The sequence below is a fragment of the Anthonomus grandis genome, chromosome 6 (assembly GCF_022605725.1).
Source record: "Anthonomus grandis grandis chromosome 6, icAntGran1.3, whole genome shotgun sequence".
NCBI lineage: Eukaryota > Metazoa > Arthropoda > Insecta > Coleoptera > Curculionidae > Anthonomus > Anthonomus grandis.
This window is the reverse complement of record NC_065551.1, coordinates 6,948,696-7,092,874: the sequence shown is the minus strand read 5'-3', so window position 1 is coordinate 7,092,874 and position 144,179 is coordinate 6,948,696. Positions and strand designations below refer to the sequence as shown.

At 32.4% G+C, this 144,179-nt stretch overlaps 2 protein-coding genes and 1 long non-coding RNA gene across 4 annotated transcripts in view; all 3 read left to right on the top strand.

Annotated features, from left to right (window-relative positions):
• Positions 1–3,577, top strand: part of LOC126737778 (uncharacterized) — a 9,014-nt gene extending 5,437 nt beyond the window's left edge. The window contains exon 2 of the long non-coding RNA XR_007661099.1: positions 3,166–3,577. This is a non-coding gene — a long non-coding RNA (uncharacterized LOC126737778). The remainder of the gene's footprint in view (positions 1–3,165) is intronic.
• A 23,523-nt stretch (positions 3,578–27,100) lies between these two features.
• Positions 27,101–87,529, top strand: LOC126737764 (estradiol 17-beta-dehydrogenase 11-like). Of its 2 annotated transcripts, none has more exons than XM_050442807.1 (7): positions 27,101–27,266; positions 72,711–73,118; positions 82,013–82,137; positions 82,192–82,302; positions 86,365–86,533; positions 86,602–86,797; positions 86,923–87,529. In XM_050442807.1, the coding sequence occupies exons 2-7, from the start codon at positions 72,791–72,793 to the stop codon at positions 87,143–87,145; spliced, it is 1,152 nt and encodes a 383-aa protein (XP_050298764.1). In that variant the 5' UTR covers positions 27,101–27,266; positions 72,711–72,790; the 3' UTR covers positions 87,146–87,529. The 2 variants fall into 2 exon arrangements, with proteins under 2 accessions (XP_050298764.1, XP_050298763.1); XM_050442806.1 differs by lacking the exon at positions 27,101–27,266 and adding an exon at positions 57,973–58,216.
• Positions 87,530–110,600: 23,071 nt separating this feature from the next.
• On the top strand, positions 110,601–123,247 carry LOC126737766 (short-chain dehydrogenase/reductase family 16C member 6). The gene is made up of 7 exons (XM_050442810.1): positions 110,601–110,810; positions 119,373–119,516; positions 119,572–119,699; positions 122,080–122,315; positions 122,380–122,541; positions 122,715–122,914; positions 122,970–123,247. Exons 1-7 carry the CDS (start codon positions 110,710–110,712, stop codon positions 123,070–123,072), a joined length of 1,074 nt encoding a protein of 357 aa, XP_050298767.1. The 5' UTR covers positions 110,601–110,709; the 3' UTR covers positions 123,073–123,247.
• The last annotated feature ends 20,932 nt before the right edge of the window (positions 123,248–144,179 follow it).

Genomic DNA, 144,179 nt, shown 5'->3' with positions numbered 1-144,179 from the left:
CATATAATGAAATAATATTTCCCAAGCTATGAGCTTATCGTATTACATGAAAATGAACTTTTCATCTATTTATATCTATATATCCGTTATATATATTATAATAAACATTTAGCGTTTTTTGCTTTTATAACTATATATTGCTACGAATTAAAAATAAGGTATGTCGTCAGGAATTTAAGTGTGTAGGGTTTCGCTTTGTACACCTTAAGTTACTAATTAACCGACTATGGTCTTAGGTTCTTTAATTTGTAGTGATATATTATTTTTGATTATTTTGCATATTGTAATGCGGTCATGATATTTATGATTAGCATGATATATATTTTAGATGCTAAAAATAATATAATAAATAAGTTGAGTTGTATCTCCTGTTTACAGAATCCATTAAGAAAAGAAAAAAAAAATGTTCGTATATATTTTGTAATATAGAACATGTACCGTAAAAAAAGAATCTATAAGAGGTACTATATATATAAATTTATATATGTCACGTATTTACATTACAGAGTTTTTCGATTTTTTATGGCGATTATTGTACATTTGGGGTCGCGTCTGGGGTCCAGGGGTCGTTATAAGGGAGTATTCTACTGACATGAACTATATCTCTTTTCGCGTTTTTATTTGAACCCTTTTGAATTTCGTAATCTACGTCTGAAGTCTTCTTAGTTATATAGTATGGACCGAACCATTTTAAAAATAGTTTTTCGCTTCTCCCCACTTTTCTTATAGGGGTGAATACTTTCACCTGGTCTCCTACGGCGTATTCTATATGTCTATGTTTGGTGTCGTAGCGTAGTTTATCGATACCCTGCCTCCTCTGGATATTCTGCACTGCCAAATTCCTTAATAGTAGTGCTTTATCTCTTATTTCACTACTGTCCTGGGGGTTGGGAGGCGGCATTAGGGTTGCTTCGATCGGTAGGATGGGTTCTCTGCCGTATACCAGCATAAAAGGCGAAAACCTTGTAGTGTTTTGTTTCGATGTATTGTAAGCAAATGTCACATGGGGTAAATACTGGTCCCAATTTGTTTGGTTGGTATTGGTATACATGGCAATCATATCCGCTAGAGTTTTATTGAGCCGTTCTGTTAGACCATTAGTCGAAGGGTGGTAAGCGGTCGTGAACTGACTAGCTGTGCCCATTCTTTTTAAAAGTTCTCGTACTAATTCTGACTGGAAAACTTTACCCCTGTCGCTTAATAAATGCTTTGGTGCACCGTGTCGTGTTATTATTTTTTCTAGTATAAATCTGGCTACGGGCCCTGCTTTTCCGCTAGGGAGGGCCTCGGTTTCTGCCCAGCGTGTAGCATAGTCTGTTGCTACTATGATCATTGTTTTTCCGTTGCTGCTTTTTCTAAAAGGTCCTAGTAGGTTATTTTCTACAGGAATTACAGTTGTGTTCGTGGATTGCACTTCTTCTGAAGTCGTGTTTAGTGTTGATGTGTCTTGGACCAGTGTATCTTCTTGTGAGTCAAAATCTGGGTTTGGCTCTTGAAAATGTGTTATTTTGTTTGATTGTTTTAAATTTAAAATATCGTTTGATTTTGTAGATGTAGGTCTGGGTGTCGAGGATCTCGGTGTTTGGTTTAGTGTAGAACTGCTTTTTGTGTTACCTGTTTTGTGTAATGGCAAATCAAATGTAAATTGGCTACCACAAACTTTCGCTGAATTTGGTGGTGTCCTTTTTAATGACACTGCCGATGCAAATACATTAGCACTCGAGCTTTCGTGCTTGGGGTTAAATTCGGAAATATTTGAAAAATCTAAGGGACCTGGTTTTTCGACTTTATTCTTTGTTTTACTGCGGGTTACAATCCCGTCTTCGTTCATTAGCGTTAACAGTATAACGATATTTATTTGTATTTTTTGTAAGTTTATTTGTAAGTTCTTTCTCTTTCGTTAATTTCCGAATAATTTTATGATATATTGCTCTGTTCGATTAATTTTGGATTGCACGGTTTCTTTACTAATATTGCAACCCATTATTATTATTTAAAAAAAAATAAATAAATTATGAAATAAATAATAAATGGAATAATAAAATTCGCTGAATTAATTTAAAAAAAACTTAAATTTAAAGTATCACCTATATTCACATATATTCGATATATCTACTGAAGTATGTCAAAAAAAATAATAAAATAAAATAGACCTTAATGTCGAAGACCGCAATTATTGTATATTATTGTATTAAATTTTATATCTCTAAATTATTTTTTAAAATTATTAATTCTGTCATTTCCTCTTTATGTCGCAAATCAAAAATAAAAATAAAAGATCTTAATTAAATTTTTAATCATACTGTATAGAAAAGAAAATAAACTGTGCCTCCACTTTATGTCTAAACTGTATAGTAAAAAAAAAAACTAACATGTCTCGCTTAAAAAAAAAAGGAAAAAGGGACGGCGCCTCCACCATATGTCGCACCGGGGGTTGGCCCGGTCTAGGACAAGGCCGTGTGACGGTTACATACATTGTATGTAACTGGGACCTTAAGGTACGCTTTAGCATTGAAACAAAATATAGTTTACTAAATACCTTGTATTGACAGCAAAATATAATTATAACGATTTAAGTAGAGTTACCCAAATAAAAGAGCTAATTTGACAAGAGATAAACTAAGATCGACATAACAGGATTAATAATTTAAGTACATGGGAATATGTAGCGAATTCTATAATTAAAGTGAAAGTAATGTTACGTAACTTAATAAAGTGACAATAATTGTGATCTTCTTCGATATGATAAAATGTTGTACTTACATTATTATTATTCTTGGAGCAAACATTTCACAAAGCTTTTCCGCACTGCTTTCGGTTACCTCTTCTTGCCCGAGACCCGGTCGTAACTCTGCCAAATTTCGTTCGTCGTACCCTGGTGTTAATTTTCTTTGTCAGCAGAATTTCCGGTTTTTTCCAAACCATCTTTCTGTCGACAAAGTACTTTTGCAATCTTTTTACGATGGAAATGACTTGGTTATTTCATCATGCAATCAGGAAATTGTTACTTACACAATTTGTGGGTAAATGACCTGGTATACCGAACGAATATTTTTAAGTGATTTTTATATTAATAAAATAAAATTTAAAATGTTATTTAATGAATTATCTTCGTTTGACAATAATGTTATGAGTATCACGTTATCAAATTAACTCTTATTTTAGATTATCATGTCTTGGCACGGTGGTCCTCCTCCTCCAGGTCAGTGGCCTCCTGGTGATTACCCTCCTCCCCCACCTCATCATGGTGGTCCACCTCCGCCACCTCACCATGGATATCCTCCTCCGCCTCCGCCATCGGCTCCATTCGACCCTCCTCCACCATGGAGTCCTCCAGTAGATCCCGGATTTGGAGTTACGCCGGGACATTTACCTCCTCCGTGGGGTTTTCCGCCATGTCAGCATACGTGGAAAAATTTGGGTTGTTCGTCATGTGAGGGATGGAAATGGTGTTAAATTGACTCGATAATATTATGTGTATTATTATTTAATTATCCAATTTAATTATCTGAATAGTAAGAAAATATTTGCTTAAAGATATATAAAGTGAATAAAGGATCAGGGGCATTGAAATATATGGCATGTTTTTTTTTTAAATAATGTTATATATATTTAATATTGCTTTTACTATAAAAAGTACAAAATTATAATAAATATATAATGCTTAAATGCAAGTAGGTTTATCAGTTTATTTATTACTAAGGAATTTGGACCAAATTGGAAATCAGCATTATTTTAATAAATTTCTGCTGTCATGAATAATCTGGGCTGCTACTGCTAATGAGGCCATTTGCAAGGCCTCATATACATATACAGGGTGTTCATTTGAAAACTTCCCACCACGGATTTATCGAAAACCACTGTTTAAAAAAAAACGCCGAAATACGTCAAAAGGTTTGTCAAGGGGGACAATTTTCTAACCCAAAATTACTTCACCCCCTTTCACCCTCTGCCCCCCAGGGTCATCCCCTTAAAAATTTTAAATGACAAGGGCTATCTTGTTTAAAAGGTCTTTCGAAGTCTTTTATTTTGACGTTTGATTTTTTTAAATCGGTCGATTCTTTTTCGAGAAAATTAGAAAAATCCTTGTTTTATCTTAATTTGTTCAGATTGTTTCAGAAAACAAAAACATGAAAATATCAGTTTTTATTTCAATAAGTGTTCAAAATGTTGCTCGTTAGGGTTTGCCAAATCTACAATTTGTTTATAATTTAAAACGGAAACTACCAACATAATCAGCAATTCCGAAGATTAGACGTGGAAATAACAACCTGAATTTTTTTCCGGATGCTTTTCATCAACACAGATATCCTGGGCGAGCTCTATTTATTGTTATACCTGCTTAGTTATTTTTAGTTGCTAAGGAAAATAAAGAATTTATTTTGCCGTCAGTTACATTTGTGACAGTCTTGGAATAGTGAACATTTATTTGTTGAATTGAAGATTTTACTTTCAAAATGGTTTACACACTAGCCGAAAGAGTGGAAATTATTCTAATTTATGGTGCCCAAAATCAATGTGCTCGGCAAACTGACGTCACGTTTAACGCCAGACATCCGGAAAAGATAACTTCGCATAGATATGTTTTGGACCTGGTTACTAAGTTTACTGAAACTGGATCTGTTGCAAATAAAAAACGTGATCATCGGCGAATTTTGGATGAAGCCGCTCAAGTTGAAGTCTTGGGTCATTTTGGAATAAATCCTAATACTTCATTACGCAAAATTGTTACTGCCACTGGTATTTCATTAGGCTCTGTTTGCACAGTTACCAAACTTCATAAATTTCATCCATTCAAAATGAAAATATTGCAAGAGTTAACCGAAGACGATTTCGATAGGCGAGTTGAGTTTTGTGAAAAAATGACGCGATTAATGATAATACTATTTATGTAAACATATATGGATTCAGCGATGAATGCACATTTTATCTAAATGGATTTGTTAATAGGCATAACTGTAGATATTGGAGCAATGAAAATCCTCATGCATTTGTAGAAGGGCATACCCAGTACCCTCAAAAAATTAATGTATGGGCAGGCATTTTAGGAAATAAAGTGATTGGGCCATTATTTATTAACGGAAATTTAAATGGAGACATTTATTTGGATATGGTGAAAAATACCATCAATCCGCTTATCACTGAATCCATTGAAAACCAAATCGATGGTGATGGAAACCCTATACTTAATGAGGCTGAAATATATTTCCAGCAAGACGGCGCTCCTCCTCACTATGTTCTTCCCGTTCGGCAATGGCTAGACGACGAGTTTCCAGAAAAATGGATATGGCGAAGGGGGCCTATAGAATGGCCTGCTAGATCTCCTGATATAACGCCGTTAGACTTTTTTCTATAGGGTCATTTCAAATCTATTGTGTTTACTTCCCAACCAGAAAGTTTGGATGAACTTCGTCAACGCATCATCGACAGCTGCCATGATATCCCACAGCATGTTTTTGAAAATGTTCGTCAGGAATTTGAACATAGCCTATATCATTGTTTGGCCAAAAACGGGCAACATTTTGAACACTTATTGAAATAAAAACTGATATTTTCATGTTTCTATCTGAACAAATTAAGATAAACAAAGATTTTTCTAATTTTCTCGAAAACGAATCCACCGATTTAAAAAAGTCAAACGTCAAAATAAAAGACTTCGAAAGACCTTTTAAATAAGCTATTACTCGATACCCCTTGCCATTTAAAATTTTTAAGGGGATGACCCTGGAGGGTAATGGGTAAAAGGGGGTAAAGTAATTTTAGGTTAGAAAGTTGTCCCCCTTGACAAACCTTTTGACGTATTTCGGCGTTTTTTTTTAAACAGTGGTTTTCGATAAATCCGTGGTGGGAAGTTTTCAAATGAACACCCTGTATATCTATATACTATATGTATATATATATTTATTTATTTATTTATTTATTTAAGTACAAGGCTCTCCTACAGATAGACTAAGCAATCCAATAACAGGAAAGCACAAAGTATCTTATGAATTTAAATACAAGTAAGCGCTTTGCCAAACATTACATTTTCACCAAACCTAACAAATACGCCAAGCAATATAAACCAAACTAACTTATTTAATAGTAACTCTTATAAACAATAAAGAAGCATATATACATATGAATAATGACAATAGGGAAAAAAAGGACAATATTTATCGTTATTTACGAAATTAGGTAGAATTTTTTAAGTATCGCTTAAATGAAGCCATACTGGAGAAAAATATATCATCATTCAAATTAGTTTCTTGAAAATTATTAAAACTACGGGCGCATCTGAACAATGGAGAGTTAGACAAATAGTTTGAAGCATATCTTGAGATGCTAAAGGTCGATCTATTACGCAAAATAAAAGGATTAACGTTGATATGTAAATTTTCCAGACAGTAAGGGCAGTCTATTAAATTATTAATAATTTTATAAATCAATATTAAATCAAAATTGTTTCTACGACTCTCTAAGGGCTTCATACCATAAAATTTTAAGTTATCATAGTAAGTAAAAAAATGTCTCTGTCTATTAAAGCGAAAATTTACTATATTTACAAACTTTCGTTGAACTCTTTCAATTTGGTCAATATATTTGTGATACATCGGATTCCAAGCCACTGTCGCATATTCTATAGTAGGTTTAACGAACGCATTATATAATAATATTAATGATAATTGATTACTAAAACCCTTTGTAATTCGAGTTATAAAACCTAGATTTTTTAGAGCTTTCTGAACAATGTTTTCTATATGAACGTCAAAGAGCAGTCTGGAATTCAACGTCACACCTAAATCCTTAATAAACTCCACATACTTCAGGATAGTGCCCCCGAGATAGACATCACATTTGTTTTGTGTCTGAGATAGTTTTCTGCTAAAAAGTATAGAATGACATTTTTCTGGATTAATAAATAATTTATTTAAGGTACAGTACCTTTCAAAATTTGCAAGATCAGATTGCAGGGCACGAAAATCTGATACCTTCTTGATTGTTGTAAAGATTTTTAGGTCATCTGCATATGCAAGATATCTACAGGTAGAGAAACATTGACCAATGTCATTTAAAAAAATTGAGAACAAAATCGGTCCCAAATGAGAACCTTGCGGTACTCCTGAAGTTACGGTTGTACAAGAAGACTTTACTCCATTTACGACAACGTACTGAGAGCGATTTGTTAGATAACTTTTAATGAGTTTGAGCAGGGCCCCGTGCACACCGAAATTCTCCAACTTCACGAAAAGTGTAGGATGATGTACCTTATCAAAAGCCTTGGAAAAGTCAGTGTACACGGCACAAGTTTCCAGACCACTATCCATACTTTCGTATATACTCTGAATAAATGGTATTAAGTTGGTTATTACCGATCTTTTTTGGAAAAAGCCATGTTGGTTAACATCAATAGCTTCTTTGACCTTAAAGAATAATTGTTTTAACAACAAAGATTCAAAAAGTTTACCAAAGTGACTAAGTAGGGAAATAGGCCTGTAATTCCGTACATAAGTTTTTTCTCCAGATTTAAATACTGGCACAATTTGAGCTGTTTTCCAAATATTAGGAAAAATGCCGCTGGATAAAGATTGATTATACAAAATATGCAAAGGCTCGCACAAGCTAGGACAAGACTTCAAAAAAAATGAAGGAAAACCGTCTGGACCAGGTCCCTTTTTAGGATCCATAGATATAAGTGCGGATTTAATGTCATTTATATCAATATTGTTAACTACAAAACATTCTTGACATTGACTAGGCTCAATTAAAGTTGGTGTATCAGAAGGTTCAAATACTCCACTAAAATACTTAGAAAAGAGTTCACTAATGTCAACACAATTCGAAGCTTCCTGATCATTAAATTTCATTTTTATTGGTAAGCTTTTAGTGTTTTTTTTGTTGTGAAAAAATGACCAGAAATATTTAACGTCTCTGACAATGTTTATTTCTGTTTTATAAATATAATCTTTGTAATCATTGCGTATATTAATCTTTACTGTTTTGCGTAAATTTGAAAAGTTGTCGTAATCAGATTGTCTTCGGTACAGTTTCCACATTTTATGTGCCTTTTGTTTATTTTTAATTAGATAGATTGTGTGTTTGGAAAACCATAGAGGGTATTGTCCCTTATTGATCTTAATTCTAGGGATGTGGTTAATAACAATGTTATCTAAAACAGTATAAAAACATGCAATGTTAATATTTACATCTTTAGATAAAAATAATTTGTCCCAATGAGTAGAATTAATAATTTCATTGATAGTGTCGTAATTGGCATTATTAAATTTTAACTTGGTATATTAATTACTAATAATGTTTTTCTCCGATATTAAATTAACATTTATATCCAAAGACATGTGATGGCTATCTTCAGGCACAAATGGATCCATACTTTTATTTACAATAACTTTTGTAGAATTAGAAATAATAAGATCCAGAATTTTATCACGAGCATTGAAGACGTGATTAAATTGCTTTAGATTATTAAAGTAAAAAGCATCAGAAAATGCTTTGCTGCAAGGATCAGTGGCGTTGATAGGCAATAAATCCTTAACATTCGGTTTTTGTGACCATATTAAATTAGGTAGATTAAAGTCACCCATTATTAAAAAATAACTATTAATATTAGTGCTTATAATATTTTCTAGTTTAGACAAAAAGTTTAGATAGTTATTTACTGCCGCATGAGGTGGAATATAAACAGTGCATAAAAATAATTTTCTGCCCCCCTCTATAGTAACGCTCACCCATATGTCTTCGATTGTTGTGTGATAATTACACCACTTAGAGACAAGTTCCGTGTGGTATACGTCACGAATCGCCAATAAGACACCGCCACCATCACTTTTGCCACTAATGTTAGCGTTCCTATCAAGTCTAAAAACATTATAGTTGTCAGGAAACAGCTCCGAGTCCAGAACGTTGGGATTTAACCAAGACTCGGTTATTGAGATACAGTCGTATAGACAGGTGCAGGCAGAGTGATAAAAGTCTACTGTCTTTGTCCTAAGGCCTCTGGTGTTTTGGTAGTAAATAAAAAATTGCTGAGACGAAGTCATTAAAAAAAAGAAAAGTTCCAAGTTGGCACAAGAAATTACAAAAGTACTAATTAGAAGATATGGTTTATAGTGATCCTAGCAAGGAAGACAGAGTGTGCTCATTAATAATATTAATGGCTTTGCTATTCTCGTCCCTCTTTATGAAAACTTTCATTTCTTTCACCCAACAAAATTTGAAGTTAGAATTTTTACAAAATTCCCTAGCTTTCTTGTGAAGTTGAATATATATTATATACAGGGTAATTGATGGTTGATGGTACCTTAGGCGTTTACGGAGAACGGAAAATGGAATGTTTTTTAAAATTTGGCATCATGGATTTTAGCGAGTGGATATTTTTAGCAATGCAGCGTTGGTACTTATACCAAAAAGTAGTAGCAACTTTGTTATTTTAAATGGAATACCCTGTATATCATTTTATTTTATGATCCGCTATCATTTTATGATTGTTTTGTTTAAGGTGTTTCTATACCTATTTTTAGTGGTTTTCGAGAAATTAATTATTTTCTTTATTTTTTGACGAAAACATAGCTCCAAATAATTTTTTTTTTAACTACAGCACTGGGACACGCAGAAAATTGAAATTATGAGCGTAACGTAATAATAAACGGAAGTATTGTACATTAGTCTGCACTATAAAAATTTGTTCTACATTAAACAGGGTTGGTCAAATTAAGTGATTTTACCGCTAGATACAAAAATTGTGAAAAATGCATTTTTTCAAATCGAACACCCTGTATATTATATCATATTCTAAAAGGAAATTAAAATCCCTTTTTAACGAGGTATCATGTTCCTATATCTAAGTAGTTCGGTTTCTGAAATAAAAGCAATCTTCTGTAAAAATCGGAATATTTTGACATATTTGCTTTAGGTGGCCTTGAAAGGTCATTTACGCAACAATGCTATGCTATTGATGTTTGACAGTTACATTTAGTTGATTAACAGTAAATACGCTTAGGTGTTTTTTCAAAAAGTGACCTAAAAACTTGTGAAGTTTTGATGAATCTATTATTATTCATGGGTAATGTGACAACATTGTAGCAAGAACATGCAGAAAGTTCAGCGAAATGTACCCCAAATTACAAAAAATGGATAAAAGAAAATTTGTGCGAATACTAAATAACTTTATACAATTTGGTTCACAGCTTAAAAATGATACAAGTTTACCCAAGCCTGTAACGTCTGATGAGGACAACAAAGTGAATGTTTTAGCCTACTTTCACGCATATCCACAAGCTTCTATCCGGAGTGCAGCAGATGATTTAGGCCTAACTTATTATTCTATGCAAAAAATTATGGACGACAATAATATACATTCCTTTAAATTTTTAAAAGTACATCAGCTGAAACTGGATGAAAAAAATAATATGGACAGATGAAGCAAGGTTTTCTAGAGAAGGCATTCTTAATATAAGAAATTAACATTTTTAGGCTAATCAAAATCCACATGCGGTTAAAAAAATGGGATTTCAAGAAAAAAATAGTATTATTGTTTTTTGTTTACTAAAAGACAATCTAATAGCTTTTTTAATTTACGACGGTTCATTAAACTCCCATGATTACCTTCAGATTTTGCGCTCAGTTTTTCTGGAAAATTTAACGCTTGAAGATTATCACACTTGCTAGTTCCAATTGGATGGGGCACCAGCTCATTGCACTGAGGAGGTGAAACGTGAGTTATTTGAGAAATTCGATGACCGCTGGTTTAGGCGCGTTTGGGACCATGGGATTGGCCTGCGAGATCACCTGATCTTACACCACTTGATTTTTACTTTTGGGGTAATTTGAAGCAAATGCAATACAATACAACGGTAAACAGTAAACAGGAACTACGTCAACGACTTATCAATTGCATTGGTCAAAATCCTTCTGAAATACAAGCAGCGACAACACATGCTGTACAACGCAGGATTTTGGGAGTGCTTAGAATAACTTAACCAAATAAATCATTAGTTATGAAACAAATTGTATAAAGTTATTTTGTATTAGCACAAATTTTCTGTCATCCATTTTTTCTAAATTAGGGTACATTTCGTCGAACTTTCGGCATGTTATAATTTTGTCACATTGTCCGTGAATAATAAATATATTATCTAAAACTCCATTTGAATTAATATTTCTTTCCATTTCAATTAATTTTTAGGTAACTATTTTAAAGAAACACCCACGTGTATTACTATTATTGATCAACTAAATGTAACTGTCAATAGCATAGCATTGTTTGGTCATGACCATTCATGGCCGCGTAAGGCAAATATCGTCCCCTCAATGCCAAAACCACAAATGTGCAAATTCTCAATTTTTCGTCTATATGCCAAGACCATGAATGTGCTCTCTTAAACAAAAAAATTTAAAATCAATATAAATTTAATTTGCAATTCGAACAGTGACCAATCCTAATTATACATCAGCACTCTAAAAAAAGGGTGTATTTTTAGTGCGTATTCCAATATTAAATGGGTTTTTATTAAAACTACAAATTTGCACATTCGCGGTTTTTGCATTGGAGGGATGATATGTCAAAATATTCCGATTTTTACAGAAACTTCCTTTTATTTCAGAAACCGAGCTACTTAGATATAGGAATATGATACCTCGTTAGAAAGGGAATTCAATTTCCTTTTAGAATATGTAATAATATACAGGGTGTTTCTTTTTAAAAAAATAATTTTTTACAATTTTTGTATTTGGCGGTAAAATCACTAATTTTGACCAATCCTGTATGATGTAGAACAAATTTTTATAGTGAGGACTAATGTACAATACTTCCGTAAATTGCGCTAAAAATTTAAATTTTCTGCGCGTTCCAGTGCCGTAGTAATAAAAAATTATTTGGAGCTAGGTTTTGGTCAGAAAATAAAGAAAGTAATCAATTTTTTTAAAACCACTAAAAACAGGTATAGGAATACCTTGTACAAAAGCAATCATAGAGCGATAGCGGATCAGAAAATAAAATAATATACAGGATATTCTTTTTAAAATAACAAAGTTGCTACTACTTTTTGGTATAAGCGGCAACGCTGCCTCGCTAAAAATATTTTTAATCGTTAGACCTAAAACCCATGATACCAAATTTAAAAAAAGATTTATTTTCCGTTTTTCGTAAACTTCTAAGGTACCATCAAACATCAATCACCCTGTATATCTATATATATACAATATACATATTAACTCCAGCAGGTGATTCTATGAGTAATTTTAAGATAAAAAGTTCACATAAACATAGGTCCAGAAATGCTTTATTTTTAAGTTACAGGGTGTGAAACTTTTTCTAAAAGTCGGTTTTTTCTAAATATAATAATACCGTAAAGTGGGGCTACTTTGTGACAATTTTTTAGGTTTTTTGATGATAAATCATGTAAACTTGCAAATAATATAATTTTAGATATACCAACTTATCGTTTTATATTTGTTCTTTCTTGATTCAAATCGATAACTCGAAATGTGAAGTAGAATTTGAGAAAAAACAAAATAAAGCGTCACAAAGTCACCCCATGGGTCGGGGTTACTTTGTGACAGGGATCATTTTGTTTGATATTTAACGTAAAATACAATTTTGGCACAAAGTAACACCCATGCTCTATTTATATACAAAAAATATATAATATTAAAATTTTAAATAAGGATATTTCATAGATAAAAACACATAAATAATTACAAAATAACTTTTATTTTACATGTCTAAATGCTCTTATGCGAAATATTAACAAAATGTTTATTAATGTTTAGGTAATTTTAAGCAAAAGAAAACGTAAAGAGTAATAAAACTGGTGGTAAATAATATATGATACACCTGTAATTCAACAAAATCACTTCACTCTGGAATGTCAAATAACGCTCTTCTTCCACGTTAAATTGGGGCATTTATGCCCATAATAATTTCCTCATTTCTATAAAATATCTCGTCTTTCTTTTGAGGCCACTTCCACTGTTTTCCAACACGTTCCATCACATTTACTGTCGCTCCTATGCTGTATACGGTCGTAACTTGACCTGGAAAATACTTTCCTTCAAATTTAACAACGACGTACTTTCCCTCTGACTTTTCTGCTTTTTGGGCTACAGTTCTTTCTTCAAGTACCCGTTCATCTTCATCACTAGAAAAATGTTCATCCCATGGACTGTCATCACTTTCCATGTATTTAATTTGGTCCTGATTTTTACTGGAACTATCTGATGTTGATGATCTGACATTATCTCGACCGCTTTTTAGGCGTTTCTTTTGTTGGATGCCGGAGGGTCCAGGTTAAGGGTCATCGTTGTTTTGCGTATTCTCAGCAGAAATGGGAGTAGATGGGATGTTAAAATTACTACTACTTATGCTTTTACCTGGTGGAACGTTTAGGCGCTCTTCTTTTGATCTGCCTTCCTTTGGTTGCGTCAGTCCTCACATTGGTAAGGTGTTGAATAAAACTATTACCCACAACCTCAGCTATTTCGGTATCTGCTGTTACAATACGAGTGCATAAACGGTCCATGACCTCGTTTCGATCTAAAGGATAAATGCCTGTCTTTCTAAAACCAGATCTTAGGCTATCAGGTCCTCTTTCTTCTAACTGACTCATCAGCTTTTTTAAAAGGCTTGGAAATTCATCCTTTGGTATGGAAGAGACTCTGCTGCCGTAGTTGCTTGGCTTCCACTCGTTTAAAATTTTTCGCCATTTTTCCTTCATTGGGCGGAAAAAGGTCACGTCAAGTGGTTGGAGTAGATGCGTTGTATTAGGAGGTATAAAGCGAATATTATTAGCTTTACATGCTTGACTGACCTGCTGATTTAAATGTGAGCTAAGATTATCTCCTATAAGGGCCTTTCGCGCTTCTTGCCGTTTTAATATTGGCAGCATAAGATTTAAAAACCAATCCTCAAAAACTTGATAGTCAAACCATCCCGAAGCCGTTCTATTATATCGCGCGTTTGCGGATCCATTTTCAATCCATGTATTCCATAATTTTTGAGATTTATAATTAATATAAAGTGGAGCTAATTGACCCTCGGCATTTCTGCATACCATTAGAGAAGTACAGGCTTTGGAAGAAATTCTGATTCGCTCAGGGTACTTTGTTCCCCTTTTGGTTATTGTTTTTGACTGGCTTGGGTCGTCAACAAGGTTTGTTTCGTCATAATTCCATATATTTTCTGCAGAAATTCCTTCTAACTCAGCCTCCAAATTATCAAAGAAATTTTTTAAAGTTTCTTCATCAGTGGCAGCCCTAGCATGTGTAATATTCTGTGCGATTCTCTGTGAAAGCTGCGGTTGTCGCTTCAAAAAGGACTTGACCCAATCAGCTCCTGGCATATTGTTTTTAAAAAGCTTAACTTTTTTACCTTGACGTTCTATATACGATTTAACTATACATCTTAGATCAAATGTGCTTACGGGAAAACCAAAAGTTGACACAGTGATAATATGAGCGGCAAAGGCATCTTCTTCTTGGTCGGTAAATACTTTTTGTTGTCCAGGCCTGTTTTTGTGCCGTTCTTTAATTTTCAGCCATAAAGTATTTCGATGTATACCATATTTTTCCGCAGCACCGCGTAATTGATATTCGTTTATTTTTTATATCATTAAGAGCTTCAGCTAACATTTCTTCTGTATAGTTTTTGTAGCTGCGGCAGCCAATTTTTTTTTAAACGCCTTTGGCATTGTATCTAAAAGAAAACAAATTTTTTGGTCTGGTAAGGGGCTACTTTGTGACATTTTTTTTGTCACAAAGTCGCTCCTCGTTTTGTACTTGTTTCGTAAAAATAGAAAAAACAAATTAAAAAAAAACTGGAAAGTATACAATTTTTACAGTAAAGCAAGCAAACATATTATACTTCTTAACCGTGAAAAATCTTTCACGGTTTTTTGCGCTCAATAGAAAGTTTACACACCTGTTTGTCTAATTTTCAACTCTGCTCTGGTATGAGGAGCGATGTTTTACTACCGGCTTTTGTCATATTAACCTAGATGGCGCACCCGGTACACTATTGTTATATGAAATTTAAATCGTTCTATCGATTTTAGCGACCTGGTAAAAAAATTAATTTTAGTTAAAAGTGGCAATGTCACGAAGTAGGCTGTAGTGTCACAAAGTAGCCCTACTTTACGGTAAGCTTTAAGTCAATAAAGAAGAAATAAAAGAGTGCCATGGAAAGAAAAACAATTACTCTTCCAACCAATCTGACTTTGACATAACTTACTTAAGACAGTGCGTAGTTAACGACTGCAATTATTTGATGTATTTCGAAGAGTATTAAGCTAGTAAAATTACTAATACTGTAAATGGGAGACCTGCCACACTAAGAAAAGTGGAGATTGAGGAAGCGGTTTTACATGAAGTTGAGCGTAGCCCCGATACAAATATACGCAAAATTGCAGAACAATTAAATATTTCTCACTTTACTGTATGGCAGATTTTAAGAGAATATCAACTGTATCCTTACCACCTACAGCGGGTTTAAGCATTATTACCTGCCGATTTTCCCCAACGAGTTGTTTAGTATACTTGACTTGTGCAACAACAGGTAGCGTTTCCGAGATTTCTATCCCGTATTTTATTTACCGATGAAGCGTGTTTTTCCCGAAATTCAATTATGAACTTTCACAGTAATCATATATGGGCTGAAGAAAATCCCCATGCGATTACAGAAGTTAATTTTCAGCAACAGTTTTCCGTGTGAATGTTTGGTATTGTAAATGATTATCTCATTTGACACCCTATATCTTGAAAACGAAGCATTTCTGGACCTATGTTTATGTGAACTTTTCATGTTGGAATTACTCATAGAATCACCTCCTGGAGTTTGGCCACGTACTTAAATTACACCCTGTATATATATTACAGTACTATTACTTCTTTTTAGGTGCTATCAACATTGTAATAGAAAAGAAAAAAAGACTATTATAATATTAATTTTTTTATTACTTAAGAATATATTTTCTTTAATATTTACCGGATTTTGATGATGCTATTTCAATAATAGCAAAATTTTTGTAATTATATAAAACAAATTTCCTTTATGTTTTATTACTTATAGTAGTATTTAGACTCATAAAGGTTCATAGGTAAGCCCTTGAAGTGATACAGAATAATTCTTATTTTGAAAATACAAAATATCTTAATCCATTACTGTCATAAGGTATGTTTTTTGTATTCTCATCATAATTTCACAATGTAGAAAAAGCCGGTAGTGGTGCTCACCAGTCCACATAACCTTTTCATCTTGATGCACTGAGTGTCTCATTAGTCACACTAGAATGACTTTCACCTCTGCAAGTACTATCTCTATGGCCGCGGAAAAAAATATCATCAAAGAGCCCATGAGAAATTTCCAGAAGAACACACGATTTTCGTTACTACTTATGTAAGTACCTTTGTAGTGCCCCTACAGGACATATAGGGCGCAGCTGTTTCGCCAAATTACTATTGGTGTAAGTACTATGAAGGTAATTCCTTTGCGGAAAAAACTTCTAAATTCGCGTAAAAAAGCTAAAATTTTTTAAACATCTCTGTTAATGTTATATAATGTATAAGAAGCTAGCACCTATCGGATATCGGATACCAGCGACCTATTTATTTATCCCAAAACTTGCAAAGTATTTTAAAAAATCTTTGTTCAGATGTTAACATTAAATATAAATAAATATATGTATGATTATCGTTAATACCTTATGCCGAAGGCACAGCAGCAATTTTTTCACCTAAAACATAGAACACTGTAAAAGAGGAGACAATAATTGGACTGTAGCTCGAAAGTTTTAAATTGACACTTAATATATAAAAAATATAAAGCTTTCTCTTCAACGGAAGTCGATCGTTCTCATTTTAATTACATTGTTATTGAAAATTGTATTGATACTTTTAAAGGCACTCCTTATACAAAATATGTGGGCATTATGATTGGTATTAAGTTGAGTTGGACTGACAATATGTCTTCTCCGTACTTGATTCTCGTTTAGATATAGGTTAGCTCAAGATATCGAGTGATCCGAAGCGCGAAAGTATCGCCTTCGGATTTATAATGTGTGAGTGTCAACCCAACCCAAACCAACCCAACTCAACATAACTCAATCTAACCCAACCCAACACAACTCCACACACACCCCCTATCAAATCCTACAAAAAAACAATAAATACTTTTATTAAAATTGAACACAAGCAAGAATTTCTATGTAAATGGATATTCATTTGGGAACTTTAACTAAAAACGATTTCCCGTTTTGCTGTAGTTTTTTTATTACCAATATTTGGAAAAGCTTAGAGCAAATTTTGATATTTTTCATACACATTTTTATATTTTAATGACTTGTTAAAAAACTTGTTATTAACTTGTCATTAATATGTATCCTTTACCATTTTGCTTATACCGCTCAATCATAATTTTAATTTTATAAACAGTATAAGCAGAATGCTGCTGGCTAAGCTCTTTTACTATGTTTTTTTTAACAAACAATTTCTCATTGAATTCTCAGGCCGACATTTACTAAGAATACTTTTTTTACAAGAAAAGATTGGATAATTAGAATTTTTTACTAGAACTTTATAATACAGGGGTACAAAAAAGTTTTGGTATTTTTAGCACATGCAATATACCGCAGGTGGCGCCCTCTGCAAGATATAGCGAATCCGTGAACGGATTTCAATTTCTTATTCCAAAAAACCCCCTCACACCAAATTTTAATTTAATATCTTATGAAACACTTGACTTACTAAAAAAAACGATTTTATATTTTTCATTTTGACGCCCTGTGTATTGAATACCGAGCGCCCAATTAAAAAATGGCAAAACGAAAGTTGCATTATTTTGGTCCACCCTATATGTGGCCGGCGGATTGGCCTCCTTTTTCCGGACACCCTGTATATATTAACGGCTTACTACTATTCTTTGGTTGAATCTGTGTTGCGATATTGTATTGTGGTGTGGGGAGGCTCTTAAGGTGCGTACAGACTTGCATACGCATGCGGTGAGCAGCTACGCATAGACACACATGTGCAAATCTGGACAATGCTTTCGTAGCCTCTCGTCGCATGCGTTGTCTCTTACGAATGACTTGAGCATCTCGTGAGCCAGAGTGGTGTCGGTTTTTTGACGCGTATCAAAGAAACATACGTGTGAGTTCACGCTCAATTTAAACGGATTTTTGTTCCAATTGCGAAACTAGTGCCAATTTATTCAATATTATTCATATTTGTTGCTAGTGGCTAGTCACTGAAAAATGGAGTGGTCAAACGAACAGTTTTTAGAATTAATAGATCTTTATGAAAAAAACCTATTCTGGTTCTTTCAGGGCACAAAGGAGCATATGCAAAAAGTCTGTTGGTACAGGACAAGGTATGTATGTATGTATTGTTTTATTTAGAGTACACCACATATTAATCAAAATAAAAATAATATGTTAAGTTTTTTTCGAAGGTATTTAAAGATAAATTAACAACGAGGGCTGAACTCTAAGGTCATATCCATGTTACGTAATTCTTAAACAAATATACAGGGTGGTCAAAAAAAAGTTTGAAACAAAATTAGAAAAAATAAGTCTTGGAGCTAGAATATCGGAAAAAGTTCTTAGGAAAAATGTGTATTTAATTTTATGCCTATGGATTGATTTAAAAAAAAATACATGTCGATATTAGAAATTATGATTGTATTGACATACTGTGTTTATAAATAGGTAGTAACCTAATATATGATTCTAAATAAAAATAAACAAGTTCCCGCCATAATAGTAGTCATTTGACAAAAATTCAAAATGTTATAATATGTTATCAGATATATACAACTGATTATCATAAATTTTTTTTAATTTCCTAATAACAAAAAAACTGACCACCCTGTAAGTAATTCTAAACTAGAAAATAAAAATATAACTTAAAATGCTTAAAAATAAAACAACACTTTAGCTTATACAGGGTGTCCCAAAATTAGTGGACGAAACGCGAACCCTGTATTCTTTGGTCAAAAATAACCTCACTTTTTCCTATAAACATATATCGGCAAACGCCCCTTTTAAAGGGTGCACTTGAAGATGGTTTTTCCACTTATTTTGGAAACGGGTAAATATAAAAATTTTAAATTTCGGTATTCTCCCAATTTTGATATGCTGAATTTAGTTGTCATTTCATAATTTTCATTATTTAGTCAGGTGCGTATCATTTAGGGGGTAAGCCTAAAAAAATACCTAAAAAAAAATTGTGTGCAAAGTTTTTATTTTTTTTTCTTTAAATTTTAAAAATTTGAAACTTTTTACGTAAAAAGTACCTCTTGGTCAATAACGCTAGGAATTACCATTTTCGAGAAAAACGCATTTAAAAATAACGCTGCATATTATTATTAATAACAATTTTTATTAAAACTCAATAGCACGCTTCAAAAGTAAATTGCAAACAGATAAAAATACTAATTTATTTGAGGCAAATGTTCAAACAAGTTTCCGTTTTCCTGAATGCATAACCTGGATCTTTGTTGAATGTTTTGGGTCGATCTAAGAATTTCAAATCGGTTTTCTCTTATTTGGCCTGCAGCTGCGAGAATTCGCCTCTGAAGCTGTTCTGGAGTATCAATTTCGGTGGCATAAATAATATTGCACATATTACCCCAAAGATAATAATCCAAAGGATTAAGGTCGGGCGATCGTGCAGGCCAGTTTATTGGACCACCTCGGCCTATCCATCTGCCTGTAAAATTATTGTCCAGCCAGTTTCTCACCTGTCGGCTGTAGTGAGCTGGTGCCCCATCGCCATCGTGCTGAAAAATCATTTCCAGCCGAGTTTCTATGGGAACATCGTCCAGTAAATCTCTGAGATTGTTTTGAAGAAAATTTAAATAATGACGACCAGTTAAACTGTGTGGAAAAATAATTGAGCCTATCAATTTATCTCCTATCAAACCCGCCCATACGTTAAAGGAAAATCTATGCTGAAAGTTAGTTCGTCGAACTACTTTCGGATTCTCGATGCTCCAAAAATGAGTATTACGGCTGTTAAAGCCCTTACTCCTAGAAAAAGTTGCCTCATCTGACCACAAAATTTTTTGACGAAGATTTGGGTGGTTTAAAATCCAATGACCAAAGTCTACTCGAGCTGGAAAATCTTCTTTTTCTAACTCCTGAACCCTTTCATAATGGAAAGGATGGTTTCCTAACATCTTAGTCATTCTTCCAATCTGAAATTATTTTTAAATATTTGAAATTGCATAGGAAATAAGCCTAAACCTTAGTAAGCCACTAAACATTCCAGTTAGTCGTCAAAAGGATTTGTTTTGGGGTGTTTGATGTTTGTGATAAGACTTATCCAAGTAAATAAAGTAAATAATAATAATAATAATAGTAATTAGAGTATTTTGAAATGAATTTAATGCGATCCGACGATAATAATTAATAACAACACTATTTATGCCAATCTCAATTTTCAATTATAAGTACTTTAAATTTAATTTGTAATTTTACAAAACTATATAACATAACAAATTAGGTACTTAATTATTTATTTATCATATTTAATTTCACTTACATTTGACTTTGGTCAAATGTAAGTAATAGGTGTATATATACAGGGTGTTTCAAAATTCACTACATATATTTTAAGGGCGTATTCCTGAGGTCAAAATAAGACTTTTATTTCCTATAAACATGGGTCCTAAATTGCACCCCCTTCAAGCTACAGCCATCGCAAGAAGTGTAAAAAAAATCGATTTTTTGAAACTGGGTCTACAGTTTTGCATCAAATTTAACGAAATTTGGATTACCCCCGTTATTTTAGGCGGTCTATTTACTCTTTATCTTAGAAAAGGCGTAAAACTAATTTTAAGGGGTAAACTGAGGGGGTGCACACTTTTGACGGCCAAAATTTTATGTACGCACACATTTTTTAAAAAATTAAGCTACATCAGAATATGGGCCATACAAAAATCTATATTTTATGTCTCTTGCATTTTTTTGATAATACGAATAGATTTTGAGAAAATCACCGATTAATAAAAGGCTACCAATAACGTAATAATTAAAATTTAAACAGATAATATTAAGTAGTAGGCTGTGACTATTTGTTTTAGGACATTTTTTAACCGGCACATTTAACAATAAATGGGTAGACTGGTTTTGCTATTGTTGAAACTTTGTTATTGAGGTTTTTTCAATAAATTGATGAAGAATTATTTACATTAAAGAATAACGCTTTATAAAAATACAAAAATTGGTTAAAAAATTATTTAAAATTTATTAACATAATAATTAATTATTTTTTAAATAAACAATAAACTTCTGAGAAACAAATATTTTTTTTATAAAAAGTGCTCGAAATGCGCACCCCCCGCTGCAATACAAGCCTCCATTCGTCTTCTCATAGATTGTCTTACTCGCTCTAAAATTCTGGTAGTATTTCTTATTGTTTCAAAGGCATCAATAATTCTTTGCCTTAGGACCTCGAGCGAAGGCACTTGACCAGGATTATAGACGAGGCTTTTTACATATCCCCAGAAAAAAATTCAGAGGATTGCAGTCCGGGGAGCGTGGAGGCCATGGGCCTGCTCTACTCATTCATCTCTCAGGAAACACGTTCAAAGTTCAAATAGTCACGCACTGTTATACGGAAATGAGGGGAGGCACCGTCATGCATAAACCACATCATGTTCTCTCGCACATTTAAAGGTATATTGTCTAGTAAACCATTTAAATGGTGCTGTAGAAAGTCTAAATAAGTGTCGCCAACTAAAATTCTAGGAAAAAAGAAAGGACCAATTAACTCATTGCCCACTAAACCTGCCCATACATTAAGGCTAAAGTGCTCCTGGTAGTGAGATTGCCTAATTTCGTGCGGATTCTCTGCTGCCCAAACATGCACATTGTGAAAATTCACCACCCCTTCCCGCGAAAAATGAGCTTCGTCTGTAAATAGAATTCGAAGAGTAAGTAGACCGCCTAAAATAACGGGGGTACTCCAAATTTCGTTAAATTTGATGCAAAACTGTAGACACAGTTTTAAAAAATCGATTTTTTTCACACTTCTTGCGATGGCTGTAGCTTGAAGGGGGTGCATTTTAGGACCCATGTTTATAGGAAAAAAAAGTCCTATTTTGACCTCAGGAATACGCCCTTAAAATATATGTAGTGAATTTTGAAACACCCTGTATATTTCTAAAAAATCGAGATTTTCGTACAAAATTGTGAAGATACGCTCAATACAATGATTTGCACTTTTTCAGGTTCTAACAACATTGGTTTTCTTAAAATGCGAAAAACAGCAGATCTAATCCCAAAGACATTTTCAAGTATTCTACGGCCCCTACTGAGCCGGTAATTAAAAATCCTTTTACTTGATCCTTTACGGGGGTGTCCTGCATATGGTTTCATTATATTTTCAGTAAGCGCAAAAGCTTCATCGGCTACAATTACACAAGGTACAGGTCGATCTCTACCGAAAAAAGCATCATTTTCAGGAAGGTTCAATTTTTTTTCTCAATGAGATCATACAATTTCGTATGCTTAAATGCCCCACCATCTGAGATTCTTCCCTGAGATCCGACGTCAATGAATAAAAACAAATAATCTGCGTCAACCAATGAGAAAAAAACAATACTAAATAAAGATTTATAATTGCAGTATTCAATGCCTGTTTTAATTGGACTTTGTTTTATAGTATGCTTTCCATCTATTGAAGCAACGCAGTCTTCAAATTCATTTGATATTATCTTTCACTCCTGTGCTGTAGTGCGCATCCAAAAAGATAGCTATGTTTACTCTTCTAAAACTTCAATGTATCAAGAGTTACATATATAAATCAAAGAAGTCCATCATTCATCTTAAATATACTGCTGTAAGATTTGAAAGAAAATTTCTTGCTTAAAATCTACAGCATCCGTATATATTTGCTAATAAGGTAACATATGTTTTACCCGTTTAGGCCATCATCAGACCAACCAACTATCGAACGATCCAAATAGGTACACACAGCAACCGAAGAGCGAAAGTCGGTGTGTGTGTTTGTGTGGATTGTTCGATAGTTGGTCTAATGATACCCTAAACGGGTAAAACATATTATGTTTTCATATTAGCAAATATACGGATACTGTAGATATTGAGAATTTTCTTTCCTTGCCAATCAAGAGTAATATATCTACAAAATTATCTACCACACAAGCTAAACTCTGTTATTATTTATAGGACGAAGAAGATCCTACTGTCTTAAATAAGTCTAACTGCTAAAGAAAATTTAAGTAAGTCTGATAATGTGACAGAGTCCAATAATCTGCATGCTGAGGAGATACTGCATGCTGAAGAGACAGTTGACCGACTAAACGGTACTGGTGAAAAACTTGTACATGAAAAAACTTCAAATCAAAATATATCAAAAAGTCCTCAGATTTTTACAAAAAAGCGTAAGTTGAACGAGGATCCCAAACTAAGGGAAGCATACAACATTATGAAGAAGACACAAGCTCGCCCCTCTAGACCACTGAAAACACAAGATCGGTCTGACAGCTATGGGCAACACATCGCCTCAAAATTGAGAACCTATTCTAAAAGAGCAGAAATAACGGTCGAACATGCTATTAACAATATGGAGCAGATCTAGGAAACTATAACAGGATGTCTTCTGGAAACTCTTTTCAGCAACATAGGCTCGTTAGTCTTTCTCTTTCTACCCCTGCCATAAGTCATTAAACGTCTTATTCGGACCCTCCAGAAAATGCAGTAACTGAGAGTAGTCATCTGCATGCAATATATCTCTACAGAACTTTGTTACCACATTCAAGTTTTCGATTAACGCTAAGCACACCTCTGGTACTATTTGTGAATTTGTGAGATAGATTGCTTGGAAACTTTAAAAAGATACTGGAGACTTGTATAGGAATCTCCTGTTGCCAGAAATCTTAATGTTATAAGTAGGCGCTCTTTAGCAGGTATGACCTTTCTTAACACTGTATCTTTTTTCATTAATTTATATTAGCCTATATGACTTAAAAGGTGTTCAAAGTCTTCTACTGATATACGTGTAAAGTTTTGAAATTTGTAGAGTTCTTCTTTTAAATAAATGGGTCATCCTCCATCGCCTATCTTTCTTTTGTTTTTTTTTTCTTTTTTAACAGACACCTAATAATCACAAACGTAACACTAACCATAAGCAACTCTTCAGAAATTTTTTTACGAATGGATAGAGTGACTTGAGCACGCATGCATATGCGGAGATTTGTAATTTCAACGAATGCTCTGCGTGAATGGCTTAAGTACGCACGCATATGCGAAGCTTCTTTGTTACAGTTTATTTTCTTCAGATACATAAAGAATAAGAAAATAAAATAAATCCAAAATATTAGCGAAAGCATAGCTCGATTATAGAAATTTACGAGGCAATTTCTAAGTTATTCTGGTGCTAAAGTTAATAAAATAAACAGTTATCATTTCAGTATTAATTCTATTTTTGATAATAATAGTTTTCAACCCTTATGATGAAAATCAAATTATTAATCATAATATTAATTTTTTTAATTGTTTTGATTTCACTAATGTCAGAAGTCATATCCTAACCAATAAGATCCTAGCTCATTCTCCTATATCCGTACTAAAACCATTTCTGGCGCGAAAATCTTTGAACTCTAAGAGTCTTGAAGAACAAGCCTTTGAAGAAGGTTGAGCGCTTGGTATTTTTACCGGTTTTACTCCAATGAAAAGTTGAAAACTCACCTTTTTCGGTATTTTAGTTTGTGGATACTAAATGCCATACTGCAATAATAGTGCAGGATTATAAGTGGTGTAGTTATATCCAATTTTTCAAGGTTCTTTGTTTAAGTGTCCAGTTTTGTGTTCCCGAGAAAAGGCCAATTCCATTGGTAAGTCCTAATATTTTTATTTGGCATCTTGATTTATGATACTCTACATATTACACATGTAATTTTATATAAGTATACTCAAGCATACAGTTAAATTTAACCATCAATGCTAATATCTACTTACTCTATTGGCGATTCCTCAATCTGGGTATTCTTCCACTTTCAGGCTTTTTTTTCCTTGGTATGGTTGTCATCCACTATTATAAGAAGTAGAAATTTCCACTCATCTACTCCAATAACGTCCACAACATCTACATTGACATTTACTGTTAAACCGATCCACCCAGGTCCACCATTTCAATCATGCAGCCCTCTTGGAGCCAGGTTTGATCAATGTTAAGTAAGCAGGCAGTAAACCACCTAACCAGTAAACCAAGTCCGATCAATATTTATTAGCTTTACTGTAGTGTATTATACTAAATACTAGCCTCAAAATTAAATTTTTATCACTCTCATTGTTAGATTTCACTACTACACTATTGTTTTGAATAGTTTCATAATAACTAGGTGTATATTAGTTATTTCATTGAAATAGACTTTCATTGAAAGTTTTAAGGTCCTCTCACACTAAAGCTGTAATTTAAGAGCATATAATTTAATAGCCAAAGGGTTATTAAAGGGTTAATATTTATTTTATTGTTAATTTATCTTTTCCATTTAAATATTAATAACACCATAACACTTGTACATAATATTAAGGGTCAATATAATTAGTTGTATTTATAGATCTCCCTGTCTGTTCTTCCTAGTGAGATTTTCTTTCAGGTTTATAGGTATAGGGCTTTTAGTAATTTCCGGTTTTCTTGGTCATCTGGAATTTTCTTATCCATCTGGGTTAAAGCAGGTGGCGCTCATATTTTATTGAACTCTTGTGGAATCCACGCCACTCTAACAAAGTTGTTAGTGCTAGTCGACTTCCCGTTGAGAAGATCCCCTAAGCCGTCACCTCTATAGTAAGTCTCCCTCTTCTCTTCCTCCTTCCATTGGTTTCTTTGTATATTTTCGTTGTATATTTAAAATATTTTCTAACCCTCACTTCCTATACTCTTACCCTCCTTTTCCCCCTATTCCTTCCTGTTATTACCCATCCGTCCATTCAAATTTCGTTTAGTCTATCCAAGCAAATACTTATAAATAATTATTATTAACCAATATATTATTAACCTTACCGCATGCGTGTGCAAGTCTGTTCGCGCCTTTACGATAGTGGCACTCCGTGTGTCAATATACAGTTATTAAAATAATATTCTATAAAGATCATTTATACCCAATAAAATTGCTTTATAAAGACTGTGTGTAATGTCTTAATGTTCGAAGCTTATTTATTAATAACCTTTTAATTCATTTTCCAAAAATTAATCAACCACGGCACATCAGTAACATTAGATACGGAACTAGATCTGTCATGACTGAAATTTTTTCTTCATTTTTTAGAAAATCTCATTTACAAAGAAATATTTGTAAGTTTGCTTCTGAAAATTCTATTATCTCTTTCCTCTCGAAATAAAATGTCAAATTAACAACAAAAAATTATGTACATTCAAACTGTTTACTCTTTTATTTTATAATGTTTTGAAAAAATTTATTTGTCTTTTTTTACTTTTGATAATCGTGAATATTTTTTTTTTGTCTCTACCAGTCTCTGGGCTCCATTTTTTTTCTTCGTCGATTGCATTTGTGTTGCATTGAATTGCTTGTCTTTATTTTAATTGAAAATATTAATAAATAGTGTATTATTGTGCTTAGGTCAGAATACTTACTCAGTTCTTAAACACATGGTACGCTAACCCTTAATAAAATTTTGAAGAAAATAAGGACTTCCTTATTAAAGGTTAGCGTATTATTGAAGCGTAAATTATTAAAATTGAAATACAATTTAAATGAAATTAGAAAGAAATGAAAACTAATGGGTTTTTAAGAAATATGCAAGCAACTAGTCATTAAGGGCGTAATGTTGCCAACACTCTTTATTTCATTTAATAATAGGCTGCATTTTTTTATTGTCTTGTTCATAAATATAAAAATGCCTTTTCTAATACTGCAGCATGGGAAACATATAATTGAAACTTGACAACTCTGCTTTTCCCCACAAGTATCGATCGGTTTCCAAAAAACACGATTCTGCGGAGCTCTAAGGCTTGATGATGGATTTCATAGGACGTGAAAATTGCACTCCCATGATCTAAGTAGGCAGGCTTCGTCTAATATCAAAGGTAACTGTCATTAAGCCGCGATTTCCTGCGGATTTCTTGTACATTCTTGGCGGCTACTTTCAGTGCAGAGAATCGGTCGTTCGCGAAAAGAACCCAATCGCTCTTCTAGTTCTTAAAAAAACAGTTTTGTTTTACGTATTTTACTGTTTATTAAAATATTGTAGTGGGCATGGTCAATGAAGGGAATAAGGAAAAGGAATTATATATAGGTTAGTTTGATTTTATGATAAATTAATGTTATTATTTATGTAGACATTTTTGCAGAATCTAAGAGTATATAAGCATTTTAAATCTTTTATTTTAATAGTATATGGCTCTGTAAGAGCATAAAAAATCAACTTAGACAATTTTGTAGGTAATAGCTACGGGAATAAGCAATGCATTATAAGATTCATATAAATGTATACATCTATTAATGTTTATATTACAGGAATATTCTTATTTTAAAAAATGATAATTTTAAGACAATCTTGACATGTTGATTATACATAATTAATAATTAATTATATATTCTCTAAAAAATATATATTATACAAATATTTTGGTTACGTCAATTAAGACGGTCTTCTTTGATTTCTCCAAACAGTGCCAATAACACTTAGTTATTGGCACTGATCAGATAAATATACAGGATAAAGAACTGTAACAATTTTTTTAGAGTTTTGATCGACAATGGCTGAAATTTCAAGACCACATTTTTAGCCTTGTGATCTTGAATTTGAAGCTACTAAATCAGTGTATCATTCTCTTATTGAAACCACTTGCGCTATGTAATTACTTTTTAGGGCTGCTGTAGCCAATATCTTTCAATTCTATGTAGGTATGTTTGTCGTAAATCACCTAGAGAACTGTAGGTCTGTATTTAGAAATTTAAAGATATTAATGCTCTTCTGTTATAATACCAGACAAAACCTCAATATTTTAATGCCTATTTCAAAAAGTGAATTTGACTATAAACTCTCTTATGTGGCGCAAGCTTTTGATCTTGTTAATTTTTAATTTTGTTTTTGGTAATAACTTGACCTACTGTAATATTTTTTTTATATATTTATAATATTTGTCTTTTTAATTGAGAAGATTGCATTTTCTAGCTTTAATATCTTCTCCTTTTTGTATTTTATTACTATTTTCTATTTATTATTACTTTTTAGATTTGTGTGCTTTTCAATCTCCCTCTTCAAATAAAACTCTCTATATTTTTGCAGAATCTAATCTTAATCTGCTATATTTCTATAACATATATGCCAAAAAAATAATCAATATAGATAGATATATTGATTACTTGTTTAAAACATTAGAGATCCCAGGCAGATATACATTTCACATTCTACATATTTCAATTTCAGTTTTTTTTTAAACGAGTCACACCCAACATGTTTTGCTATTTTATAACAATTAGGAATCAATAAAAACAGCAAGCAGTTTAGTTTTTAACTTTATTTTGCAAGTAGGTGGCTTTAAACTGTTGTAAAGTTGTCTATATTATTATAAAGTTTAACAAACGTATACGAAAAAAACTTCCTCGAAAAAGGGCTGTTTTGAACTTACATATTGAAAGTTGCTGGGGGCCCGAATTCACTTTCATGGATTTCTTTGCTCTATTTTAACCACCTTTTTAATACTCCACTCTATTTTAATACACCTTTTGGATTTGAGTGTTCGACAGTAAATATAAAAAAACCATACACATATACTGGCATAATTAAAAATTGGGAAAATCACACGCTTACAAAGTTTTTTTTCTTTAATTAAATAAGACTTTTATTTAAGTAAATAAACTTAAACGTGGCTCCTGAAGTTCAGGTCCGAACCAAGGATGAAACTTTGGTTTCAAATTAATGTGATATTTGGAATCTTTTCTTGCAAAATTCGAGGCTTAAAATTACCTCGAAAAAGGCGTTCCTTATATTATTTACTACCAAACAACGTTCATTACAATTTTTTGCATTAAGATTTAAATTATGAGATTTTGAAAATCTGTAAATTTCCATAAGATCCCGGTTAACCCTGAGTGTGTGGGCCTCTAGAGCTTGATTAAATTTAAAACAAAATACAATTGTAAGTCATAAGCAAAATACTATAGCTGACAGGCTATTTCTGAAAACAAATTAAACTATCCATAATAACTTTTTAATTTCGATCATAAAAAAAATACCGCTTTCATATATCAAACCCGATATAGTCCAAGTTGAGTATCTTGTTGCTTGTGCATAAATACAATCTTCTCTAGGATTTTCGATAAAATTCGTAATAAACTATCACGTCTTAAATGCTAAATATCTCTGACTTTTTTGGAAGTGAGCATATAATAGAGTTCTTCTACAGAAAAATAACCTTTGTTTAAATAAAAAATTAATATGTGGAATACTTGTAGTAAAAGTAGTGAAACCAATTATTCAACGTCCTCATGTGTCCAATGGTGTCATTTTCCGGTGCGTTTGATTCTATATTTTAAAAAATAATAGAGCTTACGTCATTTACTGCAACTAACGCACAGTAAAAACTGTCATTTCTAAATTTATTTAAATTTTGATACATCAGACCTGTGTTTTGACATTCGGAATTTTTCCTATTAACTACTGCCGAGAAAAAACTATTAAGATTTGGTAGATTCAAATTAGGAAGAAAATCCGCTTGGGCTCTACCATTCAACCCGAAGCTACTAAGAGTCTTTCAGCCTTTTTTATCACTAAAAGAAAACATTTTGTTTGTGTTATTTTTTGTCTTGCTTCTGAAATTACGTACCTCATTTACATTAATTTGGCAGCCTCACTTTTACTTTTTATAAATTTCGCAAAAGCCAGGTCCCCCTCTTTTATCATAATCTTATAATAACATCTGTTAACCGAGTGCCCCTTGATTTATTAACTCACATATTGTAAATTGCTGCATGTACATCAAAAAACTTGATAATATCTTGTAATAGAAATGATACATTGAGAATTATTGTAGAAGTGATTCCAAGTGATTTGATTCAAATCATGCCAAAATTGATTGTGATTAAAATTTATAAAATTCCTAGTATTAACTTTGATTACAACTCTTGATTAAAACTTTCGACTTTTATACTTAACTGACAAAAAACTGGTTTGTGATCTGAAAATCGGACATCTATTGTACGCTTAGAAACAAATTCATCTTGAAAATTTAAAAACATAGCATCTGATTAGTGTGTGATACATCTGTGGGACTCTAGTTGGTTCCTCATTTATTTGAGAGGTTCTAAGAATTAAGGGCAGCATAAATTCATCAACATTGGGCACAATATCTGAATATATCATGAAGTAACTGTATACTTTCGCACAAACTTACACCTGGAGGCCTTTAAACTAAACCTATATAATGTATAACTTACAAATATTAAGATATATTAATACGTTACTTATATGTTTATTTAATATGTATATACGTATTACTTGGTATAATAAAAAAGTAATGGATAAATAAATACGTTTCAATGTATTGTATTTAAGTAGTATGCGATTTCAAGCAATTAAGTGCATATATAATCTGGATTAGAAAAAGTATTGAAATATTTTAACAAAAAATACAATAACAAATAAAAATGTATATAAAATCTTCAATCAATATTGTGTATTATATTTTTTTAACTAAATCCTAAATATAAATAAAAAATCTTTAAACCGAAATAAATATATACATAAAAAATATCTACTGATAAATATTGATACATATATACAGTATGTACAAAGAAAAAAGAAACAGGTTTTTCAATTATATAATATGCTCAATTATTGGTTTGAGATGGAAATTTATTAATAGTTTCTTTTCAATAATTGAGCATATGAAGTTATTTTAAATGTTTTTTTTTTAATATATTTCATTAAAGATGTAATACTTAATAAAATAGGTCACTTGAATAAAAATTAATCTAAACTAAAATATGAATCAAATGAAACTACATCTATATATACATATTTTAGATAACATGATATACATTCTAAAACTACAGTCATGTTTTTTTATTCAAATGGCATATGAAAAAGACATATTATTATAAAGAGACAAAAAAGTACTTATAAGTAGTATTGCTAGATAAGTGGAAAAAACTTCAGCTAAAGCCTTTTATTGCATATTGACTTGGCTGACATGGATTTTCTTTGTAAAAAATTTAATAAATTTAATAACTTTGTATAATTTTTTGTAAAAAATTACAATATGAAATCTTCACCATATAAAGTAAGATTTAAAATCATTATGTTTAAGACTGCCAGGTATTTTTTCAATTTGAATCAACAATCATAACACAATAATTATGCCAGTTTATTAATTACTTACATTTCTGATTTATAAATAAATAAAGGTATATGCAAAATAAAATGCAATCGGTTCCTATATTTGAAATCGGTAAATATGTATACATAATTAAGTAGGTACTTCCTTATTTTCATCTTAACTGAAGGCTTATTTTGAAATAATATAACTTACATCACTAGCATTTGTGGGTTATGTTATTGATAATATACACATCTGAAGTGAAGAAAGTCAATCGGGGTACTTATAATGTATGACAATTTAAAGAAGTAAAATATTGAAAGTAACAAAATGTAAAAAAAAGTTAATAAAGAAAAAAGTCTTTATTACTAGAGTGTATAACCAAAGTCTATATATTTCAATATACGTTGAAAATATATACACTACATAAATTGTCAATGTCGTTTTTTCTTGCATAAAGTTCAACAATTCTTTTCTTGCCTGAAACACTATTTTCTAAGATAGGATATAGGTCAGAGTACTGCGGAGACCATGGCAATACCTGAAACTGCTGCAAAAAGTTTGTAGAGGTTCTTGCAACATACGGACGTGCATTAAGTACATATTTTTCACCAAATCCTGTAGCGCGTGGATAAACAATGGGTTCCAGAATTTGATCCTAATATTCGTTTGCTGTTAAAAACCCTTGGGAACAACTGTTGGAAACTCGCTCAATGGGAATCAGATTAGTTCAAAAACCCATCAGACCTTTTCCCCAAACCATGAAAGTTCCCCATTGATACCTGCCAACTTCTTAAATGATTTGCAAGTGAGTCGCGCTGCCAGGTTTGCCACACTATATAGGAATATAGTTTGAATCAATTATTGTTTGAGCAATGACGCTAACGCCATGAACATGTTGCAGCTTACTTCTTAGCTGGTTGGACTTAATATTGGGATTTCGTAATACGCGTATTCTTAAAACCGATAAACCGATACTGAAACTTATTGAATCAGTATGTCTTTCTCTCACATTATCAGTCGCTTCAAATACCTGCCATGACCCTTCCTAATAACAACTTTCAGCTGTATCATACTAACACCTCATTACTCAACTGAGTTTCACGTATTGCCTTTGCATATTGACTATATTTTACGTATAAGAATAAAGTCCCACTATACTAACAGCAAAATTGTACTGAATGCACTTATCAGTTTACAAAACACGTCTTGAAAAATTTTAACTATTTATTTAATGTCGATAAGAATTTCTTAATATAAGAAATGTGGCAAGGTATGTTCAAAGAAATGACCAAGAATAATATAAACACAATTTATCTTGGAAACATTTTATTTTTTGTTCAAAAAATAAAAAGGCTTTTTGTCCTTATCTTCCAGGCCATTTTAATGTATATATGTATAACCGTACTATGGTATACTAAGGAGTCTATGGACTCCTAAAACTTAAAGAAATAAATCCAGATTTTCTAATTTGCAATCCTGGTTTATGCTTATAAAACAGACCTAAGGGTGATAATATGAGTTGACGTTATGAACGACTTAAGGCCACCCCAGACGGGTGGTGGTTAATTGGTTTTACGTAAGGATTTTCCATAAAATTTCAAAAAATTTCATTTTTTAAAAAGGCGGTTGAAGACACATTTCTTACGGTATGTAATTTGTGTGTTTTGGCCACGAACTTAACAAATATACCTGGCCTGCCAATTCAATGTAAAGTAAATGACCACTACTAAGGGGCCGCCATTTTGCGTGATTGTGTCCTTTCGATGTTGGTCATTCTGACAAATTCCAGGTGTGCCAATTGTAGGAAAACAAAACAATTAAAGTTTTTGAGAGGTTATGTTTACAAATACAAAATAGAAAGTTACTTTTAGTTTTAGTTAAGAATTTAAGACAGTTGCATTAGATCTATAATTTTTCTTGTAATTCTTTCAGAATTTTGTTAAAATGTATGAAAGCAAGTAATCCTCACCTAAAATGAGAAAAAGTTGCAATTAACTCGGGATAGATGCATGTCTTTTAGAATATTTGCTTTAATATTCTAATAATCTTGAATCTTATAAATCTAAACTTGAACTTAAATCTTATAAATCCTCGTACCATGAAAAACTTGATCTTTATTTAAATTTTTGCTTGTATTTACTCAATAAATTCAATTAAAAACACTTTTATTTTATTTCTATTTTTATTATTACGACTTTTACTTTCCTTCTATGCACAGTATTTCCACATTAATAGGTAAAACCATCTATAAAAATCAAAATATAGATGACTTTATGAGAATTTGTAATTAGCAAGGGTTTATATCGTAAAAATAAACAACTTTATATATTATTCTAGCATAAACACAGACACACAATTTACAATAATTCGGTTTTGAGTATGAGTGAACCAAATACGTTTAAATAAGGATAGTGATACATTTATCCACGTATTAAATAAGGATGAAGCCATATCACCTGTTGCAGATGATGATTTTTTGTCGGCAACACTGAAAATGTTCAGAGTGACCAACATCAAAAGGAGACAACCACTATAAAAATGGCGGCCACCAGGCAGTGGTCATTTTTGGGTCTCGTGGCCATATGCATTAGCAGTCCAGGTATAATTATTAAGTTCGTGGTTTTGGGATTATAACGTCATTTACGGTCTTATGCGTCTATGCTAAACATTATACAAGTTTGTGTGAGATGGGCTTAGAACGCATTAGAAGTGTAGAATACTATGCGGTGTTGCCTGTCATAGATTTTAGAGAAAAAAATCTTGAGTTGATCTTAAGAAAGCGTAGTCGTACGTGTACATCCTACTTGCCAGATTTCCAACGTGATTGATTATTTTTGAGACTTAATAAAGTATATGAAAAAAGATACATCTACATTCCACAAAAGCCTCCTACTTTAGCAATACAATACAATTTACTTTTGGTGCTTTATTGTTCTTGGCTCTACTTAGCAGCTATTCATGCTGATTTCTATATCGGTCAGCACTTTAATAACCATTATGACAGGTTCCTTAAATTTAAGGAAAACCAAATAGCATAATAAGAGATAAAATAGGTGGTGTAACCAAAGTTTCATAGTGGCGCTCAATTAAAATAATTTGAGCAAACCTATTCTGATGTGAGTTTTTTTCCTTAAACCTTTTTAGGTGCCAGAAGGTAAGCAATCCCGAGTACTGATTAGACTTCAGTTTTAAATCATATACAGGTTGAAGAATCGATTATTATGCATAGAGAGGTACCTAAAGGCGAAATATGGTAACGTGCACGCATGCTCTTCATGTGCTCTGCTACTCGCCTGCTACGCGTTGTTTTTCAGTACGAAATTAGTAAGCGTCTGACTTTAATGGAGATAACTGTATTACTTGCAATGAAATTTCCTAAAATACTCTAAACATCAGTTATTTCTAGAATATTTTTTGATGCAGGCTTCACATACATCAATGTACAATCCACATAGAATCGTAATTCTAAAATATGTATTATGCTTTGTATTGTAAAATAAAAAATTAAAGCATTATGTTCTATATATTGTAATAAAAATAAAATATGAACTCTGATAAAAGTAGAAAAATTTAAATATCGTACAAAAATAAAATTAAAATTTAACAGTGCAGGGTGCATTCACACAGCAAAATGAGGCATGACAAGAATATTGTTGTTATTCAGTAAAACATTCACAAAAACAACGGAAGCGGTGCTGTCATTATTTAGGACAATGCGTAATTTTCAGTTCCCCAACCTGTATACAGTAAACATTACTGAATATGTGGACATTTCAGAATGTGTTGTAACTTTTAAAAATGTAAGTATCTACCGATTTTAATGTAATATCTAATTAATAATCTACGCTTAAAATAAAATCCTTAAAATCAAATATAAGTACCCACCTAAGAACTTGCGCCAAAGTTTAAACATAATAATAGGTACTTACAAAAAACACTATCTTGCAATAGTAGTTCCGAGCCATTCACCGCTTGCCATTTGTTAGTCATTTCGACATCTCAAAGAAATCTTGAAGCCGATGAAATTTATTTATCTCTTTAAGTTTCAAAATTTGGTAGTGGCTTTTTTCAGGCGTCCTAGACCTACTTAGACATAATAGACATTGTCCTTGTATAAGATATACCAAAAAACCTTGAGCTAAAAAATATAATTTTTGGGTTTCTTATTAGATTAATTTTTTAAATCAAACAGTCTATATATTTTTAAATATGTATGATATCTAATATTCCTAAGACGTCGCAGATACATATCTTATCGTATCAAGCCTTCACTTATTTCATAGAAAGTAACATTTGATATTCTTTACATTTTCTGATAGTTAGTGATGAAATGTATGTCATTAGATATCTCTAAAAAAGATAACTTAATATTACGCAGACGGCTTGTACTTCGCAGCCTTTTTCGAATACAACAAATTATATTAAAGTTATAGAAGTTTTATTTAAAAGGTAAATATAATACTGATATAATGGCTTTATTGTCTCTTTGTAATGTCTGTAAAAAATAAAATCAGTTTTAAGCAAGTTAATTGTTTCAAGCGACTTTGATGGACCTTTAGTCCATCAAAATGTGTGTCGATTCGACTAGCTTGGTTATAAGACTGTTTTATTGGCCAAACCAAGGTCAAAACAATTATAATTTTTACTTGAATAACCAAAGGTTGAAAAAAAATCAGACAAAGACTATTTCAACTCTTCAAATTGCCCTTACTTAAAATCAAGAGGCAGAATATATAAAAAAATATAAGAAATTTCATTATTACAATTTAATACAAATATTTGTGGAAAATATTTCTGGGGTTAAAATGAGATTTTTTTTTCCTTTATCTAAAACTATTTGGAAAAATATAAGATTTAACAGGTCATAGAATCCACAGCATACATTAACTGAAAATGTATGCTAGGGCTATTCGTGCATGTTTTTGATTTTCGAATATGCAGTTTCTTCAAATGTAGGTTCTTGATATTTTATAAATGGGACATTTCTTGATGTTCATTAATTTTACTGTAGGTATGTACCATGTTTTTGAAGGTATTTAAAAAATCTTGAAAATGCTTTAAAATTAAATAATCTTCTGTCATATTCTATTTTGCAGCATCACCAATACAAAATCCGAAAACAAAAATCATGTCGTATGCCGACATGAGTTTTCCTGACATGCTCTGGCGTTTTTCATTATTTTAAAATATTTTGAATTAATTATACTTTTTAATCAATGCCTTCAAATTTGATGTTGAAATAAATAAATAAATAATTTCGAACAATTTGTAACTGTATTTCAGTTGAATAGAGGGCGATATACATATAAATTATGGATTTTCTGGCATCTCCTGTACAACTTTTATATGCATTTAAAATATATCATATTCCTATTGAAACACTATGTAGAATCAAAAGTCCATTATTAAGTATAGTATAAAACTTTGAATTTTTCCTAATTTTAAGTAAAAAAAGAACCTATATTATGTACGGTATATACAGCAAAAGTTGAAATGCATTGACATGCAAAAATACAAAAATGATAAACTTATTGTTTATAGCCAGTGAGAAGTATCCCGAACAGAGTACTGATAAACTTGGCGATTCCATCATCTCAAGATATCGTCTTGATACAGAAATAACTGCCTACGTTATATGTCAATGTAAATAAAAAAGATAAACAAAATATAGAAAGAAGGACGCATCAGTCATAAAGCTCTTTTGAATTAAGTGACTCTTAATTAAATCCAATATAGGGCTGCAGAAAAAAAACACTAATGAAAAACTAATAATAAGGGACTTACAAAAGCATTATCGTTTAATTTGGAAATATGGCCAGGAAGTAGCTTGTAATGACATAATAAACAATATTCATTGAAACTAAATGATTATTTAATTCAATAAGTTAACTACCAATTAGTTCCAACGAAGTTTTAATGAGAAATTTTAAGGTGACGACTAAATAAACACATTACTAATTATTATTCCCAGTGTGAATATATAAGGTGAAAATGGAGTATCTATTTTTTTTAACATATTGTTGAAAGTAATTTTTTAATAAATCTGAATGTGTAAACATTAAAACATGAGAAGAAATATAAAAAAATTTAGACCTGACCGATAGCAACAGTCTCTTTTCGAGACTTGTGACTTAAAACATCTCGCAATGCGATAACATTGCATATACAGTGCTTTAATTTCAAAACGATCCACCCTTAATAACTTTCTTAAAAAAAAAAAAAAAAAAAAACACGTCAAATTAGATATACAGGGGGACGTTTAATTATGCATTTACTGAAGTTCTGTCAAGTTCTGTCAAGAAGTTCTATTCAACGGTACCAAAAAAAATGAAATCGGTAAATGTGTAAGCAAATAGTTAGCGAAAATGTCTAGAAATAATGAATATTTTATTTACGCCAAACTATGGTATGTCAAATGGCTACCCCATGGTGTGATACATTATTTTAAAGGGCATTCATTATGCTATCAATGGTTGTAAAAAAAAATAAACTTGATTGACCAAGAAGCAATTAAAGTGTAAATCGGTAGGGTAGAAAAACAAATTTAATTAGTTTAACAAATTTATTTTATTAAATGTTCAAAATGCGCGCCGTTATTAGCAAGACAATAAAAAAGCCTATTTTCAAACTTCTTACGAACATTGGCAAGGGTCTGTCCGCTAATTTCTCTGCATTCTTGAAATATTCTATTTTTTAAATTCTCAATACTCTTAGGTGGGGTTTTATAAACTTTGCTTTTTAAGTAGCCCCAAAGAAAAAAGTCTAGTGGGGTTAGGTCCGGAAGACCGCGCAGGTCATTCGATTGCACCACGTCTGCCAATCCACTTTTCTCGAAAATTTTCATCAATCCACTCTCGAACTACCAAAGTGTAGTGCGCGGGAGCTCCATAAAGGAAAATTATTTCTATTCTTTCGGCTACGTATACGCCATTTTATTAACTCACTGTTTTAACTAAAATTGAAAAATTGCACGCGTCAAACTAACAGTTTTAACAATAATAAAAAGCCTTTTAAAACGCCTTAAAAATGTAAGGTATTGCAGTGTTTTTTTGTACCTATTAGGTAGGTTTCGCAAAAAATATAAGTGAAATAAATACACATACAAAGATATAAGACTGCAAAGATTTTTGCAAAAAATTTTTTCACTTTTTCACTGAAGACACTCTTTTTTCTCGCAAATATCGGTACACATTCTTTACTTTACTTTACTTACTTTACTACTAAAAAATAAATAATTTGCTTGAACTAAATGTACTGTTTGTTACCACACATTTTAACTTCTAAATTGCTTGTATTTTTTTTTTGATGATCTATTATAAAAAATGTAAGAATTTTAAAATGACGTAGGTACCACACTAAAAGTATTCATTTAAAATACCAAAGTTTGCCGTAAATAAAATATTCATTATTTTTAGACATTTTCGCCAACTATTTGCTTACACATTTACCGATTTTATTTTTTTTGGTACCATTGAATAGAGAATTTTACGCTGCTTACTATGATGTATCACACGATGGGGGTTCCCATTTGACATATTAAAGTGAGGTTAGCTGGAGGTGAGGAGGTGATTGACAGAACTTCAGTAAATGCATAGTTAAACGTCCCCCTGTATATTTAATTTGACGTGTTGTTTAAAATAACGCTCGTATACGTCCGTTGACATTTGTAGTTTTTTTTTAATTATAAATTTTTATATAAGTTGTCATATAAGAGTTCTCAATGCCTAGTATCTTATTTCAAAACCAACGTCCTGTATTATAACTGAATGGTACGCAACTGACCAGTGGAAGTAGTTTTGTCTAAAGTAAAGTTTTTTAAACTGTCATTTCCATTGGGTTTCGATAGGCTGTCAATAAAAAACATAAAAAGCAAAACTAATGATTTATTTGAAAAAAGGTGTTGCTTAGAAATATTAAGAAAATGAAAAAAAAAATAAATGGTTGGCAGTTTATATGGCTTATTTAACAAAATAGCTGCATTTAATTAATACCAAAAGAACTTCGATCGTCACATTTGACGTTCTTTAGTTGCCAAGCGTAAAAATTCTTGGCGAGGTCAACCGACTATATCAATTTCCCGCCCCTCTATTCTGTTGGTAACAAATCCGTCAAAAATGAATGAAACTTGGTGAAAAATATGATTATAAACAACGATAAAAACAAGTCAAAAGTAAAAAATTTCAACTCAGGGTCTCAAAAACATATGTTTATATAATTTCTTAAAAAGACACATATATAATACACGTGTTTCGCTCCTTCGGAGTTTTTTACTTTTGTCTTGTTTTTTGTGTAGTCTCTTAGAGAAAGAATGGCTGATATGTTTCAATATAAACAATGATTTCAAGAAATTGCTACCTATAGAAATAAGGTGTTGCCTGTCGATCTTTGACAACTTTCACATATTCGTCAATTATTTCGTTACGTTTGGTTTTAAAATTAGAAAAAAAAATATTTAAGGATTGGCATAAGCCGAACCCGTAATCCCTAGCCATAAACTTAGTTTCATTTAAGGGGCCACGGTTTGATTTTGACCTTACCTCTGGCAGTACTGTTATATAAATACTCCGAATTTGATAATTGCCGATGATAAAACCATCCTTTTGGGTCTAAAGTTAACCTTTGGTTCCGATATACCCAAGAATGTTAAAACTCTAAACACATTTTATTACCTCAATAAGGGAAAAAAATACCACTGTAACAAATGTCAATAAAGTGCCCGGCCCTAGCACTATGGTAGTAGCCACTACCAGACGGACCAATAAGCGCTCCTCGCGGCACTTACGTGGTATGAAAAGAAAGACACGACCAGTTTTAGTTTTAAGGGTTAGTCGGTAATTTTTCTCCAACACGAAATCACGAAACGTTTTATCTTTAATTAATTTAAGCTGTAGAGTAAGGTAAAAACTGTACCAGACGATTAATAAATGTGTTATTAATCGAACCGGCTCTTTCATTCATCACATCACATTTTTAAATTTTCAAAATTAGCCTAGTTATAGAGAACCGCCATGATTACAGTTAGGTAAGGGGTTGAAATTTCTATGTAGAGACTCGTTACTTTAGATACATTATATATTTCGATCTGACGACCCAAATAAAAATTTAGGAAATTTTAAATCAGCTCATTAAATTAAGTAACATCTTAAATGTCGAAATATCTACATGTATTAAGTACCTACACCATACTTAATATAACAATTCGTACGAAATACGCAGGCAAATTACTAATTTAATTGATATATCGTACTTAATGATTAAATAGGTTATTTATGTATGTAAAACCAAAAGCATATCAGGTAGTCTGTTGTAAGGATTACTGGTAAAAGCTACATATACCAGCGGTACTTAACCATTAGCGCACATAAAAATATACTTTCTATACATATTGTTAAACTAGCATCTAGCAAAAAATTGAAGCAATACACAATATATTTGTACATTAGCGATTTGTTACTTATCGTAAGAGACAAAATGGATGAATTTATGTTTTTTTTATAGAAAATTATCTTTAAGAGCACTTAAATATAATTTTTTTTTCGGAGATAATATGGGTAATGAAAATACACACATAGTTAAAAAATAAAATTCAATTTTTGATTAAAAAAATTAATCGTTGCATATGCATTAGGTAAAAATTCTTATAATTTATATAGCCCTATGAGATTATCATGTAAGTACTCGAACGCTGTACGTTTGCTATTCTATTCTCAAATAAGGATCGAATTAAAGTGTAGGTTTTTATAAACCTTGTAGCCTGCCCTTTTTCTAGTGTTTGAACCCACCACTGTAGTCTTAAAAGGTTTGAACAGACAGAACGGCACTGAAAGGCCGCATATCCACAAAATGGCTTAAAGCTTATTAATTTGTTTAACTGAAGTTTTTCTGGTCAAATTAGCCTGGCACCTATGTTAGTGTTATTTGTTTTTTGAGACATGGCTATACTCTCTAGTGCACCCTTGACTGTTCGAGTTTGGAACGATATAACGCCGCGAAAACCAGCTGTTCTCCGTTATTCCGGAATGACACAAGCTGGCACAATGCACGACATTTCTGAAGACGCGTGGGAGGTAAGCGAATCTTCCGTGACCATGGTCCGCCGAATATACAGGGAGTTGCGTCCCCGCTATATGAATAGTAATAGATAAATAAATAAATAGGGTGTAAGTAAATATTTCGAGTAGTCGTAAGTGATCATGTTTAGTAGACTGCTAGTGTGTAAATACATCGGTTAATTATATTCGTGGATCAAGTATTTTATTTCTCGGCTCAGGTACTCTGGCCTGCAATACTCTGTCAAGCATCTGAGAGACATCATATCTCCTTGGATAAGGGTGATAATTTAACTTAACGTTTTACTCCGAATAATTTTTGAGGTAGTATACATGGATTTGATACTCCTCGAAAACCTGTCCTACATTAGTAGTACAGGCCAGGCCAGTAATAATTCACTGCAGACCTCTGCAGAGCATATATTCTCAAAGCATATGGAGAATAAGCCCACATCAAGAGATTATAAGTAGCTGGGTAGCATGATAGTCCTAGGCCAGAGACGACAGCTATCGGAGTAGCAACTTTTTTAAGTTTCTTAATAAATTGCCAGCAGTTATATCAATGTGCCTATCAAACTTTAAGGTGGAATATTATAAGTATGTTGTTTAAATACCTCTGCAGGGCATATATTCTCAAAGCATATGGAGAATAAGCCCACATCAAGAGATTATAAGTAGCTGGGTAGCATGATAGTCCTAGGCCAGAGACGACAGCTGTCGGAGTAGCAACTTTTTTAAGTTTCTTAATAAATTGCCAGCAGTTATATCAATGTGCCTATCAAACTTTAAGATGGAATATTATAAGTATGTTGTTTAAATATAAGTGCTATATGTGGAAATACAAATAATCTTCTAGTGTATTATTTCGCAACAAAAATATATTAATCAATTTTAGGATTTGTATATCTAGTATTCTTGCTGATTGTCAAACCAGTGACCCGATTATACCACCATAGAAGCCGCTGACGCAACTCTACCATTGTTTATAATTCACTAAACTACATAATCTTAAGTTAATTCTGTAAGACTAGTTTTAAGTTGCATAATGAACCTATGCCCATTTAGAATTTTGATTTTTAATTAATAGTGAAATAGAGCTGTTAGAAGAAATAACATATTCCAGTAATACATACACATTTCCCTTAACATAGTTTATGGCAATATTTGTCCTTGGCGTCACTATAAATGTCGGCCCCAGAACCTTGATTGCGGTCGTAGATCATCTATTTATCAGACCTAGTAAGCAGAACTTGGGTTTTATTAGAGGCCATCCTGTCAGTCCTTCCTGTAGCTTTTATAGAATTTATGATAAAATATTATAGGTATGTTTCGTAATAAAATCAAAATAAAAATAGTGGTCTTCTCTTTTTGTCGTGTCTCTTTTATATCCCACTTATAAATACAAATTTAAAGGACTATATATATATATATATATATATATATATATATATATATATATATATATACAAGAATATAATTTTGAATCTTTCATAAAGAAATTATATATTTAATATTTCACTTAGAGTGTATATTTTTTCCATTTATTAAATAATTAAATATTCAAAGCGAAATAAATTTCGGAATTTTTTACCATTCTATTTCGCAAGAGTTTTTTTCCACAAGTTTCGCTCACGATCTTCTAATAGATGTTTTTTAAATAGTTAATTTTTTAAAGCCAAATATTTTTTAAATTGCTAATGATCATTTATGTAATATCTTAATTAAAAATGAATTCATTATTTGATACAAAAAAAAAACAAAAAATGTGAGATAATGTACGTACGCCAAAATTAACGAAATAATAAAATAATTGCCGGAAATATGAAAACTCGCATAAACTAATTTATGCCAAATTACTTTGCGTGACCGTTAGAAAAGGTATTGAGAAACATAGTCATAATTTTTGTATGTAAAGAAATTATATATAATATCTATGCAGTTTGTAAAATTATTTGCGAGGACTTTTTACCATTTTGTTTGATTTATTTGTATTGCACCAATCTTACATAAGAATACACTCACCTAAAAACATTCGTCATTTATTATAATATTATTTTAATAATAGACATAGATGTAAGTCTGCAAAACGAAAATGATTTTTGTAAAAGTATTTGTAGCCTTTCAATAAATTCGGATTTTTAGTTCGTGTATAATAGAGGTTTATTACAGTTGTCGTGCCAATAATAATATCATGTTCTGTATACAATATCATTACAATATTTCCATACACAGAATTATTGCTTAATACTGCAAAAAATATAAAAATAAAAAAGTCCCTATGATCATAAGTCGGGAATGTATTGTTGAAGTTGGGTTGTAAACTTTCAATAAAAAGAAATATTTTTTATTCTTGACATATTCTTAACATATTACTTTGACACCCCTCTTGATAATTATGAAATTTGGTAGCCATCTAAAAATCAAGAGGTATTTTCTGATTTTTTTTCCATTTTATTAATATCGTTCATGAGAAATTTGAATTGCACATGTCTTAAGAAAAAGTAACACTAAAAATAACTACTAAATTTGTTCGTGCATTAGGATCTAAGATAATCATTTATCGTTTTTTATTGCATTCCAATTAAGTAGTAAATGAAAGAATGAATTCGGATAGTGGGCAATTAGAGAGTTGTTGCGCATATGTATGGACTTAATGCGACTTCTGATGGACTCGTTGTGGTAGTGAATGAATGAATGAATTGAGACAATGGGCAATCAGAGAGTTGTTGCGCATATCTATGGACTTGATGCGACTTCTGATGGACTCGTTGTACACCACCGAAGGGCACTAGCGGTCAATAGCCTTGAAAAAGCTAATAAGGCACGGTCTGATAAATTTGCATCTGTATGATGGTGTTGCATAGATATTAGAACCTAGTGCACTTGAATGCTGGGCACTTCCCGAGGACGTGGTCTGTAAATTCTTTCTGCTTTCGACACCAACGACACTTTATCTAGCGTGTGGAGCGTGTTAAATTCCAGTATCCAAGACCGCCACTAGCTGAGCTAGAGAGCCTATCTTCCGTTCATCTCTGGAGAATCAAACAGACTTTTCATTGACGTGGCAACTATACATTTCGCTATGCCGATTATTGGTTCAGGGCATACCTACCTAACTACTGGTTTTATTCCGTTTCCTGGTTACCAATATTGCCTTAGTGACCCTGCAACCCTTCTGAAGTAGTTGCTATAGTTTCTCTATATACTCCAGTACAAACTGAGAGTTCAGTCTTTCAGTCGTAATAGCCTTAACGCCGACTCTGTTAGCCGAACAAATAGATACGACTGTGTTGCCCTATCTGCATTCTAAAATTGTCCGTATGTAAATTAGTACTAATTGTGTTCGCATTTCAATACAGCAAATGCTTCAGCTTAAAAGTCGTAGCATTTGGCATTCCGAGGGTGTAGATCCTCCCGGTATATGGAGCCTCACTACTTGGGTGATCTTTACTAATCGTAAAAGAGGAAAATATTTACATCATGATCAAATTATGTCTATCTAAATAAATAATATAATATTCTAATAATTCCGACGAATTTAACTTTGGGTCCTCAACTCTAATGGAATATTTGTCATTAAATATTAACGATTACGATAACTAACTCCTGTAAATCAAAAATCAATCAAAATTACGACACAAACATTTAAGAAAAAATAGTATTGGTGATAACTCTCGGACACCATGAGTATATTTTCATCAACCCATAATATGTGATTTTAATAAAAATTGCCTTCCTAAAGGAGTTAGCTTCACCAGTAAATATAATTTGCGCCAAATACAAAGTTTTAAGACTTTAAAAATTGAGGTATTGCTCGAACAATGCCAATTAGATAACGTTTTATGTAAAGACTTTTGACAAATTACTGATAGCTAGACCATATACAAAATGCATTTCTGTATACACTACTATAAAACTTCTTTCCTGGATGCTGACATACTCAAGTATTTCTCTGTAGCAGAAATTCATAGACAACCTCTTAAGTTACCAAAGTAAACCAATTTTGACTTAATAAAATATAATTTAATTTTAATAAAATATATAGCTTATTTTTACGTTTTGCAGTCCGATGTGCTTTGCCTTAAGTTTATGAGACAATTTAAAAAATTCTTGACAGTCAGTGATCCAAAATCATCTTTAAATAATTTACTATCTAACTATATTCATTTACTAAAAACCGTAAATATTAGGTTTTGTTACATTCAGAAAATAATAGAATAAAAGTTGCTAATGCTACTGAGATCTACAAGCTTCTACGATCTGCACTTCACATCGTACTCCCAACTCTCCGCGATGTAAGATCCCGGCTTAACCACCCAAACTTGAACACGTGCGTTCAATAACATTTAAATTGCTTTATAGCTGTTGCCATTCTTTTTTAGTGGGTGAAAAACTATCTAGTACTTCTTAAATTCATAACAAAATTACAAATGGTTAATTGAGTAAAGTTGGCGCATTTTTCTGCAGATTAATATAGTAAAAACAAAAAAGCAATTGAACATTATACTTTCGAGTTATTCAAAAAATATTTGTCTTAAACGGGGTATCGAGTACAACATTATTGTACCAATCGAAAGTAATTAATTTCGCTAAACAACAACAAACTCCGGCCTATACACTCGATAATTTTCTTATTATATAATTATTTCAACTTAATAAAATAATGTTGAGTATTTTAAACCATTTAAGAATATATTCACAAGCATTTTTGCGTGGCCAAAATTATAAGTGGACAGTATTATACAATTAAGATTAAACTATTGGCTAGTAAAGAATAAAAGGTTTGATAAGAAGTTGGATCATTAGAAAATATGTACAAATAGCATGGGACATACTTGTTATATCACTATATAAGTGAAGTAAAAGTATTACCTGAATTGGCGTTTGGCATTGGCAGCATCTTTTTTTGCAAACTGTAAGAAAGGGGTAATACTTGATGGTAAACCATCTGATGCACTTGGAGTTGCCTCAGGGTAGCATTTAAAGCCCGTTATGCTATACAGTTTATACTTCACTGCTGACACAGATGTCACGAAGCTTTAATTTTCGTTAAAAAGTTTTGAAGTAGTTGATCAATGCATAAATATATGCAATATTTGCAAGATATGTAATTATAATGCAAGATTTAAATACATTATATTACATAAGGCTCAAAAGCTGCTCTTAAAAATTAATCCAACTAAATCAATTGCCTTTTTTTTTCTGTAGTGATAATCACCGTGCATATATGTTGGAAAATGTAAATTTAAGCTTTAACAATAATTTTATATTGTTTAAAATATCTGCTAGAAACGTAGAGCTCATTATTGATAATATACTAAGATTTAAAAAACATGTTACTGCCAAGTTATGAAATGCGTATTCTGCTCTGAAATCTATATTTTCTCAGAGACACTTTTTAAGCTCTAAAATTAAAAACTGCTGTGTGATTCTGTAGTTTTAATAACCATTAAACTTTTGTAACATTATCTACGGCGCTGTCTTGATAGTATTTAAACCAGTTTTAAAACAAATTGGTTTACATACTATGTTCTCTTAAACAAAATTCTTAAATTTAAAATACCTCCATATTTATTAAAAAAAGTTAGGTTTCTTACAGATATGCATAACATTAATATCAGGTGAAGAACCTTCTAACTGTCCATCGCATAGTAAAGAATTATTCACTAGAACTTTTTCATATTTAATGGCTTATTATAAAAACAAATTTAAGATTAATCAGTTTGCTTCTTCCGAACTAACTCTTAAGCTAGGCGTGAATTGCCATCTTCTAAGACAAATGCAACTATAATGTCGAATTAGTTATGCAGTTTCTGGTTTTTGTTCAATATACTTCAACAGCAACTTAAATAATTCCTTTTACATCCTCTTTATAGAGTATACAAGGGTATAGGAAAGTTACTTTCTCTATCCATCTATTATTGATATTAGTAGTATTTGTTATCAACTATATAGGGTGTTCCGAAACTATTGTGCCAAAATAAGGGTGGGTAGATCTTGCCAAAACAAAAGTTTTTTACTTGTTAAGAAACAGGCGCATGCGCCTTATTTCGGTACTAATAGGTATCACAAGAAAAAAGTTTAACGTATGTAATATCGATAGTGAGTGCCTAGCTCTACCGATTTTGACGTTCGAGACCAATCTTCGGGCGCCGGATACTCGCATGGCGTAGGCTACTCATTTATTATTGCGTCGTGTCAATGTGTATAACCTAACTAAATGTAAATTGTAGTGTGACCGTTTAAAAGTTTAAAATGGAGAATTTGACATTCGCTAAATTAGCAGAATATATTAAACCTGGCTTATGGCGCTGCTGATGGTAATCGAAGATGCGCGTTGCGAATTTACCAAGAACGCTTTCCGCAGCGGCGCTTACCAAGTCGGGAACTATTTGTAAGTTTGCATTCAAGATTGCGAGAGCTCGGATCATTACGGGTAAGATTTGTTAATGAAGTGTTTTTCATCCGGATTGTTTATGGCAACTAAACATTGAATTTGCAGAACCCTCATAATGTGGGGAGAAGACCACACACAGTGCAGGATATCGTTAAAGCTTAACGGCTCTCAGGTAGATTCGAGCGACTTCGGGGAGTACATCGTTTCAAAACACAGACTGACACTGTTGACAGTTACTGTGCTGGTTTAAATCATTTTTTGGTTTGTTGGATACGGCTTTTAAATTTATTTAGTGTTAAACAATATATTAAAACTATTAAATATATAGTGCGTTTTGTGTAGGCTAAGTATAAATAATCCTAAAGTATCGTTTAATCACTAAAGTAAGTAGCAAAATATTTCATGCATCATGTTTGTCGTCTTACTAATTTTAATTGCAAATAATTTCCAACAAACAAAAATTTATGAATCAAACGTATTTTCCTACTGGCAAGAAGGTAAAAAATGATTCAGTAACTAGCACGTAGGTACAACCTGTTCAAACCCAGTGAAAATTATAATTTGTCTTAGAATAAAAAAAGACATTGACCAATCTTTTCAGTTTCTTCAGAATGCCCTAAATGAAAACAAACAACAGATGTTATTTATACTGATATGAGAAATGCATTTGCTAATAGTAAAGAGCAACAATTTTATAAAATCGCTTTACAAAAACAACGTCACTATTAACTTAATTTATTTATTTCATTCATATTTGTCAAATACGCAACAATTTCTTGAAGTCAGGGATGCCAAGTCTGATGTCTACAGTAGTACATCTGGAGTTCCCCAGGGCTCCCAGATTATGTGTATCCTCTGCAGATAAACTTTAATAATGTTACAGACTAGTGTAGTACAAATGCGCTCTTTTTCAATAACAAAAAATGTTCCACTATGTCTCTAACTCTTAACCGTGATATTGGAGAATATTGTTACAATATTAATAGTACTTTTCTTCAGAAATTTGCAAATGAAAGGGATTTGTGGTTGACTGCAATCTGGCTTTTACGGATCAAATTGTCAATATAATGAATGAGCTACACAAAACAATGGGATTCATTGCCAGATCTACTAATCATTTTTATTTGAAGTGTTGTGTAAAGTTGTTCGTCATTCTGGTATTACCAAAATTGGAATATGCTAGTATAATTTAGTCCTATCAATGAAAGGCCCTGGATAGACCCCCATAGATTAACTTTGGAAAATAGATTAACTTTGGAAAATCAACTCATCAGAACGCGTCAGAACTGAAATTCTTTCAATAGATTTGAACTGATACTTATAAAAACTCACCCATTTACAAAATGTGCAATCGTTTTAATATTTATGCCTGTGATTTGGATTAAGAACTTTTAGATTCAAATAAATTTACTGAAATTATTGGCGATAAACTTTATGCTTCACGACCTCAGGTCTAAATTTTAAGTCACCCCTTATTGTTAGCATAAGAAGAACTTGTTGTTATTGTTTTTCTATAGTGTTAGGTTTAATGGTTTTTGTTGCATTTGAATGTACATATTTTTCTTTAAGTACTTATATTAGTGTCTGTAATTGGCTCTTAGGATGTGCTTAATAAATAAATAAAAATGTTTTTTTTATGTTGTTACACCTACAAATCTTAAAAACAATTTAAATGTAAATAGGTTCTAAAGTAACAAATCAATAATATCAAAAGTACATTATATTTTTCACATAGGTAGGTAAAATACCATAAGTAAAAAATAAACACCACTAAATAAAAATGTTATATGGAACTCAAAAGCTTTAAAAGGCAGAGTATTTTAAGTATGGTTGTTTTGCCTAATATCAGAGGCTCGTCGCTCGCTACCCATTTTTAATTGACGCGCGGATCGGAACCCCGTGTATTGAGCCGGGCTCGCCCGAGAGCCACTAGACTTTATTGGTATCCTGCACAGTGCGTGTACCAGGCATGGAAGATAGAATCTTAGCAAATCATCAAATTGACGAATCTCCTTCCATAAGTACCCGAGCTGTATCGCACTCGTTGCGAATAAGCCATGTCCGGGTATGCGAAGTTTTACACGAACAACAACTGCATCCATTTCATTTTTAAAAGATGCACGCACTTCTGCCTAAGGATTATCCCCATCGGGTAGAATTCGCTCAATGGTTTTTACAACAAATGAGGCGCGACGCCGGGTTTCCGTCCTTAGTTTTTCAACAGCCGCAACAACCATCTTTGAGCTGAAGCGAACCTCCACGCTTTACACCTGCGTGGTTTTTAACAAAAATTTATGGTGAATGTTTGGGCAGGACTTGTTCATAATACTCTGGTTGGCCCGTATCTCTTGCCACTACGACTAAATGGAGAAATTTACTTGACATTTCTGCAAGAAACGCTTCCCGAATTGTTAAAAAATGTTCTTCTGAATGTTAGACAAAACATGTGGTACCAACATGACGAAGCCCCAGCACATTAGCTATTAGCCGTAGGAGAACAGCTGAACCAGACATAGGGAAGAGTGATTGGTAGGGGCGCATTAAATGCGTCGGCTCCACGTTCACCAGACCTGATCGCATGCGACTTCTTCTTATGGGGTCACTTGAAAGCGCTTGTGTCCGACACTCCGGTTCAAACAGAGGAAGAGTTAGTAGGAACGATTGTTGCGACTGCTGCTGATATTCAAGAAATTCCGGAAGCTTTTCAACGTGTGCAGGAGGAAATAGTACGCTATTACGCTTGCACTGAAACAAGTGGTCAGAATTTTGAATATATTTTAAAGTAGAACATGTTTTTTTTAATAAAATTTCCCAAATATTCCTTGTGTTTTTGTCATTTGCCAACATGGTTTCTAGTACAATTACGTTTCCCCGTGTCCGAGGTTGATATCACTGCGCGGACCTTAATGCGCTATTATCACTGAAGGCATGTGCATGCGCCTAGGGGTTATTAAGTAAAAATCGTTTGTTTTGGCGATATTTACCCACCCTCACATTTTGGGACACTAGTTTCGGAACACCCTGTATATAATCTGTAGTAATTTTAAGTAATTCCTAGGCTTCAGATTTCAGGCACTATTTTGTTAAATTATCGTGGTCTGATATAAGTCTGAATTAATGGCCTATTAGTTACCATATAATTAACTAGTTTTATTACATACTTGTGTATGATGAAAATAAGATTAAAACTGTGTGTTAATCTTCTCTATCTATAGCACCTATCTATTTATATAATCTATAGCCAACCGTTTTTAAAAAAAAAAATTAAAACCATTTTTTTAATTTTTATTACGTATTGCTGTTACGCTGATTAAAATTAAGTTTTAGTATTCTCCCAAAGATGCTAGCATCGTTAGGAAAACACATATCGAGAATGAAATAAAGAGCTTTGGTTACTGGTAAAAATTAACTGGTATAATTTATTGCAGCACGGTACTTAAAAAATAAATGTTAAGTTAATTCAAACTTATAAACCAGCTTATCTAGTACTTGACCTATACCAATGATTTTCTTTACTGCATATGTAAATGAATCTTACTATTTCCTTTTTAGAATATTTAGCCACGAAACCAGCATATCTAGTACTTCACATTTGTAATACCCACTTGTATTATTAAATTATTCCTATGCATGTGCATGCACTTAATGCAAGTAGATATTATTGGCTTTCACTCATAACATACTTTAAGATTAATAATCTGATAGTTTATTTTTAATGATTTTTATTGCTAGTTTATTAAATTAGGGTTTTATTTAGTTTTAATTTTAAATTAATATAAATCGAGGATTCATCTTTGCTTTGTGTTCTTCTTTTTCGTTAAAAAGAAAACACTTTTCTAATTAACTTAAAATATTCAGCACAGGATAAAAGACACCTTTTATCCATAAAAATTAATGATCATTTAGGTTTAATGTCAGGCTATTAAAAAAAAATGTTATTAAAAGTTTAATGTATTTTAATGACGCAAATATGTATTGTTGCACGTTTTTTAAGACATGTCATTATTTATTAAATTGGTATTTTTAATTTAATTTTGTTTTATATATGTACCTAAATGGCACTAAATTAAATTTGATATATCTTGAAAGCAAAGCCTTCTAGGCAAAAATTATGATCTAATAAACACACAAAATAATATTGACTTTAAATGTATCTTTATTTTCTCTATATTTTCTCTTTATATTCATAGCTCCTAAGAGACTGTCTTGATACGCAATGTATCATACACGGTGAGACAAAAAGAATCTGTATGTGAGATAAATAAAAAATAATTTTTATATTTTTAATGGAAAATTCGTATTCCTACTTACCTGAAATTCAATATTATGTCCCCGTCACATTTAAATCATTAGGATTATACGTAATCTCAGGTAATCTATGATGTATTACGCAGCTGCTATAAGTTCATTGTTAATCCGTATCTCTTCATTGTTAGCTAATTCGTAAGCACTTCTACGTACAAAACAACGGAGCCGACCATGGGAGAATTATTATATACAGGGGGTTACAAGACTCAGTACAAAGATTTTAAAGAGCGTATTGTTTGAGTCAAAATAGGACATTTTTCCTATAAACATGTGTTCTTAAATGCATCCCATAGAGCTACAGCCCGTGCAAATTGCTTGAAGAAAATCTAAAAATTTGCAAGTCTCTATTTCTTTGGGTTCTTTTGATTTTCTGCGCCGAAAGGGCAGTTCAGGGAGGTTTAGCATTTTGATAGCCCTATCTTGTGTTACTGATGAGAAATTTAAAAATGTAACAACACCGTCTAGTTAGCCATACAAAACTCTAAAACATTTCTCACTTGCATTTCTTCTATACAATTAACTATTTTTTAGAAAATCGCTGGTAAATGAAAGGAGAGCATTATTAAACCGCATTAAACCATCAAAATAGAAAAAAACCAAGTGTGCCGTTACTACTTTATTTTTATTTCTGATCAATAACTTTTTTGATATTTTGTATCAAGTAGGTTTTTAGTCACTTTCATTAAGTTGTGTTTTTCGTTTAAGTTTCATTAGATTAAAATGGAAAATTAAGCATACTGACTAAAACTTAAAGAAATTTTATCCGCTGATACTCTTTTTATTTACGGTCGGGCTGATGGTAATGATAGTTTAAAAGGTTGTATAGAATAAGATTCCGTAATCGCCTGGGCGAACTTTTACAAATTCTCAACGGCTTTTTTCCAGAGGTTCCTCGCACAGCTATCCGAGGCGATGCCGATAGAGCACGAAAAGTCCGTAACCCAGCGACAGAGGAGCAGATTTTGAGAATTTTGACTTAAGGACTAGACAATTGCAAATTTCGAACAAGTTTGAAACTATTTCCAAACCATTCTTGATACGCATGCGTAAAATAAAACAGCTTCTAATTGATTTAAAACAGTCTGTGCGAACATCAAATACGGGTTAAGTGGAGTCCAATTTAAAAGAAGAAGAGCAAGAAAAATAACCTCACTTTCATATCACATATCCATCACAATAAAAACATAAACATACTGTCCGGGGGGTGAATTTCCCATAGGGTCCCGACTGTTGTTTATAGTATTCACTAGCCTCAAATCGCTTAGAAATTGTTTACTACTTCAGGGCTTACTCTAAAATAGTCCAGAAATTCTATTTTATTGAATTAGGACATAGTTTCATCTAAATAGTTTTGATTTTTGGGTTTTATCCGTTTTTCAAGTAAATCTTCTAAGCCTGTGTTGGTATAAGAAAATTCTAATAATTCAGATGCTCTCGACGATTCAGATTCTCCCGAAGTTACTCATTTCCTTAATGTGCATTTTTATACTATTCCAACAATTTAAAATGCAATTTCAAAATGAATATCAGAGATTCTACAAAACGACAAAACACAAACAGCGATTTAGAGGTTATGTTCATATTCCAAACATCGCCGTTGAGTAGCTAAACGAATTCTGTGACACTTGATCATTTACCGAAATAAGTCTGACTATCAGATGACAATCAGAAATTTGTGTAAGACATCAAACATTTGATTTGAAACCGATCGAAAGTTTCTGTGCGAACGCATTTTACTCTATTGTGCATGTTTATTTGTCGAAAACTTGTTTCTTACTGCTGCGAGAACAAACCTTTAAACGTTCACGAAAACATGTGTTTTATGCATGACGTAGTCTTCCTGTAAGTAAGCCTCCCTGTATCCTTCCTCCCCCCTAAAATTATTTACTTCATTTTTAAGACGGAAAATGAAGACCGCACCAAAAAAAAACAAGGACTTTTCTTTCAAATTGCAAATTTCCAGGAGATTTGACACATATCTGTATAGACCCTGCATAGATAGAATCATTTCTGTTAGAACTGTTCCAAGACCATGGAAACAGCCACAGACAAAATCGATATTCATCTAAAATTATTTAAGAAGTTTTCTCTATATTAAGAACAACTATCTTCCGTATGAGCTACAAAAGAAAGGTTTTAAACGCTATCTGGATTACAAATTAAGTTAAGTGTATTTTTTTTTAATTATGAAAATACATACTGAATTTAAAGGTAACCTGTAACTTAATTTTTATGCACTACATAACCATGTTCTTTAGTACAGTTTTTAGAGCTAGACACTAACTCTTACCTATATAAGAACTGACTTTCCTTTTATATTATTATTACTATTATTATTATTATTATTATTATTATTATTATTATTATTATTATTATTATTATTATTATTATTATTATTATTATTATTATTATTATTATTATTATTATTATTCATAATAATATTTCATATGAATTCATATTAATTAAGTTTCATTTTAACTCTCGGGGTAACTTTAGATTTAGGAATTATTCATCTTATTCTAACGCCAACAATTTTCCTACTATTCGACACGTGTGCAGAATAACCATTAAATATAGAGAAAATAATAACATTTCTACCCTTGAAAGTTTTCACAACGCGAATACTTTTAATCGCGAGATCTTGTTACTTTTTTTCTTCTTTTTGGTTTTTGTAATATTTGGTATTAGTGGGGTAGTTGTGTCAATTAAATTAATTTAAACTTTTAAGTGATAAGGCCTTTTTTATATATTTCATTGAAAAGTACCATATCTCGCTTACGATTTTATAAAAATACATGTAATTATGGGTCTGTTTCAGTAAAGAATAAAGCACTCGTTTTCTAAAACTGAAGATGGTTCCTATTTATGAAAGAAGTTTGATGTTAAATACCATTTTTTTTATTATAGATGCTACGCTATTATGTGTTCCTAGCTAAGCTTCTTTTGAAAGGTTGGAAATCCCTAGTTAAATATTCTATGGTTTCATCGACTAAGTTGCACATTCGATATTTATCAATAATGGTATTTTTGAGCACGTGCCTCTCACAATTCACTAATGTCTAAGCAAAGACGTCAGATGCTGTTTAGTTTTTGCTATTAATTTAATATCAGGCATAAATAATATAGTTAACTCTGATCGCGTTGCGTTTGTCCAACCTGTATCCAAGCTGCTTTTTATGAAGTACCGTAAATAGAAGGTTTAGACCCAAGCAAAACTATGTTGGGTCTCCTTAAAATATTCCGTTGTTAATTTTGATTAGTTACACTCTCGTCGAAAATAATATTTGTATTCCTCTTTTTCCTAAAGTGCAATTAAGTCCGCTCTATAAGGGTCAACGTTTTTGATCAACCTAGTTCTCCATTTTGGGTCAGTGTAAGATTTTTGGTCTTGTACCTAATCTATCGCTAGTGGTACCTAAGCTATTGGATGTTCATAAGTTAATTATTAATTTACAGTGTAGTCCAAGCAGCAATATAAATAGCAGTGTGTAGTGCTTCTAAGTTCGTCATGCAGCCATCATGTATTCGAAGCGCCTTATTGACTTAGCTAATTCTTGTTTAAGTGGTTGTTTCAAATACTACTTTTGGTAGCTAGGGTCTGCACAAGGATCCATTTCTCGAAAGAATTGTAGGTTGCTTAGGTAGTTTTCCTCTATATTATCGATGCTATCTTCGGTACCAACCAGGTCCTTCATATGTAGCCTCTGCGTTTATCACCGCCAATTCCTGTTTGTTCTTTTTGGAGATTTGCTGCACTTTTCTTTGTTGATCCTCTACGGTGAGTTGCTCCCCGACTTCTATTCTCGCTATTTCAGGATGTTGTTCTTCAAATTTGGTAAAAATTAGTGTTTTCCATCAGGGAATGGCGAATATTTTGACAGTGCGAGAGGTAGAAAAAGTTTTTTTAATCTAAGTTGTGTAATGCTTTATATTTAACCCAAAGTTCTATAGTTCTAAGCCTTAAAATGTCCATTTGTTTTGAGTTGAAAGTATATGTCGGACTATATATAGCGATGAAGATTACTATTTTTTGCATATTGGTAAATATTGACGTATATATGTTAAATTCTTTTAGATGTTCTTTAACTTTAGCATGAACAATACCATTGGAGGAAATTACAAGTGGTTTTATTTCTCAACTAAGCTTAATTCCCATATTTATTTTGGTTTGTCAGCTACCGCTTGGTATTTTTGAAGTTTTTGATTGTATGCCTTACCTATCTTTTCATTAAGAGGGACTGCAAAATTAATTATTATAATTTTTTGGTTATTTTTGTCTAGGAGGAATCCCATTAGGTTACCACTGGGGCTTTGGGGCTAAAGTTTATATATGTTTTATTTTTCTTTTATTCTTATTACTTTTCCTTTATATCACTTATGGCTTGCGCTAAGGTCTTGTTCTTAAATAGCACAGAGTGAACACCGTTCACCTAGGGAGTTATTTTTATTGTGGTGATATTCTTCTGTGAGTTATAGTACTTTTCACACTATATGAGCTGTACCCAGCATTACTGGTCATTTCATTTATAGGAAGTTGCTTTTTTTGGGACTTCTTCTACTAATTCTAATGTCATCTTAAAGTTAAACCAGTGTTGAACCGATGACGATAGCAATAACTTTGGTACGCATGTTCCACATTCTCTATATGTCTATTTGTAGATTCTTGTACTTCTATATTGTAGTGTAAGCAGAACTTGCAGCCATTGTGTTATGCCGGTTCACATATTATTTTTTAAGGCTGTTTCATTGAAGGCACGGCAGAATCTGCATTTTTCTCACAGTTAATTTTTATGTTTGCCATAGTTTGAGCATATTATTGAATAGATCATCCACCTTAACACCACTTCTTGTTACTCTAATACGTGATATATATCTAGATATAGATATATATATATATATAGATCTTCATAATATATCTTATCGAATTCCAACGATAAAGTAAGTGGTTGGCATCCTCTGATCTCATTAGTCAAGAAACATGAGTCTGACAAATACTAGGTAAATCGGGATTCAGAAACAATAAGGATAATTCTTACCTACACCCGTTTCTGCCTATTATTGCGTTCTTCAAGGCCACCGGAAAATTAAGGGATTTTTTTTTAAATGCTAAATTTTGGAATGTTCCAATTAACATTAAGAATAATTATATAACTTGTTATTTAATTTTCCGTGCTCTCTTTTTTAAAATCTCAATAATACCTACTCTCTACTTGCTCATGTTTTAACTTTGATATCTCTGAAAACTTTTGCTTGTTTGTCATTTTTCCTCGTTTTTTTTTAAGCCCAGTATTGTTCAAACAATGATATAATATCTTAATTTTTGATTGTTAGAAATGTTTACTTTGATTTCTACAATACGTAAATGGTACAGACTAATCCGATCTATCTAAAAATCTTAAATTAGTCTTAAATACCATAATCTGCGTATTATTTAAATGTACCTGCGTATTATTTAAATGTTAAACGTACTAGTACGTACATTTTATGGTCACTTGAAAAACAACTCGAAAGTATAGTCTTAGCTCAGTATCATTAATTAAAAGGAGGCATTACATTTTTCTCTTTTTATATTACACGCACGAATGCCACAAAAATGCAAGTAAATAAGAAATGTCCTAATGACGTCTGCAAGTGCCTTCCAAGATGTCACCTAGAATATTTTACTTATAGTAAATCATAAAAGTTAACAAGCTTATTTAAATTCATCTCACAGACAAAAGACGTAAGCAAACCGTCTCACTTGAAATACGACTGTAATTTATTTAACATCATTTAAACAAGCAATAATAAAACCTCCGGTTTCGTATTTTGGCGACAAAATTGAAAAAAAAATACAAAAACGAAGTGGTCAAACATCTTTGTAGATTGCGGACTTCAACCCATTCAGACTAAATATAAAACCTGAGGAAATGTCGCGAACACCTAAATTGTCAAGGTAGTAGACATTGTAGACGCTCGCTCCTGTTCGTTGATGCTTCTGATATCACATTCACTTAAAAAAAATTTAAGTGCGCTCAGTTGAGCGTGGGGTGTCTATCATAGAAGAATTATTTTTACTTCGCGGTTTTTATTTCAATTTACTTAGAATAATCAATGCTGTAGTGATCGTGATTTATTTAGTTTTATAGGATTGTGAATGAAAAATTGTACCAAGGTTCTTCGCAAGGTAGGTTCAATAACAGTAGGAACTTAATAATATTTACATTTATAATGGTTGATAAGAATAACTTATTTGGCTTCTTTTTTCATGTCATGTTAAAATTAATTATTTAAAAAATTGATTATACTTACGTTTTCAGTGGCGTTGTGGTGGTGATTTAGTCAGATCTGATTGCCTACGAATTGTTTTTTCTGAAAATTATTTAAATGGTTTGCTGAATTGATTTAATCGATCAAAGATCTGTATCCTAGGATTTATAATGCCTGATTGTAATTACTTATTTTTTTTAATTCACTTCCTTCAATAAACAAGAAAATCTAATTCGAAAATATTATATAAATAAATTTATTTTTTAAAGTAGTTAAAATGAAATATTTTTAGGCTGTATTGATATAAATATATTCTAAATAAAAAATAAGCAATTACAGTCAAAATATCGGAATTATGCAAGTTTTATTTAGTTGTTTCTCTGTCAATATAACAATTAACGAAGCAAAAACACAATTTTATTACCTGATTTGTGTGAGTGTACTCGAGATGACCTGATGTGTGTGAAAAACGTATCTGTTAAAAAATCTTCTATAATGCGGTATCACATATATTAAATTTTCTACATATATTAAATTTTTACCATTCTTTAAATGAAACATACTGTTTTTTGTTTCTATTTAAGAAAATTACATTTTTTTATATTCACCATTTGTTGTCAACTTTAATTCGTATTAAATGGTTTTGTTTGGAACAAGTTTGTCGTTATTTAGTAGCCTGCAAACGTCATTTTTTATATAAAATCGAAAATTACTGATAAAATGTGTCTATAATTTTATGTTATATGTAAAGAATATATAATATATACAATGTTCCTATTAAACCTATTAAAAATTGTTCCTATTAAAACCTCATTAATGAAAATGTTTTTAGAAGACATTTTCTTATTCTAAATCCATGTCGCATAATATTCAATTTCAAAAATGTATAAAGCCTACTTTTAGAGAAATCGTTCTCTCAATTCTTCGTTTCTTCTCAAGACAATTCAAAGAGGCAACCCAAATAAGAATACTCAAGCCTGGAACGAGCCACTAAACAAACAAAAATAGACAGAATTACTAAATAATTCGCATTTTTTTAAATAAAGCTAATGACACATTTAATTTAGTGTTGTGTATCGAAGTAACACGCAAGTCCTCTACAAATTTGCAATGTATCAAATCTTCAAAATTATTATCACATGTTGTTAATAGTTAGATATATAGACTTTAAATCTAGATGTATTTACCAGTTATACAGGATAGTTAGTTACTTCTGCAGAGTTACGTTCATTAATGGTACTAATTCTATTGATTAGTTTTAAATGATCACATACCAAACTAAAGATGTTATAACTATTGAAATGCCTTTGATAGGTTCATATAAAGCACATTAATAATGATGTTTAGGGATTTAATATTATTTTATGGTCACTTTTTCTGTTAATATGCTTTAAAGCAACGTCATGTATCTGGTATGAAATTTGTAATTTATCTTTGAGTTGTCGCACCTCTGGCATCAATTACGGCTTGTTTTATTTTGAATATGAGTTAAAGTAAGATGAATAATTTATAAAATGTTCTTCTCTTCCCTACTCTTTAATAAATTTTCCATTAGCCGTTACTGCTATAATCTATTGTTTTTTTAAATTAACCAGTCCGATAAAATTATCTGTGTTCAAAATACAAAACAGCAATTTCTTGAATAATAACATTTAATCAACATTGTAGAACAACTATTCTTTGACCCCGGTCCTCCACGGAGCTTATTATTATTATTATCATCATCAATTATAAAATATGTGAAACTATTTGGGGGTTGTCGCACCTCTGGCATTAATTACGGCGTGTTTTTTTTGAATATGAGTTAAGGAAGATGAATAATTTATAAAATGTTCTATCATCAATTTTTTTTTAAATTAACCAGTTCGATAAAATTATCTGGGTTCAAAATGCAAAACATCATTTTATTGAATAATAACATTTAATCAACATTGAATAATGACATTGAATCTAAGACTAGTATATTGTCAATATTTTTTTAAATTTTTAATTGAAATAACTTTCATGTTAATTTAGTTTTTGTAATTCATCTAATAATTACAATTTAACTTAATATACAGGGTGTCCCGGTTCATGTGGGAAATCTCTCGGATTCAGGTAGAACATCGAAAAATAATACCGAACATTCCTATAAAAAAAATTCCTACAGGCCTTCTTTACGAAGATACAGCCTCCTGACGGACGCTGCTGGAAATTGGTTTTTCATAAATTACTTTTAAACTACCCGGTAGAATTTAATAAAAATTGTAGGTGATGAACACTATTAGGGACCTCTTAAAATAACATCCTTAAAATACATTTACCTTGTTTACTTTACCAGGGGCGGACTAGGTTGTACACTTTAATGCATATATTTTTAACACCCTGTATGTTAAAGTTTAAAAAAAATAAATTTGGATACCTTGAATCCTAGGCTAAAAAAGGTACTCTTGTTTATTATCGATAAAATGAACCGTTTTGGAGAAAAAAATAATAAACGAGCCTTTTTTTTTTTTTTTATTTTTTTTTAAATGAGATAAGTACGCTAGTTACTTAAAGAACAGAGAAATTTCAATGTAAGTCATTTAATTTAAAATAATACATGTTCCTAAAAATACAGTGGTGTCCTAAAAAATACTTTTACAAAATAATAAAAAAAAACCTATGATGAGTGTATGTAGAAAAAACAACTTACAAAAAAATGCCAAAAACCAAATATGTAAACAAAAGTTAAATTCTTTAATACGGGCAATAAACAATTAATTATTAAAAACTTCATAAGTAGGTTCGACGTAGGCTCCGTGAACTCTAACACATTCGCGGGCACGACGAATCGAGGACTGCTGCACTTAGATTGTTTTTTTATACTATCACAATGAAATGTAATTCTTTGAAGCAGTTTTTCCCGAGTATCGACTGGGGTGGAATACACCAAGGTTTTGAGGTGACCCCATAAATAAAAATGTAATGGCGTTAGATCGGGAGACCGAGGAGGCCAAGCAACAGGTCCTCCTCTACCTATCTAACGGTTTTCAAAAGTATTATTTAAGTGGTGTCTTACAGCAAGGCTAAAATGGGGTGGGGCTCCATCATGCATAAAATACATATCTCGGCGGGTTGCAAGGGGCAAATCTTCTAATAAATCTGGAAGATTGTTCTGGAGGAACTCTAAATAAAGTTCTCCGTTTAAACGTGGTGGCAGTTCAAATGGCCCAATCAAAAAATTGCCAGAAGTTTTAAATTCCATTTATGGTAAACCCTGCTTCATCCGTAAAAAGAATCGTGCTGATAAAGTTAGGGTTATTTCGCTGCTGATCTAACAGCCAGTTTGCGAAGTGTAGGAGCAAAATCTCTGGGCAGTAGTTCATGCACTTTTTGTAAGTGATATGGGTACAACAGTTTTTCTTGAAGTACCATATGTACAATTGTTTTGGACGAATGAAGCTGAGCGGCTAATTTTCGAGTACTCGTTGTAGGAGTGTCAGCTACAGCGTCTAAAATATTTTCTTCCAATTGCACTGTACGTGCTGTTCTCCTTCGACTACCATTATTCTTTTTTTTTTTTCAAAACATCCTAAAATTGCATTAAGGAAATTTAATAGTATTACCTTATTAAGTGGAAAACAGAAACCTACCAGTTTCCCTTAGACGTTGATCAACATGTTGAAATATTTTCTGATCCGGAATAATGCGATTGGGAAATCTTTCTTCGTACAATCTTTTTGCTTCCAATGCATTGCAAGACGCCAGACCATACATAAGATGCATATCTGCATACTCAATAAAAGTAAACTCCATATTTTGACGTAATTTAAATTAAAAGTTACAAAAAAAATACAAAAAATTAAAAAATATTATCAAATAAAGGATGAATATGTTGACAAAGATTAGGTTTAAATGATAGATATTTGCTAAATTTGGAGTATAGCAACGTTTGTAACAATAATGCGTTCAAAAATGCAAAAATTCCAATAAATAAGTCAGGTACAATACAATTGGTTTATATTATTTTTTTAGTTTTTTTTATGTTTAGTTTTATCTTAAGAATAATAAAAAAGAAATAAACGTATAAAAAATAGTAAGAAATATTTTGTAAAAGTATTTTTTAGAACACCACTGTATTTTTAGGGACATGTATTTTTTTAAAATTAAATGACTTACATCGACATTTTCTGGTCTTTGAATAACTGGCGTACTTATCTCATTTAAAAAAAAAAAAAAAAAAACATTGGATCGTTTATTATTTTTTTCTCTAAAACGATTCATTTTATCGATAATAAACAAGAGTACCTTTTTTCTTTAAGGTTCAAGGTATCCAAATTTATTTTTTTTAGACTCTAACATACAGGGTTTTAAGAATATACGCATTAAAGTATACAACCTAGTCCGCCGCTGGTAAAGTAAACAAGGTAAATGTATTTTAAGGAAGTCATTTTAAGAGGTCCCTAATAGTGTTCATCATCTAAAATTTTTATTAAGTTCTACCGGGTAGTTTAAAAGTAATTTGTAAAAAACCAATTTCCAGCAGCGTCCTTTAGGAGGCTGTATCTTCGTAAAGAAGGCCTGTAGGAATTTTTTTGATAGGAACGTTCGGTATTATTTTTCGATGTTCTACCTGGATCCGAGAGATTTCCCACATGAACCGGGACTCCCTGTATGTAAATTATGTTTATATCTATTATTAGTGTACTTTACCTATTTAAGAAGTGGTCGATATATGTGATAAATTATAATATTGTAACTAATAAGAGATTATTAGCTATTTTTTTAATTAACCAGTTCGATAAAATTATCTGGGTTCAAAATGCAAAACAGCAATTTATTGAATAACAACATTTAATCAACATTAAATAATAACATTGAATCTAAGACCAGTATATTGTCAATATTTTTTAAATTTTTAATTGAAATAAGTTTCATATTAATTGAGTTTTGGTAATTTTTCATCTAATAATTACAATTTAACTTAATATATGCAAATTATATTTATATCTATTATTAGTGTCCTTCCCATTTAAGAAGTGGTCGATCTATGTGATAAATTATACCTTCAAAAACATAAAACTTTCAACCCCTTCAACTTTCAAACCTTCAAGAACATAAATTATAATATTGTAACTAATAAGATTATAATATTAATATTTAATTATGAAATCGAACGAATAAATCTCTAAATCCAATGTTAATAGCTTCTATCTAATAAATATTACGCAAAGCTAGCAAGGTTAAAAAACCTTCTATACCATTTACATCATTACCAAATTTTAGTTTTTGACCGACTGACCGTACAGTCTGGGTATGGGTAGTTTCAAGGTTTTTATAGACTAGAACAATTTTTGTTGGGATATGTCGAAATTACCTTAAGAATGAAATATTTGATATTACAGTTTGATAGATGTAAATTTTTTAACAAGTTTTAAACCTTGGTAATATAATGTTTAAAAGTGTTAAACATTTCATATACTGACATTCAAATGTGTAAAACTGTTAGTTGTGCCGCTTCTCTTTAATTTATTGCTTAGTTCATGTTTTATTTATATTTTAAACTTTGAGAAACTGTTACTTGCGCAAATTATCTTCTATATTGTGTAAATTAAATTTCATTATAATAAAACTTTTTGACATATTTACTAGTAATTCATTAAGATATGAGATTTTAGGAAAACTTTGTGGATCATTTATGAGTAAAAACCAAATTTTCTAAAATAGGTATTTAGAAATTAGTTAGATATTTTAATTATTAAATATTTTCCCCATGGTGTGATACATTATTTTAAAGGGCATTCATTATGCTATCAATGGTTGTAAAAAAAATAAAATTGATTGACCAAGAAGCAATTAAAGTGTAAATCGGTAGGGTAGAAAAACAAATTTAATTAGTTTAACAAATTTATTTTATTAAATGTTCAAAATGCGCGCCGTTATTAGCAAGACAATAAAAAAGCCTATTTTCAAACTCCTTACGAACATTGGCAAGGGTCTGCCCGCTAATTTCTTTGCATTCTTGAAATATTCTATTTTTTAAATTCTCAATACTCTCAGGTGCCGTTTTATAAACTTTGCTTTTTAAGTAGCCCCAAAGAAAAAAGTCTAGAAGAAACAAATCGAGACCGTGCAGGCCATTCGATTGCACCACATCTGCCAATCCACTTTTCTCGAAAATTTTCATCAAGCCACTCTCGAACTACCAAAGTGTAGTGCGCGGAAGCTCCATCCTGCTGAAAATGGGTATTATTTTCATTTAATAATATAGCACCATGTTGATCTACTTGATTTTCCATAGATTGGATGATGGAAGGGTATATTGCATTTTCTAAAAGGTTTAAATAAATTTCGCCAGTCAAATTTTCTTCCAAAAAAAATGGCCCGATTATTTCATTCCCATAAATTCCTGCCCAAACATTAATTTTTTGGGGATATTGGGTATGGCCTTCCCGAAAAACATGCGGATTTTCATTATCCCAGTATCTACAGTTCTGTCTGTTCACCAGGCCATTTAAAAAAAAGGTCGATTCGTCACTGAAGCAAATGTTCTTCAATAAATGGGGATCGTCATCAATTCGCTGGCACATCACTTCACAAAATTGAATTCTCCTATCAAAATCATCTTCTCCGATTTCATGAAGAATATGAATTTTATAAGGAAAGAACTTTTTTTTTTAAACTTTATGTACGGAACCAGCGGAAATATTTGTTAGTTTTGCGGCCTTTGGTATAGACAAAGTTGGATCCATAGCAAATTGTCCTAGTACTTCAACTTGGCATGCTTCATCGACAACTCTATTTTCATATTTTTTCTTATTGCAAATCGATCCCGTCTCTTCAAATTTTCGTATCAATTCTAATACGTATTTATGGCTCACGTTTTTATCTTGATAGCTTTCAATAAATGCTCTCGCGGTTCTGCGAGCACACTGATCTTGAGCTCCATAAAGAAAAATTATTTCTATTCTTTCGGCTAGCGTATACACCATTTTATTAGCTCACTGTTTTAACTAAAATTGAAAAATTGCACGCGTCAAACTGACAGTTTTAACAATAATAAATCACCTGCTTTTTAAACGCCTTTAAAATGTAAGGTATTGCAGTGTTGTTTTGTACCTATTAGGTAGGTTTCGCAAAAAATATAAGTGAAATAAATACACATACAAAGTTATAAGACTGCAAAGATTTTTGCAAAAAATTTGAAGACACTCTTTTTTCTCGCAAATAACGGTACACATTCTTTACTTAAAAAAATTAATAATTTGCTTGAACTATATGTACTGTTTGTTACCACACATTATAACTTCTAAATTGCTTGTATTTTTTTTTTGATGATATATTATAAAAAATGTAAGAATTTTAAAATGATGTAGGTATAAGTGATATATATCAAGTTCATGAAAAAACTTCGCAGTAGGGTTCTTAATAAATTCAGAGTCAGTAAGAATCGGAAAGACTGGAATACATACAAGCAGTTTTGAATTATTACCACAACTGCGATTTGAACAGAAAAAAGAGCCAATGACAACAATGATACAAAATTGGCATTTATATTGATAAACAAATGTTTAGTCACTTAATAAACAAAATATTTCTAAAGAAATCTAATGTGCCGCCTATATTAAGGTGTTAAAAGATTTAATACTTTTTCACTGAAATAAATAATTAGAACAACAATTTTTTAGAGAATATAAGAGAAGAAGAGAAGAGAATATATATTTTTTAGAAAATATAGAATTGTTTTTGACATGTATGATTTTAAGTTTAATTTAGTAAACCAGGGTTTAATAGTAAACAATCAAATCTATTTTTTTAGATCTAGTTAAATCTATACAAAGCAAAGAATTTGGAACTGACAATTTAAATATTACTATTATTATCCTTTGTTATACTGCGTTTATTAATCCTCTTACTATATTTAAAATTGCTTTCTGGAGGAAAGCTATTTATCAGAAAACTGGAGGGAAGCCAAAATTACTCCATTGTCTTAGAATTAAAAATACCACAGAATTCGTTCTATTTCTACCTTTTTTTCCCAAAGTATGGAAAAAATTATGGAGCGATAAAATCTTATTGATGTGATTTAAACATCAATCAAATTTGAGAATATCAGACTGGGTTTTGTAATTATGTCAGCGATAGCTATGTGATACAAAATGATCTAGGGGACAAAGTTATTACAGGACATAATGAAAATTTGAAAATGTATTTGGAAAATATTAAAATTAAATATGTCTGAATTTATTTTTGATGAAAACACTGCTAAATATTAATTTATAACATAAATACAAAAAATTATTGCAATATACGGGGGAAAATTGTCAGTGTCATTTAAATTTGTAGCTATTGCTCTTGCATATAATTTAGCAACTCTTTCCTTGTCTAGAACTTTATTTAAAATACATCTTTTCAACATATACCAAACGTACTCTATAGGATTTATATCAGAGCCTTATAATACATTATCAATATATCTGAATGATGTGCTGCCCAAAAAGTTTTTACCGGTTCTTGCAACACTTTGCGGACGTGCATAAGTACATTTTTTCCCCAAATTCTGCAGCGCAAATTTGAGCCGATATTAGTTTGTTGTTAAAAACTCTTCAGTGGGAACCAGGTTAGTCCGAAAACCTATCGAAACTCTAACCCAAATCATCAAATTTCTATCTTGGTACCTGTCAACTTCTTGAATGGTTTGCAAGCAAGAAGAGTAGCCAAAAATTCTTGATTCACTGATAAAAAGAATGCATGCCCACTCACGCTCTTTCGCCCATCCTAATCTCCTTGCGCGATTTCCACGGGATAGTACTGGAGTTCTAATGCAACCTCTAACTAACATTGTTTTCATTAATTGCGAATAAAAATACGATGATGTCTTTTTAATTTGTTCTGAAGAGCTTCAAATGTTGGTATAATCAATAATTTTCCTTATCCTCTCTTCGCCTATTTTCTTCTATATCCTCATCGTTTTCCCCTTGGGTATGTTCTTTATTAAGAAGTAAGTTTTACGAATAATTAAATTGTTACTACTTATTAATTTATAAGGCCTAATTAGATATATTTATGAATTCTATAACAGTTAAAATACCTGCTTATAGTTTATTTATTATAGGTTGGTTCTTGGTGACTAATAAAGGTCTAATTATTATTATTATTGTTATTATTAATATAAATATTATTTATTTTGTTGACATTCAAGTCAAAACCTGCTATTTTTTAGTCTGTTTTTGCAATTAAGGTTAGAAAATCCATAATACCATCTCATAATATGATACTAATTGTTAAAAAAAAAATCTCTAAATTGCTGAAAGCTAGTCATTATAAAAAAAAAACATATATAATTATTTTTATGGCAAATTATATTTTAATGATGTTTTTATGTTTTTATGTTTGATCTAAGTAGTTTTAAATTATGTAGTGCAAAAATCGAGAAAACTGTTGTCCAGTTGACCTTGATCATTGTTATGCTCAAGGCATTCGAGAATTCGATAGTATAAATATAAATATTTTATTTAATTAAAAAAAGGAGTTGTATAGGTACCATCTATGTAATTCTCTTCTCGTAACATAATATCTTCTCTCTATGTTAATTCAGTTACTTAGATTGATCATGAGCAGTTCAAAACATTGGCGTCCATAACTGAGTACAACAAATTTGCTGCTGTTTATATCTTATATGAGCTTGGAATTCCATTTATTACTCACATTTAGTTTCTTAAGTTAAGAAAACGATAACGCTAGAGTATTCTGGAATGTTAGTCAAATAAATGAGGGTCTACAATTGAAGTTAGTTATGCAAATAAAACCAATGATGCTGGAGAAAAAATCTGTTACTTACTGTTTTAGATTCTCCTACTATGGAAATATTCTAACCTTAACCTAATATCCATTAGCCAAGTTAAGATACGACCTCTTGAACGTTCTATATAAATTAAAATTCTCAGAGAAGTTTTAATAAAATCGTTTTAGTCGTCTGACTAAAATAGTATAATAAAATTACAAATTTGGTCTCCAATGGTAAATTCAACATCTTAATGGGGGCCAGGTGTATTTTTCCAATTATTACAATACATCCAATAATTGAAAAATTGTACTCTTATATCTTTGTTGTAACGCTAAATTGTTGTGGTATTATGAATATGCATTCAATCTTCTTTAAAATGGCATTGCATTGTAATTGCGTTCCATTTTAAAAAAATCATATACACTATCGGACAAAAGTAGAGAAAATTTTCAAGATTCCTTATTTTGTAATAACCTTCAGTATTTAAATTTTTATTTTTTAAAAATATCATCTCTCTTAATAACAACATTTTTATCCATCAATTTTTACATTGCTTTTATCAATTATTTATAGTATGAATCCAAATATTTTAGGTTGGACATAAATAAAGAAACTCACATAAGAATTAACCAAATTAACTATTTATTTCGTTTTACGTGAGATCTGTTAATTGTTTTTAAGTGAATATTCCTCGTGGCATATTCACTAAAGGAACACGCAACATATTTTTAGGAAGATCTTCATACAAAAATAGTTGATACACAAAAGAGTGGTGTACGACAAGACAACATAAATAAAATAGTTAGTTTGCGTAAATTACTAACTATTTGCATAAATTACACTAAAAGGCAATAAAAATAATTGCCGCCTGAGAAAAACAACCAAGAAAATTTAAATAATCTTAAAAAAATTGCCCAGTCTGATCCCCAAAAATCAGCAAATAAAATTTTAAGTGAATTGCCTGGTGGTAATGTTAGTTCTAAGATCATACAAGGACGTCTAAGGAAAGTAGGATTATTTAGTAGAAGAGCTGCTAAAAAAACACTAATCAGCAAGAGGAGCCAAAGAGTCCAACTCAACTTTACGAAAAAATATTTGCATTGGACAATCAACGACTGGAAAGAAGTTATTTTTATTGATGAAAGTAAATTTGATTTACTTAGGTCTGATGGAATATCGTGGGTACATCGCCCAGAAGGCAAAATATTTTATCCAAAGTGCAAAAAATCTACTGTAAATCATGATGCTGGATCCTGCATGATATGGGGTTGCTTTTCTGGGTACGGTGTAGGACCCTTACGTGTTATTGAGGGTATTATGAATCTAATTGTGTATTTAGATATTCTAAAAAATGTAATGCTACCATTTGCTGAGGATAGTTTACCATTCCCTGGATATATCACCAGGATAACGACCCTAAACATAAATCAAAGGTTCAAAATTGGTCTCTATCAGACGAGATTAGGGTTATGGACTTTCCTGCACAAAGTCCCGATCTTAACTTTTGTGAAAAGCTTTGGGAGGTACTAGACCAGCGCTTAAGATATCAGATCAGCAATAAAAATTATCTAATAACAGTTTTTCAAGAATCCTAGAATTCTATTGGAGAAGAATTCATTAAGAAACTTTTCGAATCCATGCCAAACCGATGTCGCGAGGTTATGGCCAGTACGGGATACCGTAACCACTATTAATTTTAATTAACTTTAACGAGACAATTTTACCACTAACCAAAACTCTTTATTTGCATGGAGCAATTTTGAAAGAAACATGTGTGGGGTTATTAACCACAAATACATTAGCAAATTTTCTTTACTAAACAAAAAACTAAAAAAGGTGGTAAGTGCAAAGGATAAACTGCAAAAGGAAAAACCCAATAATATCGTTGAATTCAGTCCTCTTAGATTTTAATGAGAAAGAACTTGATATTCTTAATAAGGGTCTTAACTTTGCACCAGTTTCAAATTGTAAAAACAACCTAAAGGAGATTACAGTAAGTGTTGAATCACAAATTCAGTACTTGCCAAAATCTTTGAAAGATTTTGCTAGAGAAACGATTCGCAATCAAATTACAAGAAATCTCATCAAATCAAAACACACATCCGGTTCTAATATTATTAAAAGATTGAGAGAAAAAGATTGTTTCTATTTAAAAGCTCACAAGGGAAACGAAGTTCTTATTTAAGACAAAGCAGAATATTTTTAACGAGTTGATGATCTTATTGAAACTGTTCCACATAAAAAGATTTCTAAAAACCCTTCATCAAAAATGGTCTCGCAGATTAAGACAGCATTAAATGATTGGAAAAACCTTGTTTCCTCTTCAGAAAAATTCAAGTTTCAACTTTCGAACCAAACAATTCCAAACTTTTATTGTTTATCAAATATCCATAAACCTGGCAATAAAATGAGATCAATTTTCTTCACTGCAGGATCTCCAACTTACAACATTTCAAAGTTTTTAGTAAAGCAATTTGAAATATTAAAATTACCTTATGAAGGTTTTTCAGTCAAAAACAACCAACAGTTTATTTTAAAAATCAATAATTTAATTCTAAGTGAAAACGAAATTCTTGTTTCTTTCGATGTATCTTCTTTGTTCCCGAGCATTCCTATACCAGAAACTTTGGAATATCTGATTAAACTTCTGGAAAGTAATGGTTTCGTTAATATCCAAGAAATAATTAAATTAAAAAAACTTTGCATGTCACAAAATATTTTTTAATATAACAAGTCATACAACTGGAATAGCTGTGGGTAATTGTCTGTCTTCCTTCCTAGCAGAGCTCTTCATAAACCTTTTTGAGTTAAATTCAAAAAATACATTCCAATACTTTCCACCAGTTTGATTAAGATATGTTGATGATGTGTTTGACGTGTTCGACAAAAGCAAATGCAATGTTGATAATTTTGTAGAAGAACTCAATAACTGTTTTCCATTTATTAAATTTACCTTCGAACAAGAAACAAATAACCAACTTCCATTCTTAGATTTATACTCTTATCATCAAAAATAATAATAAGTTAGAATTTGATATTTATAGAAGTTGGTATTTATAGACCTTGGTACATCGTTTGGTCTCATTTCTTCTAAGTAATAACAGATTTAATAAATAAAAAGCAACCATTAAAACAATTGCTAGAGTCAATGGTTATGACGATAAGATTATTAATAAGCTGATTAGAAGACATACTTTTAAAGTTAATCTTAAAAACTCTACTACATTTAAAAGAGATGAAAATAAGCAAACTTTCGTCAGTTTTAATCTTCTCCCGAAAATGCTAACATCGTTAGCGAAACACATGTCAAGAGTAAAAATAAAGAGTTTTGGTTAAACTGTCTCGTAATTTGAGTGTCACACCAAAAATTACAACCATAGGAATACTATTAATTTTATTAGCTTAGAAATTTGGTTTCTCTACTTTTGTCCCCAGAGTATTTTGTTTAGTTAAATAAAACCTTAGGTTTTTGTTATATGGTTTATTACTTTACCAAAATAAACTGTTTCGTTATGTATTAAAAAATTTTATGCGACTCATTAATTCTATCCCATTTTAATTATGCAGATACAGTATATGGACCATTTTTAGACTGCGCTAACTCTGCAAGAATTCAAAAATTACAGAACTCGTGCATAAGGTTTATTTGTGGAATTAGACGTAGGGAAAGGGTATCACATAAATTAGTCGATCTTAAATGGCTTAATATGTTAAATCGCCGAGAGTTGCACTCCATATGTTTTTTTTATAAAATAATAAAATTTAAAGCACCACCATATCTCTATAATAAGCTCAGATACCGCACTGACGTTCACAATATAAATATTCGCAGACATGACCTTTTGTCTATACCTTTACATAAGAAAGAAATCTTTAAAAAGTCATTTTCTTACAATATTGTGTCCAAAATTAATAAATACAAAATTTGGGATTTTTCTAAATCTACATCGGCTTTTAAAAAATCAATAAAAATGGTTCTTTCATCTAAACAAAATAATATTTAATGCATTAAAATAATTTATGTTATTTCTTTTTAATACTGACATCTCTGGTAAATCAGTCGCCCTGGTTTTGCTCTTTTGTGTCGGGATTCCGTGTTTGGATCTGGCGCGCGTTTGGAAATATAAATTTTTATATGTATATTTTTCTCTACTATAAGAGTCTACAACAGAAATATAGTTAATATACCTGTACCCCTCGTTCCTCCTTTCCTGCCTCCTATTAGTAAATAATAAGTAAGCTAGGATAATTTAGATTTCTTTTCTTTTCGGTTAGTTATGGATGTAGGGTATGCATGCTACTCGTACAGTTTATAATGCGGTTCGCGATATTTTTTTTAAAATTATAAGTGTAATATTCAAGGTCTTAACAGCTCCTTCTTCTGAGGGTAGCTGAAACATGACCTTTATTTCCTCTTTACATTTACATGTTGAATTAATATACACTGATGGATTTCTTTTTCTTTGTATTTATATTGTAAACTTATTTATATCTATGAGTGAGCATATGTAATATCTTATGAGGAAATATAAACTGTCTATTATTATTATTATTATTATTATTATGTATAGAACTGAATTACTCTTGATATACTCAGATAAAACCTAATTTTTAAAAGTGTCTCTATTATTGTCCGATAGTGTATAAAGTTTTTTTGTTTTAGGAAAACTTCGAACCAAGCCAGTAGAACCCGATGACCATACAGTACCAGTTGTTCTAAACTTAAACTTCTAGAAAACCAAGATGACCTATGTAGAACAACCCCCTTTTAAGCCTCCGTCCCCAACACCTCCCAGTGACCTTAATCAAAATACCAAGCCCACTTTCCTCAAAAATGAACCTAAACTATTAAAATCGACAGCGGACATTATACTTTTCCTGTTGGCATCGGCGTTTTACATCCTCAAAGCAATATTTAAGTACTGCTTGCCGAAAAAGTACATCACTCTAAAGGAGCTTAATGGAGAGATAGCACTGGTAACGGGAGGAGGTTCGGGTCTTGGAAGATTAATCGCGTTAAGGCTGGGAAAGTTGGGAGTGAAAGTAGTCTTGTGGGATGTCAACGTAGAAGGTAAGAGAATATTTGTTAAAATGCATTTTGATTGTGACAGAGTATAAGTTGATATGCCCTAAAAATAAAAAAATATCCTAAAAACAACGACCCTATGAGAGAGTTAGGGTTAGGTGTTGTTAAAATTTTAAAAATAGTAGATCTAATTAAAACTTAGTTATATTAATATGTATTAAATCTTAATTAAAAAAGTTATTTTACAAAAATTGAGCGAAATTATACTATTTCAAAACAGTTAGATCGTAAAATTATACACCTCTCTAGTATCTCTCATCTTATATACTCACTGTAGTCTTCAAAATGCGTAATGGCAAAAAAATTCTCATTCCAAAAAGGCAAAAACGTGGTGAATAAGAACGGGTTTTGCAACGGACCCCGGTTGAACGGTCAGAACTATAACCACTCTCAAACAAGTTTGTTTTATTTAGAATGGAATGAATATTCTGCAATGCCCGCACTGCAATGTTGTAGACTTGATTTTGAAAATAATAATTCTTAGGTAACGCAACTAGATCTTACTGTTTGTTAGGAGTCGTCTCGGTGTAATTAATTCTTGTATTGAGACAGAAATTTATTATAGTTTTTGTATTTTGCAAATGTACTGTTGATTCTTGCATAGGTTTTAAAAATTTCATATACCTCGTCTTTCCAAAAATCCCATTGTACAAAGGTTCTTATGAGTTTTTTCCACCAAATTATAAATTTGTTTTTTTTTGTGATACACATTTTTTTATGCTTCTTACTAAGTCAGTTCGATGTGCGGTCAAATAAAGATTTTAAGTTTTAGTATTGTCGACGTCTCGGCCTTTATTAAGCCATCCTTAGGGCAATAAAAAGTAGCAACCTGTTGTTTATAAACATTACAATTACAAACATTTAGGAATCCAGTGGACCATAAAAAGATCAATTAAAAATATTGATCTTTCTGATTTTTAAATATGAGTCGAACCAACAAGTGACTTAATTATAATAATATTTTACTGTTTTCAATCTTGGTTATTGAGCAATACTGTAATTATTTCTTATTTACAGAAGAATTATTTCATAATTATAGTGGTATCAAAAAACCAATTCAATCGTGTTTATGACAATGGCCATTGACCATTATAAAGCAGTAAAAAATAGGGTTTTATGCTAGTTTCATTACAACAGAATTATCTACTTAGATAAAAGAAACTTCTTTGACTTTTATTCACATATTTAGTTAAGGTTAATTTAAAGTAATTAATAAATTCTACACTTCTAGTTCCTGGTCTTGTTTTAATAAAATTTTTCAAAGCGTCAAATCGTATTAATATCTTATAATCGTCATTCTGATTCAAATATCTCCTTTAAAACTCAGATTTTTCTTTTCTTTATTTAGTAACTTTAACTCGCAAAATAGACAACATTAATTAAAACAAACTTTTCTGTTGCTTTTTCTGTAATAAACATTATTGAGACTTCCAAAATACAGAATATCTACGCATCTTGTCTTGTCAATCTTGTCTCCTTGTGTCTGGTCTGCCTTTATTCTTCTACAATTTTTCACTTTCCCCATATACTGCTTCTACAGTAGTAACTTCTGCGATCTTAAAATCTGTTTTATATATAAGTACATAATTAGTTGTTAAAAAGTGTTTTCTTTATTGTCGACAAAATCCTATTGTCACTATATTTAAAATCAGGTCGTCTGCTTAAAATGAATTAGGGTTCAAAAGATTTAGAATGCGATTTAATTTTGAATAAACAAATTCTGAAAATAATTATTTTCAGACTCGATTTGACTATCATGATTTGTCGAAATAACCTGAATGATTTGTCAAAACTAACAAATCCCAATATTAACTTGAGAACAATTACAATCAATGGTATATAAATTTTAACGTAATTTATTTAGGAGTTATTTTAAGAGTTGGCAGATACGGATTCTGCCAACGTGTCAGGAATCTGCAGATGCAGATTCCTGACACGGTACCCATTCATTTTTATAATATAAATAATATTAGAAATTAATTTTTATATCTGCCTTTCAAGCATTGTAAATTAATTATTTTTAGTTTAGCATTATAATAAAGTTTATAATTTTATCTGCAGTGCATATCGTTATTTAGAGATTATGGTCATGAAAAAAAGCAAAAAAAAAAAACATGTTATTTAATAAGTTAGAATATTACTATTTAGAACTCTAATCGAAAATAAATAAGTAATAACAGACTGGTAAAGTTTTCAGTATTTTATTTGCAATAAATGTTCTTTAGTTACAAGTAAAACTGTATTTCGGTTAGTTACTGAGGTTTCTTCGATTATCTGGTCTCCTTCTTACCTGAATAATATTGTTTATTTGAGATTTGTGCCTTTAAGTAAGATATGTTCCCCTAAATATCAAGACTCTTGTATGAAGGAGAATTATAACGGTTGTTTTAGTTTCAAAATAATTAATGGTATTATGACAAATTCCTCTAACCCAAATGCGAAAGTTTTGACCCGACGTGTATCTGGATTCTCCGTCATGTTCATACTACTATTAGGTACCATCGCACCCATTTTTAACATTATTTCTATGAAATAGAAGAATATTTAATATATCATTAGTAAGATTAATAGGAGTAGCAGTGAAGGCCTGATCCTAATATATGACATATAAAACTCTTACATACATATATTTGATATTTATCAAACACGAGATTTTAAAATAACGAAGATAAATAAGTACACGGTAAACTAGTTAACGTGTTCCGAATACCCACTTTTTACGGTAAATATTGACTTGCACCATTGAACACGTTCGTCGCTTTACCATTTCTTCTAAGGCGGAACAGATTATGTCACAAAAGTTTTTATGAAACTATTCAAGAGGGGTTATAATAAAATAGGATTTAAATTAAAAAATTGACTGTAAAATTAATAGTATAAAGAAGTTATTACTTTAAAGTTGATGGTCAATTCATTCATCATTGGAACGCATATGCAAGGTATCAAGAAAGTACGGAAAAAATCTCTTTTATGCCATGAGAACTAATAAGTATAGTATTTTTCGGAATTAATATATTCAAATGAATCAATCCATGGAATAAAAGTAAATTCAGTAGAGAAGGCTTGATTTGTAGATAAATTTTTTTATGTAGGTTTCTATCATGGATAAACGTTCTTCAAAAACACCAAGTAAAAGATATTATATCCGCTCGACATTAAAGGGAGGCAATCACCCAACTTCACAACAGTTCCAAGCACAATCATTTGCTGCTTAATTTTAAACTTTTTTTAATCTGACCTGGAATATCTTTCTTGATCTCTGAAATTATTGCCAATCGTACATGACTATAATTAATAGAAACATACGTAAACCTGTCAGTTTCAGGAAGACGTGTTAACTATACTAGGAAACTCGCCAGCAACTACACTGTTCATAATCAGGTATCAAATGAATTTGAGGTACCAACTTGATTGGTCACATACAGAGTGGCCCACATAATATAACTCTATACATTTTCCCAGTATCTAATGGGTTTTAAAAAAAAATAAGCATAAAGCCTTTTAGCTTTAAAGAACGTTTTATTTTATAATATTTTTGAATATACAGGATGTTTTATTTCTTGCAGTTTTACCAATTTTGTTATTTTAAATGGAATATCCTAGGTATTATATTAGTTTGGCATTATATGCTACGATCAAAGTGTTTTTTACGGTTGTCAAATAACTTATCAACCGATTGCATGCGTAAAATAATAAGAACAATCATATATAAATAAAGGTAAAAATATGATGATTTAATTTTAATTTCCATACTAAAGGTGGAAGAAAGAATTTGGAGAAATATTTGATTAATCTGATAATGTCGTGACTACTCTTTTGTTTCACCTTTGCAATAGTGTTGGTTGGTTTTTCTGGTTGACCCTCCTCTTGAAATATCCTTAAAAGAAAAAAACCATGTTAGTATGTTAAAGTGCAAAAAAGTATGTTAAATCACAAGATTGGGATAGTCAATTATTGTTAATGCTCCATTAGGAATACGAGGTCTCGTTTTTTTTTCATTGGTCAAAGCAATGCTGAAGTCATTGAAAATCATTTAGGAGCTCCGCAGATTTTCGCTTTACCTCTTCCATCGAGTCAAATTGAGGGCATTCTTTGAAACATCGTATTATGGATAGGTGCATTGTCTTGGTGCAAGATATTTTTATATTTGCATCATTTTTCCAACTTCGGTCGTTTTTAAGGAACTCGCTCTCGAACTTGCCAAAACTGCCAAATTAGTTTAATGTCCATGATTAGCATGGTCTTAAATTTTAATTTCCATGGCTTTTTCTATTCTTGAAAATGCATGAATTTTCTCGTGCATAGAGGGCATCTTAGTATTGAAATATCTAGATTTTATCGCAAGTAATGATGTTCTTTACTAACTCGGGCTCTTTATCTATCCGCTCTAGAAAATCTTTGAGTAGATCTGTTGACGGGCAAAGGTCAGATTTTTTGGTTTTTATTTTCTTCGCACTGACTTTCTTTAAGTTTAACTCATAATGTAAATTGTTTCTGACTCCGAGTTGAAGGAAAAAAAGATCGACTTCGGTGTTTTGTCACATGAGATTTCTGACTATAGACCTCTTTCAACAACTTATAGCGCTTAGTCGAATTTTTTAGCAAGAAATGGTACAGTGATCCGTTGCTCGTGTACGTCATCCCACCGTCTTATTGCCATTGGAAAAAGAATTACTTGTAGTTAGTTTTGTCTGTGTAATGAAATAGGTCAGGCCTCCATCGATTCTGCTAACAATATATTTTGTTTCGAAGAACCTCTATGAGTATACGAGGAGTTTCGATATTAGGCATAGTTAAAATTTTGGACCAAACTCCAAATTGTCCTCTCATATTTTGATTTTGTATGTTAAATGGATGAGTTATGAAAAGGTCTTGGTTGAGCGTTTTCATAATAAACTTAGGATAATTTTAATATGCTTTTTCGGTCATTTATTGCGCCAGGACTGGTTTTGCTTATGTTTTATTAAAAAATCTAGTTGTGTTTCAAAATTAAGCAGAATGTGTTTAAAAACAAGCCCACCTTGATAGAACCTTTTTTTTATAGGTGTCTTATTTTTTAAGAATAAAAATAAAAAACCGCTAAAATTAAAAATAACACTTGTCTAACCTACGTAAAACACATTCAAGGTCGCCACCCAAGTTGATATAATTACGGAATCAAGATCTACGTATATATCGGAAACAACCTTAGATGTTTTTACAAGGTTACTTAGCTGGTTTTCTTATTGGAAAAATACAATAATTATAATTAAACTGGAATAACTTACGCCGTATTTAGATGGTCCCTTGCTATCCTTATAATTTTCACCTTAATAGTTAACAGCTAATATAAATAAATTATAAATTTGAATACATTTCTTTAAGATGTTTATTTAAATTCCTTAAATCCGACCCAAGTTTAACATCCAAAACAAGTTTCCTTCACTTAATATTCATCACCCATTCTCTAACCGGCTAAACAAATAAACCACATTTTTATGCGGAATAAAAGCCTCACCATTACGTCATGTTTAAATGTTATAACAAAAGTTAAATAACCCATGCATATATCAAAGCACTTTCCTATGTGTGAGTACATCTATTGTTCATATTGGTTCTTAGTTTTCAATAATTATCAGTATATTTATACTCAGGGCACGTTTTCACTATAGACAATCATAGCAAATAATAATTATCTTGGTTTTTTTATAACCCTAGACTATGTATAAGGAAGTGTTTTTAAAAGGTCTTCCTTGACATGTACACGATATAGTCAGTATATTATAAAGTAATTGTTCTGAAATTCTAAAGAAATCAATCAAGAAACGAGCTTATTTATTTAGAGAACTATACATTTTATTCAAAGACTTCAACAGCCACCGAATAGTTGTGATGAATAAGTCGACATAGCGGAAAAATATTTAAATACAATATATTATAAAAAGTATACAAATTAAAATATTTACAAAATAGATAAAATTATTAAAATACAAATACATTTCTTTTAGTTAGATATTTAGCATAAATCTAACAAATGACCAAATTATTTTAAAAATATTTTATACATATGATACGATATTGTTATAGAACCATAGTTTTGAAGAATTTGTAGAAGCGGTCTACAAGGATCAAATTTAATTAAAACAGGTTTTTAAGATTTTGAAATGTTGCAGATTGGTTTTTTCCGCTTTTAATAATAATAATAATAATAATAATAATAATAAGCTTTTATTTCCAATAGGCAACTTGCCCAATAACAGGAAACAGTTGCAAAACAATGAAAAATATAGTTAAAAAAAACACACACAAACAAACCTAAAAGAATGAAAAGAAAAGAAAAAAAGTAAAGTCACAATCTCAAAAGTTATCCAAAAAATTAGAACAAATAACTATTAATATGTTGTAAAAACCCAATTATCAAAGTTTAACAAGATAATCACATATTCAACAAAATTAACTGCAATATATACCTACTAACTATCACTTAAACACATGGGTCTTAATCCCAAGAGTAATGATCCACCAAGATATCGACAATCACATGAACCGGAGAGAAATTTATATCGCACATGTGACAGATCTGATTAAATATAGCGCATATTGTATATAGTGGCGATTTCAACAGGATGTTAGTATGAGGCCTTGGCAGAAAGAATGTTAGGGGATGTCTAGCATCAATGAATCCATTCAGTAACCCATACAGGAATTTTACAGAGAAGATCATTCTTCTGAGATGTAATGGATGTAGATTGAAGCGTTCCAATAGTTGCCGATGATCAAACCCTCTTACCGGATATATGCCATCCTGCCTGAAGGCCAAATACTTAGCAAATCTACGCTGAACAGATTCAAGGAGACCAACATGATTCTGATAGAGCGGGTTCCATATAATGCAGCCAAACTCCAGTTTTGATCTCACGAAGCAACAGAAAAGCAGTCTTAATGTAGATTCCAAAGTAAAACTCTGAGAACTTCTTCTAATTATGAACCCAAGCCTTCTCAGGGCTGACTTGACTATGTTGTTGAAGTGTGGAATGAATGTAAATTCAGAGTCAAAGGTGATACCAAGATCAGTAATTTGCTCTAATCTACTCAAAATAGTATCATTAATAAAGTAATTAAAATTTAAGGGTGTTTTTGATCTAGAGTAACTGACCACACTAAATTTAGCCGCATTCAAGCCTAACCTGTTAACAGCACACCATACCTCCAATGTATTTAGACAGTTCTGAAGAAAAACACAATCCTCCAAACCATATACATTTAAATATAGCTTCAAATCATCGGCAAAGGCCAGCCTATGACAAGTGAGTGACTCAATCAAGTCATTTATAAAAAAACTAAACAGGAGCGGACCCAGGTTCGAGCCCTGTGGCACACCCGACGTTACGTTAAAAAGTTTCGATTTAAAGCCCTCATATTCAACATATTCAGATCTACCAATCAAGTAGGAATGAAATAAATTAAATAATCTCCCTGAAAAACCATACTGAGTTAATTTATGCAGCAAAATATGGTGATCTATCCGATTAAAGGCTTTTTGGAAGTCGGTATAAATAACATCGACTTGAGTATTAACATCAAGTGATTCACAGATGTGGCTAGACAGACGGATAAGTTAGTAACACAAGATCGCCCGCTAAAAAATCCATGCTGGTCTACAGAGATGAGTTCTTTTGCGTGACTAAATAGCGACCGATTCAGGATAGTTTCGAAAATTTTTGAGAAGTTACAGAGTAATGAGATTGGCCTGTAGTTCACGATTTGATCAGAGTCCCCAGCTTTTAAAATAGATTCCAGATTTCAGGAATTTGTTCTGTTGACAGTATTAAGTTGAAAATGTAGGTCAGCGGATCAGCCAGGACACCAATGCAATCTTTAAGCAAGAAGCTAGGTTTGAGTTTTTTACTAGCCAAAATAATCTGGGAAGCATCAACGTTGGAAATGTCAAAGTGGGGCTTTTATAATAATAATTATCAGACGTCGACGAATGGTTAATTCGCAATCTAGATAGGTGATATAGGTATCAGTAGACTCTCCGAAAAAGAAAATCTATGGTCAGAAATATTATAATTTAGTGACCATAATTACATTTTTGCTTATCTCTTTAAAATTTTTAGCTGTACTAAGATTTTGTATATATTCTCAGAAATTTAGTTACATCGTGGATCTCCATCGAATCTGGAATATGCCCTTATATCTTCTTATGTATTCGGAAACAAATTAATTTAATGTTTTCTATTTCGTTAAAACTATGGATCTTTAGCAAACAGTAGAGCTTTTAATTCACTCCCTAACTTTTTAAACTAAATTGGTTAAAAATATCAGACGGACCTAACAATAGATCCACTGATCTTCCTATAGATACCCATAGAGTATCTCCTTAATAAATCTAATTAGAAAATGTACAAGATTAGAACATTCAGCAAGAGGAAGTTCAAAAACTTGAAAATGAAGATACCAAATTCGTAACTCTTCTATATGTGCTGAAACTTGGTAGGTAAACCTAGAAATATATTAAAGACTTTTCAGTAAAAATAGCGCTTAATCATAAAGACTTTTGAGGTCACTTTAGTGGACTTCAGCTTTCAGCTTTAACGAAGAAAGCCTAGTTAAGAAATATAGGAAATCTTATGAAAGATTCTCATCAAACTCATTATCATTCTAATCTACCATATGTGTAAAATACTTCAAAAGGTCTTTGAGCCTAAAACGATCCAAAAGTCCATCGATTATATTATGTGATTTGGCAAATAAGTTAAATACTCGGCAATCAATAAATTACATTAAATATAACTTTCTCTGAACTTGTTTCTTGTACTTAAAGACTAGTCCGCTCATTTGTCTAATAATATCCGCGTTCTTGAATGACGTGCATTTTAATCGTTTAAAATTTTCAGGTTTAAATGAAACTGTCAGTTTGGTTAAAGGAATAGGCGGAATTGCTTATGGGTATAGATGTGATCTGTCGGACAAAGATGATGTCTACAGGGTGGCCAGAAAGACAAAACAAGAAGTTGGAGATGTAAGTAGTGTTAAAGTTAAGTTAAAGGTGCCCTTTATACAATTATATTTTTAGGTAACTCTTTTGATTAACAATGCCGGAGTCGTGTCAGGATCAATTTTATTAGATACACCAGATCATATGATTAAACGGACGTTTGATGTCAACATAGTTTCACATTTTTGGGTATGTATTTTATATATTTATCATATATATTTTTGTTTTTCAATTATAATAAAATTCTATATGAATCCTTGAGATGTTCATGACACGATGATTGGACGTCAAATGTAATTTATAATCATATGTATTTTTATTAATAGTTATTTGTAATTAACATTTAAGAATATCATTTAGTTTTTCAGTTCCTAGAAGCTTTTAATGTTGATTGATTTATGTAGTTTATGGACTTATGTCATAAGGTTTTTATAAAAACATCATTTATTTTTATTGTGGTTTTAATGGTTCGTCATAAAACGTCTCTTATTTGATTTGAAGTAATATTGTTAGATTTAACAATAAAATAATTAATTACGGAAAAAATTAAAATTGCTGCGTAGTTTTTCTAATTACTAAATATTTTAAAATCTTTGTCGAATATGAAGAGAAAGTGTACCAGGTTTAGTACTTAAAACAAAATTGATTGTGTTTCAGAAGGATGCCTCCGTTTTGGCTGTGTTGTCTGGCCTTTATTTAGATATTATAAGTATTATTCTGGAACAAAATCAGTTTTATTTAACTGCTAGACTTTTTTTCTATTTAACACTAAATACGTTAAACGTTATACAAGTTGGGGAATAGAGCACTACGCGTAAAGGGGGGCTTAAAGTCGAAATATAGCAACGCGCACGCATTGCATTTCGTGCGCTCTGCCACTCGGTTGCTACGTCAAAAATAAAAGAAAGAGGATATTAAGATAACCCCAAGAATAAAATTTTTTATGGACAAACCTGGAAATGTAGGAGGCCATTAAATATCACCAGTATAAGACGGTTATAAGACGGTTAGAAAAAGTAGTTGTTAAAAAATCTTTTTTATAATCATGTTATGAGCAGAACAGCTGTCTTGTTAAAAATAGACGACAGGGAGAGGTGTTGCCATTATTTTAGACAATGCATAATCATCAATGCCCCAACTTGTATATATATTCTGAATTTATTATTAAACCTTACTTTATTTGATATTTTTTATAATAATTATATCCATACAAGATATAATAGCTTCCTTATTATAAAAGAGCTGTTAAAGATATATATAAATAGTATGTGTTGGCAATTTTTTGTACTTTTTTTGCTTCCACGACGTGAGTCAAGTGGCTATAATAAATTTTTATCAAAATATTGTCTTCTTTTGACTTTTTTTTTTGGATTTGAGTTCTCTTTAATGTCCACTTCACGTATTGTCATAACCATTATAACACGAAGTGGATTTGTATTCTGATTCTAAATTCCTAACTTCATAATTATTTCACAATCTATTGATTAATGGAATTTTAATGTTTCGTGTACATTTTATGTTTCTATTCTAGATACTCTATAAATAATTTTTAAATATGTTTTTAATTCTCTTTGTGGTAATTTCATATTTCAAGTAAAATAAGACATTTGTAAGGAAAAGATAGCCCTTTTTTTTTTAACTTTCGTTCATGGTTATTGGCTTTGAAGATTTTTAGAATAGACGAAAGCTCAATTCCTTTGAAGGTGTAGGTGTAGGTATTCCTTTTAGGCTTTTCAAAATTTATTCTAATCCACAGTCTTTATCCCCGTGGACGCCTTAAAGAACCTGCTTCTATAAATCATATAGCCAAGCGTTCACTAAACGCCAAAGAAACCAGTCAGCCTTAGTTCTATTTTAAAAAGACACCGATCCATCTGTCTACGTTCTGTTTCAACTATTTCATGTCTCATACTTTTCACGAGAAGAAGAAATCTTGCAGGAGTAAGGCCGCCATTAATGTACCAGAAACCTCTGCAGATAAGCTAAGAGGTCAAGTATCTAGGTATGTACCTGGACACCAAACTAACGTGGAGTAAACATGTCACCGAGGCAGTCAACAAAGAAATCGCCATCTTGTGGCAACTTCGAAGGATAGTTGGTAAGAAGAGGGGTATAAAGCCCAAAATCCTGCACTGGTTGTCTACTACTGTGATCAGACCTAGAGTAGTATCGGTGGTCTGATGGACGGCAACAAACAGGTCTTCAAATGCTCAAAGACTAGCTAGACTGCAAAGGCTAGCCGGTCTCAGCATTACAGGTGCAATGAGAATAACTACAGGTGCAGCGCTCAACATCCAAGCACCCAGGATCAGCTCCAAACTGGTCCAAGAGTGCAGGGATGCGCTAGACACATTGAGTAGGAGGAAGACGGTTCGAGTGTGTTGGGTTTCCGGACACAGCGGAGTGGAGGGCAATGATCCGATTAACCCCGAACCCTACCTTGGTCTAAGTAAGAGACACATTTCCCATATCCTAAACAACTAGGCATGGGAAAAGCCAGGAAAAACTGAAATAGGAACAACGGTTGTCGGCAGGCCAAAGAATTGCTAACAAATCCAACTAAAGCTAAAATAGCGTATCTGCTGTCTTGGCACAGAGGGATTATAGTAGACCTGACTGGAGTTTTAACAGGTCACTGTAGACTCAATCTGTTATGACATAAATAATAGTCCGGCAAGACTTACCGATTTACAGGGACTATTTCTAGGGAGTTGAGTTTGTTCGACAGTCTTGATTTAAAAGTTCTAGACAACAAGAACAACTCCCTAGATCTGATAGATTCCAGAAACCCTGTCAAATTAAATGGTAAAAAAAAGAACCTATCAGGCCGCTTCGGGGGTTCTCTATATGGTCAGTTGTCTCAATCACACTCACACACTCAGTAGTAAAACACATGAATTCAATTTAAATAGGGTGTTTATTAAAGTGAATGTTTTAATTGATCAGAGACAATGAGTTAATTAAAGTTGTAAGGTAAACAAAATCTACATGGAAAGTAAATATACATGATGGTATTAAGAATGTAAATAAAAATAAAGAAAAGAGATATGTATATATACTACATAATAACGCGTAACATTGAAGTGTTTTAATTTACATAATCATACGATAAATACAGTTACTTAAGTTTTAAAGATGAAAAGGTGATAAAATACTAAAATCATGTTAAATCATACGACAAAGAAATCAAAAGAATATGGTTAAGATCAATTAAAGAGAAAAAAAAAGACTAGAAAGTTTACGGGTCAAGTTCCATGGTGTTCTTCTTGCGAGAGCGAAAACCCGCGATGGGTTATTTCTCACCACATAGGGCTTAAGGCATGATGTGGGTTGACGGGGCTAAGGGCGGCGAAATTATCAGCTTTTTTTGCTTCAGGGCGAAATCCTCATGGCTGTCGGTTTACAAGTTTATATTTAAGGAGCCCTAAGAGAGATTTCTCAATGGAAACACGGAATACCAAATAAAATGTCACCAGCGGCGAAAACTACTTACGAAGTTTCAAGAGACATCGAACCACTAAGAACCATTTTGCTTCCAAAAAATATTTGGTTGAAAATGAAGAAACACTAATGAATTTTAGTTTTTAGTGTTAATTTAGCTAAAAATGTGCTGGCCGAGAGAGATGATACTAGATTTATTTCACGACACGATTAATCTCTCTCCGTTACAGCGAACAGCACGGTTCACTTTTGACAGACGCAGGAGCTGGAAAAGACCCTCAGATGCGTCGCGGAACTGCTTAAGTAGCAGTCCAAAAGACGTCTGGGCACAAGACCGGAGATTGAGGAACTTCGCTCGTTCCTTTATGGGCTTAGCCGCTATGGGCCCAACCAAAACCCATATATAGATCACTAATAAGGAAACCATAGAGTGCCTAGTAGAAAATACAAATACGGGCCAAATCGTTATAATTCGACACGTGGCGCCACTGGCGGCCGCTTTAGTAAACCGGTTAACCAATTGATGGGCTAGAATCAGGAGAGAAACCTTGGGTGCTCCGTTCCTGCCACGAGACGAACTAGAGGACCTTAACTGGGAAGGCCTACTCTCCTTCATTAGGAGGACGGGTCGCCTGTTGTCTACTACTACTATAGTATAGTGCGGCAAAGTATTTTTTTACTTTAAAGTGACTCAAATGTGGTGACTTTGGTTCGAAATACTTTTTTGTTTAAATCGGAAATTTTGTTGGTATTTTTTCAACTTTAAAAATATATTGCCTCCAATACAAATTTAACTTTTATTCATTTCAGACTGTCAAAGCATTCCTACCCGCCATGATCAAAAAAGAGCACGGACATATCGTCACGGTAGCTTCAATGGCCGGACATGTTGGGATAAACAAACTTGTCGACTACTGCTCCTCTAAATTTGCAGCAGTTGGTTTTGACGAAGCATTGAGAGTGGAACTTGAAGCACAAGGTAAATTACTTTTTTTTTAATAAATCTGTAAATCTTTTTAGTAAGTTTAATAAGAATGTATATATTAGGTGTAAAAGGAGTAAAAACAACAGCAGTTTGTCCTTACTTCATCACTTCAACTGGAATGTTTGACAGTGTAGATTCCAGATTCCTGCCAAGGCTGAATTCCAATGATGTAGCAGATAGAATTATTGAGGGCATTAGGGCGAACGAAACAATGGTTCTTATACCTGGTGGAATGAGATGGGGACTTATTATGAAATCGTTAGTATTGCTCTTTGCTCTATTGCTCTCTAGAATTGAATTTAAAATTGTTTAAAATCTTACTATGCCACACTTGTTCTTATTAAAAATAGTAGCAAACATCATTTATGTTAATTATTTTTTAGGCTTATCCCGTGGACTGTGCTTTCACTCTTTTTAAGAGGATTGGTGCCAGATGCAGCTCCTCAACCACCCCAACCTATTACCACTTTAACATCAAGGCCGGAAACCAAGGAAGTAGAATCAGAAGAAGAACTTAAGGATTTAGACAAGAATATATCCAGCAGCTTGACTGACTCAATGTGTAAATTGACACATCGATATTCACCTACTGGAAAAAATTTATGAAAATGTTGCATTCGCATTTTTTAATGAGGAAAATTTGGAGAAAAAGAGGCGGTTTTTTAAAATAATTCTACCCTCTTCATTTTCCCAAAAAGTGATATTTTGTAGACTTAGAACATTTTGCCTTAATGTAATGAATATACTAGTGTACTTAAGTTGTTTTAGATTGATGTAATTTTTATGGTAAAGATATTTTATCGATATAATTCGTATCTATATTTTATAAGCTGTATGAAAGCTTTTACATCATCGACAAATTTATGTATCATTGAAGATTTATTGGTGATTTATTATTGTCCTAAACCTAAAATATTAATAACCCTTATTTTTAAGGGTGAATCTGTATATATATTTTAATTACTAATAATAACGCTTTATTTTAAGATTCGGGGGTGTACTTATTTGTTGAAACAAATAAATTAAATATCAAAAAAAGCGGATTTACTTTTCTTATTATATAGTCTCGATAAGTAGAGGATATCCTATAGGTACTTATTGCAGCTTTAGTAACGGTTTATTATTGTAAATATACATAAATGCCTTAAACATTCAATTAAAAATTTTAAAATATGAAGCTATTTTTCAGGAAACCCATCGATCGTCTGAGGGAAAACTATATTTACGAAAAATCTAAAATTTGACAGTTAAAGCAATATAGACCGGATTGTCCGGATCGGTAAACAGCACACAGTAAATATAATTACATTTTTTAATTCTACATCCAAATATTAATACTTTTTGTGTATATTTTTCCTATATCTAAGTCCAAGGGAGGCCACCATAGAATGCAGAGTTGCTCAAACAGATGATTTTCTAAGCATTTCTCGCTCTGACGTAGTAATTCTTCATAGTTATTCTCTTCTTACTTACTGAGAGTTGAGTTCAATGTCTTCAAATGCAGTTCTAATACTCTGCAGGCAACCTTCCTTGATGGTTACTGTGGTGTTATAACGATTATTTTTGAGTGAGATAAAAAAATGGAGTATCAAATGCCATAATGTAAAAGCGCCGCATCATGTTGATAGAATACATTCCAATGATTAACCAGCGGAAAATTTTCTAGGTAGTTAATTTCAAAATTGTGCAAGACGGTACAATAATGAATATTAGAATCTAGATCTATAAGAATTCAAAACTGTCTTAACTTACCATTTAAATTATTTTTGATAAAGTTCTAAGGCTACTACGCTATCATTTCTTATGGCACAATAAACTATAAATAATAATTGACGGGAATCTTAAAAAAATATGTCTCTAAATGTATGCAAATCTCTCCTGATCTAATAATTTCATGGATTAAAAATCCTATTTTTGATAAACTTCGCTTTATCCGTCCACAAAATATTCCCAAAAACTTTTTCTTTAGAAAAATTCTAAAGATATTTCCGATTCTAATGCTACTTGCCTAGTATATATTCTTGAGTATACTATTTCAATATTTGAATTGCTTACTACTGGCTTATTTTTCCGTCCTCTTCCTCGTATGAAATACTGACATTATTGTATTATTTTTTTCTTCAAGTGCCATGTCAGATCTCCCTGACATTGGCAATTAGTTGAGCAAATCATTCGCAATTCTGTGCAAATCGGAATAGTTTATCTGGGTTGCCTATGTTAGTCAATTTACGGTTATTCATACATAGATTACACTTCTCTAAGTCCTTCCACTTTTCCTATAATAATCAGTTAGGATAGTAGGACAGTAGGATTCTGTATCGCCCTTCTCTAAAGACATATTCAAAATATGAAATTTTCCTGCACTTAGCTTTTAGTAGCATACGTGTTGCGTGGGCTCCGTTTAGTACCATATGGTTAGTCTGCATAGCTATCCAAAGTATTCTCAGCATTCGCCGGTGTAACCACATCTCGAACAATTTTAACTAAATAACTGTAGTATCTTTAATGGTTCAGATATCTGTTCTGTACAGCAACACTGACCATACGTAGGATTTTACCAATCTCTGCCGTGTGGTTCTGATTATCATTGGAAAATAGTGGTTTTACTTTTTGGGAAAGTGTTTGGGCTATCTATATTCTACACGTTATTTCCCTATCTGGATTTAAATGTTCAGTGATATACCATCCAATGTACTAAAATTATATTAGTCTGTCTCATTTTTTCATATCAATCTGTAGTGCAGCATCAGAACGTGGCTGTCGACTTAAGACGATAAATTTTGTCACGATAATAATGTTGTGCCTCATCTCCAGTTTATTAAATGTGGCAGATCTTCTAGATTTTCATTTAGAATGACAGTATCGTCGGAATATCGTACCATATTTTTATTTATTTTACTTTTTTTGTACTTCCATTTCTTGCTCTTAAGAAGCCCATTTAAAGATGTCTAAAGTAATGTTAAAAAGAAATAGTGATAATATGCAGCCCTGCCTGATGCTTCGTAAAATTTTGCTTCCTTTTATAAACTTTCCGCTTGATCATTTTGCTGCTTTCTGTCTTTAGTAGAAATACTCAATAATTAGCAGGTAGATAGCAGTGATGTTAGATTACTGCTATCTACCTCCACGTTCATTAAGATGTTTATAAGCTTTGTGCTTTTTAAAGGCCTGCTAGTAATTAATAAAACACACAAAAAGGTCCTTGCGCTTATCATGACAGTTTTCTAGTATGCTCAGCGCAAACAGTGGCTCTTGGGTTTCATCCAAATGCTCGCATTTGAATGTTATCCTTCCCATGAAGAATTTTGAGAAAGACCATCAAGGTGTGGCTTATTAGTATATATTCTACATCCTTTTGCTCGTGTTTTCTTTTTAAACTGGATTAAACATGGATTTTAGGCAATCTTATATTATAAATGTTTTCTCGCCTGGACCCCTCTAAGTATATAGTCTTTGCTTATGCAATCTGTACCATGTGTTTGTTGCCACCATGTTGTCAAAATTCCAAGTGCTTGCCAGCTCCTTCCAAGTACGATCTGCTAATACCGCCTATCTTCACGTTAAAGTCTCGCAGAACATACGTGCGAGTTCGGGAATTGCTAGGCTTCTCAGATCTTCAACAAGCTCCTTCTTTAGAGAACATAAAGCGTCCCAACCGTCTTTATAGGTTGGCTTCTAATGTGACGCCTCTTTGGTAACCCAGTATCTCTTCATGGGTTATCTTGAGTGCATGTCTGACTCTGCGGTTAGATCAACGCAGCTCTTCAACTTTTTCAAACTTTTTACGAAAAACCGAAGCTATTCCTCCACACATTTGTAAGCCCTTAGCCACACATGTGTACTCAGCTGATACAGTAAACAGGTCTTACTGCATTTAGTTCGATTTGCCGCGGCTCAGCGTCTTCGTAGTTTTTATTATTAAGGAGTTAGTCGGTTAAAGTGAATGACTCGAGCTATATCCTTTAGCGGCTTTTATATTCTGTAAAGAACATCATCGATTGCTGTATGGCCCATCCCAGTATATTTGAAGTTTCGGTCACAGACCGTTCTATTTCTAATGGTCATAAAGCCAAACCAAGTCACCGTTGGTATACCACTCTAGTCTCTGGCATTCACATCATATGCGTCCTTCGTCCGATTGTTGGCATCTTGAATGGAAATATGCAATGAACCATGAATGACATCCATTCTTCTATGTAGCTCACTGACGTAGTCCTTCCTGCAGCATCGGTTCCCGGCGAGCAACCAAACTTCAGATTGCATGGGCGACGAAGTTCCCCACCCATCACTATTCGAGTTGGAGACTCTCCTATGCTTTTATGGATGGCACATCGATAAGCCAGCAGGAACAAATGAAGAAACCTATCCCAGTCTTCTTGGTGGCTAGAGACCACTCTGGCTAAATACAGATTAATGACTCTGTTCATTCGTTACATTATGCTATCTGACTGCAGTTGTATTGCAGTAGTCGGAGTAATCCTTGTTAAGCCTGATTTCAAGCGCCTTAAAGACGTTCTGGAATAAGCTGGATTCAAAATTTTGTCCTGAATGTAGCTCCAAAGATGATGTAGGCCAAATTCGAAGATCCTTTCCTTTATTGAAGCGTCGGTGATAATAATGGCTTCCTGGTTTGGAAGAGGGTTTTTGGTAGTGGTCTCAATTGATTTGCTGAAATAGTATATTACGACCACGATGTACTTATTCTCTGCTTCTAATTCGGGAAATAGACCGACAACACCAAAGGGATTTCCCATGTTGTACCGCATCAAATCTTCTGTTTTTTCTGCTTTCCAATATTTGCCGCTCATATAACACATTTCCTATACCAGTCACTTACATTACGCGCCTTGGTATTGGGCTAGTAAAAAAAAAAGGGTCCACCTTCGCAAATTAGGGAGTTCCATTGTGCCCAACATGACTTGACATTATGATCTTCTTCTTCTGGGCGTCTTCCCTTCCTTTACCCAGGTTAAGACTCTCTGGATATCGGATTCCTCATCTTGGTCTCTCATAAGATCCTTATTTTTCCAGCAATCTTCTATAGTTGCCTTGACCACCTTTTCCTTATCAACCGCAACTCCATAACTGGAATGACATGACCCAGATACTGAATAGCTCTTTGAAACAGATAACATTTCTTAAAGTTCAACTTTTGACCAGAACCTTGTGGCCTCATGAACACTTTTTATAGTTTTTTTATGTGATGCTCAAACGATTCCTACTACAATAATGTCATCAAGGCAAGCCAGACAAGTTTCCCAGGATAGTCCTCTTAAAATCGTTTCCATCGATCGTTCTGGTATAAGGGCATTGCACAGTCAAAATTCACAGTCACAAGCCACAGATTCCAAATTGCCACAAGCTTTGCTCTTGTTGTCCAGTACTGAAGGTCTACAGGGCAGCTTATCGATAGTGTTAACGTCCAATGTTGTGACTTCGTTTTGAGCTTTGGAGATCCTGACCTCCACCGATGAAAAAATCTACTTTTCCAGCAAAGAATATCCATTTAGAATTTCTTCTTTTAACTCCTTTTTCAAATTGACATTGTTTTCCGAAATCTTTTCTTGCACTCTGGCAGAATTTTTTCTTAGCTTTTTCCAAACTCACTTTTTAAATTGATAAGTCTATCACAGTTTTCTTCCAGTTTTGCATTATTTTTCAGCAATTCAGCTTATTTCGCTTTACTAACGCAGTCGCTTTCCTCCACTTCCCTTTTTAGCTAACCAACTTTTAAATATATCCGCTTTGGCATTTTAATATATTTTTGTTCGATTTATTTATATTTACTGTCATTTACTTTTCACCAATGTCGAGTTGCCTGAGGTCCAATTTACAACCCACACCTAAGAGTAATGTAGCGTTTGTACCATTCGTTACCAGTGAATTAAAAAACTCGATGCAAAAAAAAAGTGAATTGATTGCTTTACACACTACTACTATAAATATGATCACTTACGATTACTAGAAATATATATTTACACTACATTTATGTCCGATTTAAATATCGCACCAATCAGCGACAGATCCGAATTCAAGTTGAACTCTCAACTATCTCCTAGCAGCGACGCGTTTTCCTATATACTGGGCTGGAAGCTGAGCTTTGGGAAGGTTGGCCGACTTTAAATACGTCTCCAGAGACATCGTGCGGGGTGCCCACTTGTGTCACTCTGGAATGATGGAGAATAGGTCGTATTCGAGGCGTTGCCAATATCTTATTTTAAGTTTGTTAAATTGAAATTCTGTTTTAAATGTATTATTCTAACTCAACAGCATTTTTTCTAATAAATACCCAAATTTTACTCTTAATTTGTAAAACAGCGCAAGTTATAGTTAATATCTAAGTTTTAAAATTTATTTTGTTTATTCATTAAAGCATATGTGTTAACTGAGAGAAAAAATAGATAAAATTTTTACTTGAAAAATAATTGTATAATTAAAATAAAATACATTTATTTTCACTCAATAAAATATATAATTACGGCCTGTATTGTGGGGTATCTCATGTCAATTAAGCGTCATCACATCGGAGATTACCATACTTCAGGGTGTTTTAACATATCTTTCCTCCGCGTAGGCCTGCACAATGCACATAGTATCAACCCTAGTCATGATCTAGAGATTGACGAGCAAATAATGGAAGCTTTTGCCGCTAGAGACCTTGGCTTTTCTAGATAGAAGGTGTGGGCAACTATACACACCTCCCAAAAAATGAAAAGTATCACCTTCATAGTACGAAGGTGCAGGACTTTTTAAGACCCTGTAAGAGAAATCTAGTTTTGCCACTTTTTGTAGAACATGGACATCGAAGACCCGTTGTCTTTTTGTTTGTCCACAAAAGTATTTCATAGACATATGACTCAAATTTTTTGAAGGAGGGTATTATTATTAACTTCCACAATCCTTGGGGCTGAAGTAATCGGCATAACTCTTATTGAGCTATATTATACATATGGGCACACCTATGTCCACCAGAGTATTTAGATGCTATATTTACAGTTTGTGCATCTGATGTACCTCAAGGTTCCAATTTGGATCCCTTCTTATTTTAAATATTTTTATAAATAGTATTACAAAAGTTTTTAACAAATCTGGTTTATTGTTTGCGGATAGGTAAAAAGATACAAGATAATAAAAAGTATTGCTTACTGTTTGGAAATACAAAAAAAGGATAGTGTCATTCAGTGGTCAATCGAGAATAAAATATACTTTAATTTAGGTAAATGTGTGGTCCTTTCATATCATAGGAAAGAAAACAATATCATGTACCCGTAAAAATTAAATAATTCTTAAACGCGTCAATGAAGTTTTTAACTTCGGAGTAGTCAAAGTCGTAGTTTGATCAAAAAGTAACATCTATACCTCATTATAAATACATTACAAATAAACCACCTCAAATGTATGAATTCATAGTAAAACATACCAAGAAGTTCTATAATCAAAATTTCCAGCATTTCGAGACAGTTGTACTCGGCCTACATAAGAAATTTAGTAGCATATATTCCAAATGTTACAAATATGACTTTCAGCGTACTCAAAGCCAATGGCGCCTTATATGATGCTTGCTTAATGATAATGCCTTTTTACTTAATTTATGTAATATTTGCAATATGGAGTCACTTAAGAGACGTAGGTCCAATTTTGCTGTAGTGTATCTTTTTAAATTGCTAAATGAGCTTATTTTATATTAGAGATGCTTCTTATGTAAACTTTCTCTTAATGTGCCAGCGTACCTACCATACCAGAAATGTTCTTAGTTTTTACCTTCCATATGTAGCCAACAACATAGACATCTAAATTCTCTTCTTTTCAGTAAAAAAATTGTAAATCCATGAATTCTCGATGATCTAGCAGAAGCTGGATTCCTAAAACGAAATATTGATAGAATATATCGATAGAACGAGAACAACCAACAAGATAGTTATCCAGTGCATTGGACCTTGGCTTTCAGCAATTTCTGACAGAATGAAAGAAGATGACGATAAGGGAGGCCACGATCACAGTAAGAAATCGTGCTCGTGCCTGTATTAGAAATGGCGGATCACATTTTGAGCATAAAATATATATGTTTTAAAGAAAATCTAATTCTGAGAATTGGCCAGACATTGGCATAAATGATAAGATAAAATAAATGGCAGTAAGAAGATGTAGAAAGTATGTAAGAATGTAAGAATTTATAGTATTTCTTTTAATAAATTTTATACAAAACCAAATAAACTTTAAAACTGAAATATCAACTGTAACTTGCGCTGTCTTTCCGATGAAGTGTAAAATTTGGATATTTATTGGAAAAAAAATGCAAAAGTTGCAATATCTATAAATGCTTGGCTTAGAATGTTCGAAATTAGATCAGATATGATCCCCGTAAAGAATTGAACCTACCTTCCAAACACCCTATATAGAAATTGAATATAGAGCTTTTAACAACGGTGTTCAAATTTTAGACCTTAGCGAGTTTAAACGTCTGATAAAAATGTTAAGACTCCTAGAGGTAAGTATATATGCAGCTATTATTAGAAAAAATAAAAATATGTACTTAATAATAGCTGCCTATACTAATCAACACCAATATATAATATTGTAAGAAAATACAGAAAACAGTGAAAGTTTTTTTCGTTATTTTAATAAACAGTACCTGCTTCTCGATGCATGAACGGCAATGAACTTGAGAACCACTTTGCCGAGTTTCGCAGCAGATGCCATTCTTCAGTACAAACACTAGGTCAAGATTGTTTGAAATCGTGGTCAATAGGCATAGCGGCAATTTGTGATATTTCTTTTTAATGTCAGTAATGGGACAGGCTATACGGTATTAAAATTAGTTGACCGTTAGTAAGAAAATCCGAAGAAAAGTTTAATCAGAAATTTGAATAATTATTTTTAAATGGTGTATTGCCAGCATAAGACAATTAGAATTTCTTAGGCGGTTTTAAATTATTTTCTATATTTTAGATATACAGGGTGTTTCAGAACTATGGGATCAAACTTGTGGGGGTTGTTCAGTGCAACGGAAGAATCCATTTGAGTATAGGAACCCATGTCCGGCAATGCGTCACTACGCCACTACGGCCCTAAGACGCGTTAAAATTTATAAAAAACATTAATTACCTAAATAGGATCTGCTGCATTTATTTTCACCTTTTGTACATGATACCATAACAACAATTGTTTAAAATCAACGCTTAGCAATGTCAATTCTCAATGTCATGTTTAAAAATTTTATAGCTTACAATTTTTAAACATTTATTGCTAATGGAAAACTTTACCAATCAAGAATTGATGGATATGCATTTGACATACGGAGAAATAAACTGCAATGCACGAGCAGCATCGCAGTTATATCATGAACGTTATCCCGAACGACAGCATCCTGGATACAAAAAGTTTATTGTGGTTCATCGGCGGCTCGCTGATACAGACATGTTTAAGACCAAGATGCATGATACTGGTGTTGCTCGAACCGTAAGAACGGTCGAATTTGAAGAAGAGGTGCTTCAGCGAGTTGCCGATGAACAATCAAATAGCACACGTGACGTCGCTAAGAATATGAATACGAGTAACGCTTCTGTCTGGCGGGTACTACACGAGCAACAACTCCATCCTTACCACTTTCAGAAAGTTCAAGATATGACTGCAGCCGATTATCATCCTAGAGTTCAATTTTATCGATGGCTTCTGGATCACATCATTGCACAACCAAATTAACTATGATATGTTTTGTGGATCGATGAAGCCTCTTTCACAAGAGACGGTATTTTTAATAGTAGGAATAGCCATGTTTGGGACGAAGAAAATCCTTATGCAATTTTTCCAAGAAAACATCAGAATCGTTGGTCTGTCAACGTATGGGCAGGCATTGTTGATGATTATTTAATTGGGCCATACCTTCTACCGGAACGGTTTACAGGACCTATTTATCTGCGTTTCTTGGAGGAAGTTCTCCCAGAACTCTTTGAGAATGTTCCACTAAACGTTAGACAGCAAATGTGGTTTCAGCATGATGGAGCGCCGGCTCACTTTGCTGTACAAGTACGCGAGTATTTGGCTCAGCGGTTTGGGCACCGTTGGATTGCCAGACGTGGAGCAGTTTCTTGGCCTCCTAGGTCACCCGATCTAACGTCGCTCGATTTTTTCTTGTGGGGGACATGTAAAGTCTTTAGTGTACGAAACTCCAGTAGAATCAGAGCTAGACTTAATTGGACGAATAACAGCAGCATTTGAAATCATTCAAAACGAGGATCAAATTTTTAGTGTAGTCCGCCGAAATCATGTGCGGCGTTTAAATCGGTGTATTGAGGTTGGAGCTTAGACATTTTGAACAATTGTTGTGATGGTATCATATACAAAAGGTAAAAATAAATGCATCAGATCCTATTTAGGTAATTAATATTTTTTCTAAATTTAAACGCGTCTTAGGGCCGTAGTGGCGTAGTGACACATTTCCGGACATGGGTTCCTATACTCAAATGGATTCTACTGTTGCACTGAACAACCCCTAGAAGTTTGATCCCATAGTTCTGAAACCTCCTGAGTACGAAATTTTTAACGACGTATTTTTAGACCCAATGCAATAGTTTCTGTGTAAACAATAACTTATACTAACTAAAGTCTGAATGCCGGCAAGCTTAATTGTTTCTGCGACTTTTAAATGCGAGTATTTAAAAACTTCTAGGCAAAGAGCAAGAAAGCAGTATACCACTGAATTACATTTAAGATTGTAAGGGTGACATGTATAGGGTGTCCCATTTTGGATACTTTTGCGGGATATCTTCGCTATTTTTAGAGATAGAGAGTTGCGATTTTCGCGACACTGTGCTACTTTTCCGTAAAACTAAAGATACCGTCAACAAAATTCATAGCCCTTTTAGTTTTTAAGATACAGGGCTTTTTAAAAATTTTGCATTTTTTGAGTTATAATCTAAGCTTATGTTTTTTTAAACGGAGCACCCTGTATATTTAGAGTTCATAATATTGACCCTTTTTTTACCTTTTTAACAGTATGGACTTATTTTCAAATATACGCAAATAAATAACAATTTAAATTATCAAATTCATAATTTAATGGGAGGCCATGGCTATTTAAAACAAGAAACAAAAAAATGATAAATAAATAAGGAAATGTCAACTTTCTTCGGGTTTTGATTGATATTTTTCTGTTTTTGATTGAGTTTATGCTTCAAAACCCATTTACATTTGTGAATTTTGCCAAAAAATTGCAACATTTAAATATTATGAAAAATATGATATGCTTGTACGTTTTATACAAAGCAATGAAAATACTGAAGAAGCTTCGGAACTATATTTCCATAGGTAAGTTACCAGCCGTTATATGACTACCTACCAATTTCTAATGTAATTTTATGCTTGCTAGATATCCAGAGAGAAGGCAACCGTTTTTTGGTATATTTGCTCGTTTAAAGGACAATTTATTTGAGCACGGATCTTTTGTTCAGCCGCGTCCTAAAGCATACAAGAAAGAAAATAGGAAAGAAAAACAAATAGATGTTTTAGGTTATATAGAAGCAACACTCTCGAGCTCATGCAGAAAAATCAAAAAAGTATTATCCATACAAATTTAACATAGTTCAACATTTACATCTTGGCGATGCTGAGTGCCTGACGCTATTTTGCCAATGGTATTTGCAGCAAATTAATGCCAACAACTTATTTGGCAGACTCGTTATCTGGTTTGATGAATGCTTTTTGTAAAGTGCGGGCATTTTTAACTGACATAATACGAAACTGGCATGCAGAAAATAGACATTTAATATTTGAAAGGGCACAACAAGGACGCTTTGGAGTTGGAGTGTCTTGTTTTATTTTGAGAAAACAAATACCGAATAATAATACAAAATACCGAATTTTTGAAGGGGGTCTTACAGCACGTAGGTATCTAGACATACTCGAGGAAGTCATTCCAAAACTTCTGAAAAGTATCCCTCTAGCCCAATATAACACTGTCTACCTACAACAAGATGGTGCCCCAAGTCAACAAGTAGGGACATTTCTTGAAAATAACTTTGCTCAAAGATGGATAGGCACCATCTGACCTGTTGGATGGCCTCCACGGTCCCCCGATCTCCCGATTTTAGATTTTTTTATGGGGGTATTCAAGATCAAGTCATAAAATAACCATAGTGTAAAAGACAATGCAATAATCTAATAGAACTTTAAAACGCAATTCATTTAGCATTTTAAAATCTGAGAAGGAGACAAATTATTATTTTAAATGCTACTTAGGGTTACAAAGATGTGCCAATTTTGTATCAGAGAAGATGGTGGTCATTTTGGACATGTTTTTTTCTTATAGTATTTATTAAATTTATATATTTGATTTTTATGTTCTTTTATTACAAAAAGCATAAGATGCAATTTCCTATTCATCGTTATTAATTTGTAACCTTTTATTTGTCTATTATTGTTATTCATGGCCTACAATTAAATTATGCACTTAATTTAGAAAATTGTTATTTTTTGGCGTATTTTTGAAAATAGGTCCATAGTTTTATATATTTCTGAAAAGGTAAAAAAATGCCAATTTTATGAACTACAAATATATCGGGTGTTCGGTTTAAAAAAACATAAGTTTGAGTTATAACTCAAAAACTATTAATCAAAAAAAAAATATATCTTCACCACTAGATTCTACGGAACAAAATCTATAAGAATGAGTTTTTACTTTTACAAAAAGTTTAAAAATAACGGAGATACAAGGGGGGTTCCAAAATGCAAAAAATTCAAAAAAGCCCTGTATCTTAAAAATAAAAGAGCTATAAAAATTTTGTTAACAGCATCTTTAGTTTTACGAAACAGTAGTACAATGTCAAACGACTCTCTATCTCTAAAAATAACGGAGATATCCGGCAAAAGTACCCAAAATGGGAAACCCTGTACTCCTCCTAGAGGGCTGAAACAAGAAGTCTAAAAATATTAATTTCTAGTTTTCCCCTTATAAGTAAAATTTACGTGTTTTCTCGATTTTTCATATTTTTAACTGCAAGAAAGATATTAGGGGTGAAAAGTTTTCAAATTGTCACCCGATATATTGATCCCAACACAAAGTTGAATCGAGAGTGACACCAATTTCAGATCCATTTAAGGGACCTACTGCCTTGCTCTTATAGATGTTTCTAAGAGGGAGGAGCACAGACCCCTAATCCAATAACGCGTCTATCGCGTCAAAAGCGCTCAATAGAATAAAAAAAAGAAAAAAAAAAGAAAAGTCGTGCTACTAACTTCTACTACTAACTAAGCCACTTTGTACTAAGTCTAATTAAATTGCATAATTTTGATCTGAAGAAAAGGTTTTTGTAAAGATCTTTTACAGACTCCCTGTATAACTTATTTTTTAAAAGCCAATTAAGTAGTTTTCTTGGTGTTTAGCTTTAATAATAATCAATTATAAATATAATCATTAAATATGGAATTAATAGGCAGTTTAAATTAAAATTATACACCTTAATTAATTTTTTTTTATTTGGTAGTTAATTAAAAACGATTTTTTATTCATATTTGTATAAGTAAAAGCGAAAGCAAAAAAGAAAAGATCAAGATCCTATTAATGTATGTGAAACCGATTATATCAGCGGTGACTTTATTTTGTTTATAAGAATAAAGAAGGTCAGGAAGTGAAGAAAGGAATACAAAAACGATATTTTTAAAGATATTTACATGTGTATAGAAGCATTTTTTAAAGAAACTCGTTCAAAGCGACAATGAAAACTAATAAAAAACTCAATACTATTTAAGCATGTTTATGCTGCAAACATTTTGATTGCAAACTAAGCCTATTTAGGAACCTGTTTATCTAGTTATATGAAATTTAAATTTTAATATGTAATTTAGATACATGTAATAAGCATAACAATAATTTAAAAAATCGGGACTCTCATAAACCATTTGCTATATCTATTATTTGTTGCAGTAATTCAAGTGCTAACCAGATTTTATATGATATCTAAAAGAAAAAGGTGAATGAACCTGGAACTAGTAATACTAAGAGGTATTACAAATAAAGGTTTAGTAAAAGTTGAATTCTCATGTGGACGGCACGAACATATCGCATGTTGAGAGATACGAAAGTGTTATACGTGTTAATAAATGCAATTCTCCGAGAACTGCATCGATAATTATAGAAAAACTATGAATATCAAAATTTTCAAAATCTATCAACTTGACATGGTCATTAAGGGACAATAACTAAAAATGTTTTAAAGGTTTTGACATCTTCGGATATCGAGAAGCAGCCGTCAACTTCGTTAAATTAAACAGAATATATTATTATATTTCAGTAATCATATTTAAGGAAAGTCAATGTTTTATACTTAGATCAGATGGTTTTTGTGATATTTTAAATTTTATGTAAAAAGTAGACATGTGCAGGTCATTAAATCTATAATTTTTTCCTATACGAGGGTTCATTAAAAACATTATTAAATTTGGGTTTTATTTCTCAAGAAAAAAGAAACTTAAGTAGTATTTATATAATACAGGAAGAACACCAAAAAAGAATAAAATTAGAAAGTTACATATTATTAAGGAAGATAACGTAATGCATACCTTTATTCTTAACACTAAGTTTGAAAAAAAAACTCTATTTTAATTTAAAAAAAAAGAGTGTTGGCCATTTTATTTCATTACTGGTATGCAAATACTGCTAATGTCGGTCTTGTACAGGACATCAAACCTAAATTTAATACTGAAAACCTCTGTGCAGGAAAAAAAAATTGTTAAACGACTCTCAAACGTCCTATATATTATTACAAGAATATAATAATATAAGGGATGTTCTATTTAAAATAACAAAGCTGACATAGATTCCGATAGGACCGAAAATGACAACTTTCAATATTAATGCAGATCGATAACGACCTTATATCAATATTTACATATTAATAAGTAAGAAATTATATTATATGGTTAAAAGATCCCGTATATTTGGCTTTCAATGGCACATACTAGTACTAGTACGTATATACATACCTATTTTGTGTTACTGTAGAAGTTTATATTGAAAATGCGCGAAGTTTTATATTTATTCCTTTTATCCTCAATATTGCCATGGCTGAAATAAATTCTGCTATTAACAACACGCTCTTTTTTATTAACTTCTGATCAGTGGTACTTTCACTTTACTTGTGTTGACTCACTATATTTGAATTGTCTTCAAGATAAACAACTAAACTGAAAAAAGTAACGAAACTTTATCCTTTTTAAAGAAATATTTAAAAGCGCCAAAAATGTTGCTTTATTTGAATGTTGATGAGGAATGATAAATTTAAAACTTTAGCGACAGCCAAAGCAATCAAGTATAAAACATTTTTACAAAGATTTACACACTAAAAACTCAAATATACGAGTGTTTTCATTATACAAATATAAAATGAAATTTATTTCCAATTTATTTCCGGTTTAACAGAACAAAACCTTGATCTTCTGATTTTGATAAGAATACGCAGTATTTTTTGAATGAGGTATTTATTTAGCATTAATGCTACATACAAAATAACTATTAATATGGTAATCATAACTAATGTAAAGAAAAATAAATAAATAATTTACAATAAATAAAGAGTATAAAAGAAACTAACATACAAAAACGAGTATAAATAAAAATATGAATAGAAATGTGTAAATAAAACTTAAGCTAAAGGTAAAATAATGATTCTTTCTCAAAAGCCTCTTAAATTGATTTAAGTTATCACACGTTTTAATATTCACAGGTAATTTATTAAACTGGATTAAGCCTTTATACAGGGTGTTTCGGGGGGAAAGGAAAATATTTTGGGAACATATTCAGAAGGTCAAAATAAGATAAATTAACCTATATGTTTTAATCCGATTCTTAACCGTTTCTGAAATAATCGACTCTAAAGTTTTTTTTGTAAATTTTTGGAATAATTACGTTCTCTGTATTTCTAATTCACGTTGCAGGTATTTCATCATTGTTTGTTAATACTTATTTTAATTGACTGGTAGTTTTTACAAACATGGTTGTCAGTTTGATTGATTCTGAGCGTTTCAATTGGAAAAGAGCAAAGTTTCCATTAAGTAAGGCCTCACACATTCACCCATAGATACTCCCTATGGCTGACATGATATTCGTGTATGGTTTCTGTAATGATAGCGCATTACGCGCTGTTGATGAATACCGACATCGTTTTCCAAATCGAAGAATTCCTAATCGAAAAGTTTTTCAGACAGTTTTTACAAATGCTCAGGAAACAAGAATGTTTCCAAGCGTAAGAATTAATTCTGAACGAGAGGCGGGACTAAATGTGGAAAATGCAGAAAATATTCTGGATTTGGCTGAAGACAACCCGGGTGTTAGTACGAGGCGGATTACAAAAGAACTTCGTATAGCATCACATGTGGACGTTTGGAACACACTTAAGAAAAACGGTTTTAAACCTTTCCATATTCAACCGGTTCAACATCTTCAAGAGGGTGATTAGGGCTTAAGGGTTCGATTTTGCGAATGGATCCAACAAAATCGAGGACTACATAAATACATTTGATTTAGCGATGAGGCTCATTTTACCCGCAATGGAATTAAAAACCGAGACAATGAACATCGGTGGTCAGATGAAAATACTAATGCCACGTTTGAACGAAACTTTCAACATCAATTCAGAGTTAACGTGTGGTGTGGAATGCTGAATGACCAGTTGTTTGGTCCTTTTGTATAGGATGAGCGTCTTACTGGAGAAGGATATTTACACCTTTTGGAAGATCATTTAATACACATGTTGGATGATATTCCGCTAATTATTCGACACCGAATATATTTTCAACACGATGGAGCCTCGCCTCATTTTAGTCGCCGAGTACGTAATTTCTTAGACAATCGTTTTCCTGATCATTGGATTAGTAGGGGATTACCGAGGTCACCAGACTTAAATCCACTAGATTATTGCCTCTGGGGGTGGATGAAAACTCTAGTGTATGAAACACCAGTAGAAACCGTAGAAGGACTCCACAATCAAATTTATTTTGAATGCTTCAGATATTATTAAAAATGCAATTAAATGTTCAACACGAGCGCTTAAGAAACGTGCTGCAGCTTGCTTTGAATTTCCCCCACCAAATTCAAAGCAAGCTATTTTCTAAAACATTTTAAATTAGTGGAATTTTGTTTTTTTACTAGTTTGTGTTGCTTTTAAAATATTCAATTTCAGACCGATTATTTCAGCAACGGTTGAGAATCTGATTAAAACATATGGATTAATTTATCTTATTTTGACTTAAAAAACATGTTCTCAAAATATTTCTCTTTCCTCCTGAAACAGCCTGTTTAAGACTGAATTAAGTATTTGATCAGTGTTGCATCGGTTTATCAGTATGAAGTCTGTACGGTTTCTAGTTTCGTAATTATGAACGTTTCCAAATACTATTAGCTTATCACAGATATAATTAGGTAACAAATGACGTTTTAATTTAAATATAAACAAATAAACATTATACGTTGACTTACAGACATCATACTAAGGACACTGAACATAGAATTGACAGGTATATAACGATTACATTTCAATATCAGTCTCATAGCTTTATTTTGGATTACTTGTTGTAATTGGTGAATCCTGTATTGGGGTAGACCATACAATAGAATATATAAATGAGAAAATACGGTAAATGAGGAAATGCAATTGTGTTAAAAAGAAGTAATTTAATATGAATTGAGAGATTTTTTCCCACTCTCGTAATAAATCCAACCTTTTTAGACAATTTTCGCATTATATAGTCTGCATGTGCATTAAAATTTAAGTTAGCATCCAGAATAATTTTTATTTTTAATTTAATTTTATATTTAATTTCTTTCTTATGAGAAAGAAACATTCACTATGGTGAATGTTTTCCCCATTTACAGTAATATCCATATTATCTATTTCTATTTGTCTTATTTTTGATTTCTTAGCGAATACACAGAATTTTTATTTTGCCGCATTTAAACTTATTTTCACAAAGGCAATCATACGAGTTATTGAGTTCATTTGTTATATTCACTTGCATATACCATTGTATCATCTGCGAACAAAACAACTTTACATCTTTTAAACACTTTCACCATATCATTTATAATTTATATACAGTGAGGACGCGCAAGTTGGAACAAATTCATGTAAAATTCAGGAGTGTGATAAAAAAAACGCTCGGACACGTTAATTTAAATTTTTTATCGCGATTTTTTTGATGATTAATTCATGTTTACAGGACCAAAAATGAGCTACGACTATCAACTTAATTTTTTTAAATAGAAACACCCATTTTTTATTTTATTTTTTAATTCTGAATAAAATTTTTCCTATAGTATATTTTGTATACCATATCCTATAACTCAATATTTATCAAGAAATTGCGATTAAATTTTTTATAAATAACCATGAATTTTTGGAACACTTGATCCACTTGTTGACCATTAACTTCCTGACAGTAACCAAGTCGATATTCAAATTCTTGTAATACTTTACTTATTGTTTGAGGCCGGATTTGTTGTATTTCGGCTCTAATTCTATTTTTTAATTCTTCTAAACTTTCAAGTTTATCAAAATACACTTTTGATTTTAGATAACCCCATAGATAAAAACCCAATTGCGTTAAATCTGCCGACCTTGCTGGCCATTCAATAAAACTGTCGGTAAGGTAATCTCATACTGTTCGCGAATTATGCGGAGGGGGCGCCATCCTGTTGGAACCATATACAGTGCTTTCATTTCAAAACGATCCACCCTTAATAACTTAAAAAAAAAAATAAAAATAAAACACGTCAAATTAGATATATAGGGGGACGTTTAATTATGCATTTACTGAAGTTCTGTCAATCATCTCCTCACCTCCAGCTAACCCCACTTTAATATGTCAAATAGGAACCCCCATCGTGTGATACATCATAGTAAGCAGCGTAAAATTCTCTATTCAACGGTACCAAAAATGAAATCGGTAAATGTGTAAGCAAATAGTTAGCACAAATGTCTAGAAATAATGAATATTTTATTTACTCCAAACTTTGGTATTTTAAATGAATACTTTTAGTATGGTACCTACATCATTTTAAAATTCTTACATTTTTTATAATAGATAATCAAAAAAAAAAACAAGCAATTTAGAAGTTAAAATGTGTGGTAACAAACAGTACATTTAGCTCAAGCAAATTATTTAGTTTTTTAAGTAAAGAATGTGTACCGTTATTTGCGAGAAAAAAAGAGTATCTTCAAATTTTTTGCAAAAATCTTTGTAGTCTTATAACTTTGTATGTGTATTTATTTCACTTATATTTTTTGCGAAACCTACCTAATAGGTACAACAAAACACTGCAATACCCTACATTTTTAAGGCGTTTAAAAAGCAGGCGATTTATTATTGTTAAAACTGTCAGTTTGACGCGTGCAATTTTTCAATTTTAGTTAAAACAGTGAGTTAATAAAATGGTGTATACGCTAGCCGAAAGAATAGAAATAATTTTCCTTTATGGAGCTCAAGATCGGTGTGCTCGCAGAACCGCGAGAGCATTTAATGAAAGGTATCAAGATAAAAACGTGAGCCATAAATACGTATTAGAATTGATACGAAAATTTAAAGAGAGGGGATCGATTTGCAATAAGAAAAAATATGAAAATAGAGTTGTCGATGAAGCATGCCAAGTTGAAGTACTAAGACAATTTGCTATGGATCCAACTTTGTCGATACCAAAGGCCGCAAAACTAACAAATATTTCCACTGGTTCCGTACATAAAGTTTAAAAAAAAAATAAGTTCTTTCCTTATAAAATTCATATTCTTCATGAACTCGGAGAAGATGATTTTGATAGGAGAATTCAATTTTGTGAAGTGATGTGGCAGCGAATTGACGACGATCCCCATTTATTGAAGAACATTTGCTTCAGTGACGAATCGACCTTTTTTTTAAATGGCCTGGTGAACAGACATAACTGTAGATACTGGGATAATGAAAACCGGCATGTTTTTCGGGAAGGCCATACCCAATATCCCCAAAAAATTATTGTTTGGGCAGGAATTTATGGGAATGAAATAATCGGGCCATTTTTTTTGGAAGAAAATTTGACTGGCGAAATTTATTTAAACCTTTTAGAAAATGCAATATACCCTTCCATCATCCAATCTATGGAAAATTAAGTAGATCAACATGGTGCTATATTATTGAATGAAAATAATATACATTTTCAGCAGGATGGAGCTCCCGCGCACTACACTTTGGTAGTTCGAAAGTGGTTTGATGAAAATTTTCGAGAAAAGTGGATTGGCAGACGTGGTGCAATCGAATGGCCTGCGCGGTCTCCGGACCTATCCCCACTAGACTTTTTTCTTTGGGGCTACTTAAAAAGCAAAGTTTATAAAATCCCACCTGAGAGTATTGAGAATTTAAAAAATAGAATATTTCAAGAATGCAGAGAAATTAGCGGGCAGATCCTTGCCAATGTTCGTAAGAGGTTTGAAAATAGGCTTTTTTATTGTCTTGCTAATAACGGCGCGCATTTTGAACATTTAATAAAATAAATTTGTTAAACTAATTAAATTTGTTTTTCTACCCTACCGATTTACACTTTAATTGCTTCTTGGTCAATCAATTTTATTTTTTTACAACCATTGATAGCATAATGAATGCCCTTTAAAATAATGTATCACACCATGGGGTAGCCATTTGACGTACCAAAGTTTGGCGTAAATAAAATATTTATTATTTGTAGACATTTTCGCTAACTATTTGCTTACACATTTACCGATTTAATTTTTTTTGGTACCGTTGAATAGAGAATTTTACGCTCCTTATGTATCACACGATGGGGGTTCCCGTTTGACATATTAAAGTGAGGTTAGCTGGAGGTGAGGAGGTGATTGACAGAACTTCAGTAAATGCATAATTAAACGTCCCCCCGTATATATAATTTGACGTATTTTTTTTTTTTTTTTTAAGAAACTTATTAAGGGTGGATCGTTTTTAAATGAAAGCACTACAACAAACATAGTTCAATTTAGTTTTTGTATACAGGGATGTAATTATTTCTTTTTGACATTCTATTCCTAGATTATTTTTCCATTACTACAGCAACAAAATTCCTTTCTTTAACTCCTCTAGCAATGTATCCGATTTCTGAGCTGTCTGATGATATATGACTTAATTTGAATGCTCGTGGACATACAGCTAACCGTGGACACTAACTATCTCAAAGACTAATAAAAAAAAACACTTTGTTCTTTTAACAATTGCTTGTAATATTAATTCCTTTTAGTTTGTTTTTTGCATTTTTTTTTGTTATAACGTTTATCTTGTCTTTAACACTACATAGTAATTTCGGTTTAATCTGATATTCCTTTTACAAGGTATTGTAAGATCGGTCTGATCTGTTATTCCTTTTGCAAACCTTTCATTTTTCAGTTTTCTAAGTTTGTGTGTAATCAGTGTTAGGGTCTATAGTATTTATAGATCCTGATATATTCTCATTCTCATTCTTATATTGTTGAAAAAGTCTTCTTCTTTAAGGAAGGATTCATAACACGAATTTAAAGTGTGTAGTGGTTTTCAGAGACTAATAAAAAGGTTAGTTCTGGCAGAAAAAACTTGTGAGCTAACCCCGGATGTGCATATACGAATGTCGTATAACTGATTTTGTAACGACTTCTTCCATAGGCATAGGATATCTGGCTTAAACACGCAAGATTATTGAACTTTTGAAAGTGCCTAACTATAAACTCATATATAAAAGAATTTTTTTGGCTAAGAACTCCTAAGTCTACTAGGTCATTTACTCATCAAAGTAAAAAAAATGTTTTATATTTTAAATAAAGTAATATTATTTTTCTTTAAAAATCACAAATAGACGCGTTAAATTACTATCCATGACTATCCAAATCAGTCTGTAATGCGACACAGGATGGTTTCTTGTGTTTTCGTAAATATTTAAATAATCTGTAAATTAGAAACATAGTTAATTTTGTATAACTTTGGTGATGCATTCAATAAGCGGAAACATTGGATCCAAATTGAAATCCTACGTTCGTTCAGCTATAGGCAAAATAGACTCCCTATTAGGAATACAATGGTTCAAAAATGCTGACGAAAAGTTTATCGGAATTCAGGTTTTTGCAAATGAAATATATTTTCTTGGTAACCATATTATATGTATAAATTACAAATTACTCCTATGTTAAGATCAATATAACAGTTTGCGAGAAATATTCAATTTTTTTTATTATAGGCAGTTTACACCCACTTTTAAGGGGATCAAGGCCATGATTCCACGGTGTCAGCAAAGTTCCGTACCACAATTGCTCCCAGCGCATTTCTGCAACCTAACCTTTTAATTTCTCTTATCAAAGTGACTAAAATTTTTCCATAGGGAGTGCGTTATATCTTAATGAAAATACTAGTTCCAATTATAAGCCTGTAATGGTTGCTACGACATCTCTCGAACCTAGCTGGTTCCCAGAATGCATTGAGATATATTGAGGCCTTCCCTCAATGTGTCCGTGGCAGTCTTGGCACCAGCGAAGATATTGAGGCCAATTTCCTGAAGTCTTATTGTTATTTATCTCCTAAAATAGTACGTTTTACCAATATGCGTACGAATATCCTAATTTTATCAGTCAAGTTGCTCACCGGTTTTGCGGCTGCAGCATTACTGTATTGTAAATTTACTTGACTTACGTGAGATTGATAACTATAATTTAGTTAATATGTGATGCCGTAGTTCTGGGGCTTACCGGATTCACAGCACAGGGGTAATAGAAGAACTACAGCCTGCTGCAGCATCAGGTTCAGGATCAGCCTGGCTCCTCGGCCTGAATTAAAAGACAAAGTGAAACCAATACACAGGAAACAATTGAGACACCCAACTTTTCCGACATGTTCTGACCACGGCCTTAATCATCTCAAAAGTGGGTTTAAGCCGTCTATAATTAGAAAAAGGAAAGGAATTCTATCAGGCCCAAATCAAGTTTTTGGTCCTGAAAAAATGGTAACATCCAGGATGTCAGAAAAATCAGTATATAAATAATAAATTTCAGTATAAGAAATCGAAGAATATAGCAAAAAGGTCAGCAACTGTTTGCCGTAACAGATCTCTTATATGCCATGTGCCAACAGGACTGGTTCCTCATGTCCTTTTTGCATTTTGGCCATATAGTTATTATAACAATATTGGTAAAGAACTTTGCACTTTGTTCTAAGAGAAAAAAACTCGGAATAACAAAAAGATCTACCTGTTACCTTATACCGAGTTATATATTACATGCATCTTTTTTTGTGGATATAGCTCTTCAAAGTTCTGAAGGGAACCTGCTTGGAAAATTACCACTTTTATAGTAATAAAAATTTGTATTGTTAAGTCAAGTCGGTCATGCGCTAGTTGAGTTTTTCTTTTCTTTTTTCAAGTCTAAACTTTTGTTTGTTTTTTTGTATATTAACTTAGTTAAATATTTTTCTGTATGTTTTATTTGCTTTTTTGATAGTAGTTATAATAATATTGTAATTTTATGTGTAGTCCGGCGAGTATAAAATAAAGGCATAATTTATTTATTTATTTACATCACATGCATTTTAGATCACAATACCTTTAAGATTAATAATTACCAAGTCTAAAAATGCAAAAAGTAATTCCGAGGAGGCCAAAGGGTAGGACTCCACAATTTCTTAAATCAATTGTTTTGGTAAAGTAATGTTTTGGTTGAAAGAATAAAAATATCAAACTTCAATTATAAATATCACTATCGCAAAATATGACACTGATAAATTCTTAACATACTTACTTCAACTGGGCTGTTCTTATACAGTAATTATAGTAAAGTGCATTTTATAATAGAACAGGCAAAAAAATATTTCCACTATCATAATTAACATAAAATATCCAACTCTGCACTGATTGTTAATCCAAGCTTTGTGTAAAGAAGTAGAATACCTACTTATAATAAGTAAAAAAAGTAATCAAATTATTTACTTAAATGAAACTCTAAAACAACATCATCACATCAACGTCAGGATTTTTTTCAGTCGAGGAATCATTAGAGAGAAATGGTTCCGTTTGGGAAGTGAAAGAAACGAACCTATATTCTTTTCACAGACTTGGTGCAACGCTCTCGACTAGCACGTATATTCAAAGTGGTCCGAGAGTAGTACGAGGAAAGAGTGTTTTTCTTTGCGAGTTTGATTTTAATTGCGATATGAATTATAATAATAATAAAATGGTGGAAACTCTGGGAGAAAAGGAAAAAAAATTGGATGGACAGAAAGTGGAGTATAGTGCATCCCAAAAAGTACAAAGGTAGGAAAATTTATATGATTAAAGGAACTTATAATTTGTATATATATATATACATATATTTTTCAAATAATGTTATCCAAATTGGTGATTTGTGTAGCATATCACTATGCTTTTCATGAAAATAATGACTAATAAGAAATATATCGGACTTTCTTTGTTTTCATAATAGTTTGAGCAGGGTTCAGTCAATTTGCATAAATACAGAATGGCTTCGATTATTCAGTTTAGCAAGAGCGTTTAGATTAGGGCTTTTTGGAGTTATTTGTTAAACAGCATTGGATAGGTTTTGTGTATTTTATTTAAATTATTCAAATTTATTTTCTTTATCCTTTGAAATACTAATATAAAAAGAGACGGAACGAATTAACCTAAAGCTTTGTTGCTACAAAGTCAACGTTTTAGCACTAATTTTCGGAAAATAAATTTGAATTGAAACCAAAGTTTTCTGCCAGAAACCTATCGAGTTCCATTTAAAAAAAAAGACCGATTACTTACATAGATACGAGGCTCGAGCAAGCATTGAGTAGTAAAGTTTGAGGAAGCCTCATATCTATACCGGGTGACACAGGAAAAAGTATTGACATATTCAGTTATCTTTCGTCGCTTCCTGTGTAACCGAAAGTGACACTAAATTTCTTAGTTTAAATGAGACACTTGGTATATTATTACGTATTTTGATATAAAATAATATTCTGAGAACAATGATGCTGCATTTGCTACTTTTTGTTTTATACCCGTAGAAAAAATAAATCAATTTCTTAAATTTTAAAATAGGGTGCTATGAATGCGGTGAAAGTTTTAATTTTTAATCAAGTAATCACGGAAAAATTGATTTCATTGCATTTTATGATTTAAATCTTTTACACGCCTATTTAAAATGTCCACATCAGTAATTTTGGCATTTACTTTATTTTTGTAAATATCACGTTATCGGGAATAGCTACTTTTGAAATACAGATTTTTATTCCGTATAATTTGATATGATTAATTTTTAAATCGGTTGAAAAATAAGCCTATAAGAAGAAAAAAAGTAAGTCACATAAATATTTAAATTTGATTAATAAAAGGCTTTGATTTCTTAAATAGGACGCTGCATTTTGACGCGTTTTTCAACTGACATAATACATGATATCTTGTCAAGTGCAATTTTAGTGTTTAATAAAATTTCCAATGTTTACTGACTGTATTTCTAAAAAACTGCATTTTAAAAGTGGTTGTTCATGGTGAGGTGCTATTTAAAAAAATTAAGCAAATGCCCAAAATACTGGTTTGGAAATGTTAAATAGGCGCGTAAGAGATTTAAGGAATAAAATGCAATGGATTTTTTTTCAATTCTTCCGTGATTACTTGATTAAAAATTCAAACATTCAAAGCATTCATGGTACCCTATTTTAAAATTAAGAAACTTGATTTTCTAGGAGTTTCTGCCAGAAAGCTTTAAGTTATTTTTTTAAACTTCTTCAGAAGCTTTTGTTGCTGAAGTTGGCTCTAAAAATGTCAGAAATTACTGTCAAAACTTTGGTATCAACTAAGTGTTAAATAAATGGACAATCTCTTAAGTTTTGTTCTTTGTTTTCGATTGAATTATTATACTACTACCGTAAGTTTTTTTTAAATATATTCATTTATGAAAATATTCTTCTATTTTATTTAAAGTTTGTTTTGTATAAATAAGTACACATAAAGAAATCATGTGCCGTATTTAAATTCTATAAAAACTCTTCCAATTTTTTACGGCTCTTATAATAAGGGCCTTTTAATTGAAATAAGGAAAATTTTGATTTAAAATTGATATGCCGTTTTTTTCATAGCAGGTATTTTTATTTGATATTATAAAGAAGGTTGTAATTTCTAATTTTTTAATAAAACCTAATATATCTTTTAAATTATTAGTTATTGAAATCACAAAAACGACACGAAATTATACGTATTTTATATTTAACAATGTTTTCAAGGACTATATATACAGTGTGGTCCAACGAAAAGATCAAAGATAAGATATTGCAGTACAGTTTAGATTTTTAAATAGACACCCCCATTTTTTTTAATTTTTAGATTATCCAAGTTTTAGTAACTTTTGGCAAATAAAGTTTATACATCCTTCCCTAAATCCATCCCTAATCATTGTGAAGCTTTTTGGATTCATAAAATTTGACTAACTGAACTTAATACTAATAATTACAATAATAATAATAATAATGGATTGCAAAAATAATAACCGTGGATACCAGCAAAAATATTTAGCATCAGTCAGTATCATCGTATGTTATCGAAAGACTTTGCCTTTGGTTGCAAATTGTTAAGTACCTACATTGTTATGATAAATATTAATCAATGACTTATTTAATTCAAGAAAGGGTATAAATAACAAAACTATATTAACAAAATGGGAGCATTGCATGAGCTACTGCCCGGTAGTTTAATACGTTACATCCAGGAAAAAAATATTAATAAATATGTTGAAGATAAATACGAAATGAAACCAGAAATAGCAGTTTTATAAAATTAAATTAAAAATATTAATTCTTGGGAAACAGCAAAATCCGAACCACTTTAATTATTTCTATTCATTAACTATTTCTATAGGATTTTTACCCTCAATAGTACAAAAAATTTTGAAACGCAACAAATTTTACACGTACAAGGTAAAACTTATCTATGAGCTTCGTAAAGACTTTGATAGAAGGTAGAAGTTTTTCGATTGAATGTCCCAATGTATAATCAACAACGCAAATTTGTTATTTTTCTCGAATGAGTGTAAGTTCTATTAACATGGTGCTTTAAATTGGCATAACTGTTGATGTTGGAGTGACTTGAATCCACATTTGTTTCGAGAGGTATACTCCCAATATTCTGAAAAAATAAATATGTGGATCAGCATTTTTAGAAATCCTATTGTAGGACTTTTTTTCATTTCTGGAAACTTAATGGGCGAGACGTATTTGAGAAAGATCAGAACGAATTACTAAAATTACGTTAATTATAATAAAAATGACATTAATTTCCAACAAGATAGTGAACCAGTACGACGCTGGCTTCAGTGCGACTGTTTTTGGACACCCATTTCCCAAATCAGTGGATCGCCCGGTAACCCCTATTGAGTGGACGCCAAGATCTCCGGAGTTAAGTGCTCTAGATTATTTTCTTTTTTACAGGTATTTGAAAAGTAAAGCTTTTAGTACGAAGCCGGATTCCATTCAAAATTCCGGAGTGGATTATGGCTGAATAACTGACAACATGCTTGAAAATGTTAATAACAGATTCGAACAAAATATTTATTATTGCATGGAGGTTAATGGACACCACTTACTTTCAGCAGTTATTAACACATTGACCTACTTCTTTATAGCAAATTAATTTTTACTTAATGTAATTTTAATTTAAGTGTAAATTATTTTGTTTTTATTTTTTTAAATATTTGTAGAGTTGTTTAATTTTGAAGTGCCTTATTCCTGTGGCTACTTACCGACCTAGACTTTTGTAGCACCCTTTATATTCATAACTCCTACTAATTGCTGAAACTTTTTGTATAATAAATTCCTATATTTCTTTCTAACGTTTTTTATCTATTTCAAAATCGCGGGAAAGACATTCGAGCTTTTGTCTATCGAAGTCGACCAGCTATTTTATTATGCTGTTCATTATTGTTTATGGACACGCTTGATCTGGTCGGCCGCAATACACCTTACAGGTTTTTTTAGTGGATATTTTAGTGGGTATTTATGAACGCTTGTTCGATATTGGCAATTGTATTTTAGTTGTGTTTTTTTGTAAGTAGTATTTATTTTTATCTATCTATCTTTTTATGCTAGTAGTAATTATTTTTTCTTTTTTATATCACTACATATTTTTTCTCTTTGAGTTAATATTTCATGCGCTTTCATTCACTATTTCATTAAAGTGAATAATATTGAATACACATTTTTTTCTAATGATTTTTATTATTTGTCTACCCGAAAAAAAAGTTCACGCTTCGCCACTGTCGTTAAGTCAAAATAGCGGACAAAAATTTTTTACCTATCTTTTGGACAAAACATGTGCTATAATTTTTTTTTTCAAAAACAGTCAAAGATAGGTAAAGGGAACTATTATGTAAATATTCAAAAGTAAATAAGGCATACAATCAAAAATATGCTATGTTTTAAAAATATTTCCAACCTATTCGTCAATCGCCCTGGATGTAAGAAGTTGAACGTTTTTTTTTTTAATTTTTAGAAGCAGACTGGCAATACAAATATTTTAGTATCAGACAAAATACTACCGACAAGAATATTTATTTTTCGGATCTAATCTCAGAGGGTAAAATGGTAAACATATTCTTGGTTTTTTTTTTCTCTCTTGAAATTAATATTAAAATTAAGTTTAGTTTTGTTACCTGGAATAAAAAACCATTCAACCAATAAGTTCGGGTGTAAAAATAATCAAAAATTAAATACTCCTATTCCATATTATGAATAGTATAAAAATAAATACCGGCAGAAAACGAATTTGCAAGAACAAATAACATGATTGGCAAAAAAATATTAAAAGATTAATTAGCCAGTGTTGTAAATGTGCATGTTTCAAAATAACATTTCAATTATTAAGGAGGCTCTTAGATGATTTTATGAAGAAAATTTAAATAAATCAATATTCTAATATGATTGAGCGAAGCAAAATTAATTTTTTATTATAACTTTAATAAATTCATAAATATTTTTATGAAAGTTGCCACACAGTTGTTGTCATACAGTTTCTATTTCTTAATTTTTTATGTTTTATAGATTGATATTCGAAAAAATGCGAGATTTTGCATTAGAAAATGCTAATTTTTAAACGTCACTCTAGCTAGGAACTTTGCATAATGTTAATAACTTAAGTAATAAAAAAACACGTCAATTTAGATATACAGGAAGACTTTTAATTTTATATATGACAAGTTCTGTAAATCACCTAGAACTAACCTCCCTTTGATATGTCAAATGGGAACCTTCACAGTGTGACATCATTGTAAGCAACATTAAAATGTTTGTTCATCAGTGCCAAAAAAATTAATCGGCTGACGTATCAGCGAATAGTGACCAAAAATATCTGGAAATCATGGATATTTTATCCACCTCAAACTTTTGTATTTCGGTTGAGATATAAGCGAATAGTAAGCAAAAATGTTTGGTAATAAAGACAATTTTATCAACTTAAGCTTTGCCTTACAGTGTCACACATTATTTTAAATGACAAAAAACTTTCCACCTTACTTCGCCAAAAGAATTGATCCAAGTTGAAGCGATTTACCACTAAAAATGTATGGTAATAAACAGTTCATTGAGTCCAAATATTTTTTTTAAATATGCGTCTAATATTTAAAAGTGCGAGAAAATATCTAATGTTATTTTGAAATTTTTTGTAGTATAATATTTGGCTTCTTTATTTTACTAATATTTTTTGCAGTACCTAATTAGTGCAAAATAACACTACAGTAACTAGCATTTTTAATACGTATAAAAACCAGTTGATATTTATTATTGTGAAAATATATTTAGACTTTCTCCAAAATACAATATATCCGTCAATCGTCCAATCTTTGGAAAACCAAGTGGATGAAAATGGTGTTGGGATATTAAACGAAATTAATTTGTATTTCCAACAATATGAAGCTCTTCCGCACTACGCTTTGATAGTTCGAGAGTGGCTTAATAAACAGTTTCCAGGGATGTGGATTGGCAGGCGAGATGCAATTGAATGCACGGTCGCCAGGCTTAACATCACTAGACTTTTTTTTCCTAGATTTTGGAGGTATTTAAAAGCTAAGACCTATGCGGAATGGTATCCAAATCGTTGGCACCATGATGCAAGAACTATAAGACAAGTAGAACATAGATTACTGGAAACAGGCAATTTAAATCCCCGAAAAAATCATGAAGGTTGTCCATCCATACTAAGCGTCGCTCAAAAAGAATACATTATTGACTTTGTGTATGTGGAACCAAGTACAAGTCTTCGAATTGTAGAATCTCAATATCATTCATATCAAAAAAATCAAATCATATCATTCATCATCAAAAAGATACAGTACACAGATTATTAAGGAGAAATGGTTTCTATCGATTTAGACCTCAAAAAGTTCAATTTTTCATGGAAGGGATAGTGAGCTTCGCCTAAATTTTTGTAGAATTTTATTGCAGCACCTAAATAATAATTCACCTTTTCTTGAAACTATTATGTGGACTGATGAATCTACCTTTACTGAGACTGATATCGCAAATACTCATAATCGGCATGAATGAAAACCCTCACTTATACGTAGTAGAACTTATCAGCAATGTTGCAGCAAATGGTCGATAAACATTTGGGTGTTATTACATTATAATGTTATTACATAATAATGTGATTGAACCATTACTTTTGCCGAACCGACTAACATCAAAAAGCTTTGTATGTTTCCTAAATGAAAATTTACCACTGCCATTACTCGATAAAGTTAACTTAGGAGTTAGAATAAATTGTTTACTCCAACATGACGGTGCACCTGCATATTATGGACTATAAGTGCGATGGTTCTTAAACGAAATATTTTCTGATGGGTAAATTGTGATATTATAATATTTTTATCATCAGGTGGATTGGATGAGGTGGCTCTATTCCATGGCTACCTAGATCCCCGGATCTCAATTCCTTCGATTTCTTTTATTGAAGGTGAAAGAAAAAGTTTGTCTCAAGCCCGTTGTAGATCCTGACAATGTTGTCGCTGGAATTCATGCCGCTGTGGTTTTATTAGATGACAATATTCTACAGAACGTTTGTGTCTCCATGATTCATTGCATAAATGTTTGCAGTTGTTTTTTGTCATTAATCGTAGGTTATTGTTAATAAAATAATTCTTTGATAATACAGTATAATTTTTTTTTCAACTCGATAACAGAGGAGAATCGAAAATTTTTTCCTCTTACTTTTCAACTCATAATCGTCCCTTGTATATAATTCTAAAAGCACGGGCGTTAATTTTGAGACGCCATGTATACTGTATGTATCAGCTGAATGGAATAAATTCCATAATAAATAAATGAGAGTATTCTCGACAAAGCGCTTAGACACGTCGATAGGTATTTTTACTTGCCTATTTTTTTCAATAAAAAAAATTATAGGAGATCGGTCATGTAGCAGTGGCCAATAACAACTTGGTTATTTTAAATGCAACACCCTCTATATTGCTCAATTTTTGGAGTTTCCAGAATATTCTCGACATATTTGATAGACAATATCCTATATCAATTTTCATCTGTTTCAGAGATATTAAGTGTTTTTCCATTTACTTTACTAACGTCTCAACATCTCATGCGTGACCAAACTAATCGCAATCGTTATTCGTTTTTTTAAGACAGCTAGTCGAGGGGTTTAGTTTTGTAGATAATATTTTTGACATATCTCCATAAAAATAAGTCTAATGATGTCAGATCAGAGGATCGTACTGGACCATTCCATTGGTGCACGTCTCCCTAACCTGCGATTTGGAAATATTCGGTTGAAGTACTCTCGAACATTGATTTAATAATGAGGTGGTTTATAACTAATTATAACTAATTATATATAATAAGTTTATTATATATAAGGTTATACCTGTATCTCTCGCACTGGGAAAAATCTTAGGAAAAGAAGGGGTAGGGTTGAAAAAGTATTACTTTTTATGTTAATGGCGCGTATCAATCAATCTATAAAATCTTAAAATTCAACAAACAATATATCAAATCAAACTTTTACACCCCAGATCTTAGTTAAAAACCTGGTAGTGTTAATATTGGCCAAATTGAGATCGCGAGCAATATTCTTTCCATAAGAAATATATTGCACTTCCCTAATGTTTGAACGCAAACAATAACTCCATTTTAATGCACTTTTATAAAATACCCTGATATATGAAAACTGTCTGCGGTGCTATTTCAATTAAATATTTTCAAGAAAATTTTTTGATTAGTAGACTCACTTATATGAGTTTTCAGTTTTCATATCAAGTTTCAATATTTTCAGATATATAGTTGAACCGTTCAGTCCTTTTTACAAGTTTTATCAGATGTCAATGTGAATTTAATAAAGCATTTTTTCAAATTATTTTGACTGCCCACGACTGGCTTGATTCTTTATCAAATTGCCATCCTGTGTAAAAATTATATCGTGCAATAAATACGTTTTTTTTTCTTTATGTCAATGAACTCTTAAAAGAATATTAAGTAGAACAAAGTAATTTTAACTCATTAGATTAATATATCATTAGAAGTAATATGCTTGGTCACATGAGTATATTATATTCCAAAATATCATATTGCAATTAAGATGGAAATTTTAAGACCTGTAACTTTTATAAAAGAAAATTTCACAACTACCGTTTTAGCTGCTAAAATACACGCAACATGCACTTTGTCTAGTTAAAAACTGCAATAGGTATTGCAACGGCTAATTGTTGTTGCATGCAGGATATAGTCTATTAATTTTTGAAAGTATTTACGGTATATAATGAGTGACTATTATTTAAAGTTGAATATACTTTACTATTTACTTACCTACTGAAAATAAAATCCTAAAATATTATAGGATATTGAGATCCATCTACATAACACTACATAGAGCAGCACTAAGGGCCATTACACGAATCCTAGATTTGTTGGTATTATTATGGCTTACAATATACTACTTCGCCGAAGCAATTGTGTTAACCTTTACTCCGAACTCCCTAAGGTAAGTAACAAATAAAATGTTCTTATTAGTAATAATAATTTTTGTATATTTTCAGAGTTTTAAAATCTTTAAGAGGTCGTACGATTTTGGTAACTGGAGGCGCAGGAGGTTTAGGACAAGAATTAGTATCTAAGCTTGTCAAATATAAAGCCAAAGTGGTTGTATGGGATATCAATGAAAAGGGTAAATTACTTTTCTTTTAATTACTTATTTATTTTAGCAATTTATATCAAGCAATTACAAGATGATCTATGCAAGTGTTTTCAAACTATGGTGTGAATCTTTAGGGGAATTTGATTCGTTGGCCGTTTTAAAAAATAATCGTATTCTCATTATCCTCTAGATATAATTTAGTTCAGTAAAAAATTTTGTTAAAAACGTTAGTCGAAAACTAGCATTTTAACCAATGCTGAAAGTTAATAATTTTGGTCAGTCTAAAAATGATCACTGTTAACCTTGGGACTATCTCGTGAAAACTTCACCTCGTCCATCAATAAAATATTGGTTTTAAAACATGAATCTTAGATAGTAGGAGGAAAAAGGTAGTAGAGCTTGGATTTGCTGTATGATATGGATACGGCTTTTTTTAAACTTTCCAAACGGTTTTTGAGCTGACTTTCAACGGCAGTGCAATCTTCCTGGTAGTAACTAAATGATCGTCTTCTATCGCATTAGGATAGTTTCTTCTACTCCAGCCATGGTTACAGTTTCTGGTCTTCCTCCCCTGTATTTGTAATAAATAAAACGCTCAATTTCACATACTCATTGCATGTAGCGTTTTAATGTTTTCGAACATGGAATCATTCTGTTTGCATCCTGATAAATCCTAATTATTTCGTATTTCAATTTGCTTATCCATAAATACAGTTTTGTATTAAAAGTATTTATAGTTGAATAGTTGGTTGGATATAAAAATAATTTGATATAAATACATCGGCGTATGTTCCTTCAATAATATGACTATGGTGCCCACTAGGACGCCACTGCACCTAATAATTTCAATCCAGTTAGAGCTAAATAACCCCCTCATTTTTCAAAAACTGCACCAAACTTCATCATATCATATCAAATCAATCCCACATCAAATAATGATGATGATGACTAAGTAGGTGAACATCATCATTAAGCCCAAGATATTTCAAAAATCAACTTCCAATAGACCGGCACCCAAGAACCACATGGTTTCTTGGTGTTGTAAACGGAGGCTAAGCCAAGAAATATTTAATATTATTACAATCTAAGAGTTGTTAAAAAGTCGCAAATAAGCTGTTATAAATAAATGTTGTAACATCAAATTCAATGCTTAGGTCCTATAACAGGACATGCGTAACACAGAATTTTAACAAACATTTAGGCTTAGTAGATTTGCTGCACTAATTTTTGATAAAATCAATAATAATTTATGGAAACAATATCTCATCCTCTCATTACACACTGACCAAGTTGGATCAGTGTATCCGATTTTAGATTAAGAGCTTTTGGTAATAGAGAACGCTTGAAAAGCAATATGTTTAACAATAGAAAGCGTTGATTCAATTTGAATAAAGATGAACTTATATAAATTACTTTTAAAAACTTGCCAAAATTGTCAGAAAAAGTATGAAGTAAATATATAGCTAGTTCTTTGGCAGATTATTAAATAGTAGTCAGTACTAATTTTTAAAAACTTAAATTCTCTTGACTCTACATGACCTACCAAAAAGTCACACATTAGCCTTACACTCTTTTGGTGTTAACAAAAAATGAAGGCTCCAAAAAATTAAGGAAAGATGACCATAACCAATCATTCGTTAGGTCCATCGGTTCTATTCTACAGGCCTCTCGAGCATAAATCTTTATTTTTTTATAAAAATTATGTGTACATTTTAATTTGTGTATTTAACAATAATGTTAATGCTTAATAAATTAATTAATGAACTAGAGCAGTTTCGGAAAAGATTGTTGACATCTCTTGTTCTTTCAGAACATAAATGAGACGCATTTTATTCTTAATAATAATAATAATAATAATAATAATAATAATAATAATAACAATAATAATAATAATAATAATAATAAAGGTCTTTTTATTTAGAAAAAAAATACAATTACAAAGTTAATAGTTTAAAGGCGAGATTCAGCGCACAAAGATTCAGATATCTAAATGCCTGTTCTTCCATCTAACCTAGTTATCTATACTGTACTAAGTTCCAAAATAGGAATAATATAAACGCTATAAATTATAAAGAGTACATCAACCAGCAAAAAAAAAGAAAATCTGACAGCATATATGCTTACACGAAGAAAAAGAAACAAATTGAACCCCACAAACAAAACACATCACAAAGCAAAAGATACAGTCTGTTATATGTATGTATATCATAATATATAGTCTATTGCACTAATTGTTTTTGTTCTTCTTGAATGTCAATCAAAAATCAAAAATCATCTTAAATGTTAAAAACAGTTTACGAGTATTTCAGTTTACTTATTAAAACTTTACTTGGATTATTTATTTATTAATCAATATCTTTTATATATAAATAAAAAACTCAAAGAAAACACGCTTGCTTATCTTTTATAGCTTTGGCAAAACTAAAAGACAAAATGGATGGCGAAGGATACAAAATATTCACTTACGCTGTAGATGTATCAAACAGGGCAGCTATTTATAAAACAGCCGAATTAGTTAAGGATGAAGTTGGATCTGTAGACATTTTGGTCAATAATGCGGGCATCGTATGCGGACAAACTTTCTTAAACTTACCAGACGATATGATTGAAAAAACTTATCAAGTGAATACTTTGTCATGTTATTGGGTAAGGAGCTTTAATGATGTAATTAAAATTGAGCACTAAAATTAATGTTTATTTATTTTTATAGACAGCAAAAGCTTTCTTGCCCGACATGATCAAAAAAGGACGTGGACATATTACTACCGTTGGTAGTTTAACGGGACTACTTGGATCATACAATTGCACCGATTATAGTGGTTCAAAGTACGCAATCATTGGTTTTCATGAAAGTCTTATGGCTGAACTAAAGGTAATTGGGTCTAGAATACATAAAGTATTTTTTTAAGGTCACTTCTATGCAACCGCCCTAACAAATATGTATAATTATTTTATTGTATAAATATGCTAAATTATTTTTTAAATATTTCTAATACAATGGCTATTAACATTAATTCTAAGTAAAATTATTACAAACCATTTCAGAGTATGGGTTACCACAAAATAATTCTAACTATGGTAAGCCCTTATTTTATTAATACTGGAATGTTCGAAGGATGCAAACCCACTTATGCCCCAATGCTGGAGGCAAACTATGTGGCAAAAAGGATTATTTTAGCAATCAGGAGAGAAGAAGTCTTCTGCACCGTACCCGCTAGCTCTTGTTACATTTTGGGACTAAAGAAGTAGGTGAAAGAAAGGCATAATATAATGTGGCTAAAAAACGTTAATAATTTTTAGCTACATCCCTACCAAACTCTCGTGGCTGCTGCAATTCAGAGTATTACGGTTGCCACAAGCAATGAGAACCTTAAGGAAGTTTAATGAAGCCATTGCCGCTTAAAATATATTTTTTAATATATGTAATGTCAATATTTTTAGCGTTATCTTGCCTTTATTTATTTGTTTATTTGTATGTATATTTCAGTTACAGATATAATTTGTAGGTGTAGAATGTAATGTTAGTTTTAGAACCATTATAGACCTATATATCACTATTAATAAATATATGCATCTTACTGGTATTAAAGTAAAAAATTTATCGGCATATTTATAAATACTGTAATGATATTGGCAACGCTGTCAATACCAGCTGTTCTTCGTCATTCCGGAATGACTCAAGCGGGGTCATAACACGACATCTCTGGAGACCACGAACTTAATAAATATACCTGGACTACTAATGCATATGGCCACGATACCCAAAAAAATTACCACTACCTGGTGGCCGCCATGCTTATAGTGGTTGTGTCCTTTTGATGTTGGTCACTCTGTACATTTTTAGTGTTGCCAACACAGAACACAAATATAGAGAAATGCGTGTTGCCTAATGAACAGACAGAAATTCTGTTGACAGCTTTATTGACGTTGTTGACAAAGACGGGGGCAACCATCTTGGGTGGCGTGTGGCGGGAAATTTAAGCCTGATATTTAGATTTGAAGTAATTTGTAGAATTACAAAAGTTGATGCGTTAACTGACGAGGGATGAGATATATTTAAATAGAATTTTATTTTATTTTAAAAAAACAATATGCTTATCAGTTTAGAAATACCCACATTTAATTAAAATCGTTAATTTTAAATGTTGAGAAAAAAATAAAATATTGCATCTCAGACATCCCTCATCACTTCAATCAAGAATTAACAAATCAACTAAAATATTATTTAATTTAAATTTGGTTCTCAAGGCATTGCTTATTTAAGATATTTAGCTATAGATACTTACCAAAAATTATAAATTGGCACAATAGATATGGCACCAAATTTTAAATAAAAAAAACAAAACTAAATTGTCTTTTAAATATTTTATTTTAAGATGAATTAAAATAAATTTAACAAAGGGTTTTAAAATGCATTAAAAAAAAGTTACAATATAAATTAAATACTCCAAACTGTAAGTATGGTATTAATAAGACCTTTTATGTCAAAAATAGAATTTTTACAGGTATAAAGCATATTTTAACTGAAAATCCTAATTTCTGGAGTTTCAGAAAAAATTACCTGCTTTTTTTTGTTTCCATAAGTGTATAAAATATTATAAGAAATATGTAATAAATATACCTAAATAAAAAATTAAACATATATATTTTTTAACCATCTATACATAATATAAGTAACAAAATAATATATATCCACATATGATGGAAAACATAACCTCTTATAAAGACAGAAACTGAACCTATCTCTTGAAATAAATCTGGCTTCTCATTGTAAATAAGTTAATTAATAATGACTAGATATAACACAAATACATATGTATAAGTTAATATGCATGTTTTTTCCATTTTATTTTTTTTGGATAAGCAAATAAAAACAAAATATGACTTTTGATTTTTGGTTAGTCACAATCGGGTAAAGATGTCACAAGTCAGTGGGGTTGTCTCCAGTAAGTATGGAACATGAAACATAAGAAAACAGATTAAGAAAGTGTATTGTGTATACAATATTCTTCTAAAATAAAATACATAACTTTTTATTATTAGTATAACTATTACTTTAACTATTGATTATCACATTTAGTTATGATTACAATTAAGGTTCTAAATAATACTTCAAAGGATTTTATATTAGTCTATAATTTTACTTTGAGCCAATAACATGATTTAAATTATGGGTCAGTAAATAAAATAGGACTGTAAAAAGCATAGCATTTACTATCAAAATGTCTCAGGTAATTAAGGTATTTTAAAAAATAAGATATTAAATACTAAACTCTTAGTATCATTAGCTAAAAAGTTAAAAAACAAAATTATTCTATTTCACATTTTAAAAATGTCAATCTGTCACAATTGAAAAAGACAGTTTTTGGATTAAAAAATAAAAAAACTAGTGATAATGTGCTTAGTGTGAAATTGGTAAAAGATTTATTTAGTGTCATTGGATACCCTTTATTGCATTTAGTTAATTCATGCCTATCAACTAGCATAATTCCAAGTGATTTAAAAACTAGTGTAATGATTCCAATACCAAAGGTAACCACTCCAAAGATTCCTGCAGATTTTCGACCAATAAATTTATTGCCTGTCATTGATAAAATTATAGAGACAATTGTATGCCAGCAGTTGAGACAATACTTTGAACAACATAAACTGTTATATATTGGACAGTCAGGGTTTAGGAATAATCACTCTTGTGAATCTGCTCTTCAGTATGTGTGTGGGACATGGTGAAAAGACATTAACGAAGACAAATTAGTTATTAGTGTATTTGTGGATCTTCAACGTGCTTTTGAGACATTAGACCGTAATATTCTTCTTAAAAAACTGTTATATTATGGTGTATGTAATAGAGCTTTGGACTGGATTAAAAATTACCTGGATAAGAGGTATAATAGAGTATCTATAGGACAAAAGTTTTCAAATAAAATAGAAAGTATCGTAGGTGTACCACAGGGTAGTGTTCTTGGACCGCTGTTGTTCGTTATATATATAAACGATATCTATACTGTTTTACAAAACTCTTTAGTAAATTTATTTGCAGATGATACAGTAATTTGTGTGTCAGGTAAAAATTACAGGGAAGCTACAAATATTTTAAATTCAAATTTGAATAGAATTTGTATCAGTGGCTTTGTAAAAATAAATTAAAACTAAACGAATCAAAAACAAAGTGTATGCTAATAGGTACCAAAGTAAATTGTAAAAAATTTTTAGATCAAGGTTTAAATATTGAAATTAATAAGTCAAAAATTCAATTTGTCAGTGAAATAAAATATTTAGGAGTACTCTTAGATCAACAATTAAATTTTCATGGTCATGTAAATTATATTTCTAAAAAGATTGCCAAGAAAGTTGGGTTTTTTAGGAGAATTTCTAATTGCTTGTCTCAATGGACTAAAATTTTAGTATACAATACAATTATTTTGCCGCACTTTAATTACTGTTCCTCGTTACTTATATCATGCTCTCAGGAATATATAAATCAGTTACAACTTCAACAAAATAAAGTAATGCGAATTATTCTTAACGGTAATAAATATACACCTATCAATCAGATGCTTCAAATATTAAAATGGCTTCCTGTGAAGCAAAATATTCTTAAGGCAAATTTAATTTTAATTTATAAAATAGAGCATGGATTTATGCCATCATATCTGCAACATTTTTTAGAGAAAAGATCCAACTTTCAACAATATAATATAAGGTCAAGAAATGATTATCATATATCAAGAGTTAGATCAACTTTATTGCAAAAATCATTGTTTTTTGGAGGGTTACAAGCTTTTAACTCTCTTCGATTATTTAGAAATAGCGTTATGTGATGTACAGTTTATGTATTACTATAGGTTTTACTTATTTTTTATACTACTAAATTGAGCAAATTGAATGTATTAGCCAAGTGCTAAATAAAGAATATTATTATTATTATTATTATACCGCCCCGCCACATTCAACCTTCATACCGATGGTTGCCAACAAAAAATATATTAAATAAAATAACGGTAATGAAGCTGACGACGCTGACGTTTGACATGTGAGTATAGCGGATTGCCTAGTTTTTGGCGATTTGTAAACGACACTTGGGTATATCGTCTAGAACAGGTGTCCTCCTTATTTAATACGTGAATAATGTATCACCATCTTTATTTAAAGGTATTTGGTTCACTGTTTCTCAAAACCGAATTATTGTGAATTGTCTGTCTGTGTTTATAATAGAATAATATATTTGTACTATGTAAACCCTTGCTAATTACAAACCCTCATAAAATCATCTATATTTTGATTTTTATAGATGGTTGTACCTATTAATGTAAAAACATTGTACATGGAAGGACAGTAAGACTCGTAATAGGAAAAATGTTTTTAACTGATAAAATAAAAGTGTTTTTAACTGAATTTGTTAAGTAAATATAAGCAAAAATTTAAATGAAGATCATCATTTTCATGGTATTAGGATTTATAAGATTCAAGTTTAAGTTTAGATTTATAAGATTCAAGATTATCAGAATATTAAAACAAATATTTTAAAGTGCATGCATCTATTCCAAGTTGATTGAAACTTTGTCTCATTTCAGGTGAGAATTACTTTCTTTCATAAGCTTTAACGAAATTCCTAAAGAAGTACAAGAAAAATTACAGATTTAACGCAACTATCTCAAATTCTTACCTATATGTAACTTTCTATTTTGTATTTTTGTAAACATAACCTCTCAAAAACTTTAATTGTTTTGTTTCCCTACAATTAGCACAACTAAAATTTGTCAGAGTAACCAACATCAAAAGGACACAATCACGCAAAATAGCGGCCCTTTAGTAGTGGCCCTAGTAGTGCAGGTTTATTTATTAAGTTAGTGCTGGAGACGCATGAAAGGTTAGCAAATCTTCCGGATAGTGATCTGCATAGTATATGAGGAGTGTCTTTTCAAAAGGGGATATTCACATTTTTGGGTTTTGTTATCTCTTGAATCCGTTTATCTGTGCTAAAATTCATATTTTCACCATCATAAACCGAAACAAAACGTGATAGATCCTTAGTAAATTACATTGAAAAAATTGTGTTCTTTTCAAAAGGGGATTTACTATTCTGATTTTTCTCAAAAGGTGATATTGATATACATAAATTAATATTTACATTTCATTTTTTACACGTTTGGTTTAAATTTTATTATACTTTAAACTAATTATGTAAAAAAGAACAGATTATATTTAATAAGGGGCTTATAGGTCCTACGTTCTAGGCAGTACGGTCTTGCATTCCAACTGTCATTTACGTATCTAGAATGTTGCAGTCAGAGGCACGATACTGTGCTCTTAGCCACTCTGTAAATTAATAATAAAGTGAGAATGTGAGGTTATAGTTAGTGTGATAATGTTTTCATTGTTTTTTGGTTAGTTTGCTTATAATGTGGCGGACAGAGGTATAGCAACACTCCGCCCCAGACAACCGGCAACACTGGCATGAGTTGAGGACCGTCAACGTCAGGAACGTCGATGAAAACGGGGGTCTTGGCAGAGAGAAAACGACAACGATCTCGATGCGACTTTCGATCCGTTGCGAATGTAGTTTGTAATTACATATTACATTACGCTAATTACGTTAAGTTTTATGTAGTTTAGTGTTAAGAAATAGTTTAAACTAAACCGTGTGCTTATTTGCTCGCCGCAACAGCCACATTGGTGACCCCGACGTGATACACAACCGACGAGACCAACATGTCTAACACCGAGCAAACCGACAACACGACCACCCACACGACTATTACAACGCCAGCGTCTCAGAAAATCGACGACCAAACTGTAAACGCCCGCGTAGCCATGAAAGCCCCAGAATTTTGGTGCAAGGAACCAGAACTGTGGTTTCTACGACTAGAGACACAGTTTCGACAATCGCGGATAACTACAGACGATATTAAATTTGTAAATTCGATCACACCGTGACCAGTCTTAGTAGTGAAGTCCTACAGGAAGTGAGTGACATTCAACGCAATCCAATCCCAGGTAGGGCTTATATTGACCTAAAAACCAGACTGCTAGAAAGATTTGGCATTAACAACGATGAGAAAATTCGAAGGCTTATGAAAATGACCTTGGGTGATCTTAGGCCTACACAGCTGCTCCATCGAATGCAAGCACTATCGGCGAATAATGTGAGTGTAGAAATGCTTAAAAACCTTTGGCTCGATCGTCTACCTCCTCAAGTCCGAGTAGTCATATCGATTATTGATGGTGATATAGAGGAACTCGCAAAGAAGGCCGACAAATATGTACGTGGCGCCAGCTTGCCTATTATGTCCGTTGAGCAAAAATCGACCCTGGAAAAAGTGACTGAGCTTAGCGAGCAGGTAAGCGCCTTACCTAAGAAAGTAGAACTAGACCGTAGACAGCCACTACATACCTCAACTCCCACCGACTCCCACCCGTCCGAGTGCCACTACCATCGTCGATTTGGGGCTCAAGCGAAAAAGTGCAGACCTCCGTGTATGTTTCCAAAAAACGATCAGGGGGCGCAGTAGTGGCGACAACCGTTGCCCCCCATACGCTCCGTCGCCTGTTCATCACAGACGAAGTGCTTCAACTGCAATTCCTCATCGACACTGGCGGTGATCTGAGTGTACTACCACGAAGAATCTGCTCTGCACCACAACCGAGCAACGTATGTTTATACCCAGCAAGCGGCGCTTGCATTCGAATGTACGGACAGAAGCAAGTGACATTGAACCTCGGGCTTGGCCAATCGGTCAAGTGGACCTTCGTGGTTGCAGACGTAACCACAGCTATACTGGGTGCTGACTTCCTAAAATATCACGGTATCACCGTAGACATGCGCAATAAGCGCCTGGTGAGCCAGACGATTCCAAGCAGCATCGCATGTGTATATCGACGAGTGGCAACACTAGAAGTCGCCCTATCTACTGCTCACTCTTACGAGCGACCGGCTGACGTGCCAGACGACCCTGGAAGAGTTCAGCATTACATAGACACCCATGGACCTCCAGTCTTCTCGAAACCACGAAGGCTGCCGCCCGATTGGCTACAAGCTTCGCGAGACGAATTCAACCACCTGATGGAGTTAGGCATCATCCGACCATCAAAGTCACCGTGGGCCAGTCCACTTCATATGGTGCAGAAGGCCAACGGGCAGTGGCGTGCTTGTGGCGACTTTCGTCGTCTTAACGTCAATACCAAGCCTGATCGATACCCTGTGCCGCATATTTAGGATTGCGCCAACCAGCTTCATGGTAAGACCATCTTCTCTACTATCGATCTAATTCATGCCTTTTATCAGATCCCAATACGACCGAAAGACATACAGAAGATTGTGATTACGCCATTTAGACTGTTCGAATTCCTGCGCATGCCTTTCGGGCTTCGAAACGCCGCTCAGACGCTACAGCGCTACCTTGATTATCTACTTCGGGGGTGCTCTTTTCCGTACATATACATAGACGACATCCTAATCGCCTCGGACACAAAAGAAGAACACGAGGAGCACTTAGCCCGAGTTCTTCAAATCCTTAGAGAAAATGGACTCCAAATCAACCAGGAGAAGTCCAAGTTCCGCACCCACGAGGCCAATTTTTTAGGAGTTACAGTCTCCTCAACTGGTGTTCGGCCACTGCCGACCAAAGTCATCGCCATCCGCGACTTTCCACAGCCCAATACTTACCGACAACTACGTCGCTTTCTGGGAATGGTCAATTTCTATCGGCGTTGGTTACCAGGTGCAGCAACCGAGCTTATGCCACTAACGGAGCTCTTATCCAACCAAAAGAAGAGGCAGAACGACCTAGTCTTGAATCCCGCTTCAACCGGTGCCTTCACCAAAATTAAAGAACTCCTCGCTACCGCTACAGAATTAGTCTTTCCTGCACCAAGTGCACCCTTAAGCATGTCTGTCGACGCCTCGGACACCGCAATAGGTGGGGTACTACAGCAGCTTGTGGGTGAGGATCTACAACCCATAGCTTTCTTTTCTCGGAAGCTATCCAAGACTGAACGGAACTATAGTACTTATGACCGTGAACTCTTGGCGGTATTCAGTGGTATCCATCATTTCCGCCACTTCCTCGAGGGTACGCAGTTCACCGTATACACCGACCACAAGCCTTTAATATACGCATTTCAACAACGCCACGACCGCCAATCTCTAGACAGATTCGTCAATTGGAATTTATCGGACAATTTTCAACTGACATCAGACATGTTAAAGGTGCAGCAAACATAGTCGCCGACTGCCTCTCACGACCTGAGATAGACGCACTTGCAGCGCCCACCACTATTGACTTCGACCGAATGGCTGAGGCTCAAACTACAGATGAAAGCCTTCAACGAGTGTTAGAAGATCCTGCCAGCTCCCTTCAGCTACAACGCATTGTTCTACCAGGCAGCCAGCGACCCCTGTATTGTGACATTCAGGACGGCCGGATTCGCGTGTATGTGCCTGCAGCCTTTCAACGAGACGTCTTCCTGAAGTTTCATACACAGTCACACCCAGGACATGCCGCAACCCTACGGTTGATTTCTGAACGCTTTGTGTGGCATAACATGAAACGTCAGGTTAAGGAATGGTCCAGAGAGTGCATCCAATGTCAGCGTGCCAAAGTTGGACGCCACTCCGTTACACCGGTGGCGGAACTAGGAATGCCTGATGATCGATTTACCCACATCCACATCGACATTGTAGGACCACTCCCACCTAGCAAAGATTTCCGATACTTGCTTACAATCATTGACCGTTTCACAAGGTGGCCTGAATCCAACGGTTGTATTGAACGTTTTCATCGAACTCTTAAAACCGCTCTTATCGCCGCGGATGCAGTATCGTGGACTGAGGCCCTACCCTTGGTCATGCTGAGTCTCCGCAACACCTTCAAGGCAGATATCTCCTGTACCGCCTCTCGTACAGGAGTATCATATACCAACGTACCATAATCCAACGGAGTTGGTATACGGTACGCCAGTTCGTCTCCCCGGACAGCTACTAGTGCCAAGCGCTACTCCACCCACCCGATGAGCACAGATTTGTTCAACGGCTTCGTGAGACCATGGGAGCTCTACGACCAGTACCAACAAGCAACCACTCCAACCGCACTGCCTATATCCATCTAGATCTGAAAACTACAACACATGTTTTCATACGGACTGACAAAGTGAAGCCGCCGCTAACACCCCCGTATAGTGGCCCATTTAGAGTTTTGGAAAGGCATGACAAGTTCCTGACAATAGATGTCCAGAATGTACCTCAGCGCATTTCTATGGACCGTGTCAAACCAGCTTATGTCCCAGCGTCCCATAGGTTGTTGGAAGAACATTCATACGCCAACCGTTTGCAGCTTAACGTATGTCAGCAAAACCACTCGCAACCAACTGCGGGTTACTCACTGGGGGGAAGCCCTGTGGCGGACAGAGGTGTAGCAACACTCCGCCTCAGACAACCGGCAACACTGGCATCAGCTGAGGACCGTCAACGTCAGGAACGTCTATGAAAAGGGGGGTCTTGAAGCGTAGCCGATCGATAGTTCTAGCCTGGACACTTATCCCCGCTTCCATCGATACCTCACAACAGAAGCCGAAATCATGCGAGGCGACGACCGCATCGCGATGGCAAAAATTCCGCGCTGGGGCACATATTTTGCGTTGATTTGAAATAATATTTTACTGCAGTTATTATTGTAGTTTATAGTAAGATTACGCTTTTAAAATTTTAAACTACCAAACTATTTTGATACTCGCTTTGAGTTTTAAAAAGAATAAAAATTCGGTATTTAAATTAGGTGGGTAAATTGACAATTTTATTTTTAACTTACATTTTACAATCTTAATTTTATTTAGAATAATGCCTACCTCTTACTGCATTCCTGTTTAAGCTCAGACAAAATTAAAATGGATTTAAATTTTTTTTTTGGTTTTTTTTTATTATCTTTAGAATCATTAAAATTTTCGATTTTTTAAATAAGCAACAAAAATTTGGCGTAGGTACTACCTAATTTTGTTTTCGACATTAACATTTTTACGAAAAAGTAATACAGCAATGCAAAAACTTTCCCATAGCAACCAAGATAACCCACAAAAGTGTCAAGAATAAGTTTTTGAAAATTTGTTTTTTTTTCAATAATCTTCAAAACCACATAAAATATAATATATATATTTTTTTATATGGCATATTCTTTTACAAGTAAATAATGTGCAACTTTGGGGTAAATTATCCATTTTCGTATTTTGAGGGTAGATGAATTTGAAACACCGTTTATGAATATTTTTCCAATAAAATAAAAAATATTTAAGACATTTATCATATACCTAAAAATACGTTATAATAAAAAAAAAATATTATCTTGTAAAATGTAAAAATTTTAGGTCCCGCGGTATCTCCACTTAGTCGTTCCACTGTACGACGTGCTCCACCAAATCTCGGCTTCAATTTTGACGCCACCAGACCAGTGTCACGGCTAGAACTCTCGATCGGCTACGCTTGAAGTCGATGAAGTTTTATGTAGTTTAGTGTTAATAAATAGTTTAAACTAAACTGTGTGCTTATTTGCTCGCCGCAACAGCCACAATAAAATCAATAATATTGAAGACAAAATATTGATAGAAAATGGAAGATAAAACGGTAGAGGCTTTAAATAGTGGTGGTAGAAAGCAGAGGAGTATAAAGAAACTTCGAAAAAGGAAATTGTAAGTATGTTGATAAAGATCCTCTGTGTACAGATTTCAAGAAAACTTGTTTACATCGTTCTAGTAAAACTAAATTTGTAGGTGTGCTACTATTCCTTTGTCATTGGTGATGACAAATAAAAAAAAGTTTTACGAACAGGAAACGAAGGTAGAGCAAGATATATTTTTATCCTGATTAATAACGCCTTATGATGCACAAAGAAAAGGAAACTATGCGGCAAAATCAAATGTCAAGAATAGGAATATGAGCTGCCAGTATCACTTATTTTCAAAGAAAAAACGTGTGATTGTAGTGCGTAAACAATTTTTTATTATTGCTTTTGGAATTACAAATAGAGAACCTGTGTAAAACATTACATAAAGGAATAACGCCGGCAGAAAACCGAGGTGGAAATAGGTATGGTAATCGCAACGAAAACAAAAAACAACGCCTTCGTTTACTTTTAAATAAAATGCCTGCACAAGAAAGTCATTATGGCCGACAAAAGTCAAAAAGGATTTACTTGTCATCACAATTAAATGCAAAGAAATTATGGCAACTTTATAATAGTTCTGTGACGGATGACTTGAAAGTTAAAAAACAATGTTTTATAAAATTTTTATAGGAGAATTCAATATCGGATTTGCATCTCCAGCTACGGATGCTTGCAATGTCTGCGTGTTATGGCGTAATAAAATAAAAAATGAGAAAGATAAGGCCAAAAAGCAACAGTTAATAACAGAAAAGAGGATACATAAACTCCGTGCAAATGCATTTTACGACTATCTGAGAAAAAAAGAGGACAACAGTCATTCTGTATGTTTTGACCTACAACAGGTTCAATGTTTGCCTAGGACCCTCATACAAGATGCCTTTTATGCCAGACAGCTCAGTTTATATAATTTTTGTCTTGTACCTTTAGATTCAAAAGATCCTGTTTTTTACTCATGGGATGAGTCACAATCAGCAAGAGGTTTTACCGAAGTGGGATCTGCTGTGTATGACTATTTAAAGAAATTAACACTAAAAGCTGATGTATTTCACTCAAGACTGTTTTGCGATGGTTGCGTAGGGCAAAACAAGAATAACCACAGTATACACATGCTCCTGTTCTACCTTTTGAATGACTCCCCAAAACATCTTAAGGACATAACATTATTTTTTCCAATACGAGGCCACAGTTTTCTACCAGCAGACCGGGTTTTCGGTCGTTTCTGGAGAAAGAAATTAGAAAGCATGTTGTAATAACCACCAAAGAGGAATATAATGACATTTTTAAAAAATTTGGCACACTAAGATTATTGGGGCACGATTGGATTCTAAAAGATGTAAAAAGCTTGGAGGCATATTATAAAAAAGTGGATGGTATCCAGAAATTTAAAGGAATGATTTTTACTATAAACAAGGTTCGAGGTCATTACACCGTTGATTTAAAATGTTATGAGAACTATAGATTTGAGAATCCGTTGGAAAAACCTATAACAATTCTTAAAAAGGGAAAGAGGCACCCTTTGTCATGGGATAATTTGAATTTGGAGTTATGTTCATTAAGCGAGAACAAAAAAAAGGACATAAAAAACTTGCTGAACAAACAGTTTGGTGATGAGTGGTTTAATTTGGAAGAACTACAGTGGTACAAAAAATTAATAATTGATGATCCAAATAGTGCTTCCGAGGTACAATCAAACCCCGAAATGGAAAATATGTGTGATTGTCTTACAGATGATATAGGTGATATAGGTGAAAAGTTTTCACAACAAATAAAACACATTTCACAGTTTCACAACAAAAAAACAAATTTTCAACTTCTGATCACTAATATTTTGTTGTTTTGACCTAGAATTTGTGTTTTGTTTATTTTTGATAGCGTCTAAGAAATATTTATGTAATAAAAAATATTAAAGATCTGTAGTTAAAACAAAAACTCATACTTCTTACTAATAATAAACAAAACAAAAGGGGATATTTACAATTAGTTCAAGACAAAAGGGGATTCATTGAAATGGATTTTTCAAAAGAGGATATTCTACATTTTTGGAAATTTCTAACATAAAAATTAAAAGGCATGATTTTTTTCTGAACATTGTGTTTTAATAGTAGGTTTATGTACTTTCTAAACAGTAAAACCACTTATCCGCAAATATTTTCGTATTTGTTCTAACAGTTTTTTTGATTTCCTGAAAAAAAAGATAAGATGTAGATATCCCCATTTGAACAGACACTCCTCATATAAGAAGCCGCGTCGCCATTAGGAGGGAAGTTAATGTTCAGTTCGGAATAATGACGCAATATTTAATTTACAATATCACTCGACCCCTTTCCATTTCAGTTTTTAGAAGTGGTGTAACTAAAAATTTGTTTTTCACATTTTTAAAGAGAACCAATCTATTTATTCAAGTATATCTATCATTCTCGTAAAAAAAATTGTAATTTCAAAAACAAAAACTATGGTGGGTATTCAATTGTTTTTGCAATAACCTGCTTAACCTCTTTTAACATCGGTTTGACCAATTTTAACAAAGTTACTATCGTTTGAAAGACCGTTACTTCGGCAATAATAATCGACCAAAATGTAGTTACTTTAGTTGAATCCTTCTTCGCCAGGGGGCTAGTTTTGACACCATGGCCCAAAATCCTAAAAAAATAAAAAAATTAAATCGAATGATATGACTTTTAATTTATGAAAATTGAGATTGCTGTTTTTTCAACTCATTATTTGAACACATGGGTCGCCATTAAATCACTTTCTTTTTCCTTTCATCGGCTTTATTAAAAGATGGTTCTTTTTAGAGCCACACATCATAGCATCATAGCAAAAAGAATTCAGTAAACATACTGTAATATAGTAACTATAATATGAAATAACACTTTGTTCATCAAATAGGTTTGACCGCATTTTTCCATTAGTTTATTCTTTTTTACTATTGTTTTTGTTTTCAATATTTTCTGTTTTTATTTATAAATTTTTAATTTTGTTGTTTAATTTGAAATATATATTTGAGTTTTCCTTTTCTTTCTTTCCCATTTTTTCAGATTTTTTGTTTCTTTGTCCGTGTTACGTTGTCTTTTGTTTTTGTAGTTAGTTTATTTTATTCCGTGTCTATTGTCGATCTTTCTTCGCCTGTTAGTCCGTAGTTTCGTCTTGTTATTTATTTTGGTGTCGTAATAGTTTTCTGTGTACCTGTTTGTATACAGTTCTATGTACAGTCCTTCGCGTTATGTCCAGTTGCGCCACACTTGTATCAGGATATTTCTGTCTCCTGTATCGTACCATGTTTTATAGGGTGTCCGAGTTCCTGGCATCTATTACATAGCGTCATGTTTAGTCTTCTTTTACGTAGTATCGTCTGTAGTCCAGTTTTTTCGTTTGGCTTAGTTGATAGGTTTTTCTGGCAACTCCGTTTTTTCAATGTTTTAAGAAACAAGTTGTTTCCTTATCTGTGTAAACTCTTTTTTTAAATCCTGTTATGTTAATTCTTTGTTTTCGTGTCCGTTTTTGTTCTAGTTTGTACTCTTTGTTTTTTTTTTTCGTTAGTTGTTCGTAAACGTCTTCTGCCATAATAATTTTTCTTTTTCCGTCTGTCACTGTTACGTCGATTATTCAGTTTTATATTGTGTGAATTCTTGTTTAAATGTTTAAAGTGTGTCTTTCGCGTTTGTTTGTCCTATGTACGTTACGATTGTCTCCATGTTGTTTACCGGGATTTTTCATTGGATGGAGTTTTTCACTGCTGTTTCTTTTTGTTATTTTTTGCTCTAGTAAATGCTTCTGCGTATATTTGATTTTCTGTCATTCGCTACTCTTTATTAATGTTGTGTTTTTCTTCTTACGAATTACCATACGGCTAACGGCACGGAATTGAAGCACTTTTAGTAATAATTCAACGAGTTTCGGCCGTAGAAATTAACTGGAAAATCATTCCGAAAGAATTAGAAGAGCTTGAATCGTCGTCAGACACCGATTTAAAGCCAGACCAAAGAAGGAGGCATTTGGACCATAGATATCGAGGTGTTTGTGATAGCTGACAATATTGTTAAAAGTATGACTAAGGAAGGCATCATAAACCCATCTAAAGTTCGTGAACTTCAACGGTGGTACAGATAAAGAAGAAACACAGATTGACGAGATTCTGCTTATTCTGTTAGATTACCTGACAAGTTGAGTTGATCCCTAAAGACCGGAAGAAGACGTCCCTCACGGTGGATACTGGATTATAGCAATTTAACGTGATGCCATTTGGACTGTGCCATGCTTCTGCCACTTTTGAACGCCTATGGAAACGAGTTTAAGAGGACTGTCCTGAAAGGCTTGACTGGTTTACCTTGATAACATTATTGTGGTCGGAAAATCCTTAGAGGATTACATAAAAAATCTAGAAGTGATCCTGAGCCTACGAGGTTCTGGTTTAAAATTGAGTCTTTGGGCTCAATATCATCCTTTTCAAAAGGTTGTGCTGTATCCTGGTCACGTCGTTTCCAGTGAAGGAGTTGCGGTTGACAAAGCAAAGTTCTAGAATGTCAAAGATTGACTAGTTCTCAAAGACAAGCAGGAGCTATGCAACTTCTTGGGACTATGGACTTACTACCAACGCTATATGAAGGGATCAACTCCACAAAACTATTTACTAGGCTGACCGAAGAAGAACGAAAATTGCCGTGCTATCCAGGATGGCCAAGAAAAAACAGCCATTGTCTATTTTAGAAATACGCTGTCCAAGCCAGAGCGTAACTATTGTACTACCCATCGAGAATTTCTAGCTGTTATCAAAGCCATGGAGCACTTCAATAAGGACGTCTCTATCTTAGGAAATTTCTGCTGCGAATTGACCATGCAGCTGTAAAATGGCTCCTTCAGTTTTGAAAATCCGAGAGGTGAATCTCCATCCATTGAGCTACATGCCTTTAATTTTGACACTGAACAGTCAGCAGGAAGAATCTATGGAAATACAGATGCCCTATCAAGTGTCTACACATTGTGATAGGGCAGAGGAGAAAGATGCCCAGTTGTTAAGTGCCACTATCATTGATGATACTTAGCAAAACGGGGATCTTATAAGAGACCAAGAGAAAGATCCGGATATATAGATAGTCCTAACATAAAGGATAAAGGAAGGGAAGAAGCCAACTTGGGAAGAAGTCGGTAAATATTCCCCCAATGTCAAGTAGTATGTTCCTTTCATATTGCCAAAGCGATGTTGACTGGGAGAGGACTCAATGACCACATAAATTACACACGGCAAATCCTGGTAGAACAACTCTTTTAATTGGTAGAGCAACTCTTTGAGAGGAACAATGTTTTAAAAAACGAACTTTATTCAAAACACCAAAGTAACAAAATTTTTATGATTGGTTTAGAATCGGACAGAAATTTATAAATCGGTACTAGAATACAGGAATATTTTGAACTAAATGGTGAAAAGTGAGAGGTGTCTGGAAATGAGGATTTTTGCAGGTAGGGTGTAGTATTTTAACACTTGTAAAGATACATGGGTATTATATTGTTCAAAAGGAGGCAGCACTGCTATATTTTATAAAGATGATCTCAGTGATCATGTTAAAATAGAGGAAGTAAACAGTCTGTAGACTGTTTACTTCGTTAGACTGGCACAGAAAAAGACTTTCAATTTTGCACTTCTAAAATTGTTATTAATAGCAATAGTCCCATAATAGTTGTTTGTGTTTACAGATCACCTAGTGGTAACAGCCAATTTTTTCTCCACAATCTTGCTAACCTACTTGATGAGATGTATAATAACAAAATTTTCTTTATTATTTCAGGAAACTTTAATTTTAACTTTAGTAATCCTGAGGACCATGGCGTGATGGCCTTGCTTGAACTAATGCAGACCTTTGGTATAATAACCTACATTAACTCCAACACTAGAATCACTGCTCAATGTGCCTCTCAGTTAGACAACATCTTTACAAATATAAATCCACGTGTTGTCATATCTTCTGAAGTCCTTGTTTCTAATCTGTCTGATCATTATCCTCAAATTTTTATTTTTAAGAGACAGGTAGAGATTACCCAATGTGGCATGGTTGTGAAGCGTCGAAAATTCTCAACACACAACATGAATCGATTTTACAATATGCTGATGTCTGAGGCATGGTAGGAGGTCTATTCTGCTGAGGAAGTTGAAGGAAAATATAATACTTTCTTTTGTATTCTGTTCTATTATTTTGATTTGGCTTTTTCAATAAGTACAACTAGGTAAAAAATAAGCCAACCTGGAATACACCAGAGATAAAAAGATATTCTAACTACATAAAAGATCTTTATGTTTGGTACAAATTTACTAATTCTAGGGAACACTACGTTACATACAAACGTGAAAGGAAACAATATCGATGTTACATCTCCTCTTATAAAAAGTCTATAAATGATAACAAAATCCAAAATTCAAAAAGAAGATAAAATCGGCATGGTCAATCATAAAATCTCAGCTAAAAATAGAACTAACAACAATATTGTTTTAAGGGAAGAGGGTCAGTCCATTGAAAACCCAGCTTTAGTCACCAAATTATTTGCTCAACATTTTACTCTTGACCATCAACAAAGCTGTAACTCCAATATACATGACTTGCATAATGATTATCCAACCATATTTCTCAATCCTGTTATTTCTCAGGATATCTTTAAGATACTGATAAACCTTCCAAATAAATTTTCCTCTGGCTTGGATGAAATTCCGGTATTCGTTTTAAAGTTTGTTGGGATTCACTTAGCCGGACCCATTTCCAATGTGATCAATGAGAGTCTTGCTACCCAAATTTTCCCTTCTGCTCTTAAGCGGGCAAAAGTAGGGCCTGTTTTTAAGAAGGGAGAAAAAACGAATATTGCCAACTATCGGCCGGTATACGTATTACCATCCATATCGAAGGTGTTTGAAAGGGTCATCTATCAAATAGTTATGAATTATTTAACTCACCATCAAATAGTAAATAAACACCAATACGTATTCGTTCCCAAAGGATCGACGGAAATGGTCATTGATAGTGTAATACAATATATTATGAAGAATCTTCATAGAAGAGCCAGTGTGGCTTTGGGTGACACATTCCGGCTCACCAACGTTTTCCCGCCCTTAAGTTATAGGAAAAGATGTGCCTCAGGGTTCAATCTTGGGACCTGTACTCTTCCTATTATATGTCAATGGTTTGCCTGACCTGTTCCCTTCTGATATGATTTGTCAATTTGCCGACGACACATCAGTTATAGTTGCCAGGAGGACAGTGGCAGATCTTTCACGGGACTGCACAACCGCAGTGGAGCGCCTGAGGACCTGGTGTCTGGACAGTAAGTTGTCTTTGAATTCGAGTAAAACGGGGTTGAATAATTTTTTTGAAGGCCGCTGTTGTCTTAGAATCTTTACTTGTGTGATCTGGTGGCCAGTCAATTCCTGTAGCCAATAGTATTAAATTCTTAGGAATACACATTGACCCCATTTTAAATTGGGAGAAGCATACTATTCCAGATTAGCTAGATTGTGCGGATTGATTAGAAGATTAAGGGATGTAGTGTCTGAGGTATCTCTTCGCTTATTTTATTTCGGACAGGTACAGTCGATCTTACAATATGGTATTTGTTTCTGCGGATCAGCAAGAGCTCTAGATATATTTAGAATGAAAAAGCATATCATTCGTTGTTTATTGGGCCTGACCTACAGAACTTCCTGTAGACCTTACTTCAGCAAACTAAAAATACTCACCCTTCCCTCCTTATAAGTACTTTTCTTCCTTGGTGTTATTCGTAAGAAAACACAATCATTTGTTTGTTGAGAATAGGGCAGGTACGCTGAGGATGTGACTATAATTACACGACATAGAAGCGATCTCCGCATTCCATTGCATAATTCAGCTTACTATGAAAGGGGTTCTCATTATATGGCCATCAGGGCTTATAGAATGCTACCTGCTGATATTAGAAGCATTGAATCTATTGAATTGAATTTTATAATTTTACTTTTAGATAATAATTGTAACTTTTGTTAAATATTTAGAATATTTATTTTGAATTTTGTTTATATAAGGCTATTGCCTCTATGAATTCTAGATAAGCAAAATTAATGTATCCTATGGGAGCTAGATCCTCCTTTATACGACGTTGCTTTGTCATCTTGTATACGATTTTGTTGGCAAATAAAGGAGATTATTATTATTATTATTATTATTATTATTATCAGCGTACAAGGCTTATTTGGTGTGAAGGAGAGGGAATAGGACCATACCTTAAGGGAATCCTGCTTTTTAGTTCTGCACAAGTCTGGTCACCAGGAGGGTAGTGTTGTGTCCTGGTCTGAAACCATAACTCCTCTGGAGGTATCAAGTCAAGAGACTCCGCCGTGATGCTGATCCGCGACTTAAGAATACGCTCCGTTAATTTGGATAGTGAATTCGGGAGCGATATAGGTCTATAGGGACTAAGTGAGGAAGGGTTTTTGGCCAGGTTTGAGAATAGAAATAATATTAGCTTTTTTCCATTGTGCAGGGAAATGCTGTAATTGTATTATGCCATTGATGTACATGAGCTGCACAATTGCCTTTCGAGGGAGGTTTTTCAGGAGGTTGTATGGGATACTGTTTGGAACAGGAGCCTTGTTGTTTGGAAGCCATCGCAGAAACTTTCTTATGTCACTAGTATTGCTTTGAGAGCTAGAAAGGTTTGTAGCAGAAGATATTTTCTTTCTGAGAATTTTTTGGTGGCGTCGGTGTGTTTTTATCTTCGTCTGTAGTGTCCGGTGGGTCGCTTTGGACGGCAGCAAAAAGGTCTACGATTGCTTCTGCTTTACCGGTGTTAGTATGGTAGGCATGGTCATTTTGCCTAATGGCTGGAATTGTATAGTCGCTTTTCCGCAGACTTCTTGCAATGTTCCACAGCATGCTGTCGTGAGTCTATTTAATTTTTGTTTCCAACAGTCGCTTGTAAGTATCAATGTTGTATCATATTAAGTTTGTTAGTCCTTTATCTGTCTTCGTCTCGTCTGTTGTTTTGCCACCTTTTTCGCACACGGCTTTTCAGGCGAAATATATCCATGATCGCCAAGGGGAGCCTTTCTTCCTTTGGTTTACATATTACCTTAATGGCTGAAATATTTTGTGTGCTTTGTATATTTTTGATCGGATTTTCAACTTAAATATTTTTATATATTTTTCCAACAATACAATCGAGAAAATAATAGACATTGGTCTCAAGAAAATCAAAGAATTGTTCGTCCTGGGTAGTTTTAAGAACGGTTCGGAATCAATATTTAGGCAGAAGTTATCGGAACGCACATCATCGGACCGTTTTTTTTTTCATAGCGCTTTAACTGGAGCACAATATTTGCAGTATCTAAGAAATGAAATTAAACAATATTTAGAACTTGTTCCTCTTATAAATATGTATTTTCAGCAGAACGATGCGCCTCCCACTTCATAATTTTGGCGAAAGAGTTATTTCTCCCCACGGTCCGATTCCTAGGCTCCAAAGTCACCGGACTTTGATCATTTAGATTCTAGTCCCAGTGCTAGTGTAGGGATTAGAATGGAAAATTTTGGAAGCTTTTCAAAGCATAACTCCAGGAATATTAGAAACGGTTGCAGCAAACATAAGTCGCAGTCGAGAGTGCATTAGACAAGAAGGTGGTTTCTTCAAACAATACATACAGGGTGTCATTGAAATGGTGTAAAAAAATTCGGGGGGTGATAGTACTCCTAAAAATTTTAAAAAAAGTTTCTATAACTATAGGGCGGAAAATGCATATTAAGGGAGTTAGGGGCACTGAAAGGGTAAATTTAAAAAACGGTTTTTTGAAATTGTAGGCTTAAAAAACGAGATAAAATTTCGAAAAAAAATCCTCTGCCATAAATTTTGACCCAAAATCAAATGGTGATACTGAAAAATAATTTGGAAAATCGGAAAGGGTAGTTTTTGCAAGGGTAGGGGGTTAATTCGTGAATAACTTTTTTTAGGTTATTTTCTTCGCAACGTGGGTTCATTTTTTAAAAACTACATACGTTTTCCTACAAAAAAGGTACTCTTGTTGCACATCGCCCAGAACGATGGTTTTCGAGAAAATTGAAGGCAAAAAGTTTGCTCTGATGGGCTGCTAACTGGTTAAACAACATAAACTTATGAAAGTTATGGGGTTTCAAAAGTAAACAAGTAGTTATTAAATAATTAATTGAAAAATCTAAATTTCATGATTTTTAAAACATCGTATTGCTTTAAAAAAACGAAATAAACCAATTACCAAAATTCCTTATTAAATGCATACTTATTTGATTCATTAGCCTAGTTTACACCGCGAGTACCAAATATTCAATACGCGGACCCAATCCCCTATTCTCAAACTCAACGTGCGCGAGTTGACAAGTTTACACGTAAATTATTCCTTTGGTTTGAGAATATGTAGAGGTTTTAGTCCGCGTACTGAATATTTGGTACTCGCGGGGTAAACGTAGCTATTGAAGCTACGCTTATTATTTTGCATGTACGCAAAAGAAATGTTCTGGTTCATAAATATTTTTGTCAGTTGATTGTTGTTGAAGTGTGCGTAAACGTAAAATTTCACAAATTATGGAATACCCTGTGTGTGAACTGGCAGATATGCATTTTATTTATGGAAGAGCAAACGGAAACGGTCTTTTGAATGGTGGTCACTTTGAACATTTACTATGAATGAATTAAGAAATGCATTATTTTAATAAGGAATTTTGGTAATTGGTTTATTTCGTTTTTTAAAGCAATAAGATGTTTTAAAAATCATAAAATTTAGATTTTTCAATTAATTATTTAATAACTACGTGTTTACTTTTGAAACCCCATAACTTTCATAGGTTTATGTTGTTTAACCAGTTAGCAACCCATC

Excerpts from the sequence above, each read along its gene's own strand:
- LOC126737766 (XM_050442810.1), top strand. The coding sequence starts at position 110,710 with ATGAATTATAATAATAATAAAATGGTGGAAACTCTGGGAGAAAAGGAA. Across the intron at positions 119,700-122,079 it reads ATGGGATATCAATGAAAAGG|CTTTGGCAAAACTAAAAGAC; the intron begins GTAAATTACTTT and ends TATCTTTTATAG. Across the intron at positions 122,316-122,379 it reads ATACTTTGTCATGTTATTGG|ACAGCAAAAGCTTTCTTGCC; the intron begins GTAAGGAGCTTT and ends TTATTTTTATAG.
- LOC126737764 (XM_050442807.1), top strand. The coding sequence starts at position 72,791 with ATGACCTATGTAGAACAACCCCCTTTTAAGCCTCCGTCCCCAACACCT. Across the intron at positions 82,138-82,191 it reads CAAAACAAGAAGTTGGAGAT|GTAACTCTTTTGATTAACAA; the intron begins GTAAGTAGTGTT and ends TTATATTTTTAG. Across the intron at positions 86,534-86,601 it reads AGTGGAACTTGAAGCACAAG|GTGTAAAAGGAGTAAAAACA; the intron begins GTAAATTACTTT and ends TGTATATATTAG.